At 44.7% G+C, this 144,179-nt stretch overlaps 2 protein-coding genes and 2 gene segments (V, D, J or C); all 4 read right to left on the reverse strand.

Moving 5' to 3' along the window:
- Positions 1 to 31,845: 31,845 nt before the first annotated feature.
- Positions 31,846 to 36,333, reverse strand: LOC131421239 (Ig heavy chain V region 1B43-like). The segment is given in 3 exon segments: positions 31,846 to 32,042; positions 35,878 to 36,201; positions 36,288 to 36,333. Coding segments are annotated over 3 exon segments (567 nt in total).
- Positions 36,334 to 57,914: 21,581 nt separating this feature from the next.
- Positions 57,915 to 73,349, reverse strand: LOC131421240 (immunoglobulin heavy variable 4-38-2-like). The segment is given in 3 exon segments: positions 57,915 to 57,991; positions 72,882 to 73,199; positions 73,284 to 73,349. Coding segments are annotated over 3 exon segments (441 nt in total).
- Positions 73,350 to 77,744: 4,395 nt separating this feature from the next.
- LOC131421241 (immunoglobulin alpha-2 heavy chain-like) lies at positions 77,745 to 110,340 on the reverse strand. The gene is made up of 5 exons (XM_058567922.1): positions 110,306 to 110,340; positions 96,594 to 96,715; positions 96,169 to 96,489; positions 81,391 to 81,573; positions 77,745 to 77,902 (listed from the first exon to the last, which is right to left on the reverse strand). Exons 1-5 carry the CDS (start codon positions 110,338 to 110,340, stop codon positions 77,745 to 77,747), a joined length of 819 nt encoding a protein of 272 aa, XP_058423905.1.
- Positions 110,341 to 112,417: 2,077 nt separating this feature from the next.
- LOC131421242 (disintegrin and metalloproteinase domain-containing protein 21-like) lies at positions 112,418 to 114,619 on the reverse strand. Its single transcript, XM_058567923.1, has one exon. It carries the CDS (start codon positions 114,617 to 114,619, stop codon positions 112,418 to 112,420), a length of 2,202 nt encoding a protein of 733 aa, XP_058423906.1.
- Between the last annotated feature and the right edge of the window lie 29,560 nt (positions 114,620 to 144,179).

The following is a 144,179-nucleotide window of genomic DNA, read 5'->3' on the forward strand; positions in this document are numbered from 1 at the left end:
TGATAATCTGAACATTTCTGCCATATCTGGTTCTGATGCTTGCTCTCTCTCTCAAATTGTGTTATCTTTTAGCATGCCTTGTGATGTTTTCTTAGCAACCACACATGCTGTGCTTGGTAAAAGGCACTGCTGGAAGTAGGACTTTAGTAAAGTGGTGGAGAGTGTGGCGGTGAGAGGAAAGGTTCTATGGTTGCGTGATTTGGTCTCATTCTTTTACTGAGCCTGTGCCTATAGATGGTGAACTTCCCAAGACTTCCTGGTTTATTTCTTGCTCCCTCAGGTGGGACAGGATGGCTAGAGGGGGTTGGAGCTTGGTATTTCCCTTCCCAAAGTCAGCTGGGCTCTGATAATATCCCCACCAGATAGGATTTTATTATGCAGATTCCCTTGTGGGCTGACATTTAAAGGAGAAAAAAACTCCCAGATATCTTTCAAAATGCTGTCTTTTCTCCTCCCCCTGAGAGAAGCTGAGAGGATTTTTTCTCTGACCTTTAATATGGAAATCTAGTCAACCTCCATAAGGTAAATCTCACGGTATTGTGGGTGCCTCCCTCATGGCTGGGTCCCCCTGGAGATTTTTTTAAGGAGTTTATTTTTATAGCAGCTACTGGTCCACAGCAATACTGAGAGGAGGGTAAAGAGATGCCCCATACACCTGCTGGAGTTATAAACACTCAGAGTTGTCCACACTGAGTGTCCAGCACTTTGTGACTTGCAGCTCAGGTTTTCCTACCCCAGTGCTGGTTCCCATGGCAGTCTGCTCAGGAGTCTGCTCTGGTACTCACGGGTCTCTCTCCAATCATAGGGTCAGCAGTTTGTGCTGGGCCCTCTCCTCCCTTATGGATCCAAGGAAAGTCGTTGATTTTTCCATCTGTTCTGTTTTTTGCTTCTTTAGGTCACAGTGGCTACTTCCAAGTTCCTTACATGGAGAACTGGAAAACAAAATTTCTACCCAGAGTTTTTTATGTTATATATACATTTAACAAATTCTATACTTATATGATAATTAATTTTCTCTGAGTGACGCTCTGCCTAATAATAAAATCATTAATAAAATATATAAAATGGCCTCATAGCAGGCTGAGTAGCAAGGAAACTCCAGGACTTCAAAGGAAATTCTCAGTCCACTATGCACGTCCCTCTGTGGCTATCCCCTATACCCTGTGCATACTGAGTACTCCCTGCTGTTCCTCTGCACCACATGATGGTCCGAGCACCCACTGGTGGTCACAAGTGCCCTCTGGCAGTCCTGGGCATCACCCGGTGTTCCTGAGCACGCCTGGTGCTCCCAAGCACCACATGATGGTGTGAGCAACCCCTGCTGTTCCCCCTGCACCACGTGATGGTCCGAGCACCCTCTGGTGGTCACAAGTGCCCTCTGCTGGTCCTGGGCCTCCCCCGGTGTTCCTGAGTACCCCTGGTGCTACCAAGCACTACATGATGGTCCCCAGGACTGTTGGTGGTCCTGATTGCCCCTGCAGCCCAGTACCTCCTGTCCCCCTGCAGGGAGGTTTGTGTCTGGGCTCACACGTACTTCCCCTCACTGTGTCTCCCACACAGGAAAACACAACAGTGTCGTTGGTGGTACAGCTACAGTGAGAACTGGTTGTTGCATGTGTCTCTGGAGATGGAGAGCTGACTTCACAGACATGGGGCAGACTGTGTCACCGTAATGACGTCTTACCGACAGGCACTGCAGCCCCTTCCCTGGGGGCTGGTGGTTCCGTTCTCCACAGTAACTGTTGGTTGTAATGGAGAATCCAGAGACAGCACAAGTGAGGGAAAATGCCTTTGAGGGCTTCACTACTCCTGGTGCTGACTCCTGCAGCTTCTCATGAGACAGGACTCGTGGACACAGGAAAACACTGAATCACCAATTTCAAAGACCTTATTTCCATTACACCTTCCTAAGACCTAGGAGAGGCTCACAGCTGAGATCCACCACCAAAATGAGGAAGGACTAGAAGGACTTCACCTTGTTTGGATAAAACTCTTGAATACCAGAGAACTCGGTCCAGGAAGATGAGACTCCTGACTCCGAGTAGCAGAGCTGCTGTGTTCTCACCAGGAGCCAAGTGCAATTTTGGCCTTTGGGGGCACGTTGATATATAAAGATGGGAAGGGTCATGGCTGGTCCCTCACTCGGGGGCTCTCCTGGGAGCAGGGTGCTCGCTGAGATCCAGGGTGGACACAGCTTCTGTATTCACTGACCTCAGGTCCTCTCATTCCAGAACAGGAGCCATGGTTAAAGGAAGTGTAGAGGGCGTGGGGTTGTGCCAGCAAGCACAGCCAGACATATGTTCTCCCCCAAGGTTTCATGGGAGAACTCCGTGGAGGCACATCCCTGCACTAACAGCTAGAGCTGGGCCGTCTCTACACTCCTTCTCTGTCCCAGCCTCCCGGGCTCCACCCCAGCTCCCTGCAGCCCTCCTCTTCCTCCTGTTCTGACTCTGGACTTGCTTGTGAAACGTGTGCTATGAGTTTTCACACTAGTCACAGGATCAGCTTTCCACATCCGACCCCACTGTGTGGGCGTTTTTATTATAGATGTAGTGAATGCCATTTGGTAACACGCGTTCTGTTATTGTACTGTACTGTGTCTCAGTTCCTCAGCACTCAGTCCATGTCCACAAGCTTCACAGGGCAATCCCCCAATTTGGGGACATTCCTTCAAACACCCATTCCTTACTAATTTGAGTTTTGGTTGGTAATGAAAATTGCATTTTAATTTTAGCACATTTTTATATTGTTCATTTCCAAATCGTACAAATACAATAGAATTTGGACATTAATTTATCGACAATCATTCTATGCCCTCCTAGTAAATCTACAGAATGTGTCAGTAGGGTCATAGGTGGTTTCGGGGTTAGTCATCCTGCCATCTCTGAAGAATGGATGATTTTTCCTTTCCAATTACAGTACTTTCATCTTCATAGATATTGACTCTGCTTCCTTATCATTTGTGTATTAGTTTGATAGTGTTGCCATTAAAAAGTTAAAGACTGTGTGGTTTAAACAATATATATTTATTGCTCACAGATCTGGAGTCTGGAAGCCCACGATCAAGGTGTCATCAGGTTTGGTGTCTCCTAATGCCTTTCACGTTTGCTTTCAGATGGACACTTTGTCACTGAGTCCTCAGGTGGACTCTTCTCCGTGTGTGTGCATCACTGGTGTCTGTGTGCCCACTGTTCCTCTTCTCACAAGGTGTCAGCCTCCTTGACCATACTTCAGTCAGGCTCCTTGGAATGCTCTTCTCAACTAGGTCTTGACTTTTGGGCTCTGTGCTCATCTTTACACTGACTTGTTTTATCAAGGACCCTGCTAATCAGATTAATGATAATCCTCTCCATTGACATGTGCTCACCCTCATATTGATCAAATTCATCATCCCTGCTATTCCCCAGGTGAAATCTGACAACTTTTCCTCCCTTCAGCAAGAATCCTCTGGAGTTGATATAGCCAGAAACCCCAGCCTTGATGTCTCCTCTTCATCATCTTCCATCCCCTCACCCCTCCCTGCTCCTTGAACATAAATGTCCACTTGTCCCTGCTGTGTTGGCATTGAGCTAAGTTTCCAGGGCTGCCTCAAATTCATAGTGAGATTTGTCTTCCTCTTATTAGGAGCTAATGTCTATTTGATACATTAGCACTGGTGTCATGGCCAGGAGCAGTATAACTCATGCCCAAATGAAGTCCATTGATTGTATATACTTTCTCCTTAAGGCACTTCACAGCCTTTGTGTGTGTAGGAACACTAGACAGCACCTCATCACTATATGTTGGTGACACTGTAAACAGGGAAACTGCCAATTAAAAGCAGAAAAATGTGAAAAATATGGCCCCAAGTTGACACCATAAGCAATTTGTTGACTTGATTAGGCTGAAACAAGAAGGCAGAAACCACGCTGTGTGACCTCAGCTTGGAACGTGTGTGTGCTGAGTGACTCACAATGCTGTGCACACAGTAGATGTCCGTGAATGATGCAGGAACAATGATGGTTTTCCTTTTGATGAGCAAATAAATTTTAGCGTGGTGTTGAATTTTGAAATATGGAATTCGTGAATACTGAGGCTCATTGTGCACCCGATATGGGGGCAATCTGGCATCACAAGTCTGTGACAGTGCATATTGCACAACTGTCAACCTACTTGTGAGGTGCTCACAATGCTGGAGGGTGTGGGCCCTCCTTCCTCATGAACAAAAAGAGACACGAAGAACAATTTACACAGGAATTAAAATACTCTAGGATTCTCAGGACATTCATCAAGTTCCAAGACTTCAGACTGAAATTCAAAACTATGGTGAACCTCAGTGTTATATGTAACTCCTTTGAGAAGAAGAAAAATAAGTGGCAACGGAGCCCTTAATTCCTTAGTAAAAAATAATATTATTTTCAGAAAACAACATAAAACACAACATTGATAGAATACGATCTATAGAGTCTCTGGTGGAGTTGCTGTGCAGGAAGAGAAAACCACTGATTCTGATTAAAAACCCCTCCAGCCTCCGTCTGCACCTGCTCTGGGTTCAGCCCTGTACTTGGTGGGTCCTGAGCGCCCCCTAGTGGTCTGAATGCCCCCTGCAGCCCAGCCCTCCTGTCTGCCCACAAGGAGGTTTGTGTCTGGTCTCACACTGACTTCCCCTCACTGTGTCTCTTGCACAGTAATACACGGTCGTGTCCTCGGTGGTCATGGAACTCAATTGCAGGGAGAACTATTTCTTGGACGTGTCTCTGGAGATGGAGGTGCGGCTCTTGAAGGAAGGATTGTAGGATGTGTCCCAATAATAAATTATTTGCCGCATGTACTCCAGGCCCTTCCCTGGGGGCTGGAATATCCAGCTCCAACCATAACCATTCGTGATGGAGGATCCGGTAACAGTGTAGGTGAGGGACAGTGTGAGGGCTTCACCAGTCCTGGGCCTGACTCCTGCAGCTGCACCTGGGACAGGACACCTAGGGACAAGGAGAATCCATTCCTGTCACTCACTTGCAGTCACAACCATCCCCATAGACCCAGGTTGACATCTGAGACACTCACCTTAGGGAGCCGTCACCAGGAAAAGGAGAAAACCCAACAGTCTCATCTTCTTCTAGACCACAGCTCTGCCTTCCCCAGAGACTCAGCCCTGTCTGAGGAGAGAGTTGTGAGCTCCCACAGCCCAAGAGAGGATTTTACCCTTGAGCTTGAAGAGAAATTTGCATAAGGGTAACCCTGCCCTTATAAGCGGTGAGGGATTGAGGTCAGTGTTCACGGTCCTTCCAGTGAATCTGTGGGCATCTCTTCTCCTGACTGTAGGATTTTTTTTTAGTCTGGGATGGGGTGACACTTGGTCTTTGTGGCTCTTTTTAGATATATTTATGGACTTTCCAGTTTTCCGAACCCAAGCTACCTTCCTCCGGGTCTCTACCCCTCCATCCCCCCCTTGGCCCCAGCCTAACTCTCCACCATCCACTCAGGATCCGCATCTTGACTCCTCCATGCTGAGCCCAGCACGGCTCCTGCTCTCTTTCCCTGTAATCTCCTCTGTGATGTGGTTCTCATCACACTGAGAGTTTGTTACCTTGTTGTATTGTTGTGATACGTGAGTTCCAGGTGGGCCTTGTGCTCCGTCCATCTTGTGCTCTTGTGAGTGGAGAAGACGCCACATGTTGAAAACTTCAGGTGGACCCACAGGTGTCCTTGATCCATCACTCACTTGAAACCCAGAATATCTTCTTTACACACTCGATGAGATATGCCCCACCCATGGTCAGCATTTATTCACCATTCGCCACATGAGCAGGAAAGTGGCATCCAGCTCGCTTGTCTCAGGGGTGGAATCCCCAAGCCCTGTCCACTCCCAAAGCCACTGTGCAGGGCAGGCTGAGGTTCCTCTCTGGGGATTTGTAGACATGACACCTATTCTCATCTCCTTCCACTCACCTCCCTGTTGACCTAACACGCTTGACTGTTTCTACTGAAAATGAGTCTTAATAAATTGCTTTTACAAGAATACATTTCTCCAAATCTGCAACTCAGAATTGTCCCGAGACACAAGGCTATTAACAGAGGGAGGGAATTGCGTTGGAGGGAATTGTTTTATAGAAAAATGTTAGAACAATTACCTTGATACAGCATACAGTTCTTTGATAAATAGGCTAGGAGATGATGATATTCAAACAAATGCTTTTTCAACAGTTAATGGGAGCTACTGTGGAAGGTAATGGAATATAACATTGGGTGTCTAGTTCTAATAAGAAATTGCACACACAACATTCATTGTCCTGAAAGACATAGGCTGATAGGGTAAATGCTGAGCTAGATGAGTAGACTCCACATACACATGCAAGTACATTTAGTGGTCATTGCACAGATGTGTCAGGGGGTTGACATCATGGTTAATCACGTTGTCAATGTCCTAGAAATGCATAAAGATATCTATCTTATCAATATATATAATATATATAAGTAATATACAAATATATTATATGTAAATATAGACATATATAAAATTGTAAAAAAAAAGGAGAGTGCTCATGACCCTATTCCCCTCCTATTGAGCAGTGAGATATTAATTTTACCTGAGTAGCTACATTTTCCTCATAGGCGGCTGGGAGAGCCCTCATTCTAGACGTTGGGGGTTGTGTAACTTTGTCTAAGTCTTTGTGCACATGTTTCCTTTAAGACAGCCCACAGCTTATGTCAGAGAACCCTGACTAGTTTCATCAGAAAGAATCACAATTTTAAACGAAGAAGACATAAAAATAAAAACAAAGACTATTGTAAAATGGAGGACCTTTCCAATATTGAACTGATGATGGCGTGGTACTAATTATCCCGCGTTCTCAGTATCTGGTGTTACACGGGACACTGAGGCTCAGAGGCAGGAGAGTAGACACAGGCTCAAGGCGTTGATTTGCTCATAGGAAAGGAAAACACAGATCCTGACAGGAAACCCCTCTAGCTTCAGCTTCCCTGTGCACCTGTCCCACAGTCTGGCCATGTGGTCAGTAGGTCAAGTGCCTCTTGCACTCGACTCACCCCCTCACCTCCAGGGGTCCTGCTGCTTCCATTTCCTGGTGGTCTCAGGGTCCTACATCTCAGGGTGTCGGTCTAAGGGATGTTCAGGAACCAGAGCTCTGTCCTCGTGTGTCATTATCAGTGTCCCTCTACTTGAACTTTTACGGCTCCTTTAAATCTCATGCCAAGTGAGGCTTCTGCCAATCAACAGGGTGCTTGTGTCCATCTTCCGTGGTTATCCTTCAGGTGAATCCCTGCCATTCCTTGAGGATTTACCAAGGAGTTTACTGTCCTCTGGTCAACAATATTGCTAATAATTTGTAAAGAGTAAAGAACCTACGTGGATAAAAGTTCCCAAAATCTATCCAGCAAAAACGTTGATTTCATTCTCTTCATGATTCTATTTTTTTTAATTTTTTGTTTATTGCAGTAACATTGGTTTATAACATTGTATAAATTTCAGGTGTACATCATTATACTTCTATTTCTGCATAGATTACATCATGTTCACCACCCAAGTACTAATTACAACTCATCACCACAAACATGTGGTGAATTATCCCTTTCGCCCCCCTCCTTTCCCCTTCCCCTCTGGTAACCACCAATCCAATCTCTGTCCCTATGTGTTTGTTTATTGCTGTTATTATTTACTACTCAATGAAGGAAATCATACAGTATTTGACCTTCTTCCTCTGACTTATTTCACTTTGAATAATACCCTCAATCTACATCCATGTTGTCACAAATGACTGGATTTCATCATTTCTTATGGCTGAGTAGTATTCCATTGTGTATATATACCACATCTTCTTTATCCATTCATCCCTTGATGGGCACTTAGGTTGCTTCAAAGTCTTGGCTATTGTGAATAACGCTGCAATGAACACAGGGGTGCAGATATATCTTTACACATTGGTGTTTTCTAGTTCTTTGGATAAATACCGAACAGCGGATTGGCTGGATAATATGGTAGTTCTATCCTTGATTTTTTGAGGAATCTCCATACTGTTTTCCATAGTGGCTGCACCAGTTTGCACTCCCACCAGCAGTGTATGAGAGTTGCCTTCTATCCACATCCTCTCCAACACATGTTGTTTCCTGTCTTGTTAATTATAGCCCTTCTGACAGGCATGAGGTGATATCTCATTGTAGTTTTGATTTGCATTTCCCTGATAGTTAATGATTTTGAACATCTTTTCATGTGTCTGTTGGCCATCTGTATATCTTCTTTGGAGAAATGTCTGTTCACGTCCTTTGCCCATTTTTTAATTGGGTTGGTAGTTTTTTTGTTGTTGAGATGCGTGTGTTCTTTGTATATTTTGGAGATTAAGCCCTTATCAGATGCATGGTTTGAAAATACCGTCTCCCAATTGTTACGTTGTCTTTTCGTTTTGTTGATGGTTTCCTTTGCTGTGCAGAAGCTTTTTAGTTTGATGTAGTCCCATTTGTTTATTTTTTCTATTGTGTCACTTGCCCGGTCAGACATGGTGCTTGAAAATATGTTGCTAAGACCGATGTCGAAGAGCATACTGCCTATGTTTTCTTCTAGAAGTTTCATAGTTTCAGGTCTTACATTCAAGTCTTTAATCAATTTGGAGTTAATTTTTGTGTATGGTGTAAGGTAAGGGTCTACTTTCATTTTTTTGCATATGGCTATCCAGTTTTCCCAACACCATTTGTTGAAGAGACTTTCTTTTCTCCATTGTATGTTCTTGGCTCCTTTGTCAAAGATTAGCTGTCCATAGATGTGTGGGTTTATTTCTGGGCTTTCGATTCTGTTCCATTAATCTGTGTATCTGTTTTTGTGCCACTACCATGCTGTTTTGGTTACTATAGCTTTGTAGTATATTTTGAAATCAGGGAGTGTGATACCTCCAGCTTTGTTCTTTTTTCTCAGGATTCCTTTAGCTATTCGGGGTCTTTTTTTATTCCATATAAATGTTAGGATTCTTTGCTCTATTTCTGTGAAAAATGTTGTTGGAACTTTGATAGGGATTGCATTGAATCTATAGATGGCTTTAGGAAGTATGGACATCTTAACTATGTTAATTCTTCCAATCCAAGAGCACGGAATATCTTTCCATTTCTTTGTGCCTTCTTCAATTTCTTTCAGCAAGGTTTTATAGTTTTCAGTGTACAGATCTTTCACATCTTTGGTTAAGTTTATTCCTAGGTATTTTATTCTTTTTGTTGCGATTGTAAATGGGATTGTATTCTGAATTTCTCTTTCTGCTATTTTGTTGTTAGTGTATAGAAATGCAGCTGATTTTTGTATGTTGATATTATATCCTGCAACTTTACCATATTCATTTATTACTTCTAAAAGTTTTCTGGTGGATTCTTTAGGGTTTTCTATACATAAAATCATGTCATCTGCAAATAGTGACAGTTTCACTTCTTCCTTTCCAATTTGGCTGCCTTTTATTTCTTTCTCTTGTCTGATTGCTCTGGCAAGGACTTCCAGTACTATGTTAAATAGGAGTGGTGACAATGGGCATCCTTGTCTGGTTCCTGTTCTTAGAGGGATATCTTTCAGTTTTTCACCATTGAGGATGATATTAGCTGTGGGTTTGTCATATATGGCCTTTATTATGTTGATGTAATTTCCTTCTATCTACTAGGCCCATCTGTTCTAGTGTGTCGTTTAAGGCCAATGTTTCCTTATTGATCTTCTGTTTGGATGATCTATCCGTTGGTGTAAGTGGGGTTTTAAAGTCCCCTACTATTATTGTATTACTGTTTATTTCTCTTTTTATGTCTGTTAATAATTGCTTTATATATTTAGGTGCACCTACATTGGGTGCGTAGATATTTATAAGTGTTATATGCTCTTGTGGATTGTTCTCTTGATCATTATGTAATGCCCTTCTTTGTCTCTTTTTACAGTTTTTGTTTTAAAGTCTATTTTGTCTGATATGAGTACTGTTACTCCAGCTTTCTTTTCATTGCCATTTGCGTGGAGTATCTTTTTCCATCCCTTCACTTTCAGTTTGTGAGTGTCTTTAGGTCTGAAGTGTGTCTCTTGTATGCAGCATATATATGGGTCTTGTTTTTTTATCCAATCAGCCACCCTATGCCTTTTAATTGGAGCATTTAGTCCATTGACGTTTAAAGTATCTATTGATAAGTATGTACTTACGGCCATTTTCTTAACTTTTTTTTTTTCTCAGTGCTTTAGTAGTCCTTCTCTGTTCCTTTCTTCTTCTATACAGAATTGTTGGTCTCTTTAGTTTGACCTCTGTTTGCAAGCTCTACTCTTTAACTCCCGTCCTCCCTCCTTTTATGTTTTTGATATCATATCTAACCTGTTTTTTGTGCATTTGTATCCATTACGTTCTTATCATGGAAATAGATAATTTTTCCTATTTGTAGTCTTCTCTTTTCCCCTTAAATCAGTCCCTTTAACATTTCTTGTAGCACTTGTTTCTCGTTAACAAACTCCTTTAATTTTTGCTTGTCTGGGAAATTTTTGATCTCTCCTTCCATTTTGAATGATAACCTTGCTGGGTAGAGTATTCTTGGCTGTAAGTTTTTTCCTTTTAGCACTTTAAATATATTGTGCCACTCTCTTCTAGCCTGTAAGGTTTCTGCTGAGAAGTCAGCTGATAGCCTTATGGGGTTTCCTTTGTATGTAACTTGACTTTCTCTTGCGCCTTTTATCTTTAATTCCGGACGTTTTGATTACGACGTGTCTTGGTGTGGGCCTCTTTGGGTTTATCTTGTTTGGGGCTTTCTGTGATTCCTGTACCTGGATGTCTGTTTCCTTCCTTAAGTTAGGGAAGTTTTCATCTATTATTTCTTCAGATAGATTCTCTGCCCCTTTGTCTCGCTCTTCTCCTTCCGGGACACCTATAACACAGATGTTAGTGTGCTTGATGTTGTCCCAGAGGTCCCTTAGACCGTCCTCACTCTTTTTAATTCTTTTCTCTTTTACCTGTTCAGCTTGGGTAATTTCTTCTAGTCGTTCGTCCACCTCACAGATCCTATCTTCTGTATCCTCTACTCTGCTTTTGAGTAACTCTTGTGAATTTTTCACTTCCAGTATTGTATTCTTCATTTCTGATTGGTTCTTTTTAATATCTTCCATTACTTTGTTGACATTCTCACTGAGTTCATCTATTCTTCTCCCCAGATCAGTGAGCTTCCTTAACAGTCTTTGTTTGAACTCTGTGTCGGGTAGTTTGCTCATGTCTGTTTCACTTAGTTCCTTTTCTGGGGTTTTGTCCTGGTCCCTTACTTGGAATGTATTCCTTTGCCTCCTCATCTTGACTCTTTCCCTGTGCTTGTGTCTACATATTAGGTAGGTCAGCTACGTCTCCTGCTATTGGTTAGGTGACCTTATGTAAGTCATGCCTTAGGAGGCCTGCAGTGTGCTTCCATCAGGTCTCAACATTGCAGGGGTGACCCCTATGTGGGCTACATGTGTCCTTCTGTTGTGGCCTGTTTGCTCTCCCTGTAGGCACCCAGGGAGGCCGAGTTATGCTCCTGGCCAGCTGTTGTAATGCTCAGCTGCTTGTAGTTGTTGTGGGCCCTTCAGTCTCTTTATCAGGTGTGGGGAGCCCCAGCACAGCTGGCTTCAAGTTCTAATACCACATTTGTGTTGCGGTATTTCTTTTAAGTGAGTAGGCCCCCAGTGTGGCAGGTTGTTAGGCTCAGGGCCTTACAATTGCTGTAAGCCTCTAGCCTATTAGATCTCTTGTCAGCTCTCTGAGGATTGCAGCTGGGTGGGGCTGGCCTCAGGCAGAGGAGCACCCAATTGTTTCAGGCTTTGGAAAGTGGGGCAAACCCTCTATGTGTGTCTTTGAGAAGCACAAGTCTTCTGCAGCTGACAAGCCCTGCCACCCACAGGTCCACACACACAGTCAACACAGTCCTGCCCCGTGTGAGTGCCCGGACCTCCAGAAGCGGACCCAGTCTCTCCACGGCGGGAGCCCCACACACTCCACCACCGCCCCACACTCTCCACCCGCTCCTTGTGCACGCCCTGCCCTGCTAAAGTTGGCTCAGTTGCCAGGCTGCAGAGATTCCAGTCACCAATGTATGCAGGCCCACAAGTTGCCTGAGGGCTTGTTGTTGGGTAGGACCAGTCTCTAGGGTGGGCTGCCTGCCCTGGCTGAGCTGGATTAAAATGGTGCTCTAGTGGGTGGGGCAGACCCTGGGCTAGCAGGCCTCAGGGAGAACTCCAACGGCGTTCATGTCAGCACACCCACACTAGGCCACAACAATGGCCGCCAACAATGTCCCAGTCCCTGGAGAGGTCTCACCTCCCACCAAGATGCACTGAGGGCCTTTTAAGTGCGTCTCTTTTCACCACAGTACTGTGCACCTTTCTTTCTGGTGATTTTAGGATGCTTTCTGAAACGGGTGAGTTTGTGTGCGGGCCCTTTAAGAGCCGGTTTTAATTTCTTTGTGAACCAGCTATTCTGGGGCTACTCCCCAATGCTTTAGTAGCAGGCAAAGTCAGATATTATGCCGCTGGTCTTGATTGTGCTGGGTCCACAAAATGCCCACAGCAGGGGCACTCCCCGGCTCAGGGCACCACGCCTCCAGGGAGGGCTGCATGTCTGTGGGCTGTTCCCTGGTGGCTGTGCATCTGGTGGCTTGTGAAGGTGGCGTTTTTCCTCTCCAGAAAGGAGTTTCTGCCTCTCACCTTAATTAAGATTGTCTCTTGTTGCAGGAGTTCCTCTTATTCAGTTTTCAGTTCTGTCTCAAGGGTAATTTTTTCACCAGTAGTTGTCAATTGGCTGTGTCCACGGGAGGAGGTGAGTTCAGAGTCTGCTTACGCCGCCATCTTGACTTCCTCCTCCTCTTCTTGATTCTAACCTCTAATCCATCTCAGCCACTCAACCCTATAATCCTACATTAGAAATTGTCATTTTCATTAACTGAACTGAATATGTATCTATTTATACAAAAATTCCACTATCCATAGTTATTGAAAAATCGCCAAGGTAAGGCTGAGCAGAATACAGTGTTGAGATAAAATGTTTTTTCAATATAATTTCATTAATATTTACCATATAAGATAATTAGACTTTTATGGAAGTATAATATAATTACGGTAAGCAAAAGAAGTCATGTAGCCAACAAGACAATCACGTTAGAGGATATTTCCATCACCCCAAATAAATACATTATTTCCTCTTCTAGTCATTACCTTTTCAGTTCCACAGCCCTCGGCAACTACTGATCATTTGTATGTCTCTTTAGTTTTGCAGATTCCGTGGTATATGGATGGAAACACACAGTGTGAAGACTCTGGAATTGGATTCCTTCATGTAGGGTAATGCACGTGAGAGTCATCTGTGCTCATGAATGTGTCATCTTCTGTGCATTTTCACGACTAAATAGCATCCTATTGTTTATTCATTCATATATTGGAAGACAACTTGGTTGTTTCTACTTTACGTTGCTTATAAATAAGGCTGCCATAAATATCTGCATACAGGTTTCTGTGTAAACATAATTTGTAAGTTTTTTTTTTTAGTGAGGTTTCCTTGACTTACCAAAAATTGTACATATTTAAAGTATACACCTTGATGAGTTTGGAGATAAGAGTACACTCATGAAACCATCACCACACCAATAACATTAACATAATCATCACCTCCAAAAGTGCCCTCCCTCCCTCTTTTTAGTGATAAGAACAGTTAATGTAAGACTTATCCTCTTAAGGAAATTTTAACTATACAGCACAGTATTGTTAACCATAGGCACTGATGTCAGTTCTTATCTGCCCAGATATGTAACAAGAATGGGAACGGTTGGGAAGCATGGAATTTGTGTGTTAGATCTTATGAGAAAGGGGCAGATTTTCCCAAAGTGGGGGGCCTCTTTGCATTCTCACCAGCAGCACCTCACCCCTTACCAGCCTGCAATTTACATGGGGGAAATGATTACATCCTTTATCCTCTGCTACAAATCATTGGGATGTCTGGAAAAGAAAGTCGGGCCTCAGGGAGCTCCTTGTACAGAACTCCCGAGCAACCAGGACACAAGCACCAAGATTTCTCTCTAGACTCTGGGTTCAGCTACCACTATTATTGGATCAGGCTTCAGGCTTTGATTTGGGAGGGCTGTATCACCCTGTGCTGTGTGATGGCATCTATAAATTAGCGGATCTACTCTGTGAATTATTCTGGACATTCCACATGATCTGTTATCTCATCACACAGATAAGCCCATATTTATCCAGGACACCATGTGGGCTGACTAGAGGAGGCTAGCTTCTGTAGAAAACAGATCTAAACAGGTGAAATCGCTTACACGACAGAGTGAATTACTCCTGTTCACCCTGGAGTAGGGATCCTGGCCCGTCCCCACAAGTATTGAATATAGATATGTACTTCAGAATAAAAGAAGAGGCTACTTTTCTGGGAAGTTCAAAATGCTCCTTATTCTATGTAACCCAGAGAGAAATCCAAACACATGGGGTTACCTAAACTAAAAATCTTAAACCTTCTCTACACACCCATGCTCTTTCTAATCTTCTTAATGCATATATCCTAGAATATGGCAAGGCATTACATCAAAGACTCTTTACATGGGTCTAAAGCTAAAATCAACAGTAGAACCAATTATAGAATTTCAGGGCCCAGTGTAAAATGAATGAAGTTTCTATTCTTATGACTTAAGAAATTAATGAGAGTAAGAACAGAGCATTACACTTCTAGGTAAGGCATAATTCCTGTTTCTGAATTCTCTTCATTAGAATGGCTTTACAAGACTCCCAAATTTTTAGCCTAATTCTGCAACAATAAAGTGTCTTTTTTTTCTGGTAATACCAAGTGGGGTCTAATCCCATCAGATGTCCCCTAGCAGTCACTCTGAGCCATGCAGGCTGCATGGTGTTGGCACATTATCAAGGTGTCTTTCCAACCACCAACGACTTTGAGAGGAGGAGCTCATATTTAATGTCAGTGCTTTTCTCTGAGAAGAGAGTAGAATTATGAGGACCATCAATGAGGACACCTTGCAGTGTTTACAATATCCTTTTTAGGTTAAAAAATTGGAATATAGCTGGTTGATTTTATGTGCAAAAGTTTTTACGTGGTAGTGACGTCAGCATCATGGCGGAGTGAGCTTTCCCGTGAATTCTTCCCCCACAAAATACAACAAAAGTAACAGCCACAGACAAACAACGGAATCCCAGACAGTCAAAAGCTGGAGCGGAGGGATCCACACTGCCGCACATCTGAGAGCGGAACGTGCTGGGCCCCCGGAGGAAGTGGGGAGAGGTAAGGAGAACCCCGCTCCCTCCCCATCAGATCAGCGATCCGGTCCGCGCGGCTCCCAGAGAGGGGGGAGGGGCGGCCCTCGGCGGGAAACTGCAGCTCTTCGGGCGCTCTCAACCAGTGGGAAACTCCCGCACAGAGGGCTCAGAGGAGCCACAGGGCTACCATCAACATCTGAGCAACCCAGAGAGCGGATAAAGAGGGGCAAACGAGAAGCCTCCCACGTCAGGGACCCAGAGGGCAAAAGAGAGAGCTCCCCCCTCCCCACAACCCGGAGTCTGCAGCTCGACCAGATCTAGCGGTCCGAGGCAGACCTGAATAAATTGGACTGGACCCGTGGATCGCAGTGGGGAAAAGAAACAAAACAAAACAAAACAAAACTGCGGATCGCAGCAGAAAAACTGGGGCAGAGCGCAGGGGGCTTAGACTACACAGCCCTTCACCACCACACAGTGGCGGCAGGTGGAAAGTGCAACCAGAGACTTCCAGGATGAGGAAAACCAAAACCAACACAGGAACCACAATGCAAAAATATATGAAATCACCAGACCAGAAACAAAATGACAAGCAACCAGAAATCAACCCCGAAGACACAGAAATCCATAAACTAAATGACAGAGATTTCAAAATAGCTATCATAAAAACACTCAACGAAATACGAGACAACACAGACAAACAATTCAATGAGATTAGGAGTTTCTTCACAAAAGAGATTGAAATCATAAAGAAAAACCTATCAGGGCTGATGGAGATGAAGAACACAATGGAGGAGATAAAGGAGAATCTGGAATCTTTAAAGAACAGAGCTGACAATATGGAGGAAAGAATTAGTACTTTAGAGGATAGGAATACAGATATACTCCAGATGGAAGAAGAGAGAGAACTAAGACTAAAAAGAAATGAAGAAAGACTCCGAGAAATATCGGACTCTATTAGAAAATGTAACATAAGAATTATAGGTATTCCTGAGGGAGAGGAGAGGGAAAGAGGAACAGAGAGCCTATTCAAGGAAATAATAGCTGAAAATTTCCCAAATCTGGGGAAGGAGCAGGAAATACCAGTAAGCGAAGCCAACAGGACTCCTATATATATTAACAGACAAAGGCCTTCACCACGACACCTAGTGGTAAGGCTAGCCAGGGTCAACGACAAAGAAACAATATTAAGGGCAGCTAGACAAAAACAAAAAATAACGTACAAAGGAACTCCCATCAGGCTCTCAGCGGATTTCTCAACAGAAACTTTTCAGGCTAGAAGAGACTGGAATGATATATTCAAAATACTAAAAGACAAAAACTTTCAGCCAAGAATACTCTATCCAGCAAAAATATCCTTCAAATATGATGGAGAAATAGTAACTCTCCCAGATAAACAAAAGCTAAGGGAGTTCATGGCCACGAGACCGCCACTACAAGAAATACTCAAGAAGGCCCTCAGGCCCGAAAACAAGAAGAGAAAGGGAACACAAAGCTTGGAGTAAGGAGAAAAGTAGGCGGACAAAATCAGAGAAATAGTAGATCTTTACCGGAATAGGTTAGCAACCACTTAAATACTAAACTCAAAGATCAAAGGAAGAAATTCACCAAAAATAAATTTAACCTCATCACTGTAAACACACAGCCACAACACAAGATAGAATAAGGTATAACAAGAGCAACTTAGAAGGGGAAGAGGAAAGTGACTGAATTGACTTAGTATAAGGAAATAGGAGGCTATCAGATAATGGACTATCTCATACAGAAGATTTTTTGCCCAAACCTCAAGGTAACCACTAAACAAATAATCAAATTAAAACCACATATGATAAACAAAGAGAAAACTAGAAGAATCATAAGACAGAACAACCAAACTGAATTGGCAGTCCAAAACAAATGGGACAAGAAACAAAGGAAATGCAAAAGAACCAGAAAATAAGTGACAAAACAGCAACATTCAACCCTCATATTTCAATAATTACCCTAAATGTAAATGGATTGAACTCTCCAATCAAAAGATACAGAGTGGCAGGATGGATTAAAAAGCAAGACCCAACAATATGCTGCCTTCAGGAAACACATCTTAGCACTAAAGACAAGCACAGGCTCAGAGTGAAAGGATGGAAGACAATACTCCAAGCTAATGGCAAACAAAAGAAAGCAGGTGTTGCCATACTCATATCAGACAAAGTAGACTTCAAGATAAAACAGGTTAAGAAAGACAAAGAAGGGAAATATATAATGATAAAAGGGACACTCCATCAAGAAGACATATCACTTATAAATATATATGCACCCAACATAGGAGCACCAATGTACATAAAACAACTATTAACAAACCTAAAAGGAGAAATCAACAACAACACAATAATAGTAGGGGATCTTAACACCCCACTTACAGCAATGGATAGATCATCCAGACAAAAAGTTAATAAAGAAATATTAGACTTAAATGAAAAACTGGACGAGATGGACCTAGTAGACATATACAGAGCACTCCACCCAAAAACAGCTGACTACACATTCTTCTCAAGCGCGCATGGAACATTCTCTAGGATAGACCATATGTTGGGAAACAAAGCAAGCCTCAATAAATTTAAGAGGATTGAAATCATAACAAGCATCTTTTCAGACCATAAGGCTATGAAACTGGAAATGAACCAGGAAAAAAAAACTGGGAAAGTGACAAAAATGTGGAGATTAAACAACATGCTACTGAACAACCAATGGATCATTGATGAAATTAAAGGAGAAATCAAAAACTATCTGGAAACAAACGAAAATGATAACATGCCATATCAAACCATATGGGATGCAGCAAAAGCGGTCCTGAGAGGGAAACTCATAGCGATACAAGCCCACCTTAACAAACAAGAAAAAGCCCTAATAGGCAACCTTAAATTACACCTAACAGAACTAGAAAAAGAAGAACAAACAAAGCCCAAAGCCAGCAGAAGGAGAGAAATAATAAAAATCAGAGCAGAAATAAATGATATTGAGACCAAAAAAACAGTAGAAAGGATTAATGAAACAAAGAGTTGGTTCTTCGAGAAGATAAACAAAATAGACAAACCCTTAGCCAGGCTAACTAAGAAAAAAAGAGAAAAGGCTCAAGTAAATAAAATTAGAAATGAAAGAGGAGAAATTACAACGGATACCATGGAAATACAGAGGATTATAAGAGAATACTATGAGAAATTATATGCCAACAAATCGGACAATCTAGAAGAAATGGATAAATTCTTAGACTTATACAACCTCCCAAAATTGAACCAAGAAGAAATGGAGAATCTGAATAGACCAATCACAAGTAAAGAGATTGAAATAGTAATCAAAAACCTCCCAAAAAATAAAAGTCCAGGACCAGATGGCTTCTCCAGTGAATTTTACCAAACATTCAAAGAAGATTTAATACCCATCCTCCTCAAACTATTCCAAAAAATAGAGGAAGATGGAACACTTCCTGAATCATTCTACGAGGCCAACATCACCCTGATACTGAAACCAGACAAAGACAATACAAAGAAAGAAAATTACAGGCCAATATCGCTGATGAACATTGATGCAAAAATCCTCAACAAAATATTGGCAAACCGAATACAACAATATATTAAAAAGATCATACACCATGATCAAGTGGGATTTATACCAGAGACGCAGGGATGGTTCAACATCCGCAAATCAATCAACGTGATACATCACATCAACAAAACAAAGAATAAAAACCACATGATCATCTCAATAGACGCAGAGAAGGCATTTGACAAGATACAACATCCATTTATGATAAAAACTCTCAATAAATTGGGAATAGAAGGAAAGTACCTCAACATAATAAAGGCCATATATGACAAACCCACAGCTAACATCATACTCAACGGGGAAAGACTGAAAGCCATTCCTCTGAGAACAGGAACGAGGCAGGGCTGCCCACTCTCACCACTCCTGTTCAACATAGTACTGGAGGTTTTGGCCAGAGCAATTAGGCAAGAAAAAGGAATAAAAGGAATCCAAATAGGTAACGAAGAAGTGAAACTCTCACTATTCGCAGATGACATGATTGTATATATAGAAAACCCTAAAGAATCTGTTGGAAAACTGTTAGAAACAATCAACAACTACAGCAAAGTTGCAGGGTACAAAATCAATCTACAAAAATCAGTTGCATTTCTATATGCTAATAATGAACTAACAGAAAGAGAGCTCAAAAAGATAATACCATTTACAATTGCATCAAAAAGAATAAAATACCTAGGAATAAATCTTACCAAGGAGGTGAAGGACCTATACAATGAGAACTACAAGACATTATTGAGGGAAATCCACGATGACATAAAGAAATGGAAAGATATCCCATGCACGTGGATTGGAAGAATAAACATAGTTAAAATGTCTATATTACCTAAAGCAATCTACAGATTCAATGCAATCCCAATCAGAATCCCAATGACATTCTTCACAGAAATAGAAAAAAGAATACTAAAATTTATATGGGGCAACAAAAGACCCCGATTAGCTAAAGAAATCCTAAAGAAAAAGAACAAAGCAGGAGGCATCACAATTCCTGACTTCAAAACATACTACAAAGCAATAGTAATCAAAACAGCATGGTACTGGTACAAAAACAGACACACAGATCAATGGAACAGAATTGAAAGCCCAGAAATAAAACCACACATATACGGACAGCTAATTTTCGACAAAGGTGCTAAGGACATGCAATGGAGAAAGGAAAGTCTCTTCAATAAATGGTGTTGGGAAAACTGGACATCCACATGCAAAAGAATGAAAGTGGACCATGTGCTATCGCCATACACAAAAATTAACTCAAAATGGATCAAAGACCTGAAGGTGAGACCTGAAACTATAAAACTCATAGAAGAAAATATAGGCAACACACTATTTGACATTGGGTTTAAAGGAATCTTTTCAGATGACATGCCTACCCAGACTAGGGAAACTAAAGAAAAAATAAACAAGTGGGACTTTATCAGACTAAAGAGCTTTTATAAGACAAATGAAATCAGAATCAAGATGAACAAACAACCAACCAGCTGGGAGAGAATATTTGCAAAACATACATCTGACAAGGGGTTGATCTCCATAATATATAAAGAACTCACACAATTGAACAACAAAAAAACAAACAACCCGATCAAAAAATGGGCAGAGGAAATGAACAGACACTTCTCCAAGGAAGATATACAGATGGCCAATAGGCACATGAAAAGATGCTCAACATCACTAATCATCAGGGAAATGCAAATCAAAACAACACTAAGATACCACCTCACGCCCGTTAGAATGGCTATAATCACCAAGACAAAAAACAACAAATGTTGGAGAGGATGTGGAGAAACAGGAACCCTCATACACAGCTGGTGGGAATGCAAATTGGTGCAGCCTCTATGGAAAACGGTATGGAGATTCCTCAAAGAATTAAAAATAGAGATGCCCTATGATCCAGCCATCCCACTACTGGGAATCTATCCAATGCACCTGAAATCAACAATCCAAAGAGGCTTATGCACCCCTATGTTCATTGCAGCATTATTCACCATAGCCAAGAAGTGGAAGCAACCTAAGTGTCCCTCGACTGACGATTGGATTAAGAAAATGTGGTATATATATACAATGGAATACTACTCAGCCATAAAAAAAGACAAAATCGTCCCATTTGCAACAACATGGATGGGCCTGGAGCGTATTATGTTAAGTGAAATAAGCCAGAAAGAGAAAGACAAACACTGTATGATCTCACTCATATGTGGAATATAAACAAACACATGGACAGAGAAAACTGGACTGTGGTTACCCGGGAAGTGGGGGTGGGGGGTGGGGGATGGGCACAAGGGGTGAAGGGAGTCATATATGGGGTGAAGGACAAACAAAAATGTACAACCCAAAATCTCACAATGTTAGAAACCATTAAAATATCAATAAAAATGTTAAAAAAAAAAAAAAAAAAAAAAAAAAAAAGTTTTTACGTGGTAGGTCCTTAAGTATACAGTCAAATTGACTGATACTTTTATAGAATGTGAGTATAAAGAAATGACAAAAAATATTATTTTTAAAACGTTTCTTCTAAGAATAATAATTATTTTTTTCTCATTATTCAACTTCTTAAATACACTCAGCTCATTTGCCTTTGCTATATTTTATAAATTTTCTTCTAAACTTGCTTTCAGTTGTGGATCCTTCTCTCTGTCCTACTTCCTGTTTTTTTGCACAACTTTAGCTCACAAGTATCTGACTATACTTGCAAAAACTGTAGGCAGTTAGATCCCTGAGCAGACAGAAAACCTAAATTTATGGGTGTCCCATGAGAATGCTCATTAAAGGGCCACCTCAGGACAGGAGTATTTCATTAATCCAGTGGGTAGGACGTCCAGTTCAGTGAGTACCAGTCAGCCTCTTTCCCCAGCCACCCCTGCCATTGTCCAATGGGCTCATGAAGACATGAGCGGGCCATGGTGGCAGGGATGGAGGTTATGCATGGGCTCAGCAACAAGGACTTTCACTGAACAAGTCCCCCTGCATATGACCATGGCTGAGTGCCCAATCTGCCAGCTACAGGGACAAATATTGAGTCCCTGGTGTGTCACCATTCACAAGCGTAGTCAACCAGCTGTCTGGTTGCTAGTGGATTATATCATATTGTGTCCATCATGGAAGGGGCAGTGTCTTCTTTTTACTGGAATAGATACTTACTCTGGATATGGATTTTCCATCCTTGATTGTAATGTATTTGCTAAAGCTTTTATCCCTGAACTTAGAGAATGAATTACCCACCATGTGGAATATGTATTGCACATGTATTACATCTCATCAAGGAAAAACCTTCACAGCAGAAGAAGTGTGGTAATGGTCCCATGATCATGGCATTCGCTGTTATTACCCTGTTCCCACAATTTGGAAGAAGTTGGCTTGATGGAACTTTGAAATGGCCCTTTGGAGACTCAGTTACAGTGACAACTAGGTGGGAGAACCATGCTTGGCTTTAGTAAGGTTCTCCAGAGGCTGCACAGGCTGTAAATCAGTGTCCAGTATATGGTGCTCTTTCTCCCATAGTCAGGAATCACAGGTCAAGGCATCAAGGGTGGACATGGGAGAGGCATCACTCACTATTACCCCTCGTGGACATTTAGCACAATGTTTGCTTCCTGTCTCTGCAGACTTTTGTTTTGCTGATCTAAAGTTCTTTATTTCAAAGAGAGAGATATGTCCACCTGGACACACAGCAAAAATTCCATGTAACTGGAAGTTAAGATTGACACTTTAGGCTCTTCATTCCTGTGATTCAACAAGCCAATGAATGGAAATGTAGTGTTGGCAGGTGTGATTGACTCTGCCTATCAAGGGAGAATCGGACCACTGTTCCATAATGAGGGTAAGAAAGAGTGTATCTGGAATACGGGAGATCTCTCAGGGCATCTCTTAATATCACCGTGCCCTGTGGTCAAAGTCAATGGAAAACTATGACAACCCAATTCAAGTGGACGACCAATGGCCTCAACCCTTCAGATAAAGAGCTAAAACACTGAGGTGTCTGCTGAGAGCAAGGAGAACATGGATAGAATAGTGAAAGGAGGTAGTTTCCCACACAAATTACAACCACATGACCAGTTATAGAAATGGGGACTATAATTGATATGCATATATTTTCTTATTGTGTTACTGATATGTTCACATATACGAACACGTTTTCTCACTCTAATTTCAACAATTTCTAACAAGTAGGAATATATATGTGTGTTTACTTCCTTCTCTTATCCCCTTACCCTCTAACAGAAGATGTATTAAAAGCAGTTAAGCTCACATCTCAGTGAGTAAGTTACACAATACACAAGGAGATGAGTGGTCACACTCACAGAAGATACATCCTGCTATAATCCTGTTGTTGGGAAAGGTTTAGCATATCGTTACTTGTGTGGTAGAGAGTTGTGTTATGTTAGGCAAAAGTAAAACTTTGTTGTTGTGTGTTTATCAGAATATTAGGTGTAATTTAAGGATATGTATAAGGGTCCCCAGTCGACAAGGGGTGCGTGGTGATGATTACTTGTGTGAGTCAGCTGCTTGGATGTAGGACCCAATTGTTCAACTATCCATTAGTCTAGGTCTTTCTGTCGAGACCTTCTGTGATGTGGTTAACATCTACATCAGCTGACCCTGAATAAAGGAGATTCTTCTGGGTTATGTGGCTGGGTCTCATCCAATTAGGTGAAAGGCTTTAAGGGAAAGGCTGAGGCTTCTCTGAGGAAGAAGAAAATATGCCTCAAGACTGCAGCATCAGCTACTGCCTGAGAATTGACAGCTTGCTGGCCTGTCCTGCAGATTCTGAACTATCCAGATGTCATAATATCTAAGCAAATTCATTGACAAAAATACATATAGTTATGTATTGTATATATCTCCTATTGATTCTGTTTCTCTGGAGAAACCTGAATGAAAAAATAAGAATGTTTAAAACTTGACAAAATGTGGATTTTATAAAATGTCACAATATTTATGTATTAGATTCAATTTACCACTTTTGACTAAGGCACTTATTATTTCTAAGTTCCATTAGTACCTTTTCCTTACAGAAACTTTTGCAGGGCAGCCAGTGTCTCATTCCATCCAGGTATCTAGGATTCACCATCCCTACCTCATCATTATTTATTTTTCCAACCAATGCTTTAGCCATGTTTCAGTAAGTCAGGATCTTTCCACAGTTACCACGTCTGATGCAACTGAGTTGATCGATCAATACAAAACTCAGGCTCAAGAGTCAATAGAAATACACACAGAGTTCTTGCAATTTCATTATGTTTATGGCTACAGTGTCTTATAGAAAAATGATACAAATTAAACCAAAAAAGAGAAAAGACACACAGGGTGAAATCCAGGAGAAAAAAGGCACAAGCTTCCTGGTCTCCTCTCCCAGTGGAGTCTCATGGACGTGCTTCAATCTCCCAGCAAACACAGGTGACAACATGTGCAGAGAGCAGTTCTGCAGGGGGAGTGCCATCATTAGAGTGGGAGATTGGGAAGTCTGAGCCCTTGTTTCCCACAGGAACACTGATGTAAAACATTATCCTCAAAACAAAATACCTTTATGAAAATCCAGATTCCAGTAAAAAAATTTGCAGCATGCAGGATGAGCACAAAGTAGAGAAAATGAACACCAATATGGATGAGAGGAGAAAATTCACTTTGTCCACATCAACCTCTGCTCCAAACTAGCTTAGCTCAGAGCCAAGGGGGTCATCTTGAACCATGGCCATGTCTGTGGTCTGGGATTGTTCATCTGTCTGCCCATCCTCTTGGCCTTTTGATGTGACCCTGAGGAGCTGCATTATCTCTCATCTCATATTACACACTGAAAGACTGCTGCATCCTGGATGCCTGGGTCAGATAAGAACAAAGAAAGCGTTTGGAGGCCCTTCTACACTGAGACTGCTCTGTAAGACTGGAAAGGTGAAGAAGGCTGGGAGGGAAGTTAGGGTGCCTTATCCCCAGCCTCCCAGTGAGCCCCCATAAGGTCCTGTTCCATCTTTTCATATGGACCAGCAGAGCCCAGAGGCCTGGGAAAGCTGGGAGAAGAGGAAGGGGGGTCATCCTCCTACAACCAGCACCGAGACTGAGAAAGGGGCTGTTTCTTCACATACACTGGCACCCACGCAGCCAACAAGGAACATGAGGAATCAAGAAGACATGACACAAGCAACGGAAAAATATAAACCTACAAAACTGATCCTGAAGTGCAGATTATGAATTGCTTGATAGGAAATCAAATTAAGCATTTAGAGAACGTCAGTGAGTTACAAGTGAACACTGATAGACAACTAAGCCAAATCCTGAAAACGATACAGGAACAAAATGCGAAGTTCAACAAAGATAAAAATGAAAAGAGAACAAAACAATAATACTGTAACTGAAGACTACCATAACCAAAGTGAAAGCTTGAGGAGAGGGGTTCAACTGGAAACATTATCATGCAGAAAAGAGAATAAGTAAATTTCAAGAGAGGTTATTTAAATTATTCCATCAGAAAAAAAAAAAAAAACACTGAAGAGGAGTGAAGAAAGTCTAAGGGGATTATGAGACACCATCTAGCAACTCAGTCCACACATTAACGGGGTCCCAGAAGGAGAAGAGAAAGGGAAAGGGACAGAGAGCCGACTTAACCAAATCTGAGGAGCGGAGTAGACATCAAGGAACATGAAGGCCAGAGATTACCAAATGAGATGAATATAAAGAAGTCTCCAATGAGACACATTATAATCGAATTGTCAGAAATCCAAGACAAAAAGAGGATTTTAAAAGAAGCAAGAGGAGGTCAGGTCATCACGCAGAGGGAGTCCCCCTTATTGGAACAGCAGAGTTCTCTGCAGATGCCTGCAGACCAGCAGGGAGCGGGATGATATATGCAAGACGCTGAAAGAAGAATACTGCCAACCGTGAATACTACACCCAGCCTCAGTGACCTTCAGCAATGAAGGAGAGATAAAGAGTTTCCCAGATAAACAAAGCTGAGGGAGTTCATCATTCCTGGATCTGACTGACAAGAAAAGCCAAAGGAGTTCTTCAAGTTGAAACCAAAGGTTCCTAATATCAACATAGCATGTGAAAGTATGAAACTCACTGGTTAAGGTAAATATATACAAAAATACAGAGTATCCTCTTTTTGTAATAATGATGCACAGATCAATTTTAACCCTAGTACAGATGTTAAAAAACTTAGGTACTAAGAATAACAAGAACTACAATAATTAGTTAATGGATAAACAATACAAAATGTAAATTATGGCATCAGTAACATAATGGGGTGAAATTACAGTTATTGTATGCAAGTGAAGTTAAATTGTTATCAGCTTAAAATAGACTGTTATTGCTAAAGATGCTTTATGTAAGCCTCATGGCAATCACAAAGAAAAACTGAATTCAATACAGAAAATAGTAAACAGAAAGGAATCAAAGAATACCGCTCCAAAAAAATAATTGTCATACCTCAGTGGAAGACAGCAAGAGAGGTAGATGAAAGCAAAAGAAATACATTTTTTCTTTTTTGGGGCAGGAAGACTAGCCCTGAGCTAACATCCATTGCTAATCCTCCGCTTTTTGCTGAGGAAGATTCGTCCTGGGCTAATTTCCATGCCCATCATCCTCTACTTTATGTGGGGCGCTGCCACAGCATGGCTTGACAAGTGGTGCATCAGTCTTCACCTGGGATCTGAACCTTCGAATCCTGGGTCACCAAAGCAGAGCATGCAAGCTTAACCACTATGCTACCGGGCTGGCCCTCAAAATAAATTCAAATCAGACAGAAAACAATTAACAAAATGGCAAGAGTAAGTCCTTATATGTCAATGATTGCTTTAAATAGAAATGGGTTAAATTCCCCAATCAGGGAACATGGAGTGTCCAAATGAGTTAAAAACAACAAAAAAATGAAAAACACAAGATCCAATCATATGCTGTCTACAAGAGACTCACATCCAATTCAAGGACACAGATAAGCTGAAATTCAAGGAATAGAAAAGATATTCTGTGTAAATGGTAACCAAAGGAGAACAGGGTTGTCTATACTTACACAAAATTTTTAGTCAAAACTGTCACAAGAGACAAAGAAGATCATTATGTAATGAAAAAATAATAATTACAAATATATATGAACCCAACTTTGGAGTACCTAAAGATATAAAGCGAATATTAACACAACTGAAGATAGAAATAGACAGTAATACAGTAATAATAGGAGAACTCAATGGCCCACCATCAACAATGGATACACCATGCAGACAGAAAGCCAACAATGGAACCTTGGACTTAAACTATTTTTGAGACCAGGTGGCCTCACAGACATTTACAAATTCTTCTTAGGCACACATGGAACATCTCCAGCGTAGATCACATCTTAGGCCACAGAACCAATCCTAACACATTTAAGAAGATTGAAATCATATCAAGTATCTTTTCCAACTTCAATGGTATGAAACTAGAAATCAGTAATAGGAGAAAAATGGGAAAATTCACAAATATGTGGAAATTAAACAACACATCCTGAAAATCAATAGGTCAAAGAACAGATAAAAATGAAAATTAAAAAAAAAATCTGGATACAAAGGAAAATAAAACACAACATACCAAAACTTTTCTGATGAAGCAAAAGCAGAACGAGTTAAATTTTGTGATAAAAAACTGCATTAAGAAAGAAAGAAGATCTCAAATACACATCCTAACTTTACATCTCAAGGACTCAGAGGAAAAAAATTTGCCCAAAGTTAGCAAAAGGAAAGAAATAATCATTTCAAATTCCCAAACTCAAAGAACCAGAGAATAGAATGGTGGTTGCCTGTGGCTGGGAGGAAGGGGAAATGCAGAATTGTTGCTCGTTGTGGATAAAGTTTCAGTCATGAAATATAAATACATTCTAGGGATATGTTGTATAACATGGTACCTATAGTCATTTACACGGTATTGAGCAGTTTAAAATATGTTGAGAGGATAAATCTCATGTTAAGTGTTATTTCTCACTCCACACACACATACTCACCAAAGAACATAAAGAAAATTTTGAAGTTATGGTTATGTTTAGCATCTTGATTGTGCTGATGGTATCACAGGTGTATGCTTATGTGCAAACTCATCAAATTGCATAAATTAAATATAAGAATTTTTGGTATATCAGTTATAGCCAACCAGAGCCTTGATTTCCAGGGTCGTGTAGGTATTTAGAGACTGTGTGATGCCCTCTGATAATCAGACTCAAGCTCCCCAGAGAATAATCAGGTATTCACTATAGAGCACCATAACATCACACTAGTACAAAATGCCCCAAGGCATCAGCATTAAAAAGACACTTAAAAGGCAGCTCTTCCGAGGCTTCAGAGGTCATCTCCTAGGAGCTGACCAAGGGCCAGAAGTGAAGACAAACCTTTCTTTGGAGCTTTTACAGTTAGAACAACCCAGGTCTGCTGTGTTAAGACTCTCCCACACACAAGTCCAGATGACATGGCAGTGTGGCTCTCATAGTGGGGCCTGTCTCAGGAGAGAGGAGAGAGAAGAGATGGACAAGGGTGGATCCCAGGAGGGCCCCTCATGAAGTGGGGGAGGTCTACTGACAGCCTGTGGAGGGACCAGCATGCGGACCAGAGCCATGAGATCAACCAGGACAGTGGTGTTTCCAAGAGCCAAAGCAGAAGGGGCCACGCTGGGGGATGTGGGGCAGTGGCCAAGCACAGCCAGTGGGCGGGGTGCAGTGGGAGGGAGAGTGACAGGTGTGTAGACTTGGGACAGGGCAGGGAATGTGGGCATTCCCAAAGGAAGCTGGTTCAAAAACAAGCTTTCCCATGTCTCCTGCCTGGGCTTCCATCAATGCCGCAAAGAACAATTTGTGTGGTTTTTCCAACCTGACAAAGCGACAGAATCCCAGAGTGAGGAAGATGTGCGGGATTCCTAGAAGAAGAAACAGTGACGTGCCACTAACCCCTCCTCGCCCTCACACTGCCCTGCCCGTCCTCTGTCCCCAAAGCTTGGAGGATCTGGTCATTGTCCTGTAGTGGGAACTGTGCCCAGTTCACAGGATCCTAAGATGTCCTGACTCACTTAGTGAAATCTGCAATGAAGCTGGCATTTCCCAACAAGCTCTCCGTCTACTTATCAACAACATATTCATGAGACTTTACACTAAATGAAGGAAATCAAAGGCATTAACAATTTTTGAAAGGAAAGTCTCACCAACCTACCTATGTTGGGAGGGCTTTCTCTAGTTTCAGTGCCAAAGGAGTAGAGAGATAACACGACTGTCGGCACTCCGAGTTCTGGACATGAGATTAAAATTCCCACGTCTGCATATTAGAGTAAAAATGAAGAACCCCACAATTTTCCATTTTCCGAGTTTCCTAGATCAATTCGGCAAAATCCAAAGATAGATCTGCGACATATAAAAGGCAGCACTTTTCTCTGAACAAAGTTAAAACTGAAGAGATGAGAAAAATATATCAGGAGAACGTAGACTGAATTGTTACCCACATTTCTGATGATGGTGAGGTGCAGAATGGAGCTGATAAGTGAGAGAATAATGGTGCCCTAACTCTGTGCCCATGTTCAGACCTGAGCAGCGTTCACTGGTAAGGAGGCAGCTCAAGGTCTCCCCGCTCCGGGGAACACCTGACTCTGTAAAACCGCAGCTGGGGTCTGTGCAGGCTCTGAGGGTGCAAGACCGGCTCTCATTTCCCATTCTGCAGTCATGTGCGTCTCAGTTCTTCCAACAGGGGGACAAGGGAAAGTGTGAGTGAGGTCCAGTACTGTTCTACTCAAGGTCTCTGTATATGAGAGAAACCAGTGAGAGTGGGGAAGGAGTGTTATCACCCCACACTTACAGCTCCCCATGAGAAAGGCAACTCTGGGCCAGAACATAGTACAGATTAACGAGTAATGCATTTGGGGTTAATGTGGGAATTACAATTGTTTGCAGTCTTTGTGTTTATCTCTTTATGCCAAGAGAATCAAGTAGAACCATGTTTTCTTATATAAAACCCATAAGCAGTGTGTCAGCTCTGAGAATGCACCTCCCTTACCTCCAACTTCAGGGAGCACCATGGACCGGCTCCCAACTGATGCTCTCTGATCCATCACCTGTTTTGATCTGAAGACAGGCATCCTAGAGGGACCCCCAGACAGTGAATGAGCTCAACAGGGATACTGAGGCAGGTCATTGCTGGGAAACATGGCGTCCCCTGATGGGCACCTTTGTCTCCAGGAAAATCCCATGGTCTTGCAGGACCTTCCTTGGATAGCACGGATGTTTCAGAATGTTCCACCCAACCTTCCTTCCCTCTCTCCTTCACCAGGGTCAGACTTGCATCTTGAATAACAGCTTCCACAGCTGCACCTGGCCTCTTGTATTTTCTCTCACAAGAATGAGTGTATTCCTGGGGCTGGCCTGGTGGCATAGTAGTTAAGTTCGTGTGCTCCACTTTAGCAGCCCAGGATTCCCAGGTTCAGATCCTGGGTGCGGACCTACACACCGCTTATCAAGCCATGCTGTGGCAGGTGTCCCACATATAAAGTAGAGGAAGATGGGCATGGATGTTATCCCAGGGCCAGTCTTCCTCGTAAAAAAGAGGAGGAATAGCAACAGATGTTAGTTCACGGCTAATCTTTATCACACACACACACAAAAAAAGAATAGGTGTATTCCTTAAAATAAAATCCAAAGAGACTTAATACAGTCCCCATGTCTGCTTCTCCAGAAGGCCCTAATGGAGGCAACAATTCAGCAGAGTTGTTGATAGTGTGAACTTGCCTCTATTGGCAAATTTGAAGTACAAAATAATGTTGCCACTGGTCAGTTTCATGTGTCAATGGTGGGGCGATAGTCTCCAGTTGTTCAGTCAAATGCTAATCTAGGTGTTACCCTGAAGATCTACCCTGAAGATCAAAGTATGTCATCAGTTTTACTTCATGTCAGCTAGATTGTCCTAGAAAACCTGGCTGGGCCTGATTCAATCAGAGAACTGGAGAAGATGGAATTACATGGTGGACAGCAGATTCAGCTCTTCTCAAACTTACAGGCTGACCTCCATGATGGCTGACTCTGTGGACACTGGACATCACTAGGCAGACCTACAGTCATCTCTCCCAGTGCTCACAGCCAACTGGAGTGCCCGTCAGCAGCCCTCCTCAATGGTAGAGGTGAGGGAGATGACTCTGTGGCAATGTGAGCAAAGCAAGATTAGTTCTACATCCACACCCCATTCTGAACACACAAACGTTGTTCCCTACTCATGTGCACTTGCATTTCCCAAGAGGAGTCCACACACAGAGGACAGGGGGAGAGTCCAGGTCAATGGTGAGAGAGAAAGTCCCATCAGCCTTTCCCAGGTGCTGCAGGAGCCACAGCCTGAGCCACACCTGAGCTCCAGGTAAAGGACCCGAGACCCGGGATTTAGATGATAGAAACCACGTCCTCCATTTTCTGGAAGCAAAAGCAGTAAAGAGAGGAAAGAGAATAAAGCCTGGGGAGAAAGAAAGAATATGAATTAGAAGAAACAAAAGACTGATCAGCGCTGAGTGTGACGTGCACAGTTTTGCAAGAGGAGGAAGGACAGATGTGGAGTCACTAGGCTTTATGGGTTGTCACCATCCTGGTCTCTCCCTTGGTTCCAGCCTGAATCCAGTGAGTGTCCTAACAGAGAATCTCACTGAGGTCTCTGTCCTGAGTCTGATTGGAAGAGACTCACCACTGTGCTCCCCGTCCTCAAGATTCTGATCCTGGGGACCGCTGGCAGAGTCACTTCTTCCCCCACAGGGGACACTCTGCATTTTGTGCAGGTAAGAATGTGTCTTCCAGTTACAACCACAACAATAGAAAACATTTTGTATTCAGAGATTTCAAAGGTAGGCACAGAATCACAAACATAGAGAAGTTCCCTGAAGAAGCTGTGATACGGAGAAGCCCCAGACCACAACAGAGGCCAGCCCTTAACCTCCTGCACCTGCTCCTGGGGCTGGTCATGTGCTCAGTGAGTCCTGAGTGCCCCCTGCAGCCCAGCCCCTCCTGTCTCCCTGCAGGGAGGTTTGTGTCTGGGCTCACAGTGACTTCCTCTCACTGTGTGTGTTGCACAGTAATACACGGCTGTGTACTAGGTTCTCAGGCTGTTCATTTGCAGATAAAGCGTGTTCTTGGAGTTGTCTCTGGAGATGGTGAATCGGCCCTTCACGGAGTCAGCGTAGTATGTGCTACTACCATCATAATTAATAACTGAGAGCCACTCCAGCCCCTTCCCTGGAGCCTGGCGGAGCCAGCTCATGCCATAGCTGCTGAAGGTGAATCCAGAGGCTGAACAGGAGAGTCTGAGAGAGACCCCCCAGGCTTCACCAAGCCTCCCCCAGACTCCACCAGCTGCACCTCACACTGGACACCTGCAAACACAAAGACATCCTGGTCAGGAAACCGTCACATCCACTGTTTTTCTCACTCAACTCCTCTCACATGGTCAATGTCTCTTGTTCTCTGTAAATTACCTCTTAAAATAGCAACAAGGAAAACCCAGCTCAGCCCAAACTCCATGGTGAGTGGTCTGTGTTCAGTCCTGATCACCGAATGGGAACACCTGGGAATCCCGGGGCTGGGGCTCCTCTCCAGAGCTGCAGGGTCAGACTGGGCTTGTTTTCATCAGCAGAGGGAGGGCCCTATTTGCGTGTCCTCTGACTATGCATCAGGCTCTGTGTCTGGACACCCACATAAAGGGCAGAGTCTCAGAGTGTGGAGTGTCCAAGGACGATGCTTTAATATAAGCAGGTCAACCTCCTTCACTTTAACTTGGTCACAATTGGCAGGGGGAATTCAATGAGTGTGTGCTTAGATGTGAGGAGAGCAGTGGAAATTACTATATGCTAAGCTTGTGCTCACATTGTCTTATCTTCATTAGGTGACATTCTGCATATCCTTCAAATTTATTAGAGATGCCCTTTGACAACCTTGACCTAAAGTTATGTTTTATGGCTCATACCTCAAAATTGAAAGTAAAAGTTATCAATTATGAGTCATTCAGGTTTTCATTTGTGCACAGTCCTTGACCTGAGGTAAATTGCCCCAGATTGCAGGATTTACTTCCTTTACTAGAGCTTGAACATAGCTAAAGACCAAAGAGTGAACACGTATGCTGAAAGCAGGTACATTTTGGAGGATTGAATGACATTGTGGTGTTTTGGAAACAAAGTGATATCTCACCTCTTCGTGAACACACAAAGTGATGGACAACAAGTTCAGAAGCTTTTAGATGCGTGCCTGCTTCCTAGAGATGTGGCTGATATGCAAGACGACACCCACGCTAAAAGAGCCAACGTGGAAGCTAAGGAAACGCTGCAGCAGATCACGAGCCCAATCTCTCAGCCCTGACATGGAAATAGTGCCATCTACACCCTCAAGGGATAAATCTCTGGGGGGATGCACAGAAGCCATTGCCAAATACAAGCATTTAGTTCTTGGTTTTAAATAAAAAAGAAATGAAAAAACCTGAGGGTCCTGAGCACCCCCTGATTGTCCTGAGTGTCCCCTGGTTGACCTGAGTGCCCCCTGGTGGTCCTGAGTGTCCCTTGGTTGTCCTGAGAGCCCCCTGGTTGTCCTGAGTTCCCACTGGTTGTCCTAAGTGCCCCCGGTGGTCCTGAGTGTCCCCTGCTTGTCCTGAGCCCCCCCTGGTTGTCCTGAGCGCCCACTGGTGGTCCTGAGTGACCCCTGGTGGTCCTGAGTGTCCCCTGGCTGTCCTGAGTGCCCACTGGTTGTCCTAAGTGCCCCCTGGTTGTCCTGAGTGTCTCCTGGTTGTCCTGAGTGCCCCCAGGTTGTCATGAGCGCCCCCTGGTTGTCCTGAGTGTCCCTTGGTTGTCCTGAGCATCCCCTGGTTGTCCTGAGTGCCCCCTGGTTGTCCTGAGTGCCCACTGGTTGTCCTGAGTGTCCCCTGGTTGTCCTGAGTGCCCCCTGGTTGTCCTGAGTGACCCCTGGTGGTCCTGAGTGTCCCCTGGCTGTCCTGAGTGCCCACTGGTTGTCCTAAGTGCCCCCTGGTTGTCCTGAGTGTCTCCTGGTTGTCCTGAGTGCCCCCAGGTTGTCATGAGCGCCCCCTGGTTGTCCTGAGTGTCCCTTGGTTGTCCTGAGCATCCCCTGGTTGTCCTGAGTGCCCCCTGGTTGTCCTGAGTGCCCACTGGTTGTCCTGAGTGTCCCCTGGTTGTCCTGAGTGCCCCCTGGTTGTCCTGAGTGACCCCTGATGGTCCTGAGTGTCCCCTGGCTGTCCTGAGTGCGCACTGGTTGTCCTAAGTGCCCCCTGGTTGTCCTGAGTGTCTCCTGGTTGTCCTGAGTGCCCCCTGGTTGTCCTGAGTGCCCACTGGTTGTCCTGAGTGTCCCCTGGTAGTCCTGAGTGCCCCCTGGATGTCCTGAGTGCCCCCTGGTTGTCCTGAGCGACCCTGGAGATCCTGATCGCCCTTCTCTAAATTTCCAGAGAACCATTCCAGTCCATTTCCCTGCACCATTATCTCATATCTAAAGTGTGGGATATTCACAAGTTTTGCAGCAGCTAAATGTAAAAATTGCATTGAATTCAGACAAAGCTGGGTCCACTCCACTGTTTATGGTGATCAGAACAGCTTTACTGGGTCACTTAACTTGAGTGAGCGTTTCTTCTCTGAAACAGCTTCAGGACCAGCTGTGTTCAATGCTGCCATGGACTTGGATTTACTCTTGTCAAGCTGTCATGCAGTTTATTTTTGGGACAAGGAAGCCATTTCTGCTGGAGGGTAATCATTCCTGTCATTGTTCAAATGGCTGGCAGCTTCTTTCTCTACACAGCTGAGTCTCTGCAAGATCAGTCTGGACTCAGGACTCTCTCCTTGAGGGGGAGCATTGAGAAATGCAAACTCCACTCAGGACACAAACAGAGACAGGTAGTGGGGGCCCTCAGCTCCCCGATATGCTGGGCCAGATCACTGATAAGTGGTGTCACTGTGTGACTGTGAAGATGTGGCCTCACCACTTGTGTTTCTGTCTGAAAAGGTATAGATTGGAGATGGCAGTGGCAACTTTACATGTGAACTATGGAATAAGATGGCAGTGCTGTTAGACATTGTCATCACTGTAATCAGTGTTACAGCCTTAGGAGCCTTATCAGTTTTTAAGGACTTGAATTGTTTTCTACTCATAATGGTCATTTATCTCTTTTTTCCACTCATTTTTTATAGTTGTTAAGTGGAATAAGCAGTCACACACTATTTTTTGAGGTTTGACTGCTGACACCTTAAGGCTCATCTCCCCCCTTCTCCATCTGCCCACACATGGGGAATCTGATAAGAAATCATGGGTTCTCCCCCTTTGATGCTGATGAGAGATTCAAACCACACAAGACCTCCTGTGAGCAGGACCTTCCCCTCCCCGAGAACTGAACCACAAGAAAATTCCTGAGCCAGTCTCCTTTCCAGGCTCTATCAAACCATTTCTTACTTGATGAAAGGCCTGCCCTGCTCTCAACACACACCTCAATAATGGAGGTAACAAAAGTTTTACATTCTCTGTGTGTGTATGAGTGGGCTCATCTGACTTAACTTCTATCTCAAGCTGTGGTGGGGGCCTTCTGCATCTGCATGGTGTCACCTAAAGTTGATGCTGTGAGTGTGGTGTCAGGACAATGACCACCACCACCAGGGTCTTTATTCTCTGGCTTTGGATTCATAATGCCTCTGTTGCCTGACGTCCAGGCTGCACTTGATGCTGCTGCTGTCTTGTTGTATACTGAGCTGTGCCGTGCTGCACTCTCGAGTTCCAAAGAGACTCTTTTCTAGATTTAGCTGACTGACAGCAGAAGCTTTGATAATTAATTGGCATTTAATGACAGGAGTGATCAACTGTAAGTGGCACGTAGTCTTTTGTGCATGTAGGTATAGTTTTCTCCTGTTACAACAGGATTTTCTTATTCAGAGACACGAGGTAAACACAGAATCATGAGTCCAGAGAAGTTCTGCCAGGGAAACTTCTATATGAGGAGGAAACCCCAGACCCTGACAGGAAACCAGCCCTTAACCTCCCTCTGCTCCTGTTCGTGGGGAGAAACACAGAATTGGTGGGTGCTGTGTGCCACCTGGTGGTACTCAGCCCCTCCTGCTGGGAGGTTTATATCTGGGCTCACACTGACTTCCCCTCACTGTGTCTCTTGCACAGTAATACAGGCCCGTGTCCTCGGTGGTCGCAGAACTCAGCTGCAGGAAGAACTGGTTCTTGGACGTGTCTCTAGAGATGGAGATGCGACTCTTGAGGGATGGGTTATATGTTGTGCTACCGCTATAACTGATGTGTCCTATCCACTCCAGCTCCTTTCCTGGGTTCTCGCGGATCCAGTCATAGTAGTAATCACTGGTTGTGATGGAGGATCCGGAGACAGTGCAGGTGAGGGAGAAGTTCTGTGACATCTTCACCAGTGCTGGGCCTGACTCCTGCAGCTCTGCCTGGGACAGGGCACCTGGGGACAGGGAGAATCAGTCCCTGTCAGTCACGTGCAGTCACAACCATCCCCATACACCCAGGTATGACATCTGATACACTCACCTTGGGGAGCTGTCACCAGGCAAAGGAGAAGACCCAAGAGTCTCATCTTTTTCTAGACCACAGCTCTGCCTTCCCCCGAGACCTCAGCCCTGTCTGAGGAGAGAGCTGTGAGCTCCCACAGCCCAAGACTGGATTTTACCCCAGAGCTTGAATGGAAATTTGCATGTGGGGGGACCGGTCCTTATAAATGGGGAGGGGCAGAGTAGGGCTCACCTACTCCTTCTGGGGACCCAGTAGGGCATCTCTTCCCTTGAAATCATTCAGCAGGTAAGTCTGGGAAGGAGATCTCTTGGTTTATAAGATGCATTGGAATCAAGTCAAAGAACATCCTCAACTTTCTGATGATAAGGTAAATGGTGGACTAGATGTGTAGATTACATTTCATAAAACTCGTGCATCTTGAAATAGATATTAAAAGGGAACAGCGTTTTTCTAGATAGTTTCTGATACCCAACACTTTAATATATCCATAATTGTCAAATTTTTATAACAATAATTTCATATACAAATACAATTTTGATGTCTAATTGGGGGTTAAAATAATCACTAAATAAAAGACCACTGTCAATATCTTATTATTTAAACGTAGGCACTTATGACCATGCTTAGATCTGAGTAACCACATCCTAAAACCAGGCTGGCTGGGGGGCCCTTGATGCCTGATGTTGGAAGTCTTGTCATTGTGTCTATGGCTCCCTGAGCAAACTCTTCCCTTATGCCAACCTGTGGCATACTCAGAGAACTCAGACTCATTACATCCAGAATAACCACACTTTTTCATGGAGAAAAGATCGAAAATAAAAAGATTGAATATGTATCCGCATAATCCAGCATCTTTCAATTGTTGGAATGATTATGGCAGAGGATGAACTGAGCTGTTTTCTCAGGCTGGTATTATCACTGATGTTGGGGTTCAGAGGGAGGGAAATGGAGAGGGCTCCTAGCATAGATTTGTTCATATTTTGTGGACACAAACTTTCATCAGATATGTGGTGAAAATATATTCTCCCAGGCTACTCTTGTCTTTTCCTTCTCTTAGTGGTATCTTTGGTGGGACAAATGTTTTTAATTTTAACAAAGTCTAATTTATAAATATTTACTTTGAAGAGTCCTGATTTTGATGTTTTATCTAAATGCTCCTAAGAAAATGGTCAACTTCCATTGTTCTTGGCATGGAAAACACCGATATGAACACAGGGGTCACTGACACTGGTAGAGCCACATTGCTTGGATTCCTTCATGTCATTGAACTCTGATCTGCTGTGGCCCTCTGACCAGGAGACCAACTTTCCTGCATGAAGTACTGATTCACTTCGAAGATTAACTCATTTGATTGGACTTTAGAGTGTGAATTGCCCTAGAGTATGCTAGCATAGATAATGAGAGTAATCCCTGAGAAATTATATCATTGAAACATCAGGCAGATGTGGAAGAAACATCAAAGGCTGTAACGGACGTGCTAAGGAGAGATGCCAGAAGAAATGATCTGGGATGTTATTTCAAGAAGATGAAAGTGGCTGGCAAGGACTAAGCCCACAGAGAGTCTGTGCAGAATGAGACATAAAGAGGATCCACTGGAACTGACACGAGAATGTTAGTTATTCCAGTGAGAGCACTTTGTAGAGGTGTTTGTGTAGCATTAACGTCAGAACAAGTGACACAGAGAATGGACCTTGCAGGACATAAAGAGGTGGAGGGTGATCAGCTCTCTCAGTTTGTGTTGGGAGAGCAGTGGACACGTTACACTTAAGTGGGTGGTCGGGATTTTAAGGAATGTTTTTCAGTGCAGTTGCTAATGTAACCACCCAGGGGATGCTCAGGTCCAAGACTGCAGAGGTGACAGTGTTCCCTACTGGTCGCTCTGAGCCACGGAGCCTACATGACCCTGGTGTCCTGTCAGCATCATGTCCAACCTCCAAAGACTTTGGGCTGGAGGAGCTCACCTTCATGATCAGGATCTTACTCTGCGAAGAGGAGACGACCATGGGGACACGGACGATGAGGCTGTTGTGCGTCACTTACAATGAATGCCCTTATTAGTGACGGAAATGGGCTTGGCTCTGGGTGATTTGGTGTTTACAGATTTTGCAGTTAGCCCTTGAAGTGGACAATGAAGTAAAATGATACTTTTAGAGAGTGGGGATGAGTGCAAAGAAATGGCAGGAAATCATTATTTTTAAATACGAGTACTAAGAGAAATACCTGTTTTAATTACATGTTCTTGCTCTGTATGCAAATTCATAATGAGAAAACGTTGCTCATTTCTGATTGCTACTTTTCAATTTTCCCCTAAAAGTCCTTTCAGCTGTGATTATTCTCTCTGACCTACTCTGGGTCTCTTCCGTAAATAACTGTGGCTCTGGAAGGTTTAACCTGTGTATCTGGGCTCTGTTCCCTGAGGACATGTGAGTGATCAGTCCACCCGGCCTGTTCCCTGATCACTGTGACCCCAGCTGTCCGTAGACATGTCCAGTGTGGTGCTCTTCAGATGATGGGGCCATCTGGACAACTCTGACATAAGGCGTGTGAATAGGTAGAGGTGTCTTGAGGTCAGCAGCCAATGGTAACCCTACCTGACACAAGCCTGGTCTGCACTAGAGCTTTCGTGACCTGAAATTCCATGTGTGCATGACTCGGGGGCTCAGCAGGAGGCTGAGTTCAGCTTCAGACCACCTATCTGTGACCTGCCCTGGTGTGTTCGTGGATGGACACATGAGATGGACATTAGCGGGTGAAGGGGGTCAGGTGAATTGATTGTCAGACATTACTGAGCCTCCACTCTGTGCCTCCCACTGCGGGGAGAGCTGGGAAGAGTGAGCAGCTTTCTGCCGGATGGAGCTCATGGTCTAGGTCAGGTTTTGTGAGATTTCAGACAGTAGAAGGAGAGGGTCATGGTGGCTGGGTTTCTGTGGGATACTGAAGGACAGCACAGAGTGGGCAGGATCAGGACTCTGTCCAGCTGGTTTTCCATGTGGAAGCGGAGAAGTATGTGTTACAATGCTGCCACTAGGGCTGCATTCAGAGACCCCCACCCAAAATTCTTCCCAGCAGGGTTGTAATGGACTTTCATCTCTGGCCTTGTTCCTGTCTGCACCATGTGGAATCTGAGAGCTGTGTCTGGCCCTCAGGCAGCCTGCTTCTCCATCCTGCAGGCTGACGGATGGTGAAAGACTGGGAACAACTCTGAAAACCAAAGTCCTCCAGAGTGGATGAGGAGTGAGAGGATCAGCTGCTCCAGGGAGAGCAGGACTCTTAGGGGGCAGAGTCCTGGTTACACTATGTGGGCACAGATGTGTGCCTGTCTGAGAGAAGGGGTTCATGTGGGGACAGATGTGTGCCAGTCTGAGGGAAGGGGCTCATGTGGGGACATATCTGTGCCAGTCTTAGGGAAGGGGCTCATATGGTGACAGTTGTGTGCCTGTCTGAGTGAAGGGGCTCATGTGCGGACAGATCTGTGTTTGTCTGAGGGAAGGGGCTCATGTGGAGACAGATGTGTGCCTGTCTGAGGTAAGGGGCTCATTTGGGGACAGATCTGTGCCAGTCCTAGGGAAGGGGCTCATATGGTGACAGATGTGTGCCTGTCTGAGTGAAGGGGCTCATGTGTGGACAGATCTGTGTTTGTCTTAGGGAAAGGGCTCATGTCGGGACAGATCTGTGCCTGTCTGAGGGAAGGGGCTAATTTGGGGACAGATCTGTGTTTGTCTTAGGGAAGGGGCTCAAGTGGAGACAGACATGTGCCAATCTGAGGGAAGGGGCTCATGTGGGGACATATCTGTGCCAGTCTTAGGGAAGGGGCTCATATGGTGACAGATGTGTCCCTGTCTGAGTGAAGGGGCTCATATGGTGACAGATGTGTGCCTGTCTGAGGGAAGGGGCTCATGTGGGGACATATCTGTGTTTGTCTTTGGGAAGGGGCTCATGTGGAGACAGATGTGTGCCTTTCTGAGGGAAGGGGCTCATTTGGGGACAGATCTGTGCCAGTCTTAAGGAAGGGGCTCATATGGTGACAGATGTGTGCCTGTCTGAGTGAAGGGGCTCATGTGCAGACGGACTTGTGTTTGTCTTAGGGAAGAGGCTCATGTTGGGACAGATGTGTGCCTGTCTGAGGGAAAGGGCTCGTGTAGGGACAGATCTGTGCCTGTCTGAGAGCAGAAAGGATCAGGACATCGCATGGGGAATGTGGGTTTCCTGGATGCTTCTCTTGGAGGGAAATTCTTCCCAATCACAGGGTTGGAGAGAAGCCTCAGGATGATCTCTTTTCTAAAGAAAGAAGTTGGGTCACATGGGCACCTGGTGAAGTATTGATCACCAGTGACTAGAAACGTCTTGTGTGGAAAAAGAGAATTTATTTACTTCTTCCTCTCTTGCAGTGAGAATGTGAGAACACAGAACCACAAATAACAAGGCAAGTGTCTCTGGGGACATTAGAGAGCTAGAAGAGGAGAGAAAATACACAATCACAACAGGAAGCCTGTTCCCAGCCGCTCAGTGCACCTGCTCCTGGGGTAAGTTCCCTCATTCACTATGTCCTGAGCGCCACCTTGTGGTCCTGAGCCCCTCCTGCAGGGAGGTTTGTGTCTGGGCTCACACTGACTTCCCTTCACTGTGTCTCGGGCACAATAATACCAGGTCGTGTCATAGGTTCTCAGGCTGTTCATTTGCAGATACAGCGTGTTCTTGGAGTTGTCTCTGGAGGTGGTGAATCAGCCCTTCACGGAGTCAGCGTAGTTTGTGCTACCAACAATACTAATAATGGATAAGACCCACTCCAGCCCGTTCCCTGGATCCTGGTGGACCCAGCTCATGGCATAGCTACTGAAGGTGAATCTCCTGTTCTCCATAAATTACCTCCTAAAATAGCAACAAGGAAAACCCAGCTCAGCCCGGACTCCATGGTGAGTGGTCTGTGTTCAGTCCTGATCACCGAATGGAACACCTGGGACTCCCCAGGGCTGGGGCTCCTCTCCAGAGCTGCAGTGTCGGGGCTGGGCTGATTTTCATCAGCAGAGGGAGGGCCCTATCTGCATGTTCTCTGACTGTATAGCAGGCTCTGGGGTTGGACGTCTGAGAGAGGACAGTGCCCCAAAGTAGATGAGCGAGTCCTGGGGGAGTTTGGTGGCAATTACAGTGTTCAGGAAAATGTGAGCTTAGTATGTGATTGTAACACGATGAACACACTGTTGGTTATATTGTTTTATGTTTACATATGTACACAAATCATGTGCTGTGTCGATTTTAATTCTATTGTGCATATACAAAAGTCACAGAAGAACACGTAGGCTCTGCAGTATGTTGACGAGCACACACCTGAAGCGTTTCTGGGCCTGTGCTCCTCACTGACCTGACTGACCCCTGAACCAGTCCAGGACAGAGCTGGGTGTGCCCAGTGAGGGTTGCAGACCCCCTTCCTGTAAGGAGAACATGTGTGTTCTGGCTGCATTGTGGTGTTACCTAGAGGCTGTATGGAGAGCAGAGTTCACCTAGGTGCATTGGAGTCTGACATTTCCCGTGGCGTATCTGTGTCTCTAACTCTCCTTGTCGACCAGTGTAGGCATTTGTTTATTTGTAACAAACGTATCCATGTATAACTGACATATAATGAACTGCACATACATAAATTTACATGTATATTTTAAAAATATTGACATATGTGTACACCTGTGCAACCATCAGCACAACTAAACATGGGCAAATCTTTCACACCGAAACATTTCCTATTGTTCCTCTATTGTTCCTCCCTCCCACTCTGTCTCTCTTCCCACCCGGACCCCAGGCAATGCATCCATGTTGGGTGAATCAGGCAGGCACCGATTTTAACGCTGAGTAGTATTCCAATGTATGGATACACCTCAAATTTATTTCCCTTTTGAGTGGCATCTGGATGGTTTTCAGTGACTGGCTATAAAAAGAAATAAGCTACTCAACATGAAGCTGCAGAGAGCTGAGAGAAAGTTGGTTTTATTATTTTTATTGTATAAGTTTCAGGTACATGACATTATAATCACACATCTGTATACACTACAAAGTGATCCCCCCAAAACTCTAGTTACCATCTATCACTCGACAATTGACCCCCTTCAGCCCCCACAACCTCTTCTTCCTGGTAACCACTGAGCTCTTCTCTGTATCTATGAGTTTGTTTTTCTTTTGTTTTGTTTGTTCATTTGTTTTTTTAGATTCCAATTTTGCAAAATCATACAGCACTTGTGTTTGCCCTTCTGGCTTATTTCCCTTAGCAGAATTCCCTCAACGTCCATTCCTGTTGTTACAAATGGCAGGATTTCATTGTTTTTCGTGCCTGGGTAGTATTTCATTGTATTTATACCGTATCTTCTTTACCCATTCATCCATTCATGGGTACTTAGATTGTTTCCATATCTTGGCTATTGTGAATAATGCTGCCATGAACATAAAGGTATGTATATCTTTCTGAATTACTGTTTTCATATTGGTAGGAATGTAAATTGGTGCAGCCACTATGGAAACAGTGTGAGTTTCCTCAAAAAAATAAAAATAAAACTACCATATGATACGTTCCACTATTCCACTACTGGGTATTTGTCTGAAGAATACCAAAACACTAATTCAGACAGTTTTTCTTATTCTTAAAACAAAAAAAAAAAATCAAAAAAGCTGGAAAATCTGCAAAGTAACAAATTATCTTCAACACATCAGGGAATTGAAGACACAAGGCAAACAACAAAGAAGAAACCTGGAAATACAGGTGTCTGCAGTGAGAAACAGGACCTGTCCATTAGCTCACCTGGGTCAGAGATGGCCAGATGTCATATGATAAAGAAAGAAGATGAAACTAGAAACATTTAATGAATTGCTAGAAGACAAGTATATTAATCACGGTTCTTCAGAGAAAGAACAACTAGGAGACATATATCCAACTGAGAACCTCAACAGGAAACCCCTGATCCAACAGGAAGCCCCTTTTCCACCCCTCTCTGCACCTGCTCCTGGGTCTGGTCTCTGTGCTCTGTGCGTCTTGAAAGCCCCCTGGTGGTCCTGAGCACCCCTGTAGCCCAGCGCCTCCTGTCTACCTGCAGGGAGGTTTGTGACTGGGCTCACACAGGCTCTCGCACAGTAATACACAGGTGTGTCCTCAAGGGTCCCGAAGACCAGCTGTAGGGAGAACTGGTTCTTGGACACGTCTCTGGAGATGGAGATGAGGTTCTTGAGGAATGGGATATGTGCTGTGTTACCACCAGCATTTCTACACCCCATCCACTCCAAGCCCTTCCCTGGGGGGTGGCAGATCCACATCCCTTCATACCCACTGGTGATGGAGGATCCAGAGACAGCCCAGGTGAGGGAGAGGGTCTGCGAGGGCTTCACCAGTCCTGGGCCCAGACTCCCGTAGGGTCAGTTCAGTCAGGACACCTGGGGACAAGGAAGATCAGTCCCTGTCAGTCATGTGCAGTCACATCCATCCCCAGTGACCCAGGTCTTACATCTGAGTCACTCATGTTGGGGAGCCATTACCACGTAAAGGAGAAGACCCAAGAGTCTCATCTTCTTCTAGACCACAGCTCTGCCTTCCCAGAGACCTCGGCCCTGCCTGAGGAGAGAACTGTGAGCGTCCACAGCCGAAGAGCGGATTTTACTCTAGAGCTTGAAGAGAAATTTGCATGTGGGGAGCCCTGTCCTTATAAGTGGGGAGGGTCAGAGGTCAGGCTCTCCCTGGATCCTCCTGTGTTCTTTCTCTATCATCTCCCCTGGGATGTGGATCTCATAACCCCTGAGAGCTCTCTACATGGTTATATTCCATAACTTGGGTTTCAGACCCCTTCGTGCTCCCTCCATCCTGGGCCTCTCTGGTTGGGGAGGATGTTATATGGTGAAAGCATCAGGTGGGCCCACAGGTGGTTTCCTTCTACCACACGCCCCACGTCCCACCATGTCTTCCTCACACCCTGTCCTTGATCTGCTTCATCTTCCCTCTACTCTTATATTTATGGCTCCATTAATGAGAGTGGAGGAAAAAGCATTTTCCAGATCAATCTCAGTAACTCCAGGTACCGGGGTTGTGTTAATTTGCTCACAACTGAAACCATATCTGATCCAGCAGCTGCATTTGGAGTCACCACCCGGTTAAGCTTACACTAACCCACTGTCATCCTCTAATATCCATTTCTCAGGTACAGACCACACAGGTGAGTTGAGTGAGGATGTGGGAGGAATCACCCTGGATCTTTAGAGTCCTGATTGTGACACGAGTCTCTGAATGCCCTCGTTTTGTTTCCTGAGTAGAGGCAGTTTTAGTGACTTCCACTTGGTCTTTTCTCCCTTTATAGTCCTCACTCCACAGGTCGGGGAAACAATAGGATGATTCTGTGAGTTTTGGATTATGTCTCATGAACATGTTATGAAGACCAATAGTGCAATCTTTAACTGGAGAAGGAACCAGAGGATGAGTCCAAGGACCCTCTGGGTCCACTGTGAGAAGGACCTAAGCTGAAACTCCATTGAGCCCCTGATCTTCATAAGCCCGTATTTTGACTGGTGGACCACGGTGATATTTCAGGTCTTCTGAAAATAGTGTGAGTTCAGAGACAATGATTAGTAATCCTTGAAAATCTAAATATGTCCCGTTCTTTGTGCACAGTCACCCTGGTAAAGCCCACAGGTTCTTTGAGGAAGACTGGAAGAAAATTAATTGCACACCTTTCTAGTAGTGTAGCAGCATCCACCCTCAGGGAACCTGGCCTCCTCTTCATTCCAGGGTTTCTGGGTCTGCAAACATTCCCATTCCTATCTTGAAATTTAGATTGACTTATTAAAATATGTCATATACGTTATCTCATAAGATCATTATAAGCATGGAGGAACAGAGGTCAGTGTCCACAGTCCTTCCAAGGACTCTGTGGGCATCTCTTCTCCGGACTGTAGGTGTTTTTTCAGTCTGTGTTGGGGGCAGGGGACACTGTATTTGAGCCTCTTTTTAAACAGATTTGTGGACTCTCCAATTTTCTGAGACCAGAGTTACCTTCCTTCAGGCCTCCACCCCTCCATCCCCACCTTGGTCCCAGCCTAACTGTCCCTCATCCACTCAGGATCCCCATCTTGACTCCTCCATGCTGAGCCTAGCACATCTCCTGCTCTCTTTCCCTGTAATCTCTTCTCTGATGTGGTTCTTATCACACTGAGAGTTTGTTACCTTGTTATATTGTTGCGATATATGAATTCCAGGTGGGCTTGTGCTCCATCCAACTTGTGCATTTGTGATTGGAGAAGACGCCATATTTTGAAAACTTCAAGTGGTCCCACAGGTATCTTTGATCCATCACTCACCTGAACCCAGCATATCTTCATTACATACTCGGGGTATGCCCCACCCAGGGTCAGCATTTATTCACCATTAGCCACAAGAGCAAGAATGTGAAATCCTAGGTCCCTTGTCTCTGATGTGTAAACTGTGAGCCCTGTTCACCCCCCAGAGCCCCTCTGCAGGGCAGGCTGAGGCTCCTATCTGGGGATTTGTAGACATGAGACCTGTACTCATCTCCTTCCACTCACCTGCCCTGTTGACCTCACACACTTGACTGTTTCTAGTGGGAACAAGTCTTAATAAATTGTTAGTACAAGAACCCATTTCTCCAATTCTGTAACTCAGAATTGTCCCAAGACACAAGGCGATTAACAGAGTGAAGGGAATGTGGCCTGGAGGGAATTGTTTGATAGAAAAATGTCATAACAAATATTTTGACACAGCACACAGTCCTTTGATAAATAGGTGAGGAGATGATGATATTCAAACAACCACCTTGTCAACAATGAATGGCCGCTACCCTGGAAGGTAGTGGAATCTAATTTTAGGTCTCTAATAATCAATTGTGAAGACAACATTCATAGTCCTGAAAGGCACAGGCTGATGAAATAAATGCTAATCTGGGTGAGTAGACTCCACATACGTATGAAGGTACATTCAGGGGTCATTGCAAAGATGGTTCAGTGGTTTGGCATAATCATGTCACCAAATCATAGAAATGCATAAAGCTATCTATGTAATTAAAAGTCCTATTTTTTTAGGACTATCATGTCCTATACAAACAGATGTTTTGATGCCAAAGTTGGCATATATATATATATATATATATACAAATTATATTATATATAATAATTTTGTATAAAATTATTGTATAATTTATATATTTATATATAAATTATATTATCATATAGTTATGTATATTAAACATATATATCTATATATATAACTGTAAAAAAAAAAGGAGAGCCCTCATGACCGTATTCCCCTCATATTGAGTACTGTGACTTTAATTTTATCTGAGTAGCTACATTTTTTGTATAGGCCGCTGGGAGAAGCCTCATTCTAGAAGTTGGAGGATGTGTAAATTTGTCTAAGGCTCTGTGCACAGACTTCCCTTTTGACAAGCCTACAACATATGTCAGAGAACTCAAACTAGTTTTGTCAGAAAGAATCACACTTTTAAATGGAGAAGACATGCAAATAAAAACAAGGACTATTGTAAAACTGAGCATCTTCCTAACATTGAAGTGATAATGGTACGGGAGTAATTGTCTCATATCCTCAATATCTGCTGTTATATGAGACATTGTGGCTCAGAGACAGGAGAGTAGAGACAGGCTCAAGGCGTCGATTTGCTCATAGGAAAGGAAACTGCAGACCCTGACAGCAAACCCCTCACTCTCCAGAATCCCTCTGCACCTGCACCACAGTCAGGGCCCTGTGGTCAGAGGGTCAAGTGCCTCCTGCAGACCAGTCCCCTCTCCAAGGTTCTTCCTGCTGCCTCTTCCAGGTGGTCTCAAAGTCCTACATCTCAGGGTGTCCTTGCTCTGGGATGTTCAGGAACAAGAGCTCTGTCCTCATGTGTCATTATCAGTGTCCCCCTACTTGAATATTTACGGCTCCTTTAAAACTCATGCCAGGCAACCCTTCTGCCAACCAAGAGCATCTTTGTGTCCATCATCTATGGTCCTCCTTCACGTAAATCCCTGTCATTCCTTGAGGATTTACCAAGGAGTTTACTGTCCTTTGAAGACAATACTCTTAATAATTTGTAAAGACTCAAGAACCTACGTCGATCAAACATCCCAAAATCTATCCAACAATGATGTTGATTTCAGTATATTGATGACTGTAACATTCAATCCATCTCAGCCACTCAAACCTATAGTCCTACATTAGAAATTGTGGTTTTCATTAACTGAATATATATCTATGAATCTCTCTGTCCATTATCTAAGTACTTATAGAAAAGTCCACTATCCACAGTCACTGAAAAATCACAAAGTTAAGACTGACCAGAAGACATCGTGCTGAGACAAAACATTTTGAACATAATTTTATTAATATTTACATATAAGGAAGATAATTGGATTTTATGGAAGTATAATATAAATATGGTAAGCAAAAACAATCATATAAGCATAGCAAAAATCTAGTTAGACAATACTTCCACCGCCCCAAAGAAATACATCATTTCCACTTCTAGTCAATTCCTTTTCAATTCCACAGCCCTTGGCAATCACTGATAATCTGTAAGTCCATTTAGTTTTGCAGATTCCATTGTATATGGATGGAGACACACAATGTGTAGACTCTGGAGTTGGATTCCTTCATGTAGGGAAATGCACGTGAGAATCATCCGTGCTCATGAATGTATCATCCTCTGCTCATTTTTAGTACTAAATAGCATCCCATTGTTTATTCACTCATGTATTGGAAGACATTTGGTTGCTTCTACTCTGCGTTGCTTATAAATAAGGCTCCCATAAACATCTGCATACAGGTTTCTGTGTAAACATAGTTTGTAAGTTTTTTTTTTTTAGTGAGGTTTGCTTGACTTACCAAAAATTGTACATATTTAAAGTATACACCTTGATGAGCTTGGAGATAAGTGTACAATCATGAAACCATCACCACACCAATAACATTAACATAATAATCACCTCCAAAAGTTTCCTCCCTCCCTCTTTTTAGTGATAAGAATATTTAACATAAGACTTATCCTCTTAAGGAAATTTTACCTATTCAGTACAGTATTGTTAACCACAGGCACTGATGCCAGTTCTTATCTCCCCAGATATGTAAGGAGAATTGGAATGGTTGGGACTCATGGAATTTGTGTGCTAGATCTTATTAGAAAGGGGCAGACTTTCCCAAAGTGCGGGGACCTCTTTGCATTCCCACCAGCAACACCTCACCCCTTACCAGCCTGCAATTTACATGGGGGAAATGGTTACGTCCTTTATCCTCTGCTACAGATCATAGGGATGCCTGGAAAACAGTGTCATGCCTCGGGGAGCTCCTTGTTCAGAACCCCCAAGCACACCAGGACACGAGCACCAAGATTCCTCTCTAGACTCTGGGTCCAGCTACCACTATTATTGGAACAGGTTTCAGGCTTTGATTTTGGAGGGCTCTATCACTGTGTGCTGTGTGATGGCATCTATAAATTAGTGGATCTAGTGTGTGAATTCTTCTGGACATTCCACATGGTCTGTTGTTATCTTATCTCACAGATAAACCCATATTTATCCAGGACATCATGTGGGCTGACTAGAGTAGCCTAACTTCTATAAAAGACAGATCTAAACAGGTGAAATGGCTTACATGACGGAGTGAATTAATTCTGTTCACCCTGGAGTAGGGATCCTGGCCCATCCCCATGAGTATTGAATATAGAAATGCACTTCAGAATAAAAAGAGGAGGGTACTTTTCTGGGAAGTTCAAAATGCTCCTTATTCTATGTAACCCAGAGAGAAATCCAAACACATGGACTGGCCTAAACTGTAAATCTCAATCCTTCTCATCCTACTTACCTTCTTTCTAACCATTTTAGTACATATATCCCCAAATATGTCAAGGCATTACATCAAAGACTAAAGCCACCAGAAGAACCTACTATGTAGTATCAGGACCCAGTGTAAAATAAATAGGAAAAGTCCATTCTTAAAAATTAAGACTTTAATGACAGTGAGAGCAGAGCATTACACTTCTAAGTAAGGCACAATTCCTCTTTCTGAGTTCTCCTCAGTTGAATGGCTTTAAAAGACTCCCAGATCTTTACCCCAATTCTGAAACAAGAAAGTCTCTTCTTTTTCTCTTGTAATAACAAATTGGGCCTCATCCTGTCAGATGTCCTGGTTAGGGATTGTCGAAGTGGTGTGTTCCCTAGTGGTCGCTCGGAGCCACTCAGGCTAAATGATTGTGGCACATTCATCAAGATTTCCTGCCATCCACCGAATACTTTGGGAGGAAAGACCTCACATTCAAGGTCAGTGCTTTGGGAATGTGAAAACAGACAATGAGAACACCTTGCAGCATTTACAATGTCCTTTTTAACTGCAGTAATTGGAGAATAGCTGGTTGGTTCAATTTGTGAAAGTTTTTTTGTGGTTATCTCTTTTAATAAACAATCAAGTTGATTGACACTGTTAGATAATGTGAGTATAAAGAAAAGACAAAAAATAATATTTTTAAAATATTTATATAAGAATAATAGTCAGTTATTTTTTATTCATTATCTACCTTCTTAAATACATACTTAGCTCATTTGTTTTTGATATATTTAAAAATTTTGCCTTATACATACCTCAGTCATGGATTCAATCCCAGTCCTGCTGCATGTTTTTTTCCACAACTTTAACTCACAAGCATCTGACCTTATTGGGGAAGCAATATGTGTAGAGATCTCTGAATATACGGAAAACGTGAACATTGAGTGTCCCATGTGAATGCTCATTAAAGGTGAACTCAGCAGAGGACTATTGTATTCATCCAGTGGGTAGGAGGACCAGTGCTGAAGATACCAGTCAGCCTCTTTCCCCAGCCACCCCGCCATTGTCCCATGGGCTCATGAACAAAGTGCCCAGGGAGGCAGGGATGCAGATTATACGTGAGCTCAGCAACATGGACTTCCACTCACCAAGCCCCCCTGCATATGCTTTTTTATTTTTTTGTATTTTTTTATTTTTTTTGTGAGGAAGATCAGCCCTGAGCTAAAATCCTTGCTAATCTTCCTCCTTTTGCTGGGGAAGACCGGCTCTGAGCTAACATCTATTGCCAATCCTCCTCCTTTTTTTCTTCCCCCCCAAAGCCCCAGTAGACAGTTGTATGTCATAGGTGCACATCCTTCTAGTTGCTGTATTTGGGACGTGGCCTCAGCATGGCTGGAGAAGCAGTGCATCGGTGCGCACTCGGGATCTGAACCCGGGACACCAGTAGCGGAGCGCATGCACTTAACCACTAAGCCACCAGGCCGCCCCCTGCCCTGTATATGATCATGGTTGAGTGACCAATCTGCCAGCAACAGAAACCAACACTGGGTCCCTGGTTTGTCACCATTTCCTGGGGTGGTCAACCAGATGCCTCATTGCAAGTCGGTTCAATTGGACTGTGTTCATTATGGAAGGCGCTGTGTTTTCTGTCTACTGGAATAGACGCTTGCTCTGGACGTGGATTTGCCTTCCTTGCTTGTAATGCTTTTGGTAAAACTATAAGCCCTGAACTTCGAGAAAGCAGTATCTACCATGTGGAATGCATATTGCACACATATTACATCTCAGCAAGGAGCTACCTTCACAGCAGAAGAAGTGTCACAATGGGCCCATGTTCATGGCATTCACTGCATGGATAGGTAATAATCATACAAGAAAAGGGACCATCTCATGTTTTCTGCTGTTGGCAACCAAAACTCTCAGCAATAGAACCATATGTAAACTACAGGCCTTTACTTATGACAGAACTTGCCATCAGCCAGCTACTCCCCTCTGCTCACCACGACCCGAGACAGGCTCTGGGCTGTTGGTGTGGAGGAATCATAGCGGAGCAGCTTGCTGACAGCAAGTTCAGGCCCAGCCTGTGTTTCAAAGGGATGACTGTGCGCCAGGACAAGGCCTGAATCCATTAATTTCCCCATTAGTACGGCTTTTTTTGCATCCTATAAGATTTGGTGTGTTCTGTTTTCATATTCTTTTGTTTCCAGACACCTTTTGATTTCTCCTTTGATTTCTTCATTGATCCAATAGTCGTTTAGTAGAATATTTTTAGTGTCCACATATTTGTGACTTTCTCAGCTTTTTTCTTATAGTTGATTTCTAGTTTCATACCATTTTGGTCAGAAAAGATGCTTTATGTGATTTCAATCTTAATTTTATTGAGGCTTAAATTGTTTCCCAGCATATGGTCTATCTTTGATATTGTTCCATAGGCACTTGAGAAGAATGTGTATTCTGCTGTTTTTGGATGGGTTGTTCTATATATATTTAATAAGTGTATTTAGTCTAGTGTTTCATTTAAGGCACTGCTTCCTTGTTGACTTTCTGTCTGGATGATTTATCCATTGACATAACTGGGGTGTTGAGGCCTCATACTACTATTGTGTTGCTGTCACTTTGTCCCTTTAGGTCTGTTAATAGTTGTTATATATACTTTAGTGCTCCTGTATCAAGTATATTAATATATATTAATAAATGTTACACATTATTGGTGGAATATCCGTTTTGTCATTATATACATCCTCTCTTTGTCTCTCATTGTCTTTTTTATCTTGTAGTCTGCTTTGTCTGATATAAATATGGCTACACTTGCTTTCTTTGCTTACCAATTCCTTGGAGTATCATCTTCCATCCCTTCATTCTGACCCTATGTTTATGTTTAGAGCTGAGATGTGTTTCCTGGGGACAACATATTACTGGGTCTTGTTGCTTAATCCATCCAGCCACTCTATGTCTTTTGATTGGAAAATTCAATCAGTTTATATTTAGAGGGATTATTTATATATACAGTTTTAATGCTGCCATTTTATCTTTTATTTTCCAGTTGTTCAATATTTCCATTGTTTCTTTTCCTTTGTATTTCTGTGTACCATATCTGTTTGATTGTTTTCTGTGACAGGTGTCTGTTTATTTATGACTTGTGTATCTGCTTTGGTTTTTGGTTTTGTGGTTACTGTGAGGTTTGTATAAAAGATCTCATAGATGAGATAATCCATTTTCTGATAGCCTCGTATCTCCATTAGCCTATGCAGTTTCCAACTTATCTCACACCTCTTTCCTTTCTGTCTTTGTAGTCACAAATTATTCTTTTTTGTGTTGTGAGTTTGTGACCAAATTGAAGTGGTTTTAGTTAATTTTTATGCTTTCTTTCCCTTTACCCTTTATTTCATAATTATGTGTTTACTAATCTGTTCTGCTATATATTTTCAGTTTTCTGAATATGTCTGTCTATTTAACTCCTTGGTCCAAGTTTGTAAACTTTTGCATTTTTGTTTCAGGTGTGAGGGCTCCCTTCATCATTTCTTGTAAGGCAAGTCTAGTGGTCATGACCTCCCTCAGCTTTCCTTGTCTGGGAAAGCTTTTATTTCACCATCATATATGAAGGATAATTTCGCTGGACAGACTATTCTTCAGTGGTAGTTTTTGCCTTTCAGTATTTTGGATATGCCATTCCATTCTTTCCTAGTCTGTAAGGTTTGTGCAGAGAAATGTACTGAAAGATGGAGGTTCCTTAGTAGGTTATTTTCTTCTCTTTTGCTGCCATTAATATTATTTATTTGTCATTGACTTTTGAAAGTTTTAATATTATATGCATTGGACAAGCTCTTTGTGCTCTGAGGTATTTAGGAGTTCTGTTAGCTTCATACACCTGCATGTCCCTTTCGTCCCCTGGTTTGGGAAGTGCTCAGCTATTATTTCTTTGAATAAGCTCTCTGCTACTTTGTCTCTCTTTGCTCCTTCTGGGATACCTATAATCCTTTTGCTGCTTTTACTAATTGAATCAGATAGTTCTCAAAGAATTTCTTCATTTTTTCTTTGTCACAATGTCTACCCACATGACAAGTCTCATCATCTTGTAGTCACCCCAGGACCCCACAACATCCTATACAATGATGACTTTACCTAGTGAGGGCTCCCCAAGACCTGCTGGCATCTTTCATGGGTTTTATATGAATGAAATGTGTTTTAATTCTGAAAAACAAAATTAAGTGAAAAATAAAAGATTGCAAGCAGCCAAATAGAACAAAAACGTCTGAAAGAGCCTTATTGAAATTTGGCCCTAAGGTGCCCTCTTCTGTCCCTCCTAACCTGTGACACACAATGAGGCACTGTAAGTCATGATCATGGTTCTCAGGACATCACACCTTCAGAGCTCGTGGAGGACAGCAGAGCCTCATACGTAGTTAATCCAGGATTTTCTACTTGAAATTTGGACACTTGTGTATCTCCAGTCAGAGGCGGCAGTTCCTCAAGAATGGACACCTCTCCACGATGTGAATGATTTGACTCATTTCCGCACAAATCCCCCATGATGGAGGACTATAAATCTGGAAGAAACATTTCTTAAGCGCATGTGGCTTACACACAAATGCTTGTTCAATAAGTGAAATGTGTTCTTTCCTCATAGTGATGGCATAACACGAAAAATTAGTGATTTCATCATCAGCGATGGAGGGAATACACATGAGAGGAGAGTCAGGGAGAGCAGTGGAGGGAGGACCAGGTGGCTCTTGGACAAATGGTCATCTGGGGCAGTCACCTCATGCAGCAGTGAGTCAGCCACAGGGTGCTGTGTCATCATGCTGGAGCCACAAGGACACAGTCCACAGAGACCTGGACGCCATCCCACAGAGCTCGGAGCACAGGGTGACCATCCTCAGCTCTCCCCAAAACCACAGGTGAGGGAGGTGACACTGTGACAGTGGGAGCAGAACAGGATCAGTTCTACATACACCTTCCTTTGACCAAACCATCATTATATCCAGGCTACTCACGTGCACTTGGATTTCCCAGAGGAGTCCATGCACAGAGGACAGCGGGAGGGTCCTGGTCAGTGGAGACTGAGAAAGTCCCACCAGCCTTTCCCAGGTGCTACAGGAGCCACAGCCTGAGAAACACCTGAGCTCCAGGTAAAGGGTCTGCCCCCAGGATTTAGACCACAGAAACCACGTCCTCCATTTGGTGAAGCAGAAGGAGCAATGTGAGATGTGAGAAAAAAGCACAAGGAGGAAGAGAATGGACTAACAGAGAAAGCGTGATCCAGATCAGTTCTGAGTCTGACGTGCACAGTTGAACATGGGGAGGAGGGTCAGATATGACATATATTAGGTTCTCTAGGTCACTGACCCTGGTCCAGACTGTCTCTTGGCTGTAACCTGACACCCACAGACCATTCTATTCACGGAATCCCTCTGAGGTCTCTGTTGTGAGTCTCCATGAGAAAGAATGAGCAGGTCCCCTGAGCGCTCTCAGGACTCTGATCCTGGTGACCAGTGACAGAGTCATTTCTGCCTCCACAGATGACACTCTGCATTTGTTCAGATGATACAGTTTTTCTCATATTACAACAAATTTCTGTAATTGAAGGATAAGTGGCAAGCACAGAAGAATGAATTCAGAGAAGTTCCCTGAGAATCTATAAGAAGAGGAAGCCCCAGACCCTGACAGGAAAACAGCCCTGAACTTTGTGCCTGTGCCTGGAGGCCCCGAGCGCCCTCTGCAGCCCAGCCCCTCCTGAATCCCTGCAGGGATGTTTGTGTCTGAGCTCACACTGACTGTCATTGGGGGATTGAAACCACACGAGGCCCCCGGACATGGAATTACTCACCCTGAACCCACCACTGAACCATAATTAAAACCATAAGCAGGCCTCCTTTCCAGGCTCTATCAATGCATTTCCCACTTGTGGAAAGGCCTTCCCGCACTTCCCAGAGACTGCAATCATGAACCTAACAGATGTTTCAGATTCCCTTAGTGTGTGTGTTTGTCATCAGCCTGGACTTCCACACCAAGTGCTGGTGGGGGTCTCTCTGCCTTGGCATGGTGACAACTGCTGTTGGTACCATGAGAATGGTGTCAAGTCAGTGACCACCACTGAGGGTCTTTCTTCTCTGGCTTTGGATTCATAATGCCTCTGTTGCCTGATGTCCAGCCTGCACTTTATGCTGCTGCTTGCTGGCTGGTTGTGCACTGAGCTATGCTGTACTGCATTGTGAAATTAACATAAACTCTTTCATAGATTTACCTGACTTACTTCAGAAGCTTTGATAATTAATTGGAGTTTAGGCACAAGTGTGTCTGTAAGAGACTCTCTGCCTTTTGTCCACGTGAGAATGTTTTCCTTCTATTGCAACAGACTTTTCTAACCAGAGAACACAGAGGTAAGCACAAAATCACAAATCCAGAGAGACTGTCTTGAGGAAACTGTTACATGAAAAGGAAGCCACGACAGGAAACCAGCCCTTAAGCTCCATGTGCACCTGCCTCTGCGATGGTCCCTGAGCTCAGGGCCATGAGCGCCCCCTGGTGGTCCTTAGCCCTTCCTACAGCGAGGTTTGTGTTTGGTCTCACAATGACTTCTCCTCACTGTGTCTGTTGCACAGAAATACACTGCTGTGTCCTTGGTTCTCAGGCTGTTCATTTGCAGATACAGCGTGTTCTTGGAGTTGTCTCTGGAGATGGTGAATCGGCCCCTCACCGAGTCTGCATAGTATGTGCTACCAAAAATACTAATAATGGATGAGACCCACTCCAGCCGCTTCCCTGGATCCTGGCGGACCCAGCTCATGGCATAGTCATCAAAGGTGAATCCAGAGGCTGCACAGGAGAGTCTCAGAGACCCCCCCAGGCTGCACCAAGCCTCCCCCAGACTCCACCAGCTGCACCTCACACTGCACATCTGCAAACACAAAGACATCCTGGTCAGGAAACTCTCACACATCCACTGTTTCTCTGACTCATATCCTCTCTCATACTCAATGTCTCTTGTTCTCCATAAATTACCTCCTAAAATAGCAACAAGGAAAACCCAGCTCAGATAAAACTCTGTGGTGAGTGGTCTGTGTTCAGTTCTGATCCCCGAATGGGAACACCTGGGAATCCCGGGGCTGGGGCTCCTCTCCAGAGCTGCAGTGTGGGGACTGGGCTGGTTTTCATCAGCAGAGGGAGGGCCCTATTTGCATGTCCTCTGACTATGCAGCAGGCTCTGTGTTGAGCACCCTAAGGGTGGACAGTGCTCCACAGCGGAAGCGAGTGTCTTTGGGCAGTTTGGTGGCAATGAGAGTGTTTGAGAAAATATGATATTTTGATATGAGATTCTTCTGTGATAGACACTTAGAACCCATCATTTTAATCATTTTTATATATCTACACAAAGCATGTAATGTAGCTATCAACTTTACCTCCCTTTCACAGATGAAAAACTACAAAGGGAGCCATAGGGGGTTTGTGTGATGTGTCTGAGAGCATATTTCAGGTCAGAGTGAGCCCAATATCTGGGCCTGTGGTCCTAACTGGGCCTGACTGCCACCCTGAACCAGCTCCATGACAGAGCAGGACGTGCCCAGTGAGGTTTGCAGAACCCCCTTCCTGTGATCAGAACACGGCAAAATAAATTTGCCATTATAGTGCTTACTGAAAGAATGTAGAGAGTCTCTAATGTATCTGGTGTCACTCTATGACTCTATCCCTCTCTCACTAATTATTCATTCATTTATTTGTAATAGTTTTAAGGAGGTATAATTGACGTACAATAACCCACACCTATGTCAAGGGTACAATTTGGTGAGTATTGACATATGTGTACACCTGTGTGACCATCACCATAATCAAGGCTGTAAAGGAATCCATCACCATTGAGATTATCTCCTTGTTCCTTTGTAATTCCTCCCTCTCGCGTCTTCCCTTAACCCAACTTGTAGACAGCCAACTCCTGCTCTTTGTGTTACATTAGATTACTTTTCATTTACTAAAATGTATATAAATGGATCATATGTATTTTGTGAATTCATAGGTATTAATTAATAGGTTTTCATTAATACATATATCCATTCATATCTATTGATATGGCATCTCTTTGTTATGCTTATAGTGTGAAGTTCCAAAATTATTTTCTGCATGTGTATTTCCATCTATTCCAATCCCAATAAACAGGTATATTTAAGGCATATGTAGTGCAGTTGAATGTCAATGTCATTCTTTCCAAATATACTATTTCAGTGTGAGAAGGTATTTATTTCTATGCTGTGTTGGTTACTTTCACATTAAAGCCATAACAATAGTTTTCAAGTATAAGTGATGTTAATAAATTTAATAAATGATGAGATAAATCTTCACTTTTAAGTTTTTATTCTTTATTAGTTGAATAAGCACATTGTAAATTTCATAAATTGATAATAGAATATTTCCAAGTCAAAAAGTTTCTTTTCTTTTGTTTTTTTGGATGGACTCACCCTGAACTAATGTCTGTTGCCATTCTTCCTCTTTTCTTTTATTTCCCAGAGCCCCAGTGCGTGGTTGCATATCCTAGTTGTGAGTCCTTCTATTTCTCCTATGTGAGTCACCATGACAGCGTGGCAACTGACAGAGGGGTGGTGTAGTTCTGAGATCTGGAAATGAACTGGGGACACCAAGCAGTGAGAGCATCTGGGCTGGCTCTAAAAGGTTTATTTTCAGATGGAATTCTTATACAGTCGTTTTCAAAACAAACTCTAGAAGTTATGAGGTTATCAGCAGTCCCGAGGGCTGTAGAATGTCCAGCAACAGGGAACTGGAATCAATCTAGGATTTCCAGGACACATTCACTCTTGAGACCTGCTAGAGCGAGGTCTGAAAGTTTAAAAGAACACGAGGGGTTTCTACTTCAGGATCAGATCTCTAGGGACCCCCACATTGCGTACCGGGGGCAGCATGCGCAGCAGATGCCCACCCTGCTCTACAAGGAGAAGGGTGTGGGTGAGGTGGAAAGTCCCGTCTGCAGCACCTAGAAAAGGCGCCAGAGGGTGGGTGGTTTGCAGCTGCAGCAGGGTGCTCTAAGGAGCACCGGGAGCCGCCTGGGCGTGGCTGAGGGCAGTGAGAACGAAGAGACGTGAACCCATTGACCGACATGGAGAGGATGATGTGGACTGAAAGTCTAGCTACTCCACTGTGTGGACAACGGGGAAGACAAAGGCTCTGAGCAAAGATTGATGCAGGAGAAACTGTCTGAGGTGTAGACCACCAGGAGCCAACATGAGCCCTTAACGTGGTGTTTGCTCTCCATGCAAGGGCGATAAAAGCACAGCAAAGAAACACAGCACCATGTTATGCACCAAATTTATATTGAGAGAAGTATTGTTTATCGTACACCTGATAGAGCATAGGGAACACAAATTCTCACATGACACTAAGATTGCAGTGTGGATACTGATTTATCATCACTAAAATTTTATGAACAATTATTACAAGAAGCCATCTGAAAAATGAAGGATTAAAAGTAAAATGGGATTCATGTTCTAAATTGACCTTTAAAGTTGAGAGAAACCAGGGAGTTACAAGGAAGAAACAAGAAAATATCATGGGGAAGAATTTTGCTGGGCAAGGACAGGAAACACCATGGACTGAAAGGAAACCTCAGCCTCCATTGAATCTGCACTGAGATGGATGCTGAGTGCCCCCTGGTGGTCCTCAGTGCCCCCGATAGGCGCGAGCTCTCCTTGTGTTCCTGAGTGCCCCCAGTGGTCTCCAGCTTGCCTGGTGGTCCTGAGCCCCCTTGGAGGTTTCTGAGTGTGTTTGGTGGGTCCTGAGCACCCCCTGGTGTCCTGAGCGCCCCCTGGTGTCCTGAGCGTCCCCTGGTGGTCCTGAGCCCCTCGTGCAGGGAGGATTGTGTCTGGGCTCACACTGACTTCCCGTCACTGTGTGTTTTCCACAACAATACAGGGATGTGTCCTCAGTTCTCCGTCCTCTCAGCATTAAAAAAAGTTGGCTCTTGGAGATGTCCCTGGTGATGCTGCCTCAGGATTTAAGAGTGGGGTTATAGTTTGTGCTTCCATCACCTTATATCATACCTACCAACTCCAGCCACTTTCCTGGAAGCTGGCAGGTCCAGCTCACACCAAAGCTGGTTAAACAGTATCTAGAGACAGAGCAGGAGGAACAGGGTCTGTGAGAGCATCACCCGGCTGGGTCCCAACTCCTGCAGCTGCTCCTGGGGACAAGGAGTAAAACACACCATGAACCACATGACCGGGTCCCTTTCCTCAAATCCCTGAGACACTCCCAGCTGGGAGCTGCCACCAGGCAGAGGAGCACCCCAGCACAGCCATGCTCCTGTGAAGGGCTCTTGTCAGAATGAGATGGGCTACTCAGCCCAGGGCAGGCCTTTCAGCCTGAGACTGGTGTCTGCTTTGAATGCAGGAGGCTCTGAGGACATACGTGGGGGAGCAGAGGGGAGGTCTCTATCTGTCCTTCCCCAGGGGAGAGTGTTTTTCTTATTCACTTTAGAGGAACACAGGGGACAAAGCTTCTGGGACCGTCTCTGCCTGGTCTTCTCATTTCCAGACAAGCAGGAAGAGGGGTGGGTCTACAGAGGGAAGGGCAGGGGAATGGAGAGCAGGGAGACGTTGTAAATGGAATGACTTGACGTTCATCCAGAGGGTAGAGAACCGGAGTGTTACCCCAGCGTGTCTGCTCTTTCCTGCACATTCCAGTGGAGATCTCAGGATGTGGCAGGGTAGAACTTGTGAGGAGGGGCCTGTATTGGTGATGGGAAATATATTATTCAGAAAGGGCCTGGAATTGCTCATCTTCCCATGCAAGATTTGTCCTCAACTCCACGATTTTTTTTCTGACCTTGAACTGCATTTCTTAGGTGTAGCACACGTACACTTGTTCTATGCATTGTTCTCTCATAACGTCCTAGGGACAGATATTTGCCTGTCTGAGGGAAGAGGCCCAATAGGGACACTGTGTATCTGAATTGAGAAGGCGTTTGGGGGCAATCTTTCCCAATTGTGTTAGTCAGCTCAGGCTGACCTAACAATAAGCCACAGACTCAGTGGCTTGAACGTTATTTATCTTCTCACTGTTCTGGAGGCTGAAGTTCCAAGCCAAGGTCCTGGCAGAGTTGGAGTCTGGTGAGACCTTTCTTCCTGGTGTGTGGATGGCTGCCTTCTTGTGGTGTCTTCACGTGGACGTTCCTCTTTGTGCAAGTGGAGAGAGAGAGAGATCTTGTGTCTCTTCCTCTACTTATATGGACAACAGTCCTATCGAATTAGGACCCCAATCTCATGACCGCTTTTAGTTTTATTTATCTCCCTAAAGGCTTTATCTCCAAATAGGGTCACATTAGCGCCTCAGGCTTCAATATACACATTTGAGTGTTGGTCCCAATTCAGTCAAGAACACAAATCAGGGGATGATGAGAATCCCTAGGATATTTTGTTTGTTACAATGGAAAAATAAGTCATAGAGAAACTTGAAGAAAAGGCCCTAGTGACTGGTCGTATCTCATTTGTAAACAAAGAAATGTACTCCCTCCTCTCTCGCCTGCAGTGATATGGTGAAAAATTGGAGCCACAAGAACAAAGTGAGACATGTTCCCAGAGGCAGCTGAGAGGTTGAGAGGAGAGGAAATCCCTGATCACAACAGGAAGCTCCTCCCCATTCCCTCCCTCCACCTGCTTCTGACCAAGACCCTGTGCTCTGTGGGTCCTGAGCGCCCCCTGGTGGTCCTGAGCACCCCCCGAAGCACAGCCCCTCCTGTCTCCTGCAGGGAGGTTTGTGTCTGGGCTCACACTGACTTCCCCTCACTGTGTCTCCTGCACAGTAATACACAGCCGTGTCCTCAGCAGTCAGCGAATTAATTCAGCTGCAGGGAGAAGTGGTTCTTGGAAGTGTCTCTGGAGATGGACTTGCTGCTCTAGAGGGATGGGTTGTAGTAAGTGATACCACTATAGCTTATTAACCCTATCCACTCCAGCCCTTTCCCTGGGGGCTGGCGGATCCAGTTCCAGCCATAATAGCTGCTTGTAATGGAGCCTCCAGAGACAGTGCAGGTGAGGGATGGTGTCTGCGAGGGCTTCACCAGTCCTGGGCCTGACTCCTGCAGCTGCACCTGGGACAGGACACTTGGGGACAAGGAGAATCAGTCCTGTCAGTCACGTGGAGTCACGACCATCCCCATAGAGCCAGATCTGACATCTGAGACGCTCACCTTGGGGAGCCTTCACCAGGCAAAGGAGAAGACCTAACAGTCTCATCTTCTTCTAGACCACAGCTGTGCTTTCCCCAGACACCTCAGCCCTGTCTGAGGAGAGAGTTGTGAGCTCCCACAGCCAAAGAGAGGATTTTACCCTCGAGCCTGAAGAGAAATTTGCATGTGGGGAGACTTGTCCTTATAAAAGTGGCAGGACTGAGATTAGTGTCCACAGTCCTTCTAGGGACGCTGTGGGCATCTCTTCTCTTTCCTGTAGGTGACTTTTGAGTCTGTGATGTGAGGACACTTGGGATTTGAGGCTCTTTTTAAACTGATTTGAGGACTCCCCATTTTTATGAGACCAGAGTTACCTTCCTCCAGGCCTGCACCCCTCCTTCCCCACCTTGGCCCCAGCCTAACTCTCCACCATCCACTCAGGATCTGAGTCTTGACTCCCCCATACTGAGCCCAGCACAGCTCCTGCTCTCTTTCCCTGTAATCTCTTCTCTGATGTGGTTCTCATCAAGCTGAGAGTTTGTTACCTTGTTGTATTGTTGTGATACATGAGTTCCAGGTGGGTCTTGTGCTCCATCCATCTTGTGCTCTTGGTATCAGAGAAGACACCATATGTTGAAAACTTCAGGTGGCCCCACAGGTATCCTTGATCCAACACTCACCTGAAGCCAGCATATGATTACACACTCGATGAGATGTGCCCCACCCATGGTCCGCATTTATTCACCGTTAGTCACATGAGCAGGAATGTGAAACCCCAGCTGCCTTGTCTCAGGGGTGACAATTCTGAGCCATGTCCACCCTGCAGATTCCCTCTGCAGGGCAGAATGAGGCTCCTCTCCGGGGATTTGTAGTCATGACACCTGTGCTCATCTCCTTCCATTTACCTGCACTATTGACCTCACACCCTTGAGTTTTTCTACTGGGAACAAGTCCTAACAAGTTGCTAGTACAAGAATCCATTTCTACAATTCTGCAACTCAGAGTTGTACCAATAAATAGGCAATTAACAGAGGGAGAGAATGTGGGCCGGAGGGAATTGTTTTATAGAAAAATGCTATAACGATTATTTTAATATAGCACAGAATCCTTCTGTAACTAGGCAAGGAGTGGACAACATTCAAACAACCACCTTGTCAAAAATGATCGGGGGCTTCCCTGGAAGGTATTGGGATCTAACTTCAGTTGTCTGATTGGAAATTGCACAGACAACATTCACAGTCCTGAAGGCACAGGCTGATAAAGTAAACGTTGAGTGAGACGAGTAGACTCCACACACAAATGAAAGAACATTGAGGGGCCACTGCAGAGACATGTCATGGGTTTTGCATCATGGTTAATCACCTCATAGAAATGCATAAAAATGCCCAGAATCACTACCTTTTTTGAACTTATACTTTCATACAGAAATCCATGTTTTCATAGCAACTTTGGCATATATGTATATATAATTGTGAAAGAAGGGAGAGTCTTCATGACCATATTCCTCTCCCATTGAGCGCTGTGACATTGATTTTATCTGAGTAGCTACGTTTTCCACGTAGGCAGCCAGGAGATGCCTCGTGCTAGAAGTTGGAGACTGTGTAATTTTGTCCAAAGCTCTGTGCACACACTTTCCTTAAGACAGCCTACAATATAGGTCAGAGAACCCTAATTTCATCAGAAAGACACTTTTAAATGGACAAAATGTAAAATTAAAAACAAAGGCTATGTATTTTAAAACTGAGCATCTTCCAAATATGGAAATGAGGATGGCACAGGAGAAATTGTCCTCAGTATCTAGAAATTTTCTCAGTATCTAGTGTTATATGAGAATTGGGGCTCAGAGGCAGGAGAATAAAGATGGGACCAAGACATTGATGTGCTCATAGGAAAGGAGAATGTAGACTCCCACAGGAAACCCCTCACTCCCCAGCCTACCTCTGCACCTACCCCTAAGTCTGGGTCCTATGTTCAGAGTGTCCAGAGCACCCCCTGAAGACCAGACCACCCTCAATGGTCTTGATGCTCCCTCTTCCTGGTGGTCTCAGGGCCCTACCTCTCAAGGTGTCTTAGGGTCTGGGATGTTGAGCAACAAGAGGTCTGTCCTGGTGTGTCCTTATCACTGTTCCTCTACTCAAATATTTGTGATTGTTTAAATCTCATGTAGTGACCCTTCTGCCTAGCAGGATCTTCCTCGTGTCCATCATCCGCGGTCCTCCTTCAGGTAAATCCCTGTCTTTCCGTGAGGATTTACCAATGAGTCTGCTGTCCTTTGGTCAACAATACTCAGTACAATTTGTATTGACTAAAGAACCTACAAACATTAACTTCCCAAACTTGAGACATTGATTATCTTGATTTCATTCTTTAAAGATTGTAACCTCTAATCCACCCCAGCCACTCAACCCAGGAGTCCTACATTAGATTTTCAGTTTCATTAGCTACACTAAGTTATCTGTCTATTTTTAGAAAGTATCCGCTACCCATAGCCATTGAAAAATCACAAAGCTAAGACTGACTAGAATACATAATTTTGAGACAAAACTTTTTGAATATAATTTTATTAATATTAACATATAAGCATGACAATTAGACTTGCTGAAGTATCATATTAATATGGTAAGCAAACAGTTATGTAAGCAATGTCATAGTCAAGTTAGAGGATACTTCATTCACCGCAAAGAAACACAGTGTTTCCACTTCTTTCCAATCCCTTTTCAGTTCCACAGCCCTCGGCAACCCCTGCTTGTCTTTACGTCCGTTTAGTTTTGCAGATCCCACAGTGTGTGGATGGAAACAACCAGTGTGTAGACTCTGGGGTTGGATTCCTTCATGTAGGGTAATGCACGTAAGAGTCACCCATGGTCTTGCATGCATTGTTTTTTGCTTAAGTCACCTGTAAATATCTGGGTGTTTGCGTAAACATATCTTTTAAGTTTTTTTTATTGAGATATTATTGGCTTGCCAATAATTATACATACTTAATGTGTACACCTTGATGAGTTTGGAGATAAGTATACACCCACGGAAACATCATTACAACCAGTAACATCAACGTAATCATCATTTAACATAAGACCTATCCTCTTAAAGAAACTTGATGTAAACAGTACAGTCCTGTTATGTGTATGCACTGAACATCAGGTCTTCTCTCCCCAGTTATGTAACAAGAATTGGAGTGGTTGGGTCATGTGGCATGTGTATGTTATACCTTACTAGAAAGGGGCAGAATTTCACAGAGTGGGGGGCATCTTTGCATTCCCAGCAGCAGCACCTTGCTCCATTCTAGTTCCCAATTAATATAGGGGAATTGATTACATCCTTTATCCTCTGGTACAAATCATGGGGATGCCTTGAAAACATCGTCATACCTCAGGGAGCTCCTTGTTCAGAACTCCTGAGCAACCAGGACACGAGAACCGAGATTCCTCTCTAGACCCTGGGTTGAGCTACTGTCTGTTATTGGCTCAGGCTTTAGGCTTTGATTTTGGGAGGCTGTATCACTGTGTGCTGTGTGACAGCATCTATAAATTAGTGGATCTAGTTTGTGAATTCTTCTGGACCTCTCACTTGATCAGTTTTTATTCGTTCACATAGTAGATAAACTCATGTTTATCCAGGATACAATGTGGGTTGACTAGGGTATTGCTAGCTTCATAAAACACAGATCTAAATGGGTGAAGTAGCTTACATGATATAGTGAATTAATCCTGTTCACCTTTGAGGAGGGATCCTGGACCATCCCCATGAGTAGTGGATATACAAATGTTCTTCCGGGGCTGGCCCGGTGGCGCAAGTGGTTAAGTGTGCACGCTCTGCTGTGGTGGCCCGGGGTTCACTGGTTCAGATCCTGGGCGTACACCAATGCACTGCTTGTCAAGCCATGCTGTGGCGGCATCCCATATAAAGCGGAGGAAGATGGGCATGGATGTTAGCCCAGGGCCAGTCTTCCTCAGCAAAAAGAGAAGGATTGGCCAATGTTAGCTCAAGGCTGATCTTCCTCACAAATAAATAAATAAATAAATAATGTTCTTCAGAATAAAAGAGGAGGCTACTTTTGTGGGAAGATCAAAATGCTCCTTATTCTATTCAACCCAGAAAGAAATTCCAACACTTGAGGTTACCAAATTAAAAATCTCTAATCTTCTCATCGCATCTACTCTGTTTCTAATTCTTTTAATGCATATATCCTCAAATATGGAAAGACATTACATCAAAGACCCCTTACATAGGTCTAAAGCTAAAGTCACCAGCAGAACCGACTACACAATTTCAGGACCCCGTGTAAAATAAATCTGGTGTCCACTTTTACAAATTAAGAATTTAATGACTGTGAGAACAGAGCATTACACTTCTAAGTAAGGCACAATTCCTGTTTTTCAATTCTTTCCTGTTGAATAGCTTTAAAAGACTCCCAAATCTTTAGCCTAATTCTGCAACAAGAAAGTGTCTATTTTTTCTTGTAATACCCATTGGGTCTGATTCCATCAGATGTCCTGGTAAGGGATTGTGGAAGTGACATGTCCCCTAGTGGTCACTCTGAGCCATGCAGGCTGCATGACGGGCACATGATCAAGGTTTCTTTCCACTCTCCAATGACTTCGGGAGGAAGAGCTCTTATTTAAGGTCAGTGCTTTGTTCTAAGATGAGAACAGAAAGATGAAGACAGACAATGAGAGCACCGTGCAGTGCTTATAATGTCTTTTTTAAGTGTAAATATCAGAATATAGCTTGCTGATTACATGTGTGCAAGTTTTTATGTGGTTAGCTTCTTAAGTGTACAATCCAATTAATACTTTTTAGAGAATTTGAGTATAAAGAAAATAATATTTTTAAAATGTTTATACTGAGAGTAACACTCTATTGTTCTCTATTCTTTATCCGATATCTTTAGTACACCTAACTTTTTTGCTTTTACTATATTATTTTTTTCCTAAATATATTCCAGTTGTAGATATCTCTCTCAGTTTTACTTCATGTCTTTTCCATAAATTTGGCCCACAAATACTTGACTGTACATCGGGGCTGGTCACTGAGACAGGAGTGGTGACCAGCACACCCACTCCATCCCCAGACCTTTCTCACCATGTCCACTCATGTGGGGTCCAACACGATGCTCTGTAGCTGATGAGTCCCCTGGACGTCCTCTGTCATAAGGTGCACGAGCAGACGATGTGCCCCCACTGACACTGGCCTGCCTTGTAGTGGTGCCTGTGTGACCTTGAATCACGGTATGTGACACACGGACTCAGCAAGGCAGATGAGGCCAGCCTCACACCACCCAAGTGCAGCCTGCACTGGGCGTCCACGAATGGACAGAGTCATTAGACAGGTGCTAGGAGAGGAATGGGGCACATTAATGCCCAGATCTCTATTGACCCTCCCTTCTGAGCCTGGTGCTGTGGGGAGAGCTGGGAAGAGTGAACAGGGCTCCAGCCCATGGAGCTCAGGGTATAGGACAGACTCAGCGAGGATTTAGACAGTAGAAGGCCGAGGGTGAGGTTAGGGTGGGTTTCCACAACCACCCGAGTAAACAAGGAGCAAGCGATTAAAGCCTTGTGGGAGAGACAGAGACCCAGTGGTGCAGAGGTCCTGGGGGGGCCTGATCATAACCCCGTGGGGTCAATAGGTGCCCATCTGAAGGAAAGGCCCATGTGGAGACAATGTGTGCACATGGGAGTAGAGAAACTGAGCTCAGCACACAGGTCCATGGACTGTGCTGGTGCCGCTGGTTGTGGGAAATGCAGCCCAATGACAGGGAAAATGCGAGCCCTCAGAATGTTCCACTGTCAAGAAGAAAAACAGGACTTCCAGGAAGTTGGGGAAGGAGAGGTCCCCAGTCCCTGGTGATGTCTCATCTGCACTGCTACTTCCTCATTTGTTGACAGCAGTGATAGAATGAGAAATTAGAGGAAGAACTAAACACGCATCATCCCTGGGGGCAACTGAGAGCTTGGAGAAGAAATCGCTGATTCCAGGAAGAATTCCCTTCACACCTGATTCCTGCACCTGATCTGTGTGCTCGCTGAGTCCTGAGCGCCCCCTGCTGGTCCTGTGCTCCCCCTGCTGGTCCTGAGCGCCCCCTATTGGTCCTGAGCGCCCCCTTCAGCCCAGCACCTCCTCCAGGGAGGTTTGTGTCTGGGCTCACACTGAATTCCTTTCGCTGTGTCTCTTGCGCAGTATTACACGGCCGTACCCTCGGTGGTCACAGAGCTCAGCTGCAGGGAGAACTGGTTCTTGGACATGTCTCTGGAGATGGAGATGTGGCTCCTGAGAGATGGGCAGTACTATGTGCTACCACCATAACTTATGTACTCCCATCCATTTCAGCCCTTTCCCCAGGGCTAGGGGATTAAGTTCCAATCATAATCACTGGTGATAGAGAATCCAGTGACAGAGCAGGTGAGGGAGAGTGTCTGCGAGGGCCTCACCAGTCCTGGGCCCAACTCCTGCTGCTGCACCTGGGACAGGACACCTGGGGACCAGGATAATCAGTTGCTGTCAGTCACGTGCAGTCACCAACATCCCCATAGACCCAGATCTGACATCTGAGACACTCACCTTGAGGAGCCGTCACCAGGCAAAGGAGAAAACCCAACAGTCTCACCTTCTTCTGGACCACAGCTCTGCTTTCCCCAGAGACCTCAGCCCTGTCTGTGGAGAGAGCTGTGAGCACCCACAGCCCAAGAGCGGATTTTATCCTAGAGCTTGAGGAAAAATTTGCATGTGGGGAGCCCTGTGCTTATAAGTGGGGAGGGACTGAGGTCTGGCTCACCCTGGTCGTCCCAGACCCCTGCATGTGTCTCCTCTTTTGTGTTCATGTTCTGTGTAACCCGGGAAAGGAGAGTCCTTGGTATTTGGTATTTGAGCATCCTTGGAAACAAGTCAATTTTGGTCCCGCTTTCTGAGCCCAGAGCTTCTTTCCTTCCAGACCCTCCTCCCTCATGCCCTTTCTTGATCTCAGCTCGACTCTCCCTCATCCACTCAGGTCCTGGGTCTCGCTTCCTCAGTGCTGAGCCCAGCACAGCTCCTGCCTTCTTTGCCGGTACACTCTCCTGTGGTGGGGTCCTCATCCCCTCTAGGCATTGTTACGTTGTTACACTGTGGTTGTTCTGTGAGATAGGGACCAGCTCTGTGCTCCACCCATTCTGAGCATTTGTGATTTGAGCTGGACTTTATAGCACCTCAATCACCACCAGCACACGGCATCTGCCGTGAATTCTGGGTTAGCTGTTGTTTCCAGCCTGTCTTATTTTCTCGCTTTTGCTCACAGAGGCAGAGAATGGAGCTCAAGGGAGGCCCTTGTGGGGTCAGACATGACATCCACGTACACACTGTGTCCTGGACATTTATCCACAACAGGTCTGTGCTTTTCATGGATAATCTCTCCTGAGGGTAGACATAGCAGGAGGGAAGGCAAGATTCTAGATTGAATATGGAGTCAGCAAACATGATCTAGATGTGAAAATCAAGGATTTACATGTTTGTAGTATGAAATAGGGGGGTGTGGTGATACGGATCTATTACAGAATAGATGAAGGGTCATCGGGCACAACCAGATTTATTAATATGTCTTAGAATGAGTTATGTGTGTTGACTCAGCCTCACCTGGGACTGACACTGGGCTCAGGGAAAGAAAGAGAACTGGATACTGGTCGGGGGGGAGAATAAAAAATAACGAAAAAGCAACGTAGAATTTGACCCAATTTTAAATCCCAAACTTACTAAAAAAATTTATACCAGAAAGAGAAAAGGATGCTGATTGTCTTTGTGCCTCTTCTACACAGGCTCTGCGTTGCAGCTTGTGAAGGTGGTGTTTTTCTCTGCAGAGGGGACTTTCTGCCTCTTCCGCCTCAGTTAGGATTGTCGTTGGCTGCAGGAGTTCCTCTTATCCAGTTGTCAGTTCTGTCTCAGGGGTAATTTTTTGAAGAGTAGTTGTAAATCAGCTGTGTCTGTGGGAGGAGGGGAGCTCAGAATCCACCTACGCCACCATCTTGACTTCTCTCTCCACCCATTGCCTTAAAACACCCCATAATCAGCATGGGTGTTCTGACCTGAGGAGTAACGGCTTTAATTAAAATTGCTTTGGCACTTACACATTGACTTGACAAAATAGGGTTCTTTGGCCATACCCCATTGTAAATAGTTAATTCAGCCCAATGAAAATGGAAAAAGGACTTTCAAGGATTTACACCCATTTTAAAAGAACTGTTTACAACAGGGGTGATTATCCCACTGCTTCTCTATTTAGCAACTGGAAGGAGGCTGTTCTTAAATTTGGACTGAATGAATGGTGTCTCATTAATTCTTACTGCAACCTACTTCTGTGGTCCTACACATTGTCCCCAATCCAATCGTGTTGAAATACAGTTTCTATTCAATAAGCAACTGTCAGATATTTTACCATTATGTATTTCAATAATGTATTCTATTCTGTGCCCCATCAACATCCTCTCAACCTTAGTTTAACAAATTTATTGAAAAGAAAACCAATCCCTATCAGCATATATACACTATAAGCACTCACGATGTAGTTGAAACTACACTATTAGCCTAGAACTATTATCATGAGAAAACTGATATGTTATTTTCTTTAATAAATTAATATTAAAAGTTATGATGTTTGTGAACATTGTGAAGATGAAATTCTATGTTGACTTGTGTTCATCTTCTTATGCTTGTACTTTCTCTTGACAAATAAACACAATCACATTCATTTATGTTGTTAACTTTGTGCAGTTTTGACATATGTGCTCTCTCTATGCACAGGAGAGTTCCTGTAACAGGTCCTCCCAGTGGCAGCTGCCCCACAAGGCAGCATTCTCCTGCACTTGTGATGACAGTGGATCATGGAACAGCCTTTTCCTCCCCACATGACAAGCCCTCCTGGGAGACATGAGGCTGACCTCTGTGCTAATTCCTTTAGTGAGAATTCTCACCACCTCAGGTCAAGTGCACTCTCTATTGTTCTTGGGTGGACTGTGGTGCGCAGGCACAAACCCTTGAGAACTCAGTCACCAGTGTCCTGATCCTCATCAGTCAGGACAATGACCTTCTTTGTCACAATGTCTACCCACATGACAAGGGCTCATCATCCTGGAGTCACCCCAGGACCCCACAGCATCCTACACAATGATGACTCTACCTAATGAGAGCTCACCAAGCCCTGCTGGCATTTTTCATGGGTTTTACATGAATGAAATGTGTTTTAATTCTGAAAAAGAATGAAGGGAAAAAGGAAAGATTGCAAGCAGCCAAATAGAACAAAAACCTCTGAAAGAACCCTATTAAAATTTGGCCCTAAGTTGTCCTATTGTGCCCTCCTAACCTGTGACACACAATGAGGCGTCATCACCCATGACCCTGGTTCTGAGGCCAACAAATCTGCAGAGCTCGTGGAAGACAGCAGAGCCTCCCTCACAGAGAATCCAGGTTTTCCTACTTGAAATGAGGACACTTGTGTATCTCCAATCAGACTCGGGAGCTCCTCAAGAAGGGACATCTCTCTGTGAGGTGAAAGATGTGCCTCAATTTCCACCCCAATCCCCCATGGTGGAGGAATACAAATCTGCGAGAAATATTTCATAAAGTACATGTGGTTTAGAGCCAAATGCTTGTTCAATAAATGAAATGTGTTCTTTCCTCATAGTGATTGCATAACACGAAATTAGTGATTTCGTCATCAGGAATGAAGGGAATATACAAGAAAGGAGAGTCAGAGAGAGCAGTGGAGAGAGGACCAGGCAGTTCCTGGACAAATGGTCATCTGGGGCAGTCACTTCATGCAGCAGTGAGTCAGCCCCAGGGTGCTGTGTCATCCTGCTGGAGCCACAAGGACACAGTCCACGGAGACCTGGACACAATCCCACAGAGCTCAGAGCACAGGGTGACCATCCTCAGCTCTCCCCAAAACCACAGGTGAGGGAGGTGACACTGTGACAGTGCGAGCAGAACAGGATCACTTCTACATCCAACTTCCATATTGACAAAACCATCATGATATCCAGGCTACTCATGTGCACTTGCATTTCCCAGTGGAGTCCATGCACAGAGGACAGGGGGAGGGTTCTGGTCAGTGGAGACTGAGAAAGTCCCACCAGCCTTTCCCCCGTGCTGCAGGATCCACAGCCTGAGCCACACATGAGTTCCAGGTAAGGGGTCTGCCCCCAGGATTTAGGAACCACATCCTCCAATTTGGGAAGCAGAAGGAGAAAAGAGAGATGTGAGAGCAAAGACCAGGGAGGAAGAGAATGGACTAGCAGAAAAAGAGAGACCCAGATCAGTTCTGAGTCTGACGTGCACAGTTGCACCTGAGGCGGAGGGTCAGATATGACATATATTAGGTTCTATAGGTCACTGACCCTGGTCCAGACTCTCTCTTGGCTGTAACCTGACACCCACAGACCATTCTATTCAGGGAATCCCACTGAGGTCACTGTTCTGAGTCTGAAAGGAAAAGAATGACCAGGTCCCCTGAGCTCTCTCAGGACTCTGATCCTGGTGACCACAGGCAGAGTCATTTCTGCCCCTACAGGTGAAACTATGCTTTTATGCTCATATTACAAGAAACTTTTCTAATTGAAGAATAAGTAATAAGCACAGAAACGTGAATCTAGAGAGGTTCCCTGAGAAACTTTTAGAAGAGACACCACAGACCCTGACAGGAAACCAGCCCTGAACCTTCTCTGCACCTGCTCCTGGGGCTGACTCAGTGCCTGGCGTCCTAAGCTCGCCCTGCAGCCAGCCCCTCCTGTCTCTCTGCAGGGAGGTTTGTGTCTGGACTCACACTGACTGTCATTGGGGGATTGAAAGCACATGAGACCCTCCTGTAAGCGGAATTGCTCACTCTGCTCCCACCCCTGAACCAAAATTAAAACCCTCAGCAGGTCTTCTTCCCTGGCTTTGTCAATTCATTTATTCTGACTCGCTGAAAGGTCTGCCCTGCTCTTCCCAGAGATTGCAATCATGAACCTAATAGATGCTTCATATTCCCTTAGTGTGTGTGTTTGTCATCAGACTGGACATCCACACCAAGTCCTGGTGTGGAGCCCTCTGCCTTTGCAGGGTGACAACTGCTGTTGGTGCCATGAATGTCGTGTCAATTAAATCACTGCCACTGGGGGTCTTTGTTCTCTTACTCTGGAATCACAATGCCTCTGTTGCTGGATGTCCAGCCTGCACTTTATTCTCCTGCTTGCTAGCTGGCTCGTACACTGAACTGAGCTGTGCTGTGCTGTGCTGTGCTGTGCTGCATTGTTGAGTCCAATAGAGTCTCTTTTATACATTTAGCTGGCTGATATAAGAAGCTGTGATAAATGGAATTTATGGGCAGGAGTAATCAACTGTAAGTGAGTCTCTGCCTTTTCTGCATGTGAGTATAGTTTTCTCCTGTTACAACAGATGTTTCTTAGTCAGAGACTGAAGAGGTAAACATAGAATCATGAGTCCAGAGAAGTTCCCAGGAGAAATTGCTATACAGTGATGAAGTCCCAAACCCTGACAGGAAAGCAGCACTTAACCTCTATCTGCTCCTGATCCTGGGGGCGAAACACAGAATTGATGGGTCCTGTGATCCCCCTGGTATAGGGAACAGCCCCTGCAGCCCAGCCCCTCCTGTTTCTTGCAGGAGGTTTTTGTCTGGGCTCACACTGACTTCCCCTCACTGTGTCTCTTGCACAGTAATACACGGCTGTGTCATCGCCTGTCACACTGTTCAGCGTTAAATAAACTTGGCTCTTGGAGGTGTCCCTGGTGATGCTGAGTCGGGACTTCAGAGTCGGGTTGTAGTATGTGCTTCCACTCCTCCATATAACACCGATGAACTCCAGCCCTTTTCCTGGAGCCTGGCGGATCCAGCCCACATTATAGCTGGTTAAGGAGAAACCAGAGACAATGCAGGTGAGGGAGAGGGTCTGTGAGGGCTTCACCAGGCCAGGTCCCGACTCCTGCAGCTGCACCTGGGACAGGACACCTGGGGACAGAGAGAAAGACAGCGAGTCAAGTGCTCAGATGCAGCGTCCCCATATCTCCATGTCTGAGTCCCGGAGTCACTCACATCTGGGAGCTGCCACCAGAAAGAGGAAGAACCACAGGTGATTCATGTTCCTGCAGATGAGATCCATGATCCAGAAAATATGTTCAAGGGTGAGGCGGAGCCCGAATTTAAGTGACTGTGTACTTTGTTTTCATCTGATGACCCTAGTGGAAATTTGCATAAGGGAGGTGCCTTTCTATGAAAAGGAGAAAGAATCTAGGAGAGTCCTTGTCTCTGGCGCTCCCCTGGGAGGGGGATGCTGACTCTGCCTTCAGAGAACTCAGTCTTCTCTGCGCTGCCCCTCACCATGCCCAGGGCCTTTTCTTCCAGTCCAGGGAATGTGCTGAAGGATCTGCTCAGGAGATTGGATGAGGTCAGGGGTGAACGGCAGCTTTGGGAATAGAGTCACTGTGCCCCTACTCCCATGGAGATGTAGGTATCTTCATTTATCAAATACCCACCTCACATCCAGAGTCCTCTAAATTGTCAGACTTCCATTCCAATCCACTTCCCCTCTGCATTATCTCGTGTTTCTTTAATGGATATTCAAAATTCAGGGATATCAGCTAAATGTAATTTTCACATTGTATTCATACAAAGCTGGGTAGATTCCAATGTTTATCGTAATTCATAACAGCTTTATTGGCTCATTTAACGGAAGTGAACATTTCTTCACCAGAAACAGCTTCACTCATAGGCATATTCCATCGTTGCTCTGGAGGTAGATTTATTCATAACACTAACTGTGCAGTTTATTATTGGGACAAGGTACACATGTCTGCTGAGATGGTCATCTTTCCCAGCACTGTTGTCATGGCCAGTAGAGAGCTAATCCTGCTTTTTTCCTGTGCACAACTGAGTGTCTGCAAGAACTCTGTGAGCCTCAGGACTCTGTCCCTTGGGGTGGACACTGAGGAATTGCCAGCCCTTCTCAGGACCACATACAGACAGCTGATGAAGCTCCTCAGCACTCTCTATGTTGGGCCAGCACCTGGTCTCAGGGGACAGTCTCATGCATTTTAGAAGTATCTATTGCTTGCTCTCTGTGTCACTGCCAGTGAATTCTGAATTCAGTGAACATGGTTCCCACTACATTGGGTGAGAGAACATGCATGATCCTCAGAAATTCACCCTCACCGTGACTGGCTTACAGAAAGGAAAGGCTCATATGGCCAGAATTATCAAGCAAGCAGTTTTTCTGAAGCAAGTTCTTTGAAAACTCCACCTGAGAGTGGCTTGCCCAAGTCCATAGGTCATATAAGTAAATAGTATGTGACCCCAGCTGCGATCACATAAGTAACTAATAGTGAGCAGAACACAGGCCCTAGATAACAGCTGAGTGCTCTGGTCTCCGTTTGAGGACCTCACATCAGCTCTGCCTGCAGGGCCCATGGCCGTGTGGGACAACCAGGCATGTGACTCACTTCCTTCTGCTCACCCTTCCTGCTTCACAGAAAATTGCAAATGGGGAGCTTGACTTTACTAATTATATAAAAGTATTTGATGATTTTAGAGAATAAAGAATATAGAGATACAGATTGGTTAATTGAGAAATGATAAAATTTAAATAAATAGAAATGACATCAGGAGTTCTCTTTGGAAGATAAAAAAGCAAACACTGACAGCCTACTAATTTCTATCCTCATGCGAATAGATCTCATGCTAACATATATATTGAAACCTGTGTGTGTATGAGAGAGAGAAACAATGATGACATTTACATAGTGTATTCATAATTCATAAAGTCTTTAAATCAGTACAGGAACCTGGTACTCGAGGACCATGCAGGATGGAGAAAACAGCCTGAAGCACTGAGGCCGTATCTGCCTCCGCCTTCCTCCTCCCTCCCATGAGGAATGGGGGTTTGCATGGTGGGGCGTGGTCCTGGGGACAGGGACCCCTGAAGAAGCCTGTGTGATGATGGATCTATAGGTCCTCAGGTTCTGTGGGAAAAGAATGCCAGGGATTTAATTTCCCACTCACCATTTATTCTTTCATAGAGCAATCTGTCCTCCTGGTGAATAAAGGAGCAGGTGGGTTTGACTTCAGGTGTTATTATTGTGTTTAATATTGTTGTCATTTCCATTGTGCCTGGCTCTCATGACAGCAGTGATCTCAGATCAGAATGTTGTCATCATTACATCAGTTGTGTGTGGGTTCAGTTCATAATTCCAGCCACACTCAGCAGATGAAGAAAATACACATGTTCCTGGGTGAGGAGGACACTGAGTGTGAGTAAACGAGAGCTGTGGTTTCATCAGGCTGCCCAAGTTGGGATTTCCATGTGGGAGCCGACTTTCACGTAAATGGGGTAATGTGCACGAGGCTCCTTATTCCTGCGGCTCCCTCTGGGAGGAGGGTCCTATCTGTGCCCTTGGAGAACTCAGCCTCTCTCTGGGGCTCCCCTTGACCAAGACCAGAGTCCTCTTCTTCCCATGCAGGAAATGTGCTGAAGGAGCTGGTGAGGGAGCCCGATGTGGGCAGGATGGGGACTGCTTTGAGAACAGCCCCATCCTCCCTCTACTCACAGGGATGTTGGTATATTTATCAAACGCCCGCCACAACCCCAGGTGCTCCAAACTCTTGCACAAACATTCTAGTCCATTTCCCTAATCTGTTATCTCATGTCTAAAGTATTGGATATTCAAAAGTTTCAGGATGGCAGCTAAATGTAAAAATAACATTGAATATAGACAAATCTGTGTCCACTCCACTGTTTATGATAATTCAAAACAGCGTTACTGGCTCACTTAACTTGAGTGAACACTTCTTCACTGAAACAGCTTCATGACCAGGTGTGTTCAATGTGGCCATGGACTTGGATTTACTCTTGTCAACACGTCGTGCAGTTTACTTTTGTGACAAGGCAGACATTTCTGCTGGAGGGTAGTCATTACTATCATCATTGAAATGGCTGGCAGCCCCTAATCTTGCTTCTTTCTCTACACAGCTGAGTGTCTGCAAGATCACTGTGGACTCAGGACTCTCTCCTCGAGGGAGAAGATTGAGAAATGCAAACTCCACTCAGGACACAAACAGAGACAGATAGTGGGGGCCCTCAGCTCCCGATATGCTGGGCCAGATCACCAATATGTGGAGTCACTGTGTGACTGTGAAGATATGGCCCCCCACCTTGTGTTTTTGTCTGAAAAGATATACATTGGAGATGGTGGTGGTAACTTTATATGTAAACTATGTAATAGGATGGCAGTGCTGTTAGATGTTGTCATCACTACCAATAGTGTTACCTCCCTGGGATCCTTCTCATTTTTTAGGGACTTGAGTTGTTTTCTATCCATAATGTTCATTTATCTCTATTTTCCACTCATGTTTTATAGTTGTTAAGTGGAGTAAATATTCAAACTGTATCATTTTATGTTTGACTTCTGACACCTTAAGGCTCATCCTCCTCTCTTCTCCTTCTGCCCACACATAGGAAATCTGATAAGAAAGCATGGGCTCTCCCCCTTTGATGCTGGAGGGAGATTCAAACCAACAAGACCTCCTGTGAGCAGGACACTTACTGCTCCCCCCCACCCTGAACCACAATAAAACCCCTGAGCCAGTCTCCTTTCCAGGCTCTGTCAAACCATTTCTGACTTGGTGAAAGACTTGCCATGCTCTCAACACACACCTCAATAACAGAGATAACAAAGATTTTACATTCTCTTTGTGTGTATGAGTGGGCTCGGTTGACTCAACTTCTATCTCAAGCTGATCGGATTCTTTCTGCATTTTCATGTTGTCAACTAAAAGCGATGCTGTGAGTGTGGTGTTAAAACAAAAATCCCCACCGCCAGGGTCTTTCTCCTCTGGAAATGGATTCAAAATGCCTCTGTTGTCCGATGTCCAGGCTGCACTTTATGCTGCTGCTTGCTGGTTGGTTGTACACTGAGCTGTACAGAGCTGTATTGTTGACTCCAACAGGGTCTCTTTTATAGATTTAGCTGACATGCATCATAAGTTTTGATAATTAATTGGAATTTAAGGACAGGAGTGATCAACTGTAAATTACTCATAGCCTTTTGTGCATGTGAGTATAGTTTTCTCCTGTTACAACAGATGTTTCTTATTCAGAGAATGAAGAGGTAAACACAGAATCATGAGTCCAGAGAAGTTCCCCTGGGGAAAGTGCTATAAGGGGAGGAAGCCCAAGACCCCGACAGGAAACCAGACCTTAACCTCCATCTGCTCATGCTTCCAGGGAGAAACACAGAATTGGTGGGTCCTAAGTGCTCCCTGGTGTCCTGAGCTCCCCACACAGCCCAGCCCCTCCCGTCTCCCTGCAGGGAGGTTTGTGTCTGGGATCACACTGACTTCTCCTCACTGTGTTACTTGCACAGTAATACACGGCCATGTCATCGGTGGTCACAGAGCTCAGCTGCAGAGAATACTGGTTCTTGGACGTGTCTCTGGAGATGGAGATGCGGCTCTTGTGGGATGGGTTATATGATGTACTACCACTATAACCGATGTATCCTATCAATCCCTGCCCCTTTCGTGGGCTTTGGCGGATCCAGTGCCAGTAGTAATAGCTGCTTGTGATGCAGCCTTGGTGACAGCACAGGTGAGGGAGTGGGTCTGTGATGGCTTCACCAGTCCTGGGCCCGACTCCTGCAGCTGCACCTGGGACAGGACACCTGGGGACAAGGAGAATCAGTCCCCGTCTGTCACGTGCAGTCACAACCATCCCCATAGACCCAGGTCTGACATCTGAGACACTCACAATGCACAGCTGTCACCAGGCAAAGGAGAAGACCCAACAATCTCATCTTCTTCTAGACCACAGCTCTACCTTCCCCAGAGACCTCAGCCCTGTCTGAGGAGAGAGCTGTGAGCTCCCACAGCCCAAGACTGAAGAGAAGTTTGCGTTTCAGGAACCCTGTCCTTATAAGTGGGGAGGGGCAGAGTCGGGCTCCCCCGCTCCTTCTGGGGACCCAGTAGGGCGTCTCTTCCCTTGAAATCACTCAGCATGTAAGTCTGGGAAGGGGAGTTCTTGGTTGATAAGATGCATTGGAATCAAGTCAAAGAACATCCTCGGGTTTCTGTTAAGATAAATGGTGGATGAGATGAGTAGACTACCTGTCATAAGTCTCATGCACCTTGAAATAGGTGTTAAAAGGGAACAGCGTTTTTCTAGCTACCTTCTGTTACCCAACACTTTATTATATCAATAATTGTCAAATTTTTATTATAGTAATTTCATATACGAATAAAATTTTGATGCCTACTTTGGAGTAAAAATAATCACAAAATAAATGATAGTCCTCAATATTTTATTATTTAAATTTAGTCACGTATGACCTTGCCTAGATCTGAGTAACCACATCCCAAACCCAGGCTGGCTGGGGGGCCCTTGATCCTTGATGTTGGAAGTCTTGTCATTGTATCTATGGCTCCCTGAGCGAACTCTTCCCTAACGTCACCCTCTGGCATGTTGCAGAAAACCCAAACTCATTACATCCGGAATAACCACACTTTTACACGGATAAAAGACTGAAAACAAGAAGAGTGACTGTGCATCTGTAAAATCCAGCATCTTTCAAATGTTGGAATGATTATGGAAGAGGATTAACTGAGCTCTTTACTCAGCCTGGTATTATCAATGAAGTTGGTGTTCAGACGCAGGTAAATGCCAAGGACTCCTGGCATAGATTCGCTCACAGGAAAAGGAATGTTAACCCTGAATGGAAGCCCCTCAATCCCCAGCATCCCTCTGCCCTGCCCCTGGGGCTGAGCCCTGTGGTCAGAGGGTCTGAGCTCCCCCACATAATATATAAAGTCCTAACATGTTGTTGACACAAACTTTCATCACGTGTGTGGTTTGAAAATGTGTTCTCCTAGTCTACACTTGTCTTTTCATTCTCTTAATGGTATCTTTGGTGGGACAAATGCTTTTAATTTTAACAAAGTCTAATTTATAAATACTTTCTTTAAAGAGTCCTGATTTTGATGTTTTTTCTAAATGCTCCTAAGAAAATTGTCAACTTCCACTGTCTTTGGCATGGAGAACACTGATATGAACACGGGGACACTAACACTGTTAGAGTCACATTGCTTGGATTCCTTCATGTCATTGAACTCTGATCTGCTGTGGCCCTCTGACCAGGAGACCAAATTTCCTGCATGAAGTACTGATTTGCTTCAAAGCTTAATTCATTTGATTGGACTGTACAATGTGAACTTCCCTAGAGTATGGTAGCATAGATAATCAGACTAACCCCTGAGAAATTGTATCATTTAAACATCAGGCAGATGTGGAAGAAACATCAAAGGCTGTGACGGAGACACTGAGCAGAGATTCCAGAAGAAACCATCTGAGAGGTTATTTCAAGAAAAAGAAAGTGGCCGGCAGGGACTAAGCCCACAGAGAGGCTGTGCAGAATGAGACATAAAGAGGATCCACTGGAACTGACATGAGAATGTTAGTTATTCCAGTGAGAGCACTTTGTAGAGGTGTTTGTGTAGAGCTAACGTCTGAACAAGTGACACAGAGATGGACCTTGCAGGACATGAAGACATGGAGGGTGATCAGCTCTCTCAGTTTGTCTCGGGCGAGCAGTGGACACGTTACACTTAAGTGGGTGGTGGGGAATTTAAGGAATGTTCTCCAGTGCAGTTGCTAATGTAACCACCCAGGGGATGCTCAGGTCCAAGACTGCAGAGGTGAGGGTGTCCCCTACTGGTCGCTCTGAATCACGGAGCCTTCATGACCCTAGGGTCCTATCAGATTCGTGTCGATCCTCCAAAGACTTTGGGCTGGAAGAGCTCAACTTCAGGGTCAGGTTCTTACTCTGTGAAGAGGAGACGACAATGGGGACATGGACGATGAGGCTGTTGTGAGTCACTTACAATGTCCTTATTAGTGATGGAAATGGGCCTGGCTCTGGGTGATTTGGAATTTACAGATTTTGTGGTTGGCCCTTGAATTGGACGGTGAAGCCAAATGACAGTGTTAGAGAGTGATGGTGAGTGCAATGAAGTGGCCGGAAAGCACTGTTTCTGAACGTGATTACTGAGAGCAATACTTGTCTAAATGCATATTCTCCCCTCTGTGCAAACTCACAGTTGGAACACTCAGCTCACCTCTGATTGCTGCTTTTCAGTTTTCCCCTGAAAGTCCTTTCAGCTGTGATTCTTCCTCTGTCTCTTCCATAAATAACTGGCCCTGGAAGGATTTACATGTGTATATGGGCTCTGTTCCCTGAGGACACTGGGGTGACCAGGCCACCCAGCCTGTTCCCTGATCACAGTGACCCCAGCTGTCCGTAAACATGTCCAGTGTGGTGCTCTGCAGATGGTGGGGCCATCTGAACAGCTCTGACATGAGGCACATGCGTCAGTAGAGGTGTCCTGAGGTCAGCAGCCAACGGTGACCCCACCTGACACAGGCCTGGTCTGCACCAGAGCTTTCGTGACCTGAAATTCCATGTGTGCATGACTCTTGGGCTCATCAGGAGGCTGATGGCAGCTTCAGATGAGGTATCTGTGACCGGCCGTGGTGTATCCATGGATGAACACATGAGATGGATATTAGGGGGTGAAGGGGGTCAGGTGCATTGATTGTAAAACTTTACTGAGCCTCCATTCTGTGCCTCCCACTGCGGGGAGAGCTGGGAAGAGTGAGCAGCTATACCCCTGTCTGAGGGAAGGGGCCCATTGGTCACTGATCTGTGTTGTCTGAGAGCCAAACGGATGAGGTGAGCACACGGGGAGTGTGGGTTTGATGGATGCTTCTCTTGGCAGCAAATGCTTCCCAATCACAAGGTTGGAGAGAAGCCTCAGAGTGATCTGCTTTTCTAAAGAAAGAAGTTGGGTCACATTGGAACCTGGTGAAGTATTGATCCCCAGTGACTGGAAACATCCTGTCTGGAAAAAGAGAAGGTCATTTGCTTCTTCTTCTCCTGCAGTGAGAATGTGAGAACACAGAGCCACAAATAACAAGGCCAAAGTGACTCTGGGGACATCAGAGAGCTAGAAGAGGAGAGAAAATCAATGATGACACAGAATGCCTGATCCCAGCTGCTCAGTGCACCTGGGGTAAGTTCCCTCATTCTCTACGTACTGCACTCCCTCTGGGATCCTGAGCCCCTCCTGCAGGGAGTTTTGTGTCTGGGCTCACACTCACTATCCCTCACTGTGTCTGTTGCACAGTAACACACGGCAGTGTCCTCGGTGGTCATGGAGCTCAGCTGCAGGGAGTACCGGCTTTTGGACGTGTCTCTGAAGATGTAGGTGGGGCTCTTGAGGGAAAGATTGTAGTATGTGTCCCCATCATAATCGATTTGCCCCATGTACTCCAGGCCCTTCTCTGGGGGCTCACGGGTCCAGCTCCAACCAGAACCACTGGTGATGGAGTAACCAGTGACAGCACAGACGAGGGAGAGGGGCTGTGAGCTCGATAAATTGTTTCATTGCAGTTATTATACAGCCATGCACTGGTCGATGGTGGGAATTAGTTCTGAGAAATGCACTATTAGGTGATTTCATCATTGTGCAAACATCATAGAGTGTACATACACAAACTAGACTGTATAGTTTACTACACACCTACGCTTGTGGAACTAATCTTATGGGACCAGTGTCATATATGCGGTCCATCATTGACTGAAATGCCATTATGTGGGACATGTCTGTAGTTACATTCCAGCCTTGTACTCCATCCATCTTATGCATTGGTGATTTGACAGGTTGTTATGTGATGATAACCCGATGGGACCTTGGGTATCTCATTATATCACACATCTGAAACCCACCTTTCCTTCTTTACACCCTGTCCACCCTCAGGCCACACCCTCAAAGTTCTTATGTATTTTCCATGGACTGTGATTTTCTTCCACCCCTAACATGCCCAAGTGTGTCGCAATCATCATAACCCAGTTCCTGAGGGCTGAGGTCACATCCAGCCCAAGAATTTCAATTGTTTGAGGGGATCAGGGAGGAAGATCATCTGGACAAGTTGGACACTGTGTCCCAGATGGACAGGACCTCAACTCTGCTGCTGCTCAGAGACCCGGGGCTCTGGGGAGAGACTCCTGTGAGACCAACACAGAGAGGGTCAGACAGCCACACAAAATGAGTTGAGCTTTAGAACCCTCACTGGGATTGATAAGCCAGAGCTCAGAGAGTCAGAAGTCAACAGGCACCAGGTGGGAGGGAAGAACATACTGGACAAGGATGGAGCTCCAGAGCTCACTCCCAAGGAGGCTGCATCAGGAAACAGCCTGGATGAAGACGGGGTCGGTGCATCCCTCGGACAACTCATTCTCAAGGTTTAGGAAGGAGCATGGACATTGTTTTCAACGTCCCCTTCCCCAAAGGACTCGGATGCTTCTAAAATGTGAGAAGTTCCAATAAATTTCAAGATGTTCCCTCGTGCTCTGAATGCAGCCTCCTAATGGCTTCTCAGGGACCTTGCTCCTGCATTTCCTCCCCTCAGCTCATCACTGATTCACACTTTCTGACATTTAATTCCTATTAGTCAATCTATCAGCAGTAGTAATGTCACACTAATAACATCAGACTTATGCAGTTGTTAAACCACATTTGTCATTCACAACCCGATCCATTCTTATCCTTCACGTCAAACTTAGAAAGTTGCATCCAGCCTCGAAATGATCCATCTTCCCAATGTTCTCTCCTTAAATTTAATCTCTGTTATTATCTCAGCAGGAACAGTGGGGGGATTCAAGCAAACTTAGATTCACACCTGTAATTCCCTGGGTTTGATAAGGGGATGGGTCATTTGTTAATAACTTATTTTCCAAAAAGACACATAGGCCCCACCACAATCAAGAGGATGGATCACAGGACACCATCCTGTGAGTCTGTCTAACAGTCACAGAAACAGCGAGGTTCTCACAGTGTGGGCTGGGATGGCACAGGGTGTCCTGGGAATTCCAGAAAGCCCAGAGGCTCATAAAGCTGCTGGCTGGGGGTGACTAGACAATCATAATCCCATGTCCCGGTGGGGCTGCAAACCAGTCCAGGTTACCATCTTCACTGACATCTACCATCACAATTATCTCCTAACTATTTTCATTGTTGTGGTCAACGTGGTCCTTCTAAAGCGTAAATCAGGTGATGTCATCTCTCTACTTGTAAACTTACTACAGGGTAAGATGCAAATGTATTCACTGTGAGCTCCCAGGTCCTCCCTGAATTATGAAGAGGAAACACCGTGGGCTCTGATATTGGACCATCTGGAATAGGTTCCCAGCACTACTATGTTCAGTGTGATCTTTGTCCAGGCATTTACTCAAACTGTGTCGTGTACTCCTCATGTACGAAATGGGGAAACAGGATTCTATTTGAAAACAGGTCATATTGGTTCCAGTTGTTGATTGATGCACAAGACATTGCCACAACTCCTTGCAGCTTAAAACAACAACAGTCACTCGTGTTGTTCACCACTCTGTGGTTTGAATGAGGCTTGGAGGAGAAGGCCCATTGCTACCCAGGAAGTGCTCTCTAGAGGTGCTGAAATGGTGTCTGGAGGATTCCTTCCAAAATGTGCATTCACAAGTCTGGTCTTGACTGTTGGCTGGAAGCTCAGCCAAGGCTGAGAGCCGGACCTTGGATCCACTTGTGCACTGGGCTTCCTCCCAGCCAGGTCACTGGGTCAGCTGAGTGGCCTTACCTGCACAGTCATTACTGAGGGCAGTTTCTTACAAACCTAAACAGTTTTATTATATGATCCAGGAATCATAGTATTAGATAATTATATAACTAAATTGAAAATGTACGTCGACAAAAAACTATAAATAACTATAGTAGCTTCATTAATAATTATCAGAATCTGGAAGTACCAAATGTTCTTCCATGGGTGAATGGTTAAAAAATGTGTGGTATATGTATCCAATGAAAGTGTATTCAGAAATTTAAAATATGAGATATCAAACTATGAAAATGCAAGAATAAAATTTAATTGCATATTAAATGTAACAAATCCATAACTATAAATTAATATTTAATAAAAATAAAATAAATGTTTGTTTATAAGTAAATAAATTTATAATTTTATAAATTAATAAATATTTCATATTAATGAAATGTTAACAAAAATGCTACATAATATATGATTTCTTTTTTTTGATATTCAGGAAAAGACAAAACTATGAATATAGTAAAAAGATCAGGTTTGCCAAGAATTTGTGGAAAGTGTGAAGAAGAGATGAAACAGAACAGGCCTTTCAGAAGGCAGAGAAAAAATTATGTATGGGATTCCAATGGTGGATGCATAACACTATGAATTTGGCAAAACTCATGGAATGTTACAGCACAAAAAGTGAACCCTAACGTATAGAATTTAAAAAAATATTGAAGAGATCAGGGACTCCAGGATGGGCTGCAGACTGTATAAAAACATCTAATTGAGCTACACATCTATGAAATAGCTTCACTGAAGAGGGCGGGGCTAGAATGTGCTGGCCTAAGTGACTTTGGAAATGAGTGGAGTCTGTAAGATAAAGGCTAAAGAGACTGTGCACCAGCACTGTGCTCTAGGTGATAAAGGTGTTTCCAACAATGATTCGGATTCACAGGTCTGCAACCGCTATACACGTTGCAAGGAAAAACTAAGTACAGGCTTGGCATATGCTGTGAGCCAGGTTCCTCAGGGTTGGAGTGGGGGAGTTCCAGACAAGCACGGAAGGAAGGCTGGAGAGGTCCGTGTGGTATTGGGTTAGAGCTGGAGACATTTGTATGTTTCCACGTCGACCTTAGCGTAGGTGCAGAAGTTTAGATACAGAAATAGTTACAGGGGTGTGTGTACCCGTGGGTTAGTGTACACACAGTATCCTCCAGCTTTGTTAACTGAGAGGTCCTACAAGCAAAACAACTGATAAGGGTAGGACACCCCCATCAATATCCCAATACCCAGAATCTCAGTTCCTAATAACATTCCCAGTGGAAGGAGCTATGATGCATCTGAAAATCGTGTACTTCTAGGACAGAGGAGGACAATATAAAAGGTGATCCTGTAGATTCTTTTAGGACCAGAAAGTAAGAAAGTACTCAAAATTCAAAAGGATTGGAACACATAAAATAAATACAGGGGCCAAACTGAAAGAGTTCCCAGTGGCTAAAAATCTGAAAAAAATGTGCAAGAAATTGAATATTTAACATTGTATCTTAACACAAATTTTGAAATAAATTTGCAAGTGCAATCACTGATATTAATAGATGATTGAATAAATAAAGCCATTGGTGTATGAAGGAAAAATCTCCAGTCCAGAATAACATTGATATATTCCCTACAGGGAGGTGGAGAATGACCTCCCTCCCTTGATTGTGGCCTCGGCTTAAGGACATGGGAGAAATTCTGGGTGAACTTGAACTTCACAGTCAAGTTTTACATATCATACCAGAACCATGGTCCATGAAAGAGGAGTGTGATAAATTTTTCTGTATCAAAATTAAAACCTTTTGTTCTGAGAAACACGCTGATAAGAGAATGAAAAGCAAGACACAGACTTGGAGACTATGCTTTCAATCACTTTTTTGGGAAAGGATTATATCATGAATAAAAAAAGGAAACTTATAACTGAACAAGATAAAAAAATTCCATTCAAATGGGTAAATGATCTGAATAGACACCTCATGAAGAGGACATGAAAAGGGGATAAACATGCGATTTCATTGGGGAATCCAGAAATAACACAACAGTGCAATACTATTTCTCCCCTATCAGAGGGACGACAGCACAACACACTGACAAAATCAAATGCTGTGAGCATGTGCAGCAACAGGAAACCATGTCCATTGCTGGGGGAATGCAGATGGCAGCCACTCTGGAAGACCTTGGACTATTACCTGTGGACTTAGAGATTCACCATGTGACTGAGGTGTGGGCCACCAGGAGTCTACCCAACTGACTGCGAAATTTACGTGCACACAGACACCTTTACGGGAACGCTGACGTCAGATTGCTGATCTGAGCATTTCCCCAGCTCCTGAACTTTGCTCAAATAGTGATTAGTTTATGCAAAATTTCCAACATAATTAGCGAACACACGTATGTATTGTTCCTTTCCATCGATTACTAAACCCTGTTCTCTAAGGAAGCCTTTGATATAATCATCCCTGTCATCTCCTCAGCCAGCAGAGCTGCCCTCTCCCTCAGGGTTTATGACACACTCAGGATGTGGGTTATCACACTGTGCCTCTCACACAGTAATACATGGCTGTGTCTTCAGACCTCAGACTGCTCAGCTCCATGTAGGCTGTGCTTGTGGACATGTCCACAGTCATGGTGTCTCTGCCTTCGAACTTCTGTGTGTAGCTTGTAACATCATCTTCAGGGTAGATCCGTCCCATCCACTCAAGCCCTTGTCCAGGGGCCTGTCGCACCCAGTTCATATAGCAGTCAGTGAAGGTGTATCCAGAAGCCTTGCAGAAGACCTTGACTGATGCCCCAGGCTTCCTCACCTCAGCCCCAGATTAGCTGGACCTGGGAGTGGACACCTGTGGAGAGGAGACAGGAGTGGATGGAATCTCCTTCACTGGCCCTGGTCTCCTCCTCACCCCAGGGACTGGGGAGCCCCTTACCTGTAGCCACTGTCACCAAAAGGAGGATTCTCCAGCTCCAGTCCATGGTGAGGGGCTGTGCTCTCTGGGCTTCTGTAGGGGAGGAGTGGTATTTGGATGATGCTCTGAGGACTCAGACATTTCTGTATTTAACCTAGTACATCTCCAATCATTTGCATACTCATGAGTCTAAATATTTCATACATAAGACATGCAGGGGCCAGCCCAGTGGTGCAAGCGGTTAAGTTCACGCGCTCTGCTGTGGTGGCCCAGGGTTCACTGGTTTGGATCCCAGGCGTGCAGTGAAGCACCGCTTCTCAAACCGTGCTGTGGCGGGGTCCCATGTAAAGTGGAGGAAGATGGGCATGGACGTTAGCCCAGGGCCAGTCTTCCTCAGCAAAAAGAGGAGGATTGGCAGATGTTAGCTCAGGGCCGATCTTCCTCACACACACACACAAAAAAAGACATGGACCATCCTGAGAAAAGATCGAAGACTCAGGGACCATGCTCAGTGGGAGGCTGAGGGCCCAAGTCCTAATCCTAGTTTGAGGACATGTCTTCCCTGCCATGTCCCTGAACTCTGTGTAGACACAGTTCCTCCTACAAAGGAACAAGCCCCAGAGGTGAGGACCTCATTGTGAATCCACCTTTGAATGGAGTGGAGACCACCTGGAGCCATTCAGAATGTCTTATTCCTGAGTTTGGAGTGTCTCCAAAAATGCTGCTGCCATTGAAATAATAAACCATTCTTGTCTTCCAACTTTGCAAAGTTAAGAAATCTAGCAGCCCTACAAATTCTCCTTTTGAATGTGGTTCTCACTGACTTGAGTTAGGAATCTCTCCCTGTAGAGTAGGATGCTTACACGCCCTGCAGCAGTCCTTGTCATACTCTTGCTTGAGTTATTTTTAAAGAAGGAAGATCCAGGCTGTCAGAGGAATCCCCTCCCCAGCCCCCTCTGCACCTGCTCCTGGGCTGGAGTCCTGTGCTGGGTGGTCCTGAGCTCTGCCTGTAGTCCACCCCCCACCCTGCATGGAGGGTCCTGTCTGGACTCACAGGGCATTTCCCTCTCAGTGTCTCTAGTCCAGTATTAATGGCTGTGCCCTGACTTCAGGGTGCCCCTTTAGTGTCACCATGTGATTTGACATCATCTCTTGACATAGTGAACTGGCCTTACTAAACCCACATGCTCTGCAGGGAGACCCCAAGCAAGGATTTTATGAAACCACCAGGTAACCCCGTCCCTGGAGCTGCCAGATGCCCTGACACAGTCCACACTCACAGTGAGTCAGAAACCCTGGGGGCTTTGGGGGAGCCTCACATCTGCTTTAGGTTCCTCTGGTTTATCATCACATGAGAGATACGTGTATATAGAAATGATGGGGCTCCCTGTCCAATCCACACCCACTATCCAAGAACACCCACACACACATGCACACACACACACACACACACACACACTGCCTGATATCTGCAGCAAAAAAAAAACCAGATTTGCTCTTCTTCCCTGTATCTTGCGCATTGGCAGTGCCCCACGCTGACCTTGGCCTGGGATGTGACCTGCTTTGCAGACAAAATAAAAGGAACCAGGTTTCAAGCACAGACTTGGGGAGAGCATGTGCACTGGGTCTGTCTGTTCCTGCAGCACCTGGAATCCTGCAGTTTCCCTGGGACAAGGGGCCAGTGTTGTCCCACAGATTGAGAGAAATGGCACAACCACACCACTGACCACTCTTGGGCCCGCAACAGGGGCTCCTTAGACCCCATCCCTGATGGAGGGGAGACCACTGAGAAGACAGACTAGGAGGCAGCACCATTTTCAGCAGACTCAGGTGAGGCTGCTCTGCAGGGCCACCTGGTGGACGGGGCAGCAGCAGGCAGGTGAGGGAGGTCAGCTCCATGAGGGACACCCTGGCCTCTGCGCGTCACCAGGATGGACTCGAGCTCCTCAGTCCTCAAGTCTCCATCCGTCTGGTCATCTCTCCTCTTCACCACCTGCCTTGTGGACTCCAGGCCCCACATCCCACGTGGAGACAGACTCACTGCTCAGTCACCCACGACCTCACCAGCCAGTTCCCTGTGGGAAATCCTGTCTCTTCCTGAATCTGTGTCTCTGGTTGAACCCTGATGCATAGTCCTGAATGCACCACAAATTCTAGGGGGAGGAAGGATCTTTGTCAGAGAACCCTAAGGAAAGAGCAAAGAATGGTATGGCCCATGAGAGAGCCGTCATGAGTTTGGTCTGGAAGCTGTAGCTGTCAGAGGCTCAAACCACTCTTCTGTCCCTATCTTGTCTCCTCTGATGACCCCGGGCGTCCCTAAGTTCTCCTCCTCAGAGAGTCTGCCTCTTGTAGCACTTTCAGACTTCTTCCACTCTCAGGATATAGGTGTGGTGGTTGTGTGTGCGGAGGGGTGTTATACATTCTCAGGATCAACTCTCAGTGATGTGGTGGTGCTGGCCTCTAACCTCTGACCTTCACATGTTTCTCCCATACTTCAGGACACTTCCCAGTCCCACTCCCTTCCCGGGCTGCAGGGTCCCCAGCCTTTTTCCTTGAATCTCCTCACCTTGTTCACAATACTTTACCCATTAGGTGATACAGAAATCCTGAGGGGTGGGTGTGGAATGGGAAATAATTCCCTTCCCCCATCCATGATAAGGTTCTGGAAAACTCCCTCCCCAAGAGCGTCTGCCTGGGGAAGGTTCTGGGTGGATTTCTCAGTGATTAGTGTTCTCCCCGCCCCCCGCCGTCACAGTCACGAGGGGATATATATGGATCTTCATCTTGAACTTGGAGGATTCTGGAGTGAGATCCCACAAAATTGTGGCGTGTGGCCCCAGGACCTCTCACCCTCGTGCCATCCACCCTTGTCCTCCAGCCATTCACAGTTACCCTGAAAGTGCTCCCCCTTTCTGTTCCAGGAAGCTGATCTCACCTGGGGTTCTGGATGTGCCCGTGTTCCCAGTTATTGGGGTGGAGGTTTCCCTGAAATTCCTCTGATAAGTCAAGGATAAGAGACTAATTTTCAGTTTTTTCAGCTTTTTTTTTTTTAATAGGAATAAGTGTGATGATTTCCAAGATCTTTACATGTCAGAGCAGAAACCGGCAGTACCACCACAGGTCATCGTTGACCTGCTGCAGTCACCTTCCCTCTCCCGGGAAGCTGGGATTCAGAAAGCACAACAGCCGAGGAGCCTGGTAAGTCTCAGGTGACGTCATGTTCTGGAAGGGCGTCCCTGCCCCCGGAGGGTCCCAGTAGGTGCACCTGGCACCTCACAAGTGGGAACAGAGACTCTCATTCCTCAAACACAAGACCCACCCATGAGAAAGCTGCTTCCCAGGTGGAGGGCAGAGCAGGCGGGAGGAGACAAAGGCGGCCAAGCAGGGACCACCAGAAAGGAAGTAAAAAAGAATGGAAAAAAGAAAAAGGGAGCCTGATTACATATTTATACCTCTCTTAGTCACAGTCTGTCTTTTGTGCATTTGAAAAATTTCATCCTATTACAACAAATCTTCTTGAATTCAGAGGCATCAGGGAAGGCACAGAATCATTGATCTGGAAAGGTTCCCGGGAAAACCGCTAGATGAGAGGACGCCCCAGATTCTGGCAGGATAGCAGCCCTTCACCTCCTTGGCACCTGCCCTGGGGCTGGTCCCTGCTACCTGGCAGGTCTTGCGCGCCCCCTGGTGTCCTGAGTGCCCCCTTCAGCCCAGCCCCTCCTGTCTCCTGCAGGGAGGTTTATTTCTGGGCTCACACTGACTGCCCCTCACCGTGTCTTGCACAGCAATGCACGGCTGTGTCCTCGGTGATCACAGCGCTCAGCTGCAGGGAGAACTGGTTCCTGGATGTGTTAGCCGTGATGGAGGTGCGGTCCTTGATGGAGTGGCTGTGTTCCGTGTTCTATGATGATCGACTATAGTAACCACGTCTCAGCCATTCTATCCCCTCCTCTTGGAGCAGGATTCGCCACTGGTGACAAAGTAACCAAAAAGGGTACAAGTGAGGGACATGGTCTCCGATGGTTTCACCAGCCCTGGGCCTGACTCTTGAAACTTAGACTGGGACAGGACGCCATCACTATGTGCCACACACAGAGCACGCTCTTCCCGCCACCTCTTTTCAGATGTTCCTGAGCTGCTCACACTGGGAAGCCGTCAGTAGACAAAGGAGGAAACAGAAGAGTCTCATCTTCTCAAGGGAGAGTGTATTGCCTTTCCTAGAGCTATTCATCCAAGGATGGAAAGAGAGAGAGACAGAAAGAGAGAGGGACCGACAACACTGCACACTGTTACTGTGATATAAACAGAGCTGGAGAGGAATTTGCATGTTCCAGGAGCCCTAGCCTCACCAGGGGAAGGAACCACAGGGGGTCCTGTGCCTCAGCGGCTCGTCTCTGGGGTGAGTGTCCTTGCTCAGGCCTCAGAAAATGCAGACCCTCCTCTTGGAAAGTTCCCCACCCTCCTGAGCTTCCAGACTTTCATCCCACCTTAAGGGCAGGAGAAAATTTCAGAGAAACTGGCAGGTGTGTCTGACACAGTGCGGAGGGAAGTGGCAGAAGAACTTAGATGACCACAGCACTCCTGAGAGGGAGTTCTGTGCAGATAAAGCTGTATGACCAGCAAAACCAGTCCTTTGCTGTAGGGACATTCTCTCCTCAATTAGTGCTTTAGTGAAAATTATCAAAAGGACAGAACAGAATATATGAAACTGTCTTCATTACAGACACCAGGGGTGTCATCATAGAAAACACCAAAGAATCTACCAAAACACCCTGAAACTAATCACAGAGACGAGCCAGGATGCAGGGTGCAATTTCAGTTGCTTTCCAGTATACTAGAAATGAATAGTTATCATTTGAGTTTAAAAGCAATGCCATTTACAATGCACCAAAAATTTAGCTCTGAAATCTAAGACAAATGTATAGGAGCTGTGTGAGGAAAATAAGAAAAAAAAACAAACAGTTATGAAAGATTAAAAAACATGTAAATCATGGAGAGACATACTGAGTCTCTGCATTGGGAGACTAAATAAAGACAAGATACTTCTTTTAGTCCATTTAGCAGATTTCCACCTAGAAGAACAATGGTAGTATGTGTTTTTGTGTTTGTGAACAGTACACTGTGTCATGCTGAGCATGCATGGGATATATTTTCTCCATTATCACTGGAGAATTGACTCAGCCTTCAGTCGTGAATGTTCATACTTGTACACAGATCGTCAGCTGACTGTACAACGCCGGGTCCCCGGGCCTTGTGGGAGCAGTTCTCAGAAATTTATTTACAGAGGATTTCTTCTGTAGTAAATGTAAACTGAAAAATAGGAGGCATGAGAGTTATAAGTTGCTGGCACATTGCTAAGATTCCCCTCAGTCATCACACGTTGATCTATTTCATCATGATCGATGTGACCAACATTTCTCCCAGAGGAAAGCCAGTCGGGTTTGCCAGATTCCGTTCAGCTTCATGAGGTTCTAAAAGCAGTGGTGGTCTCAGCGAAATGTGGAATCACCCTGTGGGCATCAGCTTTACTTGTGCTAGGAAGCAATATCCTCTTGCTCTGTGCCTCTCTCAAGGCACCAACATAGCACTGACTCTCCCTCCTTGTGTAACACGTCCACTCATGTGTCCACCCTCAGCCACCATTTCCCCTTCTCTTGATTTGACATGGAATATAACGCCAAGTTTCCAACTTTGGAAGAGGTTGTACAGATACACACTGGAAGCAATTCCAGTCTAGCAACATCTCCCCATCTGTCCACTCCATCCTCGTGGGGTAGAGTTACACAGACATGGAACGAGTGGGATATCTTGACCACGAGGCAGTGGAGCTGCATTCACTGGTGACCTCACTTCTGTCAGACAGTGTGAAGGAGCAATACCTCCCACGAGGAGCTTAGGATTTGTGACATGAAGGTTTCAAATTATGTTACAGTTTCTTGCTTAGGAAACATCCTTTTACCTGAAACCCACAGCAGAGAATAAAGTAGAGAGATGAAGTGGTGTGGAGAGAATTGTGCAGTCATACCAGCAACTGTCCTCACAGCCCCTTCTCCAAATCTCCCTGAAAACTGGAGGAATCTATTGAGTGGGAACCCTCTCTTGATCTCCTTCATGTTAAGTGTGAGGAAAATATCATGGATCATTATCAATGTCTCTATCCCTCTTTCCGTCCTACTTATCGATTAGTTTATTTGCAATAGTTTTAAGGAGGTATAATTGACGTGTAATAGCCTGCATATATGTCAAGTATATGATTTGATGAGTATTGCCATGTGCACACCTGTGCAACCATCACCATAATGAAGGTCGTGAAGGAAGCCATCATCATTAAAAGTCTCTTTGTTCCTCTGTAACTCCTCCCTCCCACTTCTTCCCTTAACCCAACTTGTAGATAGCCAACTCTTGATCTTTGTGTTACTTTAGATTAGTTTTCATTTACTACATATACATAAATGGAATCATATCATGTGAATTTTGTGTGTATTCTTTCACTTAACATCATTGCTTATGAAGACAACCATTCTGTTTTGTGTGTCAAGCATCCATAGATTGTGATTATGGGAAGTATCCCATGAGTGATTACACCGCATGTGTTTGTCTATTGAGCTCGTGATTGATATTGGATTGTTTCCAGATTCTGGTATTACAAATACAGCTGCTGCTCAGCTGAGGAACGACAACAACTCTTCTTCTTACAACAACAACTATACTGTATAGACTGCAAATTAGTGATCTTTCTTTAATAAACCACATAATTGAAGTTATAGTGCAAACAATAAACCTGACATCTGGTAAGAAACAAGTGGTTTCCAGGAGAAACAGTATGGGAATTATAGCTGATATGGGGGAGAGAATGCCAGATGGCTTACAAACTAGTACAAGAATAAAAGAGACATACTTCATGGATTTCCTGACGTGGAGCGTGGTGAAGGTGCTATAGTGTGATATTTTCAGGGGTCACACAATTAGGGAGATATCTATTCCCTGTAAAGCTTTGTCCTCCAGGATTGGGGACATATCCTAAGCGTTCCTCCCCCAAGATTGTTCTTTCAGGGAGAGAGGACCAGCACCTACTGCTGAGACACATCCACACCCACCTCACGGATCACCACTAAGAACTAAGTAATTAATCTGCAGGGAGAAAGTCACCAAAACCAGTATCCTAAGTCTCGAGTGGAAAGCAACAGAAACTGGGAGAGGAACAGAGGAAACTACCAAAGCTCTGTCCTGAGCCCCCTTTCCCTTCTTTAAGGTATAAAAGCCTAAATATGCAGAAAAGAGTGAACTCTACTGTCCATATTTCTACAAACCCTGTTCACAACTGTTAAGACATTCCCTAAGGAGACTGAGGCTTTCTCTACCGCTCTCCTCTTTTCTTTCTGGGTCCTTACAAGAATCTCCCTCAACAATCCCTTCACAGAAATGTAGGCTTTTCTAGCACACATCTCAAAATCCTCCCAGCCTCTACTCATTACCTAGATTCTAAGCCATTCCACATTTTTAGGTATTTGTTACTGTAGCACCCCCAATTTACAGTACCAATTTAGGTCTTAGTCCATCTAGGATGCTATAAAAATAGCATATATTGGGTATCTTATAAACAAAAACTTATTTCACACAGTTCTGGAGGTTTTGAAGTCTAAGATAAAGGCACCAGCAGATCCTGGGTCTGACGAGGGCCTGCTTTCTGGTTCATCAACAATGTCTTCTCACTGTGTCCTCCCATGGTGGAAGGAAGAGGAGAGGGAGCTCTGTGGGGTCTGTTTTATAAAAGCACAAACACCATCATTATGGCTACAAGCTCATGATACAATCATCTCCCAAAGGCCCCACCTCCCAACACCATCACACAGAGTGTTAGCTTTCAACATATGAAGTTTTGAGGGACACTTAGCTTCAGACCAGAGTACAGGGTCAATTTGTCCCCAAAATTGAAGATACAGACAGGCATGTACTGGGAATAACCACTTGCAAGAGCAGAAATTGATAAGCAGAAATCTCCACAGGAACCATGCTGGGGTGTGAGAACCTGATCTGTATTGATGAGTTGCTGAAGACTCAGTGTGGAGGGATCTGAGTTAGAAACTCTAGGGGATCAATTCTTAGGGGATCTCGACAGTTCTGGGTTTTACCTCCAGGATATCTACCATGTCCTCATATTAAACATCAGAGGAAAATACTTTGTGCTTTTAGTAAAGAGTGAGGAAATAGATAATTTAGAAATTTATCAGAACATTCTATTCTTGACAAGACCTGTCCTCAGAGATTCTGGTTTACCCTACCCTAACCTTCCGGGGTTTCTCAGAGCATAGTTGACCTGGGGAAGGGAAACACCCACCTCCATCCCCCTCCCCACAGCCTTCCTGTCTCACATAAGGGAGGGGGTAAACTGAGAAGCCCCTGTGAGGGTCACAACAGAGTCACTGGCTCAGGAGAAGAAAGAAGTACCACAGGACTCGAGACATCTCACCTACCCACACCTACCCCCGCATCCAGAGGGGTCTTGTGTGATAACGGGGAAAACCACTCAGAGACGGCGTGGGTCTCTGACCTCATTGAAGAGTCTCTAGGAAACCCAGAGTAAACGGAGGACAGAAAAGCAAGGACATCAGAGGAGATGTTTCCTCCAACCATGATGTGCCTTTTCATCCTCTTTACAGCTTCCTTCCTAGAGTGAAAGCTTTAATGTTTAAGTCTAAGTTAATGTTTCTTTCAGGGGCCATGTTTTTCTATCATCATGTTTTTGTTTTGTTTTTTGGCTGGGAAAGATCTGCTCTGAGCTAACATCTGTTGCTAATCTTTCTCCTTTTTTTTTCCTTCTCCCCACAGCCCCAGCACAGAGTTGTATATTCTAGTTGTGAGTTCTTCTAGTTCCTCTATGTGACCTGCCACCATAGCACGGCTACTGACAGATGAGTGTTTTGGTTCCACACCCAGAAACGGAACCCAGGCCGCTTAAGCAGAGTGCACCAAACTTTAATGGCTAGGCACACTGGGCTGTGCTTGGCAGAGCTGCATTGTTGAGTCCAAGAGAGCCTCCTTTATGGATTTAGCTGACTTACTTCAGAAGCTTTGATAATAAATTGGCGTTTAGGCACAAGTGTGTCTCAAAGAGACTCTCTGACTTTGGTCCATGTGAGAATGTTTTTCTTCCATTACAACAGACTTTTCTAATCAGAGAACACCGAGGGAAGTGCAGAATCACAAATCCAGAGAGGTTCTCTTGAGGAAACTGTTATATGAAAAGGAAGCCAGGACAGGAAACCAGCCCTTAACATCCATCTGCACCTGCCTCTGGTCCTTGAGTTCTGGCCCTGTGCGCCCCCTGGTGGTCCTGAGTCCCTCCTGCAGGGAGGTTTGTGTCTGGGCTCACACTGACTTCCTCTCACTGTGTCTGTTGCACAGTAATACACGGCCGTGTCCTCCGTTCTCAGGCTGTTCATTTGCAGATACAGTGTGTTCTTGGAGTTGTCTCTGGAGACGGTGAATCGGCCCTTCACCGAGTCTGCATAGTATGTGCTACTACCATCTTTATTAATGGATGAGACCCACTCTAGCCCCTTCCCTGGAGCCTGGCGGACCCTGTCAATGCTATAGCTGCTGAAGGTGAATCCAAGGCTGCACAGGAGAGTCTCAGAGACCGCCCCAGGCACCACCAAGCCTCCCCAGGCCTCCACCAGCTGCACCTCACACTGGACACCTGCAAACACAAAGAGATCCAGGTCAGGAAACTGTCACACATCAAATGTTTCTCTCACTCATATCCTCTCACATACTCAACGTCTCTTGGTCTCCACAAATTACCTCTTAAAATAGCAACAAGGAAAACCCAGCTCAGCCCAAACTCCGTTGTGAGTCGTCTGTGTTCAGTCCTGATCACAGAACGGGAACACCTGGGAATCCCAGGGCTGGGCTCCTTTCCAGAGCTGCAGGGTCGGGGCTGGGCTTTTTTTTATCAGTAGAGGGAGGGCACTATTTGCATGTCCTCTAACTATATATGAAGCTCTGTGTCTGGACACCCACATAAAGGGCAGAGTCCCAGAGTGTGATGTGTCCATATGGTAAGAATTAGCCCATAATATTTGGGCATGCTCCTCAAAACTGGACTCAACTGCCCTCTGAACCACCTCTGTGACAGAACTGGGCAGGGCTAGTGAGGTTTGCAGAAACCCCCCACTTGTAATTAGAACATGTGTGAATTATATGCATTGTACTATTTACCAAAGAATGTATAGTGAAGGAAGATACATGCAGATATATTTTCAGAACTTCCTGAAATTTCATGTTATTATTTATTTTCTGTATCATTTCCAACCAGTGATCCATTTTTTTACAGGTAATAGCTTTAGTGATGAATAACTGACATGTAGTAAACTGCACAGTACGACAATGTGCAGGCATTATGTAAATCTACAGGCATTTTATGGACCCGGAAGCAAGGAGCACAGTAGGAACAGCCCCACCCACGTCACCTCTAACTGGTGTCATTCCCGGTGACCCACTTGAGTACCGTGTGGTGCCGCCCAGCTCATTTAGGGTCTCATGTAAGAGCCGAGCAGGGGAGCAAAGAATCACCTTGCTGGCAGGCACAACAGACACCATCAGTAGGATGGGGCTGTAATTTCACAATGGGGAAGGCAGAATATGTTCAACTTCTGGGAAACTCACTACGATATATTTAGAAATTCTCAAATTCAATGACATACAGAGAAGTACAAACCTGAATACATAAATGAGTGAATGGTAACTAAATATATTGGCGCGTGAACATAGCAATGGTAAAATGCAAGTATATATTGCAGTCGCCTTGTATTTAATGAAATGGCCATATACCACAGTCCTTAGAGCAGTAAACCGAAAAATGAAAACCCTGTGGGTTGGCCCAGTCGTGTAGTGGTTAAGTTCGCATTCTTCACTTTGATGGCCTGGGGTTTGTGGTTTCAGATCCCAGGCACGGACTTACACACCAGTCATCAAGCCATGCAGTGGTGGTGTCCCACATGCACAATAGAGGAAGAATAGCTCAGCTGTTACCCCAGGGGCAGTCGTCCTCAAGTAAACAGGAAGATTGGCACCAGATATTAGCTCAGGGCCAATCTTACTCTCCACAAAAAAAAGAAAGAAAGAAAAGAAAGATAACCCTTAAACCACCTCTGTGTTTCTTGACAGCGGCCAATCCATCCGAAGCTCAAACCTTTCATTATTCCAAAATAGATTCCAAAATTATCTTCAAATAGATGTCGATTCTGTACAATTAAATGATCCATCCTGATCCGGGCTGCAGCATCTCCACACCACGTCTCCATGTGGAAATATTCCACTGCATCTTCATCATGAGATGCTGAGGAGAAGACACCTGACCTCACCTCCATCTCCTCAGTCCCAGACCCCAGTGTGTCCCTCTCCTGAGCCTCCAGATGCTGAGCTACGTGAGCAGCTGGGTGGAGTGAGGGGGGATGTTCTCCTCTTCATTGGGTGGATGAGCGTGAGGGTCTGGAGACAAACATGCACCTGGAAAAGGGCCCACAGGCTGCAGACCCTGTAAGAGTAGATCCCATGTAAATGTTGACATTGATGCCCTGGCCCCTGAGTGTGCTCTGGCTCCCTGACCTTCAAGAAGATCAAAAAGACTGAAGTGTTGAGACCATTCTTTCCTGTCACTGGAACTTGGAGATACTGAGAAGCTTTGAAGGAGAGACATGGAGCTGATGGAGAGACTGAGGGCTTTCAACAACCACAAGGGCTATTTACACATGATCTCTCTACATAGACACCAAGGGACACCTTAAAGAAGATAAAATAATATGACAAAATACCTTAAATTCAGAATACCTGAGATGAATAAGAATGCTCTTAAGATTAATTTGCTCGTCTATGAAATAGAGATCAATTTACTTCTAAATTCATAGAATTATTTTCATGATTATGTAAGTTAAAATTATCCTAGTTCCTGGTCCTTGGCCAGTTTGGTTATTACGGGTGTGAGATTTCATTCTAAAAAGGGAGGACACCTCTGTGTTTCCACAGCTTTTAGGAAACTGTTTGTACTGTCTGCATGTCAGGAAGAGGTTTACAGAGCATGGAGATCAAAACCCTTGACAGAGTTTTTATCCTTAACCCGCCTCCTCTGTGAGGACATGAGCTCATTAGTTCCTCGGTGCCCCCTGGTGGTCCTGAGTGCCCCCTCGTGGTCCTGAGCATCCCGTGCTACTACTGAGTGCAGCTTTTGTTTCCAAAGTCTCCTGGAGAGAAATAGACACTCTTTTTCCTCCCTCCCCTTTATCCAACATACAGTGGAGGACACTTCCAGCATAAGCACTATATGCCTTCCTGTTCAAAGGATATCTCCTCTTAGTTCCTATCAACTGACCCCTCACTCCACTTCGTGGCTGTGAATCCCCAGCTGCCGTTGCTGTGTTCAGAGGTGAGCCCTGTTTCTCTCTCCTCCTGTAAACTCTCTATTGCAAGAGTCTTGAATAAAGAGTTTGTCATCATCTCAGCAAGTGTCAGAAGGACTTTTTCATTATAAACAGCAAGACAGCAAAATGAAGTAAAGTTTTTGAATCTCAAAATTCTACTAGCACGAACCAGGCTAATAAAAGACCTCATATTCAAACATGTGCCACCTTCAAGAAAAAGGAAGAGTAGATCCAAGGTTAGAACAAGCCCAGGGCTTAGGGTCTGAGCTACAGAAGATTATCATCAAAAGACAATACCTCATAGAGTTTGCCCGGGTGGATTTCAAAGTCGGTTCAGGCTGGTGATTCCTTCTAACTCAAATTGTATCTCTGTTGGAATGGAACTATCCATAACTGTTACCATACGCCTGCCTGCAGTTGTGTTTTAGAAGAAAAAAACTTATTTTCCACTATCACAGGCCTACAGATGAAGAGGGTTTTCCCCAGCTTGGAGCACTGTCAAATTCTCACCCATATCTAATTTAAATGATTGCATTTGGCACTTTTGAGATGATGGTATTTAGATGGATTATGGACTTGTGTTAATGCTTTAAAGGCTCTGCGCTCTGGGAGATGTTCGATGTTAAATATAATTGACCTAGGGTTGGATGTAATTATTTGAGGGCTGAGAGTGCACTGAGGTAGTGTGAGTCATTCTTTGAATCTGTGGGTGGTATTTTATATAGCAAAAGGAACTTTCCCATGTTGGATTAATTTAGAGATCCTGAGATTCAAAGATTTTCCTGAACTAATTAGAAATGTATCACAAGCATTTATATCAGAGGGACACAGAGGGATATTAGACTACAGAATAAGAAGAAAACAGTGTGACCACTGATGCAAGGCTATTTATTCCCAGCTGTGAAGATGGAGGAAGGGGCCATGAGTCAGGGGATGAAAGGAATGCAGCTCCAGAAGCTGGAAAAGGCAAAAAAAAAAAGCACTTTCCCTCTCTGAGTCCCTTCAGGATCTTATAGAAAAATACCAGAGACTGGGTAGCTTGAAAACAACAAGCATTTATTTCTTACAGTTCTGAAGGCTGAGAAGTCCAATATCAAGGTATCAGCCTGGTCAGCTTCTGGGAAGGGGCCTCTTCCTGGGTCATAGTTGGCACCTTCTTGCCATGTCGTCTTGTGGTGAAGGGACAAGCAAGCTCACTGGTGGCTCAGAAAGGAAACAACCCCATATATGAGGGCTCCACTCTTATGAACTGCGCACCTCACAGTGACCCCATCTACTAACTTTAGTGGTTAAGATTCAAGACATGAATTCCGGCGGTGGGATGAACATAAATATCCAGACAATAACACTCCCCTAGAGCCTCTGGAGGGAGTATAGCCCTGACAACACCTTGATTTCAGGCCAGGGAAACTGATTTCAGGCTCTGACCTCCAGAGAGAATAAATGTGTTGAGAATAAATGTGTTGATTTGATCCCCAGGTGTGTGGTAATTTGACACCATGATCATAGGAAACTAATTTCTCCTGAGGAAAACCAGGCATATTTGCTGGCTTCCATTCAGCCTCATCAGGTTCTAAAAGCTGTGGTGATCTTGGAAGAATGTGGATGTACCCTGTGGGCATCAGCTTTCCTTGGGCCAAGAGACAATGTTCTCTGGCTCTGTGCCTCTCTCAAGGCACCAACATACTACTGGGTGTTCCCCCTTGCATAACACATCCACTGACCTAAAACCCTCAGCCACCATTTTTACTTCCCTTGATTTGACATGGATTTTAATCCCAAATTTCCACATTTGGAAAGGATGGGACAGATACCCACTAGAAGCAATTCCAGTCCAGCAAGGTCCTCCCCCTCTGCCCACTCCATCCACATGGAGTAGAGTTACACAGATACCGAACATATGGGCTATCTTGACCACTATGCAGTGGAGCTGCATTCATTGGTGACCTCAATTCTGTCAGAATGAGTGAAGGTGCAATACCTCCCATGAGGAGCTTAGGATTTCTGACATGAAGGTTTAAAATTATATTATAGTTTCTTGCTTAAGAACCATCCTTTTACCTGGCATCCACATCAGAGAACAGAAGAGAGAGTTGAAGTGGTGTGGGGAGATTTTGCAGTCATACAAGCATCCTCCCCAAAACCACCCTCCCCAAATCCCCCTGAAAAGTGGAGAAATCTATTGAGTGGGAACCCTTTCTTGAACTCCTTCATGTAGAGATGAGGACAATATCATGCATCATTATCAATGTCTCGGTCTGTCTTTCTCTCTTAATTATCCATTTGCCTTTTGTAATAGTTTTAAGGAAGTGTAATTCCCATGTCTTCCATTAAGCCAACTTATAGATGGTCAACTCCTGATCTTTGTGTTACTTTAGATTAGTTTTCATTTACTGAAATGTATATAAATTCATCATGTAGTGCGAATTTGATTGGTCTGTATTCTTTCACTCGACAACATTGCTTGTGAATACAACCATTCTGTGTGCCAAGCATTCATAATTTGTAATAATAGGAAGTATTCCAATGAATGATTGTACCACAATGTGTTTGTCTGTTAAGCTTTTGATTGATGTTTGGATTGTTTCCAGATTCTAGGAATTACAAATATAACTGCTGCTCAGCTCTGAGATGTACACAGCTGAGGAAAAAGTTGTCCCTCTTACAGCAACAACAACAACTCTACTGGATAAACTGCAAATTAGTGACTTAATTCAACACATCAGATAATTGAAATTATAGTGCAAAAAACAAACCTGAAATCTGGAGAGAAATAAGTGATTTTAAAGAGAAAGAGCATGGAATTAATAGCTTATCTGGGTCAGAGACCACCAGATGGCTTATAAACCAGTAAAGAATAAATGAGAAACATTTAATGGATTTCTTGAAGTGGAATATGTTGAAGGTGCTATAGTGTGATATTCTCAGAGGCCACATAATTAGGGAGATATCTAGTCCCTTTAAAGACTGGTCCTCCAGTAATAGGGACACAACCCAAGAGTTCCTCACCCAAAATTGTTCTGTCTGGGAGAAGAGACAGCACATACTGCTGAGATGCACCCAGCCCCACCTCACCGATCACCACTGAGTACTAAGCAATTAATGTGCAGGGAGAAAGCTGCCAAGGTCAGCATCCTAAGGCTCTAGTGGAAACCCATTGTAACTAGGAGAGGAACCGAGGAAACTATCAGAGGAAATTTTAGCTCAGAGAATGGTGTACCTTTTCATCCTCTTTACAGTATCTTTTCCAGAGCAAAATATTTAAGAAGTTCAACTTAACATTTCTTTCACAGGTCATGCTTTTATATCATCATATTTCTTTTTGATATTTCATTTTTTCTGAATCGTATGTTAAGCTAAATATTCCCCTTTCAGTACCACTTCAGGTCTCTGTCATCATTGTTGGGATTGGTTATGGAGCCTCATTTTGTGTCTACACCTGGTGGGGATCTGGGAAGAGTGATTATGCTCCAGCCTGATGAAATACGGTTCTAGGACATTCTGGTGGAATTAAGGAATATAAAATAAGGGCAATGGTGGGATGGGATTCTCTGGAAAACTGGAGGGAAGTAGAGGGTGGACAGGGATCAGGACTTTGTCCAGCTGGTTCTCATTATCCAGGTGGATTCTCCTGTGGCAGCTGAGAGACAAGGTTACAGGGCTGCTTTCAGAGACCCACCCAGAACATGACCCAGCATGTCTGTGATGGGCTTTTGTCTGTTTGCTTATCTTCCTGCGTGTTTCATGGTGAAATCTCACAGCTGCATCCCCTCAGGTGGGCTGGTTTTCCATCCAGGAGACTGAGGGGCAGCTACAGAAGGGGGCAATCCCTGATCATCAATGTCCACCCAAGTGGATTGTGAGTGAAAGCGTAAACTGTAGCAGGGAGAACAAAGAACCCCACAGGGCAGATGTCCTAGGGGGATGCTCATGACATGTGGGGTCAGTGAGTGCCCCTCTGAGGGCAGAGAAGATGAGCTCAGCACACAGAGTGCCCTGACTGTGCTGGTGTTTCTCAGGGATGATGAGAATGCTCAGGGTGTTGTCTTCATCAAGACAGAAAATCGAGGCCTATAGGAACTTGCAGGAAAAGCTCGTAGCCACTGGTGGTATCTCATGTGCAGCAGACAATGTGCTTCCTCGTTGGTTGGCTGCAGCGAGAATATGAGAAATTAGAGCCAGAAGCAGAAACATGAATTGTCCCAGGCGTTAGCTGAGAGCAAGGACAGGAAATCCCTGATCCCACAAAAAGCTCCCTCTGGACCCCCTTCTGCACCTGCCCCTGGGTCTTGTCTTTGTTCTGTAGTCCCTTAACTCCCCCTGCTGGTTCTGAGTACTCCCTGCAGCCCAGCCCCTTCTGTACCCCTGCAGGGAGGATTGTGTCTGGGCTCACAGACTTCCCCTCACTGTGTCTCTCATAATTACAGCCTCTTGCACAGTAATACATGGCTGTGTCCTCAGCAGTTACAGAACTCAGTTGCAGGGAGAACTGGTTCTGAGATACGTCTCTGGAGATGGAGATGTGGTTCTTGAGAGAAGGATTGTACTATGTGTTCCCATTATACTGTATGTACCCCATGTACTCTAGGTCCTTCCCTAGGGGCTGGCAGATTCAGCTCCAGCCATAATAGCTGCTTGTGATGAAGAATCCAGAAACAGCACAGGTGAGGGAGAGCGCTTCACCAGTCCTGGGCCGGACTCCTACAGCTGCTCCTGGGACAGGACACCTGGGGACAAGGAGAATCAGTCCCTGTCAGTCATGTGCAGTCACAGCCATCCCCATAGACCCAGGTCTGACATCTGAGACGCTCACCTTGGGGAGCCGTCACCAGGCACAGGAGAAGACCCAACAGTCTCATCTTATTCTAGACCACAGCTCTGCCTTCCCCAGAGACATCAGCCCTGTCTGAGGAGAGAGCTGTGAGCTCCCACAGCCCGAGAGTGGATTTTACCCTCGAGCATGAAGAGAAATTTGCACGTGGGGAGCCTTGTCCTTATAAGTGGGGCGGGACTGAGGTCAGTGTCCACAGTCCTCCCAGGGACTCTGTGGGCATCTCTTCTCCTGATTTTAGATGTTTTTTGAGTCTGGGATGTGAGGACACTTGGGCTTTGAGGCTCTTTTTAAACAGATTTGATGACTCCCTTCCTTATAGAGCTGCCGTGCTTCAGGCCTCCACCTCTCCAGCCCCACCTTGGCCCCAGCGTAACTCTCCACCATCCACTCATGATCCAGGTCTCGACTCCTCCATGCTGAGCCCAGCACAGCTCCTATTCTCTTTCCCTGTAATCTCCTCTGTGATGTGATTCTCATCACACTGAGAGTTTGTTACTGTGTTGTATTGTTGTGATACGTGAGTTCCAGGTGGGCCTTGTGTTCCATCCATCTTGTGTACCTGTGATTGGAGAAGACGCCACATGTTGAAAACTTCAGGTGAACCCACAGTTATCCTCGATCTATGATTCACCTGAAAATCAGAATATCTTCTTTACACACTCGATGAGATATACCCCACCCATGGTATTCACCCATTTATTCACCATTAGTCACATGAGCAGGAATGTGACATCCAGTTCGCTTGTGACACCTTGAGCCCTGTTCACCCCCAGAGCCCCTGTGCAGGGCAGGCTGAGGCTCCTCTCTGGGAATTTGTAGACATGACACCTGTGCTCATCTTCTTCCACTCACCTGCCTTGTTGGCCTCACATCTTTGACCGTTTCTACTGGGAATAAGTCTTAATAAATTGTTAGTACAATAATTCATTTCTCCAATTCTGCAACTCAGAATTTTCCCAAGACACAAGGATATTAACAGAGGGAGGGAATGTGGCCTGGAGAGAATTGTTTTACAGAAAAATGTTATAACGATTATTTTCATACAGCACACAGTCCTTCAGTAACTAGCCAAGGAGGTGACGATATTCAAACAACGACCTTGTCAAAGACAAATGCGGGCTACCCTGGAAGTTACTGGAATCTAACTTTAGGTGTCTAATAGGAAATTGCACAGACAACATTCACAGTCCTGAAAGGCACAGGCTGATAAGGTAAATCCTGAGCTGGGTGAGTAGACTCCACATACTCGTGAAAGTACATTTAGGGGTCATCGCAAAGACGTGTCAGGGGTTTTGAAGGGGCTCAGGTGAAAACCTGAATACACAATTGAGTGAATGAAAACTAAATATATTGGGGTGTGAACACAGCAATGGTAAAATGTGAGTATATATTGTCAGCCACATTGTGTTTAATGAAATGGGGATATGTCATGGACCTAGGATCCAAAAACTAAAGTCACCGCTTATTTCTCCTCTCTGTCACCTACCAACTGCCAATTGATCAGAAGAACCAAACTTTCATCATTCCAAAATAGATGCCAAATTTCTTTTAAAACGGATGTCAATTCAGCACAACTACATGATCCAACCTTACCCGGGCTGCAACATCTCCACACCACGTCCCCCTGTGGAAATATTCCACTGCATCTTCATCATGAGATGCTGAGGAGAAGACACCTGACCTCAACTTCATCTCTTCAGTCCCAGACCCCAGTGTGTCCCTCTCCTGAGCCTCCAGATGCTGAGCTACGTGAGCAGCTGGGTGGAGTGAGGGGGATGTTCTCCTCTTTGTGGAGTGGATGAGCATGAGGGTCTGGAGACAAAGATGCACCTGGAAAAGGGCCCACAGGCTGCAGACCCTGTAAGAGTGGATCCCGTGTAAATGTTGACATTGGTGCCCTCGCCCCTGAGTGTGCTCTGGCTCCCTGACCTTCAAGAAGACCAACAGGATTGAAGTGTTGAGACAATGCTTTTCTGTCACTAGAACTTGGAGATACTGAGAAGCCTTGAGAGAGAGACAGGGAGCTGATGGAGAGACCGAGGGCTTTCAACAACCACAAGGGCCATTTACACAGGATCTCTCTACATAGACATCAAGGGGAAACTTTAAAGAAAAAATAATAAAATAATTATTGAAATACTTTAAATTCAGAGTACCTGATATCAGTACAAAGCTCTTATGTAAGGTTAATTTGCTCATCTTTGAAATGGAGACCAATGTACACCTAAATTCAAAAAGTTATTGCCATGATTTTATAAGTTAATATTATCCTAGTTTCCAGTCTTTGGTACTTTGATTATTACATATGAGAGTTTATTCTAAAAAGAGAGGACATGTCTGTGTTTCTACAGCTTTCAGGAAGCTGTAGGTACTGTCTGCATGTCAGGAAGAGGTTTACAGAGCAAGGAGATAAAAACCCTTGACAGGAGACCAGACTTGAACCCAGCTCCTCTGTGAGGACAGGAGCTCAGTAGTTCCTGAGCGCCCCCTGGTGGTGCAGAGCGCCCCCTGGTGGTCCTGTGCACCGCCTGGTGGTCTTGAGAGACCCTTGGTCTTCTGAGCACCTACTGCTAGACCTGAGTGCACCTGTGTTTCCAAAGCCCCCTGGAGAGAAATAGACAATGTTTTTTGCCCCTCTGCTTCATCCAGCATACAATGGTGAACACTTCCAGCGTAAGCACTATATGCCTTCTGTTCAAATGATGTCTCCTCTCAGTTATTTCCCATCGACTGACACCCTCACTCCGCTCCTTGATGTAAATCCCCAGCTGCCTTTGCTGCCTTCAGAGGAGAGACCTGTTTCTCTCTCCTACTGCAAACCCCCTACTGCAAGTGTCTTGAATAAAGTCTTCCTCACCATCTTAGCAAGCGTCAGAAGGACATATTCTTTGTAAACAGAGACAGAAAGTGAAGGAAAGTGTTTGGATTCTCAAAGCTCCACTGACAGATCACAGGCTGATGAAGAGGCTCAGCTTCCACCCCGTGGCACCTTTCAAGGAGGAGGACGGGAAGTTCCAAGGTTAGAACAACAGGCACAGGGGTTGTGGTCTGATCCACAGAAGACTCTTCTCAGACGATGAAACCTCATGGCGTTTTCCTGGATGGATTTCAAAGTTGATTCACGCAGGGGATTCCTTCTAACTCCCATTTTATCTCTTTTGGAATGGAAGTGTCCATAACTGTTATCACGTGCCTGCCCTGCAGTTGTGTTTTAGAAGAAAATAACTTGTTTTCTGGTATTGCAGGTGGGCAGATGGAGGATTTACCCCAGGATAGATTATAGTCAAATTCTCACCCACATCTGATTTAGATGATTAACTTTAGGACTTTTGAGATGATGGTTCTTGGATAGATTTTGGACTTGATTTAATGCTTTAAGGATTGACATTTTGGGACATATCCAAAGTGTTAATATAATTGACCTATGGGTTGGATGTAATTCCTTGAGGGCTGAGGGTAGACTGTGGCAGTGTGAGTTATTCTTTGAATCTGTGGATAGTATTTTTTATAGCAAAAGGATCTTTGCTGGATTTGATTAATTTAGAGACCCTCAGATCCAAATACTTTCCTGAATTATTTGGAAATTTAGTCACAATTGTTTATGTTAGAGGCAGGCAGAGGGAGACTAGACTACAGAATAAGAAGTAAACAGTGCGACCACTGATGTGAGGTAATTTACTCCAGGCTGTGAAGATGGAGGAAGGGGCCATGAGCCAGGGGATGCAAGGAACGCAGCTCTAGAAGCTGGGAGAGGCAAAAAACCCAGACTCTCCCTGTCTGAATCCTTTTGTGCTTTTATAGAAAAATACCACAGCCTAGGTAGCTTATAAACAACAAGCATTTTTTTGTCATAGTTCTGTAGGCTGGGAAGTCCAAGATCCATGTGATACCCCACATTAACAAATTGAAGAATAAAAAACATACAATCATTGCAGTAGATGCAAAAAAAGCATGTGACAGCATTCAACATCCGTTCCTGATAAACACTCTCAACAAATCGGTGACAGAGGGAACATTCCTCAGCATGATCAAGGCATCTATAACAAACCCACAGCTAACATCATACCCAGTGGTGAAAAGCTGAGAGGGTTTCATCTAAGATGAGGAACAAGACAAGGGTGTTCACTCTCCCCACTTTTATTCAACATGGTACTGGAAGTCTTGGTCAGAGCAATCAGGAAAGAAAAGGAACTAAAATACTTCCAAATTAGAAAGGAAGAAGTGAAACTCTTTGTTTGCAGAAAGCATGATCTTGTATATAGGAACCCTAAAAAATCCACCAAAAACCTGTTAGAACTAGTGAACAAATCCAGTAAACTGGCAGGATATGAAATGAACATACCAAAATCAGTTGCGTTTCTATATACTAACAAAACAGTATTGGAAATAGAAATTAAGAAAACAATCCATTTACAATTGCATCAAAAAGGATAAAACACCTAGGAATAAATTAACCAAGGAGACAAAAGACTAATACACTGAAAACAATAAGACACTGATGAAAGAAATTAAAGAAGACACAAATGAAGGGAAAGATATTCCATGATTATGGATTGGAAGAATTAATATTGTTAAAATGTCCATGCTACCAAAAATGATCCACAGATTCAATACAATTCTTATCAAATTTCCAATGGCATTTCTCACAGAACTAGAACAAACAATCCTTAACTGTGTAAAGATGCACAAAAGACCCCAAATAGCTAAAGCAATCATGAGAAAGAAGACCAAAGCCAGAAGCATCACACTCCTTGATTTAAAACTGTATTGCAAAGCTGTAGTAATGCAAACACTGTGTCTTGGCATACAAACAGACACATATACCAGTGGAACAGAATAGAGAGCCCAGAAATCGATTTTCACATCTTGGGTCAAATAATGTATGACAAGGGGCCAAGAACACTCAATGGGGACAGGAGAGTCTCTTCCACACATGCTGTTGGGATAACTGGTTAAGCACATGCCGAAAAATAAAATTGGACCCATAAATTACGTCTCTCACAAAAACTAGTTCAAAATGGATTAAAGACTTCAACATAAGAACTGAGACCATAGAACTCCTAGAAAAAAAAACATATGGAAGAAGCTCCTGGAAAGTTATCTTGGCAATGATTTTTTGGACATGGAACAGAAAGGACAATCCACAAAAACAAAAATTGACAAGGGCATGACATCAAATTTAAAAGCTTCTGAACAGCAACAGAGACAATTAACAATGTGAAAAGTCAATCTATGGACTAGGAAAATCTATTTGCAAACCATATATTACATGGGCGGTTAATATCCAAAATGTGTGAAGAACTCATACAAGTCAACAGCAACAACTGAAAAAAAAAAATCTGATTAAAAAATGGGCAGAAGAACTTTATAGATGTTTTCCCAAGAAGACGTCTGTATGGCCAAAGGTACCTGAAAAGGTGCTCAACATCACTCATCATCAGGGAAATGCAAATCAAAACCACAAGGAGATGTCACCTCACACCTGTTAGAATGGTTGTTATCAAGAAGACAAGAGATAACAAGTGTTGGCAAGGATGTGGAGAAAAGGGACCCTTGTGCACTGTTGGTGGGAATGTAAATTGAGCAGCTACTCTGGGAAACAGTATGAGGGTTCCCTAAACAATTAAAAAGAGAAATATCATATGATCCAGCAATCCCACTGCTGACTATATATCTAAAGGAAATGAAAACAGGATCTCAAAAAGATATTTGTAACCCCATATTGATTGTAGCATTGTTCACAATAGCCTAGAAATGGCAGCAACCTAAGTGTCTGTCACCGATGACTGGATAGAGACGATGTGGTATATATACACACATATATATATATGTATATATATATGTGTATATATATATATATATATATATATATATATACATGGAATGGGATATTTTCCTGCCTGTGAAAGGCAGAAGATCCTGACATTTGAGACAACGTGCATAGATCTTGAGGGCGTATGCTGAGTGAGATAGATCAGGCAGGGACAGGCAAACAAGTACTCTATGGTGTCACTCACACGTGGAATCTAAAGTGGAACTGGTGAAGAAAGAGCAGAAAGGAGGTGACCAAGGGCAGGAGGGTGATGGAACTGGGAGATGTTGTTCAAGGGGACAAACTTGCAGCTAGTGGATGAACAAGTGCTGGAGCTCTGATGCACAGTGTGTTGATTATAGTCAACAATGCTGTATCGTAGACTTGAAAGTTGCTAAGAGACTAGATCTTCACTGTTATCACCACAAGAAAGAAACAATGACTATGTCACCTGATGGACTTCTTGTCTAACTGCACAGTGGTCATCGTATTGCAGTCTCTAAATGTGTGCCTTCAACACATTGTACATTGTACACTTACACATGTTGTATGTCAATGACATCTGAAAATAAATAAAATTTTTAGAAAAGAATATATTTAGGAAAGAAAAAGAAAAACAAAAAACCTAAGCCTAACTTTCTGTCGTCTGGGGTGCAGATGAGGTCAAATACTTGACTTTACAGCCTTCCAAGGAGAAACGGCCCAGACTGTCACCTGGGCCCCTGGAAGGCTGTGCCCCGTGAGTGAGAGAAAAGCAGAAGCCCTGGCACACTCTGGGACCCAGCCTCGCATTGGCTCTGTCCTACATCAGAGCCCAGAAGTCTGCCTGTGCTCTGATTCTGGGGGCTCAGTGGGGCCATTCCTCTCTGGAGGAGAGTCACGTTACCCAGAACCTCCACAATTTTTCACACACCATCTCTGGACTTCCATCACAAACAATTAACCATGCCAGGAGCTAGGATGTGATGACCAAAACTCAGAAAAGGAAAAGAAAAACAGACAATAGAAAGGGAGGCAGAGGAGATCAGGACTCGGTGTCCATCCAACGCTGAGCTTGAAATGAAAAGGAGCCCTGGGGAGAGGGGAGATGATCCCTGGCAGGAAGACCCTGCCAGCCACATGGGGAGGTCTGCTGGTGGGAGGGGGCAGGAGGAAGAGGAGTAAAAGGTCCCGGGAGGGTGGTGCTGCATAAGCAAACCCTTAACGTTCAAGGACGTGGACGTGAGCTGATATTTAATTCTCCAGATCTCTCACTTGAACTTCGCATTTATATTCACCACCAAAATAGTGGAATACACTGAGCGGCCATGAAAATGGGCCAGAGTATCCTAGACGTAGACTGAATGTTGGAAATTGGAAGGAAGTTCAGAGATACCAGGATGTAGTTGGAGAAGAGAGGGTAGGGTTTCAAAACAATGTGTACGGAAGCAGCACAGTTTTAACCACGTGCATTTAGGAAAACACTCGAAAACAACGTTACAACAGACTAAAAGCTGTTTTCTATGGATGATATGGGAAGTGTAAGTCCTTAGGTTTGTGGGAGGTTTTGGCTTTTAAATTCTGTATGATGGACCTGTATTGCATGGGGAAAAAAACCAATATAAGTTTCAATGTTAATTTAAAATAATTTAAAAAAAATTACTTATGAATTTTATTTTTATTAATTTTACATTACCTTATAATAGTTCACTGAAAATTACTTAGATATGAGGTAGACTGGTTTTCCACCCCCACAGGCCTGTTGGAAAGACCTGTGTCTGTCACTCACCATGACTTAGCTTCTAGTCTCTCTTCAGTCATTCCAATGCAGAGGCAAGAAGGAAGTGGGGAACTAACATTCACAGGGCTCCCTCTGAATGCCAGAGTCCTTGACAGACACTTCTCCTAGTTTTCTGATTGAATTTCATTGAATGCAGCATTTGACATCATGACCTCAGTCTCCCTCTTACAGAAATTTTCTCTCCAGAGGCTCAAACTAAGTCTCTCAGTTTGTGCTGTGGGGGAACTGAGCCCACATCACCCTCACCCCACAGCCACAGCCACCCCAGTCTGGGACAGGCAGGCCTGGCTGGCAGTAGCCCTCGATTGCCCTGAATCCACTTTGGGTTTAGAGCAGAGGTTTCCTAGAGGATGAGGAAAACCTCAGTGCTCAAGAGCAGTATTTTGGGGATGTGTCACGAATATGCCCCAAAAGGAGCCTGTGGCAACTTCCGTTGACTGTGGGACCAGCAACCTCAGGGGAAGACCCAGCTGCTGACTCAGGTCTCCCCACCAGGCTAGAGGCTCAGGCTCAGCCTGGGCTCTGAAAGGCTTACACAATACGCAGCGGACACCAACATGTGGTTTTTTAAGATTTATTTCAGAGTGCTGTCAGCACCCCATGCAGGAGACCTGGTGTGAGAATGCTGACACGTCTCACTCCATCCGTGGGGTGGGGGGACCCCTGTGTCTCCCGCAGACTTCTAGAAATGTGGACGCCGGCTCTGCCATCTCTTGATTGATTTTTTTCACAGATGTTCATTCTCTATGGCTTATAGTTGTACAGGGTCGGGAGGATGATTTACTATTTAATTTCATCAACTGTCACTTCCTTAACTTCAATGGTCTTGATAGTTCTTACATTTGTGGCCACTCCAAAGAGGAGCACAGTTATGAAGGCGTAAATGCGGCCAAAGGCCACTCTCAGATATATCACTGACTCCTGGCTGTGCGACACTGTCCGCACTCTTCGTGGAGGGGGTCCGCTGTCTACACTCCCTCCCGCACCTCTCTGTATGCACCGTGGAGGTTCCCACCCCACATGGCAGTGACAGTTCCTCAGATTGTTGCAGATTCCTCTAAGACTGCATTTGTGAGGGACACAGTCGTAATTTATTTGTTCCATAGTACCATTGCAATAGGTATTGTCACAGAACCTTCCAGGAGCACAGAGGGTACCAGATCTCACGTGACCCACATCCGTTGCTCCTGTGGAACGGTGTGAATCCACTCCAAAACACAAGTGACCTGAGATGAGAGACTGATGGAAGCCGACATGTTCCTGTAGCTGGGGAAGGTGAGTGACATTGATACACTGCAGCCTTCCACACAGAATATCTGCTTCTGCACAGGCCTGAAATCTGACTTCCTCTTCAGCTCTTCGACAGTGTCCGTATCGATGGCCTTTTCTGTTTATGGTATAGCAGCTATCTGGAGCCTTCACAGCGGTTTCACCAAAGATTTCTTTGCAATGCACGGTGCGGTCAGTGCAATTTCCGTGATAGCAATAGCCCTCTTCAGTACACGGGGTTCCATCTTGCAGATAAAAGTCTGAGGGGCATTCCAAGGACACCCCTCCGCAGTACTCCGGAAGATCACATATATTTTGGATTGGTCTGCAGAGAGTCCCCACGGGGGCGTAGGTGCAGTTTGCGCAGCATCTGCCTGTGTTACAGGCGCTTCCAGGCGTCAAGCGACAGTCACTGTTGCAGCACTGGTTGCTGTAACACTGCTTGAAGGAGCCGCAGTCACACTGCTCCCCGATATCCACTATGTAGTTTCCGCAACGGGCATGTGTCAGACTTTTATTGTGATACAACATGTGACTGCTGAATATGCATTTCGCTACATTGTTGCCAACTATGTGCTGTGTATGTTCAAAGGAACAGTTACTAAAGACATCTGTCAGCACAGGGTATCTGTTCATGATGCAGGTAGTCCTTCTCTGGCAAATGCAAGTGGATTCATCATAATACAGACCAAGCGTTCTCCCAATCTGTTGGCTTGAAATGATAGACAGCAATAAATAATGTCTGTATAGAGAACCCACCATGATGAGATTTTGCGCGTTGCACATAGCATATAGGACTGGATTAAACTGAAGTTCGTGGGGCCCCTCTTGATTCACTAATATGCTTGAATGTGGATTCAGAGTTCTATACAACGAACGCTCAAAATACTGAAAAAAGGGACTGCCTGGCACCTGAAGGACGGTTAGCTCAGTTGGATCTCTCTGATTATAAACGAGTACGCAGCTAACATAGAAACCTATATCAAGACTTTGATACATTGTGTCAATCAAACTGGCTAGATTTATCATAAATATTGCACAGTTTGTTACATTGTTGTACACATTATATATCGACCTTGAGCTCATGAGAAGGCCTCTGATCAGTCCTCTGTGGGATGCATAGAGCTTGCTAGAGATCCTGGGCACCTCACTGGCATTTGCCTGAGAGAACAGGGGGTCCCTCTCCTCATACCCCAGTCTATAGGTAGGTCCCATTGCATTTCGGTCTGCCACTATCTGAGAAACAATGTGTTCAAACCTTTGGGAATCCTTGAGGGGTCTGATTTCATAGGCAAGGTCGTCCAACTTCATGATCCCTTTGAGACCCCCATAGCACGTGTCCATGGTGACCATGGAGAAAGGAACCTCCTCCAGGTAGCCAAGGTAATAGCAGCCTAGAGGCACGAAGGGGTAGTCCATCTGTAAGGCTCCTTGGTCATCCTGAGTCATCAGCAGCAGATCTCTGGGCACAAAGAGTTTCTTGCGCCGCATGTGGATCACGTGTCTCTGGCCCCCAAAATGCAGGCTGTAGGAGAGCCAGCCTGGCATCTGTATGCCTTTGCCATGCTGCGACTCCTTCTTGGGAATCACCACCTCGGTGGAGATGTAGCGCCATGAGGGATGTCCTTGAGAGCGCTGGACTGGAGCCAGCGACGCCCAGAGCCCAAGCAGCAAGAGGGGCGTCCTCAGCGTGACCTGGGCCTCTGCCAGCCTCATGGCCCTGCTCAGGGACATCTGTCAACGAGGATGGATAAAGGGAGGATCCTCAGGGGAGCCAGGTCTGAACCGTCTGCTGTGGCCACTTCCCATCAAGGAGAGAGACACTGACTGAGAACAAAGGGCAGCCTCAGCTGCCAGCACACTACCCCTGGGTGGGTCACCTGAGGGAGTTAGATCACAGTCAGGGCGTGGCAGTGGGTGAGCCTGGGCAGAAATCCCTCTGAGGTTGAGCTGGCAGAGGGGGAGGGCCGTGTCTAGGAGTGAGAACATGGAGATGAGCTGGGAGGTGGAAGCAGAGGCATGTCCCCACTCAACATGTTCAAACTTTCCTCTGGCTCTCTGACTCTATGACATGCCACTCCAACAACTGACTTCTCTGCCAGCTCTATCCCGTGCTGCCTCCGGCCCTGTCTGCAGATTACTCTTCTTCCTCATTGTGGAGTACAGTGTCTCCCTACTTCTTTGGAGGTAGAGGTAGACGTTGTTAATTTTACCTTGATAGGGGTTGAAAGGTTTTCTATTTTATCATTACAGGTGTTTTAGTCTGGCTTTCAGGTGAGGTACATGGAAACCGTTTAATCCTTTTGGTTGGAGCTTTGGGGCTTTGTTCAGGCTTCCTGGGTCAGCACTGAGAGTAGGGTCGCTATCTCCCCAGTGTTCTGTAAAACCCTTTGGAGTACATGCTCTGGTGCTCCCTGAGTTTCAAGGTTTTAGTTTTTCCTCATCTGGCTGGTGAGAGCAGGAACCGTTCCCGACTGCGTAGGAGCCCATGGATTTCTCCCTCTGGGCCTTCCATGTGGTTGTTTCCTGGACTTTGGTGGTCTCCTCACATGCAAGTGCTGATCTCTTCTCAGCTGAAGACATGGGGACCCCTCTGCTGGTACCCAATGGGAGACAAAAAATCTTTCACCCATTTTTATCCAATTTTGTAGTTGTTTTGAGGGGAGGGAAAATACAGTACCAGGTCATGATCAGAAGAAAAAATTTTGTTGTCCTCCAAACTATGACTATTTCCCTTTTATTTTACAAACGTCATCCCTCCATTCAAACTTAATGTGATCACTCATGTATTTCCTTGGCAGAACGTTTACTCCTGGCCCTCTAAAAGCTCTTGCTCTCCCATACCCCTTACCCCTTCCTATGGGGCCTGCTTATCATTGATGGATTCCAACACATAGTGCTAATTTCCCCTCTGGTGGTGGAGAGGTGGACAGCCTTCACCTCCCCATCAGTGTTCTCACAGAGCGTGGCTGAGCGTACTGGCCCATGACAACCTCATGTTGTTTCTCTTTCCCTTCTGTTCTCTACACTGCAAGGGTTTCTCTGTGTGAAGCCACTGTCCTGCCCCTGCCTTGACTTTGAGTTCACTGATCCTTTCTTATGCTTCGTCTGATCTGTTGTTGAACCTCTCTATGGAATTTTTCGGTTTGGTTACACAGTTCTTCAGCTCTGTGGTTTCTTTTGTACTTTCTTATATTTTCTATCTTCTTGTTGAAATTCTCACTCTGTTCAGGCTTTGTTCTCCTGTCCTTCGTGAATATCTTTGTGACCATTATTGTGAACCTTATCAGGTAAATCACTAATCTTCATTTCTTTAAGGTCTGTTTCTTGAGTTTTATCTTATTCTTTTTACTGGAACACATTCTTCTGTTTCTTCATTTCTCCTGACACTCTACGTTTGTTTCTGTGCATTAGGTAAAAAGCCACCTCCCCATCCTGAAGGACTGGTTTCGTGTAGGAGATGCATCTTATCATTCAACTCTGCCCTAGTTCTTGGACAGCTCTCAAACCTTTGTGATTGCCCAAGCCTTCCGTGTTCTTACAGGCTCCCAGTACTTGAGGCTGTGCCAAGAGTTGCCAGTGCCCTAAAGGTGAGAATTGCAGTCGTCGCCTAAATGCAGGCTGCTTGGAAGCTGTATCTCTATTCCTGGGATGGAGGCACCTTCACAAACATGATCTTCTTTCATAAATGTAAATTCATTTGCAAAAGGGGAAATTTATATTTAGTTTTAGGCAATTGGGGGAGGTACCAGTGTCGGCTAGTTCTCAAGCACCTTTAGCTCAAATTAAGCAACATGCCAAAGCAACATATTTTGGGATGGCATGTTCTGAACCCCTATTTTTCCCCCTTATGAAACTTCCTGCGAAGTTTCACATATTAAAATCTCAATTGGTGTCTGTGGAAAGAATCGGTTTAGTAACTGAGAGTTAAGATATCTACAAAGGGAGTGATGAGGTTAAATTAGATTGAAAATAAACAAGCAGAAAAGAACAAATCTAAGTACATTTCCTCACATCCCCTTAAACCAGGCTCCCAACCCTGAAACAGGTCAGTCCAATAAAATGGTTGAGCTTCATTTATCTGACGGAGAATGTTTATCTTCTATTTTAAAAAGTGTAAAGTGGATACTATTTGTCCCATCTGAGTCACATATAAGCAGCACTTTTTGCCAATCATGACAGTCAATTTTATGTGTCAACTAGACTGAGATAAGGGAGGCCCAGATAGCTGGCAAGACATTATTTTTACGTGTGTCTGTTATGGTGTTTCTGAAAGATGTTAACATTGAATCAGTAGGCTGAGTAAAAATGATCAGTCATCAGTGTAGCTGGGCATCATCCAGTTCATTGAAGGCCTAAATAGAACAAAACAGGAGAGGAAGGGTGAATTCACTCTCTCCTTGAGCAGGGACTTCATTTTCTCCTGTTCTCCGACATCAGTACTCCTGGTTCTTGGGCCTTCTGATTCAGGCCAGGACTTCCATCATTGGCTCCCTTGGTTCTCAGGCCTTCAAGCTTGGACTTAAAGTACACCACCAGCTTTCCTGGGTCTCCAGCTTGCAGAAAGCAGATTTTGGGATATCTCAGCCTTTATACTTGAGTGAGCCAATCACTCATATTAAATATCTATCTTCATCTATGTATGTATGTATCATCTATCTATCTATGTATCTATCTATGTATCTATCTATCATCTATCCATCTATTCATCTATTTATCTTCTATCATCAATCTATCTATCTATGTATCTATGTATCTATGTATCTATCTATCATCTATCCATCTATTAATCTATCTATCTTCTATCATCAATCTATCTGTCTATCTGTCTATCTATCTATCTATCCATCTGTCATCTCTCATCTCCTATTGCTTCTGCTTATCTGGAAAACCCTGACTGATACACCAATGGTTGCACAGGCTCTTCTTGCTGGGCAGTTAGTGTAGGCAGGGCACGATGATTTTGGAGTGCAACAGAAGCTAAACTATTAACTTCTGATTGGAGCGCTTCTAGTGTTCATATAGTGATATTGACCTCTTGTTCTATTATCATAGAGATATTCAGGATCACCTTTTCCAAATCGTAAGTTCCAAAACTTGGGAATAAATCTTCAATACTGAAAAGAATTTGGAGGGGTGATACACAAGCTGGTTTTCTATCGAGTTGTCTTGTCTGATACATTTATGTGGCATGACTTCATGAAGGAAGGAGCCCAAGTTTGTAATTTGGCTGGCATTTAAGGTGGAGCATCTGGTGACAGAAAGGGTCTGGTATCTGAGTCCACATCATCCTGACCATTTAGGTGGAAATCTTTTTTTTTTTTTTGTGAGGAGATCAGCCCTGAGCTAACATCCACCAATCCTCCTCTTTTTTTTGCTGAGGAAGACGGCCCTGGGCTAACATCGGTGCCCATCTTCCTCCACTTTATATGGGACGCCGCCACAGCATGGCTTACCAAGCAGTGCGTCGGTGCGCGCCTGGGATCCGAACCAGCGAACCCCGGGCCGCCGCAGCGGAGCGTGCGCATTTAACCGCTTGCGCCACCAGGCCGGCCCCTAGGTGGAAATCTTTTATACCCTTGTTACACATGAGATTAAAAGACCACAGTAGTTCATGGACAAGGTGAAAGTGGAGCGTACATTTCCCCAGGTCTGCGGTGACTCAGGCCCTTTGTCACCAGTCACGTTGGTATCTGCACACTTTCATTTCCAAGGTGCTCCTGTCGGTTTGTAAGAGCAGAACAGGTTGTGACGTATCTGATATAGAAGGCCTGTAGCCTCTCTTCGACAGTTCCAAGCTGTGGCTTTGTCACCTGACCAAGTTAGTTCAGATTTTTGGTCTACTTGTGTATAAGTTGTGGAGTTGGGCAGCCTGATCAGGGAAGAGGCTGTGATACCTCAAGTTGTCCATGGGTGGCCTGAGAACCAGCTGAAACATTTTGTGATCTGGCAAGTGTTTGTGCCATAGAGTTAGTACAAACCCCCTTGTGACCTCCTTGAGAGGTCTGAGGATGCTGCCTCAAGAATCAATCCACTGGGTTTGATTCCAATATTGCCTTGGTATGTCACCAAGAAATGGTCCAGCAGCATGCCTCTTTTTACACAAAGGGAAGTATTCTCTCTCAGTGACTTTGCCTGAGCAAGGGACAGTCCTTGAGCTTCCATAGAGGTTTTCTGGGCCCAATTAGCTCACTGGAAGGAGAGGTTGTGTGATGTTGATTTTCTGGTTGTGGATACCACACATTTTCATTCAACAATCTCCTATAGTGCTCACATCCACCTTCTCATACTGGCAGGAAGAAAAACTAGTTCAGGTTCTTATTCATTATCTAGATGTTGACACAACCAAGAATCAGACTGATTAGTTATGTGAACAGGGTTGGAAAATGGGGTAAAGGGTGCTGAATCTGTGCCTGACTTGCTGAGAAAACAGTCTGGGTTAAGAGGAGTAAGACACAGTTTGAAAGAAAGCTGATAGTGGAGGATCAGAGAAAGAGTAGGACAGATTGAGACAGGCAATCTCCAGTCAGTCTTTCAATAAATGGGGAAAAGGGGAGGTTTTGTGTTAAAAAAGGTTTTTTCTTTTTTCTTTAACAAGAGAGAAACCTAAAAAAGAAGAACAAAGGTGGATATGGAGCTTCTTGGTCCATGATTTTTTGAAAACTGTCTATCTTGAGATGTCATCTGCTTCCAGAGCCTGGGAATTGGCTCTGGAATCCTTATTTAAGGTCACTCCTGGGGATGGCCTTCCAGTTGTCTTGGGAGTAGTGGTCTGGCTCTCTTGGTCTTGCTTCATGAATCTGGGAATCTCTCTTTTATTTTGATGACAGTGTAGGTGGCTCACAGGACCTCATAAGGTCCTTCCCAGTGAGGTGACAGCACATGTTTTCTTCTGAAGACCTTCATGTGGAAATGGATGGCAAGGCTTGTCAATAGGCAAAGGCTATGACCTTATTACTGTGGATGATATGCCTCAAGTATACTAGTTAGTTCTTGTAGATAACTAGTCATAGAATCAAGTTGTTCATTTAAGTCTCTATAAAGTTCACTCAATCCAGGAATGAAAGGTTAAGAAATTCCTTTAAAAAAATATTTCAAAAGTGATAAACTCATTTCTCTTATTTGGAGTATTACATGTTTTTTAAGGGCTAAGGGCAATGATTTTGACACTTAAGTCAGTCCAGTTTCTTGACAGATTTTTCCTAAAGTCCCTTTTTATGTCTAGATCATTGTGCTACACTCACCCTGGTGATTAAGGATGGTGCAGAGTATGAAGTTTTAATGAGTATCCAGAGTTTATGCAAGCAAGTGGTTTATTTCTGCTGTACAGTGATTCCCTGGCCTGATCCAGTCAGTGAAGGAATGCCAAAACCAGGAACAATCTCAGTTATTAATTTCTTTACCACTGTTGTGTCATTGGGTTGTTAGTTGGATAGCATTCAGTTCATCCACTCAACATGCAGACAATCACCAAACAGTGGGAGTAGCTGAAAGCTGGGGGCAGGTCTATAAAGTCCATTTGGAGAGCTGAAGGGGCAGTGTGGGCCTTGGAGGACCCCTGAGGCATGCTGGTTTCCTCCAGGAATTTGGTGGGATTTAGAAGCGGCATGTCGGGAAATAATATGGTCAGAAGTTTTGTGGATGCCCAGGCAGAGCCAATGTCTTCCATTTTCTTAACTATCTCCCATCTGCACATGCCCATCTGATGGAGATAAGAGCAAGCCAAACATCAAAAGACAGGAAGCCACAGGACCTCCACTCAGCCCCATGTATAATCCAACTGATAATTGTTTGCCACCCTATTGTACCCACTTGTCTTCTTCAGATTGTGGATAACTTACCTGATAACCAATAATATCAGTCAGGAGTAAAGGCAGGTTTATAAACTGGGTGGAAAAAGGATGAGAGGTCTATTCTTGGCTGTGTATTTAACAGCTCTGTCAGCTCTATTGGTTCTTGGAGATATAGAGTCAGTCTGCTCAGCATGGGCTGGAGAGCAAACACCAGAATTTTTAGCAGGAGGTGAAAAGCCTATAATAGGGAAGCAACTGTATGCCCGTTGGCAATAGGAGTCCCTGCAGAAGTTAGGTGTTTCCAGATGGCGCCACAGTGTGGTAGACTCCAAAGGCATATCAGGAGTGACTGTGGATAGTGGAAGATTTTCCCTTTGTTAATATGCAGGCCCTAGTAAGAGCTGTGGGCTCAGCAGCGTGGGCTGATTTTACAGTGGGCAGAGAGGATGCCTCAAGTGTTTCATGTGGGCATACTGTGGCATAGCCAGTTATTATGTTTCCCCACAAGTTTTCATTTACAGAAGCCATCACAAAAGAGGAGTCAGGGTTGACTAAGGACGTGTCCAAGAAATCCTGTCTATAGCTGGAAGGCAATCATGGAGGATGGGGTGGGAGCTCCCTCATCAGGGAGGGGGTAGAGTAGCTTGATTTGGAGTGTTACAAAGATATAAGATGATGGAGAGATTGGCTCAGTGGGCTTGCTCAGAGATGGTCTGCTCTTGAAGAGAAGTGTTGTGTCTTATGCACTTGTCAGAGAGCAGACACAGCATGGGGAACATGGAGGTGAATGGGGGAGCCTAATGGGAGGGGACTGGCTTTGCCAATCAAGGTAGCTGCTGTAGGGGTGCAAGCCTGGGAGTGTACCTGATGCCACAGTGTCTGACTGACATGAGAAGTATATTATAGGACACATCTAAGAAGCAGAAGGTTGCCCCAGGAGACCTACAGCAATTCCATAGTTTTCATGGCAAGACAGATGAAAAGGATTATTAACATTGAGTAATCTGAGAGCCAGGCATGTGGACAGTGTTAATATTGAGACTTGAAAGGAGGTTAGGGCCAGAAAATGGGATCTGAGGTGGTGTCTTGGGTGGAAGCACAGAGGTTTGGCCAGGGCAGCAAAGTTAGGAATCCATTGGTGCAGTAACCAAGCTGTCTGAGAAATATACATAGCTGCTTGTTTGTTTTGGGAGAGAGATAGATAAAGTTGACTCAAGGCATTTTGGAGTGAGCTTTTGAGTGCTGTGAGGTGTCTCCCATCCTCCCAGGTACCTGTTGTTTGTACCCACTGAAGTTTAAATGGAATGCTTTATGGCCTCGTTCAGCTAGTGCCTTCAGGAGAAGGAGGGAGTCTCTAAGAGCACTCTGCTTAGTCTGGTTACAGAAGAAAAGGTTGTGAACACACTGAACAAGAGTGGAGCCTTGGGTAAAGACACAGACTCTCAGTTGGCTTCAAGGATTTGGAAAAACTTTGAGAGAGACCCACAGTATCTCCGAGGTATGTAAGTCCATGTTAATTGTCTTGCTCTAAATGTAAATGCAAAGAGACATTGTGAGTTAGGCCACAATGGAACGGAAAATAAAGCTCAGCAGAGGTCAATGGCTGAAAACCAGGCTGTGTCAGCAGGAATGGAGGTGAGACGGGGGCTGGATCAGGGAACCTGAGGTGACGAGGGATTAAAGAATAGTTCAGGGCTTTTAGATCTTGTACACATCTATAGATTTGATTCCCACGTGAATCAAGCATCCCCCTTTCTTCACTAGCAAGATTGGGGTGTTACAGGGTGAGGAAGCACAGACAAGCACACCCTGATGTGAAGGAGAGTCCATCAGAGTCCAGGTCCTCGTTCTGCACCAGAGAAAAGGAACTGGTCTACTGATGGGAGAGGGTCGTTTGTTTTCCCAACAGTGTGTGCACGGGCTCTGCCCGCGGTAGCCGTACAACCCCATTTGCACGTGAGGCCCAGAGATGAGTTGGCACATCTTTTAAAGAGTGAATCCTCTTCAGGAGATTTTAAATTGAGCTCAGTCACCATTAGGGAAAGAAGGAAGTTTGAGGTTTGACCTGAGGGCAGAGAAATAGGAACTCCTTTCTCGTTCCATTGTATGGTGGCGTGAGATTTACGGCATACATCTCTACCTACAGAGTATGTCTGCTAGGAGCCAGGAACTGGAAACCGGGCATGAAGAAGGCCTAAGTCTATCGGGTGGCCTGAAACGTGGGCAACAAGAGGGTACTGAGATACCTGACAACCTGAAGAATCAGAGGTGACAGGTAGAGATGAATCCTCTGAGTGGATGGAAAAGTCGCACCAGAGTCAATGAAGTCCAGTTCCTGATCCTCTATTTTAGGTTCAGTGGTGGGTTCTGGGGTGGGACTGAGGACCAGCTGACCCCGTCAAGAGATGGGGAGCTGTCCCACATGAGGGGATACCAGATGCGCTGAGGTGCAGGGTCAGGGAGATTGTTTCTCCAGTTTTCCTGTCTCTGTGGTGCAGGACCCTCGTCTCCTTAATGTCTTCTTTGCAATGTCTGCACCTCTGGGGACACACAGGGAGGTTCTGTGGCTGTGAGCCAGCAGGGGGTTGAGTTTATCCCAGATTCACACCTTTTCTTTTGTAGAGACTCAATTTGTAAGGCAAGGACGGTTGATTTTAATCCCCTTTTCCTCCTGTTTTCCTGCAAGCTATTTTCAAATAATTGAGTGGCAGCTTCTATCGCAACTGAGAGATTGTCTTGCCCGTCCAAACACACTCTTTTGGATTTTCCACTTTATAGCAGGGAGAGTATTTCTGAGTAAAGCAGAAATTAAACAATTTCTGCGCTCTGAGGCCTTGGGTTTTAAGGCAGCATGCCTATGAAAAGTCTGCATACGTGCCCCACAAAGGCCTTGCGACGGTCCCCTTCTTTCTGAGGGCCCAGTTCAATCTTAGACCAACTCCATTATGGGAAAAAGTCTCTACCATCCCTCCCATCAGCCTAGAATAGCAGCCTCCAGCAGCGCCCTTTCCTGGTCATTTCTGGCAGCGACTGGGGGAAGCTCTGACCACCTGTCTCCTCTGAGGGGGGCAGGGTTCCCAGGGGGCCATCTAGCTTGTCTGACAACTACATATAAGTGAGAATTCATCGTAGTACATGGAGAGGAGTTAGAGAGACTAGTGGCCATTCACCAGCCCACTGATGGGGCTTCACAGAGAAATGAGCCTCAAGGCTCGAGGCGAAATGAGCTCAAGGAGGCGTCGAGATGATTGAGGCTTCTCTACCTTCTTAGGTGGGAGAGACACGTGGTGGGGATGCCAGCAGGAGAACATGGGGTGAACTAGGCTGTCCTGTGATGCACGTGAGAGTCTCTCGGGTGATAAGAGTGGTCTCCAGAGTAGCTCCCCCTTGGTACAGAGGGAGCTCGCAAACTTAAATTTCTGTTATAAATGTAAATTTCCTTTAAAACGTGGAAACCTGGACTTTATGTTTAGGCTGTTAGGGTGAGGTAAAGAGCATTTCCTGCTGTTGCTGGTTCCCCAGTGCCTTCAGCTCACAATGATCGATGTGCTAAAGTGGCACCTTTGGGGGGCCTGTCCTGACCCCTCACTGCCCAACCTGACTCTGGGCAGCCAGTCTCTGGGGCAGGGGTTCTTTCTAAGGTGGGCTCCCAGGAGGGGGCGTCGCTGCCCAGGCAAGCACAGGGGTCACTCTGGGTTCTCACGGCCTCCCTCGCGGTGCTTGTTACAGAATAACACAGGGCTGAGGAGGGCGCTGCTGCTGAGATCTCCATGGCAGGAATCACTGGGCGCAGAGCTGAGAGCTGATGAAGACTCTCTCCTCGGCCCAACTCTGCTCAGGCCCCCTGGGATCTTTCTCAACTAGGCCTGACTATTGGACTCTGTGTTCCTTTCTGCATTGTCTAAGTTCAGCAAGAATCTTGTTAAATCAGTTCACTCCAAACCCCCTGCTCTGAATATCTCCCACTCTCATATCTGCCACCCTCATATCTGATCTCCTTTGGGCCCCCATCTGTTCCCCTTGATATCTGATCACCCTCATATGTGATCACCCTCATGTCTGACCAACCTCATATATGATTGCCTTCATATCTGATCACACTCATATCTGACCACCTTCCTATTTGTTCATCCTTGTATCTGACCATCTTCCTATCTGATGACACTTGTATCTGATGACTCTCATATCTGACCACCCTCACAGCTGATGACCCTATCTGATGTTCCACATCCCCCTCCACCCCAGGTGATGTCTGCTGTTCTGGCAGGCCTTCATTCAGAATCCTATTAGGTCAGTTTAGCAGAACCCTCACGAATCCTGATGTTTCCCCTTAGTAGTCTTCCATACACCAACTCCAGCTTCCCCTTGGCTATAAATACCACTGGCCTATGCTGCTGCATTCAAAGTTGAGCCCAGTCAAGACCCCTATCACAGTGGTCCCTACACTTATCGTGATGACCCCCTGGGATAAACTGTGCCTTACCATCTTCAACAAGTGACATGAATACTCTTTCTTTTGACAGGATCAGATCAGCACCCCCACTGCCTCCTGACCTCCAGCCCTTTGTCTGGATGCTGGCAGAGGTAAAGGAGAGGATAGAGGGCTGGATCCTCCAGCTTCAGCCAAGAAGGACACCTGGGGACACGGGCAGTCTCTGTGAGACACTTACCTTACTCTCCAGTCCTGTGCCAGGTTCTGCAGGTCTGTGCACCTGCTCTGTGAGGTGCCACAGGCAGAGGGATCTCCCCCACTGGGATTCAGATTGTCCTGTGAGAGTTGGCAGGGCCCCTGGGGAGCTGGGCCCTCGAGCTCACTCTGGTGTATACAGGAAAGAACAGATTTTCTACAGGAGGATCTGGAACCCATCTTTGTACCAAGGCCTGTGTTTCTGTGTGACCACTCCCCTTCTGTGAAGGGTCGTACCACATTGGACTCTCAGGAGAGTGAGGGTCTGTCTTTGCAGCTCCAGTGAGGGGTCAGGCACGTGTGGAGTCAATGTCTCCAAGAGCGTCAAGACCAGAGCAAAGCCAGACCCTTCCCCCAGTAGCTTCCCTCACCCCAACCTGCTACTGCTGGCCTATTAGAAGAGCTAAAATCCACAGTACTAACAATGACAACTGTTGCTGAGTATGCAGAGAAACACAAACACTCATCATTGCTGGTAGAAATGAAAATTTACACAGTCACTTTGGAAGACGGTTTGGCAGTTTCGTATAAAGCTAAAGGTAGGTTATCCTATGATTCAGCAATCATAGTCCTGGAGTATTTGCCTAACTGACTTGAAAGCTTGCCTTCACAAAACTGCATGTAAATGACTGTAGCAGCTTCATTCGTAATTAGTGAAGCTGGAAACTGCAATATGTCCTTTCACAGGTGAAGGAATAAACTGTCTGTGGTCCTCACATACAACGAATTACTATTCAGTGATAGAAGAAATGAGCTATCAAGCCATAAAAAGACATGGACGAATCTTGTTTTTAATGGATGTGAACTTCACATATATGAAATTCACCATTTAAAACTGAACAACTGAGCAGTAATTCACAATGCTGTGCATCCACCTCTTCTGTCCAGGTCTAAAACATTTCCATCACCCGAAAGGAAACTCTTTAAGCAGTTGCCCTCTAAGCAGTTGCTCCCAGCCTCTGGCAGCCACACTCTGTGTTGTGTCTGTGGATTTGCCTATTCCGTGTATTTCCTGTGACTGGAATCACACAATATGCGGCCCTCCGTGACTGGCTCCTTTCACTTGGCCTAATGTTTTTGAGGTTCATTCAGGTTGTAGCTTGTGTCAGCCCTTCATTCCTTTTTTGACTGAATAATATTCTGTTGTATGTATACTCCACAATTCATCCATCCATTGCTTCACATCTGGGCTGTTTCCACCTTTTGGTTGTTGTGAACTGTGCTGTAGTGGACATGCGTGTGTACGAATTTGCTTGAGAACCAGTTTTCAGTTCTTTTGTGTACATAGCACAGAGTGTGACTACTGGGATGTGGTCATTCTATCTGTAACTTTTTGTGGAACTTCTGATCTGTTTTCCACAGTGCCTGAATTGTTTTACATCCTCCCACCCCCCACAATGGATGAGGGTTCCAGTTTCTACACATCTTTACTAACCGTTATTTTCATTTTGTTTATTATAGCCATGCTAGTGGGTTGGAAGTGGTACATCATGATTTTTAAAAACATGCATTTTCCTAATGATGTTGAGCATCTTTTCATCTGCATGTTCACAATTGTAAATCTTCCTTGGAGCAATGTCTATTCAAGCAGTTTGCCCCCTCCCCTTTGTAAAGTGCGTAGTTTACCATTTGTTGTTGGGTTGTAAGTGCTCTTTATATATTCTGGATACTTGACTCTTCTCAGATTTGCAAATATTTTCTTCCATTCTGTAGGTTGTCTTTTCACTTTCTTAACAATGTCCCTTGATGCCAATGGTTTTTAGTCTTGATGAACACCAAGGTATCTACTTTGTCTCTATAGCTCTTGTTTGGTGTCATCTCTTAGAATCTGTTGACAAATCTGAGGTTAGGAAGATTTACTTGTATATTTTCCTCAAAAAAATTTATGACATTAGGTCTTACATTCAGATCTTTGATCCACTTTGAGTTACTTTTTGTATATGCAGTAAGGTTGGGGTACAATTTCATTTGTTTTAATGTGGAAATCCAGTTGTTGGGGAAACCTCATTTCATTTTCCCTGCACCCTTGCTGAAAATCAATTGGCCATAGATTGATGGATTTATTTCCAGACCCATAACTCTATTCTCGCTGGTCTATTCATCAGTCCTTATACCAGTACCACGCTGTTTTGATTATTTTAGCTTTGTAGAAAATTTTGTATCAGGAAGTTAGTGCTCCAATTATTTTTTCTTTTTCAATATTGTTTTGGCTATTCAGCACTCCTTAAATTCCCTATGAATCTGAGGATTAATTTTCCCATTTCTAATAAAGTGTTGTTGGATTTAGATAAGGATACATTGAATATGTAGATTACTTTGGGGGTCATATATCTGTCTTAAAATATAAAAACGTCTTCCAATCTATGGACACAGGATGTCTTGACATATATTTAGGTGTTCTTTAATTTCTTTCAATTGTGTTTTGTAGTTTTCAGTGTACACATCTTTCACATCCTTGGTTAAATTTATTCCTAGATACTTTATTCTTTTAGGTGCTATTTTAAATGTAATATTTTTTAAATTTCCTTTTGCATTCATTGCTGGTGTAAATGAATCTTAAGTGCATGTTGCTAAGTGAAAGAGACCAGTCTTAAAAGTCTACGTAATGTATGATTTCATTTATACACCATTCTGGAGGTAGCAAAACTATAATTAGGATAAACATGTCTGTGGATGCCAGGAATTTAGGGAAGTGTGTTGAATAGTGAAGCAGGGTTGATTTCTAAGGGTGGTGAAACTATCCTGTATGATACGGCAGTGGTGGATCCACGATACTATGCATTTCCCAAAAGTCATAGAACTTTAAGCACAAAGAGTGAACCTTCATGGATACAATTTAAAATCATTAGGAGGTCGTGGATCTTAGGATGAAGACAGACTGTATAAAATATCTGCTGACATTACACATTTGAGACAACTTCTCTGGGGACGATGGGGGCACAAGGTGATGACCTAAGTCTCCTCCTACAGGAGGGGTGTCTGTAGGAGTCCAGGCTGAAGGAAGTACTGTGTCTTGCAGCTGACTGTGCTGTGTCTGTGCGAGGATGTGCCGACAACTCTGAAACCCCGGTGTGTGCACATTGGAGCTGAACAATTAGGAAAAGAACAGCCTACAATGGGAGCCAGATTTCCACTGCTGGAGTGGGAGGTTCCAGACGACAAGGAGGAAGTCTGGAGAGGTCCCTGTGGTGTCGGATTAGGGTTGGAGACACCAGGATGTTCTCAAGTTTAGTTTAATGTTGGTTCAGAAGATTAGATTCAGACATACTTGCAGACATCTGTGTGTACATGGTTGAGTATGTACACACACATTGCCTTGGTCTGCCAGCCGAATGGTCACAGAAGCAATGACACCCCAGTAGCAAAGAGCACAGCAGCACCAAACTCTTGGTTTCTAATACCATTCCACAACAACAACAAAAAAACAGAATTACCTAGAGAAATGGCTAGTTCTAGGGCTTGGAAAGGAATACGCAACATGAGGTTGGAGCCTCTTGTAGTTGTAGGAAATAAGGAACTGTTCAGAAAGCAAATCACAGGTGAATTTCAAAAGGTTCTAGGAGCCAACCCCAAAGTGCCCCCAAAGGGTAAAAAAGCTGGAAAAACTTGAACAAAATTAGTAACATAGTATTGCATTTTAATGCACAGTTTTAAAAAAGTATCCATACTGATACTAAAAAATGAAGAAAAGAAACACATTGAGGGAGGGGACCAATCTCCCAAGAGAAGAATTCCAAGTAGGTGATGCAATTCCCCCTTCAGGACGGAGCTGAAGCCCCAGCCCTTGACGGTGGCCTCAAGGGACTTGGGAGAGCTTCTGGGTGTCCTCGGATTTGTGGACAAGTTTTTACAAATGAGACCAAAAACATGTTCTCTGAAAAATTGATAAATAGAATGCACCAAAGTCAAAAATATTTGTTCTGTGGAAGGCAGTATTACAGGAATCTAAAGGCAAGCCACAGACAGAAAGATACATTCTCAAACAGCATATTTGGTGCAGACTTGTACCATGAATACACAAAGATACTTACAACTGATCAGCATAAAACACACAACTCAATTAAAAATGGACCAAATGTCTGAAGCTCATCAAAGAAGTTACACAGATGGAAAATAAGCAGATGAAAAGATGCTCAACATCATAGGTCACTAGGGAATTGCAAATTAAAACAACAATGAGATACCACTACCCACCTATTAGGACGGCTAGAATCTAAAACACTGACAGCACCAAATGCTGGAGAGGATGTGGAGCAGCAGGAACTCTCACCCATTGGTGGGGGTGCAACATGGCAGAACCACCTGGATGGGGTTTTTACACTTTCCTATGGAGTTACACCTAGACTTCTCACCTGCTGGAGTGGTCCTGATCTATGGTGGTCACCCCAGTCATTTAAATACTTAGGTTCACACAAAAACCACCATGGGAATGCTTCCATCTGCAATATTCATTGAGCTCCTCTTCATACCCTAAATTTTGATCACAGGATGATTATTGTGTGGAGCACCCCACATAAAGTACATGTACACATGATTCTGTTGGTCATTTTCCTCAATTTCTTAACCCTGTTTTCTAAGGCAGTCTTGAACCTAATCATCCCTGCATCTCCTCTGCCCAGCACAGCTGCCCTCTCTCTCAGGGTTCTGACACACTCAGGACATACGTTATCACACTGTGTCTCTCACACAGTAATACATGGCCGTGTCCTCAGATCTCAGACTGCTTAGCTCCATGTAGGCTGTGCTCATGGACATGTCCCCGGTCATGGACTCTGCCATGTCCACGGACTCTGCCCTGTAACTTCTGTATGTAGCCTGCGCCACCATTGTTTGTGTTGATCCATCCCATCCACTCAAGACCTTCTCCACGGGCCTGTCGCACCCAGTGCATATTGTAGCTGGTGAAGGTGTATCCAGAAGACTCGAAGAGACCTTCACTTATGCCCTGGGCTAACTCACCTCAGCTCAAGACTGCACCAGCTGGACCTGGGAGTGGACACCTGTGGAGAGGAGACAGGAGTGGATTGAATCCACTTTCACTGTTCCTGGTCTCCTCCTCAACCCAGGGACTGGGGACCCCGTTACCTGTAGCCAATGTCACCAAGAGGAGGATTCCCCAGCTCCTGTCCAAGGTGAGGGGCTGTGCTCCTGGGGCTTCTGTAGGGGAGGGGGTGGTTTTTGGCTGATGCTTTCAGGACACAGACATATCTATATTTAACTCAATAGACCCTGATTGTCTGCATATTCATCAAGCAACATATTTCATAGCTGAATACCTGGTCCAACCTGAGAACGAGCAGACAGATGATACAGCAACCATGTTCAACAGGATGAGGAGGGTCCTAGTCTTAATATTTGTTTTAAGAAGTGTGTCTTCTGACATGTCCCGCACTCTGTGCAGACATTGAGGAATAAGTCCCCACAGGACGTGATCCTCACTGTGAAACCACCTGAAGCTATTCTGGGCTTTGATATTTGAATGTCTTATCCTTGGGATCAGTGTATCTGAGAAAATTTTGGAAACTTTGATTTAAAAATACCATCTTTGTCGTTCAGAATGTCACTATTGAGATATCTAGAAGTCCTGGAAATCTCCTTTTTAATATGGTTTTCATTTCCTTATTGTGTTTAGTAAATTCTCGTAATAGAATAGGATATTCAAAGACACTTCAGTAATATTTGCTCAATTTTTTTTGTTTTGTTGTTTATTTTGGGGGAGGAAGATAAGCCTTGAGCTAACTTCTGTTGCCAATCCTCCTATTTCTGCTGAGGAAGATTGGCCCTGAGCTACTATCTCTGCCCATTTTTGTCCACTTCGTATATTGCATGCTGCCACAGCATGGCTTGATAAGCATGGGTCTGCGCCTGGGATCTGAAACAGCGAACCCCGGGCCAGGGAAGCAGGGTGTGCGACCTTAACTGCTACACCAGTGGGCTGGCCCCTCAAAATTTTTTTAGGTTGTTTGTTTTTGAAAAAATAGAATTCCAGGCCTGAGAGGAAAGCCTTCTCCAGCCCCCTCTGGATCTGTTCCTGAGCTGGAGCTCTGTGCTAGGTGGACCTGAGCGCCCCCTGCAGTCCAGCCCTGCTCTGCAGGAGAAGGTCCTGTCTGGGCTCACAGGGCATTTACCTCTTAGTGTCTCTAGTCCAGTGTTAAATGGCAGTGCACAGCCTTCAGAATTCTGATGCCTGAGACACTGAGCACACCACCAGGAGCATGAGCCTGGGACTGGGGCTGAGGATAGACATCAATGGAGTCGCTCCTTGAACACTCTTGATATTTCAGCTGGGGGATCCTCTGGAGACACTACACTCACAAGAGTGGAGATGCTGGAAAGGAGGAGGAGGAGGCAGCACAGCTGTCAGCTCACTCAGGTGAGTCTGCTCTGCATGGTCACCTGCTGGACAGAGCAGCAGATGGCAGTGGATGAAGTCAGCTCCATGAAGAGTGCTCCTGCACCCACGGGACACCCTGCCTCCAGGATGGATTCGGTGCTGCCCGTCCTTCAGGATCCATTCTGCCGGTCATCTTTCCCTCCTGACATCCTGCCCTGTGGCCCTCAGGCCCTGCATCTGACATGGAGACAGACTCACTGCTCTGTCACCCCATGGAGAGGAGGGTGCTGGCTGTGCCCCTGAAGAACTCGTGCTCTCTCTGGGGTCCTCCTTCACCAAGAACAGAGTCCAAATAGCCATCATCCTCTAATCCTGCTTATCTTGTATAAAGCTGATTTTCAGGAGAATATCCTGGACCTGCAGCTTATCTCCTTTGGGGAGAACTTTGAGGGGCATAAATTCTCCTCAGGATTTGAAATAGAGACAGCTGGTGGGAGGCCCTCAGCTCCCAATGCTGGGTCAGGAACCTGGTCTCCATGTGCACATTCATATACCTAGAAGTATCCATTTTTTAAAATCAATACCAGTGACCTTTGGATTCATTGAAATGGTTCCCACCACATCGAGGGAGAGAACTTCATGGTTCTTGGCTATAGAGAGACATAGTGAACAGTTTACAGGGTGGATGAGCTCACCGCTGTCAGAGGGAAGTTCCCTGCTCCAGAATTTAGGTCCCTTAGATCATTCCCCTGAGTGGCTCCTCTGAGGCCCTGTGTCACTGAATCCTGGGATTAGAGCTGAAATCTTATGGGCATGCAGTGGTAGAGAGCAGAGCTCAGCTCCGTCTTCCTCACAGTGCAACCCTGAGGATACGACATCACCATTCTGGTCTCAGCTCTGAAGAGATGTAATCCGGGGATCACAGTAGTAACTTTATATGTGAATTTTATACTAGGGAGCCAGTACTGTTAGATATTATCATCACTATCATCAGTGGCATTATCTCCCCTGGGAAGCAGAAAGGACCTCATCTCAGATTGCACGAGGATCTCCTGCTCTGGTCCTGCCCTGACATGTCACAGCTGTGCCACTGGGGCAAGTCAACCCACCCTCAATCCAGTGTCACCATATGTGCATGGACCAACTTAGATCCAGTGGTCTTTGAAAATCCCTTTATTCCATATTAGTACAAGGACAGAGCCTTGAATGCAGGATATTATCAATTGACTCTTTAATGATATTAGTAGAGTGAATTGAATAATAAATTATCCTCACCTTGAATGTAGGTAAGAGGAGAGTCACCAGAAGTTGATGAAGGCAGAATAACTGGACAATTATGGACCCTCTAGTTAGGACAAACAGGGTGACCTGCTGTGGGACAGTGGAAGGGAAGAGACAGCACCAAACATCCAGAACCAGATGAGCCCTTTAGTCTTCAGGTGACCTCTGGGCACTGAGGTTTGAACAGACTCAGAAGGGTCTGTCCAGGCCCTTTGGGGCTGATGGGCCTGGAGAGAGGCTGATATAAATTCTTGGTCTCAGATCAGATTATGTATAGCTGTGCATATGTTTACGTTGGTGGGAATGAGTTCATAGATTTTGTTTATCCATAGGAATGAAAAAAAAAGGATTAGATCAACAGCAGTAAAATATGATTGTGGAATTTCTGGGGATAATGAAAGACAGGATAGCTGGGAACTAGATCATGTTATAACGCTGAAGGGAATAGATATCACTGACTTGTCACAGAAAAAAGAGAAGTAGTGTGGGGTTTTTTGTGGTAAGAACATTTAACATCAGTTCTACCCTCTTGAAAAATTTTTGTGTATACAATCTTGCTATCTGTAGGCTCGGTGTTGTACATCAGATCTCTAGTACTTATTCATCTTGCATAACCGAAATTTTGTACACATTGATTAACTATAGCCATTAACTCCTCCCCCCAGCCCCTGGAAACTACCATTCTGTTTTGTGCTTCTATGAGTTTGACTATTTTCTATACATCATATAAGTGGAATCACGCAATATCTGTCCTTTTATGACTGGCTTCTTTCACTTATCATAAAGTCTTCAAGGTCCAGCAGTCTTCTCTCATGTTACAGGATTTCCTTCTTTTCTATGGTGAGTAACCACATTATCTTTATCCATTCATATATCAGTGGACATTAAGGATGTTTCCACACCTTAGCTATTGTGAATAATGCTGCAATGAACATGGGACTGCAGATATCTCTTTGAGGTCCTGATTTCACTTCTTTTAGCTATATACCCAAAAGTGGGATTTCTGGATCAGTGGTAGTTCTATTTTTAATTTTTTTCAGGAAACACCACACTGCTTTCCATAATGGCTGTACCGATTTACATTCCCGCCAACATTGTACAATGATTCCCTTTTATGCACATTCCTCCCAACACTACTAGTCCTTTTTTAAAAATCATTGCCATCCTAACAGGTGTGAACTGATATCTCATTGTGGTTTTGATTTGCATTTCCCTGATGATTAGAGACACTGAGCAACTTTCGTGCATCTGTTGGTCAGAAGACTTGAGTAGGCATTTCTCCAAAATTGTGAGCTGAAAGTGAGAAACTTTTGAAGGTCACGCTGATTCACAAGTCAAGATGAACCAATCACTTGTTGAGAGGGAGAGGAAAGATGGTGGCGGGTTTCACATTGAGAGATGGGAAAGGTCCACTTGATGGCTTCTGTATTTCCCCTTGAAAAGGGGTGAGAGCATAAACTAAGAAGGGAGTGTGAACCTATAGGAGATTGAGGCCAGATATTTGAGGACAATTTATGACCTATGTGAGCCTCATTGTAATGACAAAAAACATAAAGAAAAGAAGAAAGGAATCATGAACTATCCCTGGAATCACAGAACTGTTCGTAGATGACATTCAGTTCAGTAGAGTTTGGTGTTGCTGGATATACAAGAGATTCACTACCCCCATATTTTTATGTGACAGCTCCACTTTAAGCCCTGTCTCATACATAAAGGATATGGATATGAATGAAAATCACTCATTATGTAGTGAAGTGGTGCCTGAAGATCGGGGGTACAAGTCAAAGATACGGAAATGTGTGATTGGAAATGTGGATGTAAATATCTAATATAGAATAACAGAATATAACAAAAATACTTAGCGATCAAATAAGCGTCAATGTTCTCTTCACCCACTCCTTAAAACTGCTGATAACTTCAAATAATTACTTCTCATAGATTCTGAGCCATCTCAGGGTAAAAAGGTAGAAACTGATCAGCCCCCTGGATGAAACACCACTCTTCCCACCACAGATCTGTATCTCTGTGGACGTGTGACATAGTTTTAGTCAGGACAGCAGGAGAGAGGGTCTGCTGGGACCCTCCTGGTCATTCAGAAGAAATGTCTCATGCCTTCACCCAGCCCATCGTCATGTCTGCAGGTGACTCTTGGTACTGCTCTCACTCTGTCCACATATATGGTCTTCATTGGCTAGGCAATAAAAGTTGCCATTTTTTACTTTCCACTCAGCCATATATAATAATGGGGAGGTATTAAAAAAGACAGTTATAATAATTAACCCAAAGTAATGAGAATACAAAATAAGTGTGTGTGGAGTAGTTGGACACGCAGGAGGCTGAACACCAAGCTTGTGCTCATAGGTGTCTCATCTCAGTTCAGGCACATTCTGTGCATCCCTCAGATTGATTATAGACTCTGACTGAGAACCTTGACTCATCACTGTGGGTGGATCACATCTCAATACTGATACTGGAGGTTATCAAACAGGACACACTATCACTAATTTAAGTGTTCATTTGAGTGTAGTCCTCTACCTGCAGAAAATACACCCAGATTGCAGACTTTATTACGTTTCCTGAAGATTGTAAACCAGCCAATGACCAGAGTGTAAACACATATACAGAGAGCAGGTGTGTTTTAGAGCAGTGCAAGACGTTGTGATGCTCGGAAATAAGGAGGTTTCTCAACTCTGCTGAAACACATGATATTTCAGTTGGAGTCAGAAGGCAGGACAAAGTAGATATATATATCCCAGCTCAAAGGCAATCAGACAGGAAGAATCCTTTGCAATTTGTGATAGAGTCAGCCTTTTGTTGTCTCCAGGCCTTCAACTGAATTAATGAGATCCAGCCACGTTTGCCCCAGTAGGGACACTGTGTGTCTGAACTGAGCTGGTGTTTGGGGGAGACCTTTCCCAATTGTATTAATCAGCTCAGGCCACCGTAACAAGACACCACAAACTCAGTGGCTTGAGCATCATTTATCTTCTCACAGTTCTGGAGGCTAAAAGTCCAAGTCAAGCTCTTGGCAGGGTTGGTGTCTGGCGAGACTTTTTTTCCTGGTGTGTGGATGGGTGGCTTCTTGTTGTGTCCTCATGTGGACTTTCCTCTTTGTGCAGGTGGAAAGAGAGAGAGAGATCTTCCTCTCTTCTGTCTCTTCCTCTGCTTGTATGGACAACAGTCTTATCAAATTAGGACCCGAATCTCATGATCACTTTTAGCTTTGTTTATCTCCTTAATGGCTTTACCTCCAAATAGGGTCACATTGGGGCTTCAGGCTTCAATATACACATTTGGTTGTGGGATCCAATTCAGTCAGGAACACAAATCAAGGGATGATGAGAATCCCTAGGACATTTTGTTTGTCAAAATGGAAAAATAAGTCATAGAGAAACTCAGTGGAGAAAAGGCCCTAGTGACTGGTCACATCTCATTTGTAAACAAAGAAATGTACTCCATCCTCTCTCACTTGCAGTGAGAATGTGGAAAATTAGAGCCACAAAGAACAATTAGAGCCACAAAGTGAGACCTGCTTCCGGAGGCTGCTGAGAGGTTGAGTGGAGAGGAAATCTCTGATCATAACAGGAAGCTCCTCCCCATTCCCTCCCTGTAGCTGCTTCTGAGCCTGTCCTCCAGCGTTATCCATGGGTCCTGAGCGCCCTCTGATGTTCTGAGTGCCTCCTGTCTCCGTGCAGGGAGGTTTGTGTCTGGGCTCACACTGACTTCCTCTCACTGTATATCTCGCATAGTAATACACTGCCGTGTCCTCAGTGGTCACAGAGCTCAACTGCAGGGAGAACTGGTTCTTGGATGCATCAATGGAGATGGTGACTCGACTCTTGTGGGATGGGTTGTAGTAAAGGCTTCCACCATAATAGATATACGCAATCCACTCCAGCCCCCTTCCCTGGAGGCTTTTGGATCCAACCCCAGTAGTAACCAGCAGTGACGGAGTAGCCAGATACAGCACAGGTGAGGGAGAGGGGCTGCGAGGGATTCACCAGGCCAGGTGCCGATTCCTGCAGCTGCACCTGGGACAGGACACCTGGGAACAGAGAGAAACACAGTGAGTCATGTGTTCAGATGCAATGACCCATATCTTCATGTCTGAGTCCCTGAGTCACTCACATCTGGGAGCTGCCACCAGAAAGAGGAAGAACCAAAGGTGATTCATGTTCCTGTAGATGAGATCCATGACTCCAGACAATATTTTCAAGGGAGAGGAGGAACATAAATTTAAGTGACTGTGTACTTTATTTTCACCTGATGACCTGAGTGGAGATTTGCATAAGGGAGGTGCCTTCTATAAAAAGAAGAAAGAAAGTAGGCGAGGTCCTTGTCTCTGGGGCTCCCTTGGGAGGGGGATGCTGACTCTGCCCTCAGAGAACTCAGTCCTCTCCTGGGCTGCCCCTCACCATGCCCAGGGGCCTCTTCTTCCAGACCAGGGTATGTGCTGGAGGAGCTCCTGAGGAGATCGGATGAGGTCAGGGATGAACGGCAGCTTTGGGAACAGACTCAATGTGCTTCTACTCCCATGGAGGTTTTCTATCTTCATTTATTAAATACCCACCTCACATCCAGGGTCATCTAAATTGTCAGACTTCCTTTCCAGTCCACTTCCCCTCTGCATTATCTTCTGTTTATTTAATGGCTATTCAAAATTTAGGAACACTATCTAAATGTAATAATCACACTGAATTCAGTCAAAGCTGGGTACAATCCAATGTTTATCATAATTCACAACTGGTTTATTGGCTCATTTAACTTGGCTGAACATTTCTTCACCTGAAACAGCTTCACACGCAGCCATATGAAAGGGTTGCTATGGAGGTGGATTTAATCATAACACTAACCATGCAGTTTATTTTGGGGACAAGGTAGACATGTCTGCTGAGATTGTCATCTTTCCCAGCACAGTTGTCATGGCCAGTAGAGCCCTAATCCTGCTTTTTTCCTGTGCATAACTGAGTGTCTGCAAGGACACTGTGAGCCTCAGGACTCTGTCCCTTGGGGTGGACGTTGAGGAATTCCCAGCCTTTCTCAGGAGCCCACACAGACAGCTCGTGGAGCTCCTCAGCACTCTGCATGTTGGGCCAGCACCTGGTCTCAGTGGACAGTCTCACGCATTCTAGAAGTATCTATTTCTTGCTCTCTGTGTCACTGGCAGTGAATTTTTAATTCAGTAAACATTGTTTCCCCCACATTTGGTGAGAAAACATGCATGATTCTCAGAAATTCACCTTCACAGTGACTGGCTTGCAGAAGGGACCAGCTCCTCATGATCAGAGAGGAGCACCCTCTTCAGGAAGCAGGTTCACTTGAAAACCCCACCCAAGATCTGCTTTCCCACGTCCCTGTGTCCTTGAATCCTGGGACTGTCCTGAGGCCAAATGAGTAAGTGGTGGTGGAGAGCAGAGCACAACTCCATCCTCCTCACTGTGTGACAGAGGAGGTGGCCTCTCCCTTCTACATTTCAGTCTGAAAGGGTATAAATTGGGGATCACAATACTAACTTTATTGTCAACTTTATAGTAGGGTGTCAGTGGTGATAAATGCTGTCATCAGTGTTGTCAATGGTATTACTTCTCCTGGGAACCAGAAAGGACCCCTGTGAGCCCTCATTTCTGACTGACACATTTGCACATGTATCCCTTCTCCACTCCTGCCCTGAGATGTCACACCTGTGGGTCTGGGGCAGGCCAAGCCTCTCTCAGCTCTGTAGTCTCACCTGTACACTGACTGATTTAGAACCTTTGTCTCTGAAAAGCCCTTTCCTCAATGTCATTTCATGAACAGAGCCCTGAATGAACCATACCATTTCTGGCTTTTCAATGTTAGCAGGAGAGTAAATTAAATAATAACAAATTTGTCTGCCTGAATGTAGATAATGGGAGAGTCAAGCAAAGTAGGATGAGCCAGAATAACAGAACATATTTGGATTCTCTGGTTAATATCTGGAAAAGTGAGCTGATGTGCTGTGGGACAGTGGAGAGGAAGAGACAGTGTCCAACATCCAGAACCAGGTGAGCCCATGACTTACCAGGTGTGTTTGGGCCTGAGTTTTAACAGATGCAGAAGGATCTGTCCTGGCCTTGATGGTCTGGTGATCCTGGAGGAGACTGATATAAATTAATGTTCACATAGAGGGATCTATAACAGGTGTATTTTTGTTTCAGAGGGTAGGAATGAGTTGATGGGATCTATTCTCCCCTAGAAAAGATCAGCAGTGTTATAAACGTGTTTTGACATTTGTGGAGAATATTAAACGCAATTACATCTGAACACTAGATCATGTTATAGTGCTGGAGGAACTATCTATTAGAAATGACCAACCCGTGATGGTAAACAGAAGTGGTGAGATTTAAATGAGAAGCTTTTGAAGGTTACCAGTGACGATCACACCAGGATGACCCAACCATTCTGAGGAGAAAGAGAAGGAAAAGATGGTGGTGGGCTCCCTGTTGAGGAGATAGGCAAGGTCCAACTGATGGCTTCTGTATTTCCCCTTGTAAACGGTTGAGAGTATAAGCTGAGACTAGAGTGTGGACTTAAGAAAATTTGGCACCAGATGCATGAGGACAAATTAGGGTCTTTGTTGGAATCATCAAAGAAAAAGAAACATGAACTTTCTATGGAGAAATGGCAGTGTTTCTGGGTGATGTTGGTTCCGCTGACTTGGGTGTTATTGAATATACAGGATTCACTATTCTCACTGTTCATCCTGTAGCTCCACTTGGAAGTCCAGTTTCAAGCATCAGGGATGTAGATGAAATTCATTCATTATGTAATAAAGTGGTGCAGAAAGTTCAGAGGCATAAATCGAGGTTGTAGACATGTGTTATTGAAAATGTAATTGTCCATGTCTAATATGGAATAAAAGAAATGACGAAAAAAGATATAAAAAGCATTGCTTTTGTTTTCAGCCATTGCATAAAACTAAAGAATAATCCAAGTAATTGTGATTCACAGATCCAGATCCCTCTCAGGTAAATTTAGGGTTAGAGAATTGTCTAATTGATGAAACTTCACTCTTTCCATCAAGAATCAGTGTCTCTGTGAACATGTGACATAGTTCTAGTCATTGAGGCAGGAAAGAGGATCTGTTGGGTCATCCCTGGTCCTTCAGAAGGGGGTTTTAGAGGAAACATCTGCTCCCTTCACCCAGCCCATCTTCATATTTGAAAGAAGCCTTTGAATCTGCTGTCAGGTATCCATCCATAAAGATCCTCATTGTTTAGGCAGTGAAAAGTGCTTTTTCTTTACTTTCCACTGAAGTACCCACACCTAATATTGGAAAAGCTGAAAAAAAAATCGTGTAAAATCCACCCAAGACAAGCTAGAGACTGGGATAAAATATTTACCAATGGCATCTGATATATCTAACTCTTGTACAATATACACAAAGAAGTCTTAAATTCAACAATGAGAAACAAACAGGCGAATTTAAAAAAATGGGCCAAAGTCCTTAACAGACTCCTCACCAAAGAAGATACGCAGATGGAAAATAAGGATATGAAAAGATCATCATCACAGGGAAATGCAAGTTAAAACAATAACATACACCACGACCTTAGTAGAATGTCCAAAATCCAGAGCATGAGAACAGCAAATACTGGAGAGGACATGGATCAACAAGAGCTCTTGTTCACTGCTGGTGGGAATGCAAAATGTACAATCACACTGGAAGACAGTTGGCAGTTTCTTACAAAACTAAACACATCCTTACCCTATGATCCAACAGTCACTCTCCTTGCTATTTACCCAAAGGAGAATAAAATTTATGTCCATCAAACACCTGCACATGGATGTTTACAGCAACTTCATTAATATTTGTCAAAACTTGGAAACAGCCAAGAGGTCCCTCAGTAGGTGAATGGATCATATACTGGGGCACATTCAGACAGTGGACACTTAAATGTCACACAGATGTGGAAGAAACATCAAAGGATGTGATGCAAATGGGAAGCAGAGATGCCAGAAGAACCAAACTGAGGAGATTATTTCAGGAATGTGAAAGTGGCCAGTGAGGACTGAGGCTGTGAAGAGGTTATGCAGGATGAGACTGAGAGAAGACAGACTGGGTGTGACATCCCAGAAGGTTATGTACCAATGGGAGCGCGCTTTAGAATTGATGGTATAGACCAAAAATTAGAATGGGCATGACTGGTTGATTTAATATTTGCCATTTCTGTGGTTAACTCTGTAAGTGTACAAGGGACTTGACTGATCCCTTTAGACAGTGTGAGTGAGTGTAAAGAAAAGGCATAAAGTCATCTTAAATGTATGTACAAGCCATGCACTCATTGTGATACACATGCTCTGTCCTGTGCAACTTCTCAGGTAGAGCACTTAGCTCATGTCTTTTTGCTCTTTATTAAATGTCCCCTACTAGGTTTTTAAGCTGTGGGTTCCTCTTTCTGTTCTGCTTTGGGTCTTTTGCTTTACATTCAGGCTTATAGGTAATGACGTGTGTATTCAGGCTTTGGTCACTGGGGACATTGGTGACGTTGGTGTAATCATCCCACCAAGGCCATTCTCTGACCACTATCTGACTCCAGCCACCCACGGGCTTGTCCACCGTGATGCTCTGCAGCTCTTGGGACTGTCTGAATGTTCTCAGTATAATACGTGTGAGTTGATAGAGGAGGCCTGACATCAGCAGCCAGCTGTGACTCCACCGGACACAAGGCTTCCCTGCAGTAGAGCCTGCGTGATCTAGAATCATACGTGTGCACAACAAGTGAGTTCAGAAGGGTGGCTGAAGCCAGCTTCAGGCCACCTGAGTGTAACCAGGCCTGGGGTGCTCATGGATGGATAGAGGCATGAGACAGATGTGAGGGGATGAAGCTGGGATGCATTTATGCCCACACTTGATCAAGGTTCCCCTGTGCACCTGGCACTGGAGGGAGAGCTGGGAATTAATCTGCAGGACTCCAACCTCATGGAGCCCAATGTCTTGGTCAGATTTAGTGAGAATTTGGACAGTAGAGAACAGAGGGTGATGCTGGGGTGGGCTTCCGTGGGATACTTGAGGGATGGCAGAAGTTGGGCAGAGACCAGAACTTCATCCAGCTGGTTCTCCTCATCCACATGGATTCTCCTTGTGGAAGCTGAGAGATATGTCTTAGAACTCATCCCCCAGGGTTTTCAGAGACCCCACCCAGAACACGACCAGCAAGACTGTGACAGGTTTTCCTCTTTGTGCTTGCCTTCCTGCCTGCTTCGTGGGGAAATCTGAGAGCTGCCTGATGTTCTCAGTCTCAATGCTTCTCCATCCAGGAGACTGAGGGACAACCACAGAAGGGGTAAAAACCTGGACATCAATGTCCAGCCATGTGGATGAGAATCAAGACTTTAATCTTCCCCAAAGAGGACAGGGACCCTCATGGGGCAGAAATGGTGAGGGCCAATCATACTCATGTGGGGACAGTCTGTTACTTTCTAAAGGAAGAGAGTGCGAACTCAGCACATAGATTCATGGTCTATGCATGTGTTTGGGGGACATCTTTCCTAATCAAGATACAGTGAGAATCCCTAGGACGTTCTGTCAACACGGAGAAGCAGGTCTTACTTGAATACGGCAAAAATAAGGACTCTCATGAGTGGTCAAATCATATTGTAAACAAAGAGTTCCTTGCTCCTTTATTGCCTGCAGTGAGAATTTGAGAAATTAGAGACACAGAGAAAAACCATGAATTGCTCCAGGGTGCAGTTGAAGGCTAGAAGAGGAGAGAAAATCACTGATCCCAATAGGAAGCCCCTCCCTGCACCCGCTCCTGAGATCAGCCGCAGTGTTAAGTGGCCCTGAGCACCAACTGGCGGTCCTGATAAATCTTGATGTCATTAGCACTCCCTGGTGGTCCTGAGCTTCCCCTGGCGTCCTGAGCGCCCCCTGCAGCCCAGCCCCTCCTGTGTCCCTCCAGGGAGGTTTGTGTCTGAGCTCACAGTAACTGTCATTGGGTGATTGAACCCACACAAGCCCTCCTGTATGTGGAATACCTTATCCTGCACCCACCACTGAACCAAAATTAAAACCCCAAACAAACCTCCTTCCCTGGCTCTATCAATGCATTTCTGACTTGCTAAAACGTCTGCTCTGCTCTTCCCAGAGACTGCAATCATGAACCTAATAAAGGTTTCATATTCCCTTGGTGTGTGTGCTTGTCATCAGACTGGACATCCACACCAAGCCCTGGTGGGGGTCCCTCTGACTTTGCACTAGGACAACTGCTGTTGGTACCATGAACTTCTTGTCAATTAAGTGACCACCTCTGGGGGTCTTTATTTCTCTGGCTGTGGATTCATAATGCCTCTGTTGCCTGATGTCCAGCGTGTACTTTATGCTGCTGCTTGCTGGCTGGTTGTACACTGAGCTGTGCTGTGCAGAGCTGAATTGTTGAGGCAACAGAGTCTCTTTTATAGATTTAGCTGACTTACTTCAGAAGCTTTGGTAATAAATTGGCATTTAGGCACAAGAGTGTCTGTAAGAGACTCTCTGCCTTTTGTCCATGTGAGAATGTTTTCCTTCTATTACGACAGACTTTTCTAAACAGAGAATACAGAGGTAAACACACAATCACGAATACAGAGAGGCTGTCTTGAGGAAACTGTTACATGAAAAGGAAACCACGACAGGAAACCAGCCCTTAACCTCCATGTGCACCTGCCTCTGTGATGGTCCTTGAGTGCAGGGCCTGTGCGCCCCCTGGTGGTCCTGAGCCCCTCCTGCAGGGAGGTTTGTGTCTGGGCTCACACTGACTTCCCCTCATTGTGTATATTGCACAGTAATACACAGCTGTGTTCTCGGTTCTCAGGCTGTTCATTTGCAGATACAGCGTGTTCTTGGAGTTGTCTCTGGAGATGGTGAATCGGCCCTTCACAGAGTCAGTGTAGTATGTGCTACTACCACCATGATTAATATCTGAAACCCACTGCAGGCCCTTCCCTGGAGCCTGGTGGCCACAGCACATGGCATAGCTACTGAGGGTGAATCCAGAGGCTGAACAGGAGAGTCTCAGACACCCCCCAGGCTGCACCAAGCCTCCCTCAGACTCCACCAGCTGCGCCTCACACTGGACACCTACAAACACAAAGACATCCTGTTCAGGAAACTCTCACATCCACTGTTTCTCTCACTCACATCCTCTCACATACTCAGTGTCTCTTGTTCTCCATAAATTA

The sequence above is a fragment of the Diceros bicornis genome, chromosome 24, assembly GCF_020826845.1.
Source record: "Diceros bicornis minor isolate mBicDic1 chromosome 24, mDicBic1.mat.cur, whole genome shotgun sequence".
Taxonomy (NCBI): Eukaryota; Metazoa; Chordata; class Mammalia; order Perissodactyla; family Rhinocerotidae; genus Diceros; species Diceros bicornis.

Bases quoted from the DNA above. Each gene is read 5' to 3' on its own strand.
- LOC131421242 (XM_058567923.1), bottom strand. From the start codon at position 114,619: ATGAGGCTGGCAGAGGCCCAGGTCACGCTGAGGACGCCCCTCTTGCTG.
- LOC131421241 (XM_058567922.1), bottom strand. From the start codon at position 110,340: ATGACCACTGTGCAGTTAGACAAGAAGTCCATCAG. The intron at 96,490-96,593 runs GTAATTTGTGGA...TTGTGTTTGCAG, and splicing joins CCTTGTTGCTATTTTAAGAG to GTGTCCAGTGTGAGGTGCAG. The intron at 81,574-96,168 runs GTCAGTGTGAGC...GTGAGCCCCCAG, and splicing joins AACAGACACAGTGAGAGGAA to AGAAGGGCCTGGAGTACATG.